Raw genomic sequence first — 144,179 nt, forward strand, 5'->3', positions numbered from 1 at the left:
GTTATAACTATGACATACAACATTATGTATTTAAAAGAGACCATATTGTATGACTACGAGAATAATACTCAGGGTGTATAATACTATCTATGCTTAAAAAGGACTTGATATAGCCAGTACACTGGTGTTGCAAAACTGGAAATGTGATGTATAATAAAGGAAAATGTATGATAAAAATATTTTTTTTAAAAAAAAATCATTTTATACTCCTACATTGATAAGAGAGGATTTTAAATATAAATATTCAATTTTATTTAATTCAATGTTTCCTTTTTGGATTGATGGATAAACAGATAGAAAAATGTCATAGAAGATTATTTCAATTTCTGATTAATGTAGCAAGATTACAAAGATGGGAAAATTCAATGCTACCCATCATGGAGGAATGGTTGGTGAAATGGACAGAACTTGCTGAGATGGACAAACTGGTAAATTCTATTAGAGAAAGCATAATATATGTACTTTTATTGATGACTGAAACACCTTTAGCGTCTTTTTGCATAAAAAATCCACAAAAATCAACTTGTGATTTATACTTTTAATGATTGGACAGGATAGATTATAGAAAGAAGAGAGTTACAGTGTAACTTTAGAAAGAGAGAGGTTAAAATATAATTGTACTTAACAATTGCTGTGAAGAATATTAAAAGCTACTTTTTGCACTTTATTTATATCATTCTGGTTTTTTAACTCATCTATTTTACTTTCTTCTTGCACTTTTAGCTTTTTCTGTTATTTCTCTCTTTCTTTTTGGTTCTCTTTAGTCTAATTGATTTATGTTGCTTTTCACTTTGTGAGCATCCACCCAATGCTGCAAAGACCTCTATTTCTTTTTTCTTTTTCTTTTTTTTTGCCTTGCAAGAGATCAACCAACATTTCTGGCTCCTTCCAAATGTCCAACTGGGTTAACATTTTGAGGTAATGGACATTGTAGGGGTCAGTAGGAAGATATGCAATGATTGAGCAGAATGAGCAGATAAGCACTCCCAATGCTCACATTTCTATCTGCAAGAGGAGAAATTACTTGCTTCTTCATAACAATCACAGTCTTTATAATAATCTTGCTTTTCTTTTGCTCTCAAACAAAGCTGATTATACCACTGCACATTATTATTGTTATTGCTTGAAAGAACAAAATCCAGTGTCATTCAGGCTCTTTTCTATTCTACAATTTGCAAATAAAGCATTTCCATTTTCTTATTTGAAACATCAGTTCTCAGTGGAGGGCTGAACAAGATGTCCACAGAGGAGAAGGAGGAGATTGAAAAAATCTTGTCCCCAAAAACCATCTCGTAAATCTCACAGTGTGGCACAGGTCTTAAATGCTGCATATTCAAGCAGGTCCCAGAAGAGGATGAGAAAAGCTGTGAATTTATTCAGTGTTAGGAAGATACATCCATGACACAGCCAATAAGAAAGATATAGATAACCACAAATATTTCTGCTAAATTTGAGAATAAATGTGATTCTTTCAGGATGACTTTCATTTGTGAATAGGATTCCCTGGCAAACTTCCATTTTAAGAAGAAAAGAAAAAGTTTTCAGAATCAGATCAGGGCCCATCTTCATGTCAAAATGACCATCCAGATAGAATAGAATAGAATAGAATAGAATAGAATAGAATAGAATGGAATGGAATGGAATGGAATGGAATGGAAGGGAAGGGAAGGGAAGGGAAGGGAGGGGAAGGGAAGGGAAGGGAAGGGAAGGGAAGGGAACGGAACGGAACGGAACGGAACAGAACAGAACAGAACAGAACAGAACAGAATAGAATTCTTTATTGGCCAAGTGTGATTGGACAAACAAGGAATTTGTCTTGGTGCATACGTTATCAGTGTACATAAAAGAAAAGATACATTCATCAAGAATCATAAGATACAACACTTAATGATAGTCATAGGGAACAAATAAGCAATCAAATCATATTAGGAAACAGTCAATATAAATCGTATGGATACCAGCAACAAGGTTATAGTCATACAGTCATAAGTGGGGGGAGATGGGTGATAGAAGCATTGAGAAGATTAATAGTAATGCAGATTTAATAAATATTTTGACAGTGTTGAGGGAATTATTTGTTTAGCAGAGTGATGGCATTTGGGAAAAACTGTTCTTGTGTCTAGTTGTTCTGGTGTGCAGTGCTCTATAGCGTTGTTTTGAGGGTAGGAGTTGAAACAGTTTATGTCCAGGATGTGAGGGGTCTGTAAATTTTTTCACAGCCCTCTGTGCATCTGTACATCTGGAGTGTCCACAAGCAGAAGATATATGAATTATCCCAACTTCAACTGTGTGTTTATGCCCAACCTTACCCCTCTTCCTTACAACACAACCACAGGACAATCAATTATCCAATTCTGTAGGAATTCTTTTCTGGAAATCATGAGGCTGTATTTTAGCTCCTTTGTTTTTTAACTTCTATATAATCACTTAGTTAACCATCTGGGTAATCCAGATTATCCCCAAGCTAATTTATCTGGAGGTGTTTCTTTCCTTCTCCTTATGCTGATAATGTAGAAATTGTGATTCAAATTTTATGAAGAACCTCAATTGCAGATAAACTATCCTACAATTAAAATAATGGCATTTTTACAGCCCTGAATTATACTATTATTTCTGGCATATGAACAACATTCCCATTGCACAAGTGTCATATTTAAAATATCTTAGTAGAACACAGGATGGATATGATACCTCAACTGTTCAAAAGAGACATCTTGCAATTCTAGAGTACAAGAGAAAGGACTATGGACCAACTGCTGTTTAATTATTTCAAGCAAAAACATTGGCCCACTAATGTATAGAGAACAGCTTGGACAATTTTCTAGGACTGGCCTGTTAGAAACTCCCCAACTCACATTTCTACATTTCTTTTAGTTGTAAGCTGCTCCTTTGTATTCAGGCCTGGCCTTAGTATGATAATGTAGCACTTGGGGAGGAAGATGCAGACCAGCAGACCAGCATTGGAGAAGAAGATGGAGAAGACCTGAACAGCCACCATGTATTTCCCTTTGGTGCTCAGATAGGAGGGCACAAAACTCACCCAGACACTGCAGAAGACTAGCATGCTGAAGGTGATCAGCTTGGCTTCGTTGAAGGCCCCAGGGAGATTCCTGGCCAGGAAAGCCACTGTGAAGCAGATGGCAGCCAGGAAACCCATATAGCTAAGGGTGATGTAGAACATGACAGCAGATCCTTCGTTACATTGCAAGATGATCTCTCCAGGCTGGGAGTGGAAGTCAGCGTCAGGGAATGGTGGAGAAACTCCAAGCCAGATGGAGCAGATGATAATTTGGACAGCAGAAGAAGAAAGGATGATGGAGTTGGCCAAGCTCTTCCCCAACAATCTTTTCATTCGGTTTCCTGGCTTTGTGGCCAGGAAAGCTAGCACCACTGTGATTGTTTTGGCCAAGAGAGAAGAAATGGCAACTGAGAATGTGATGCTGAAAACTGTTTGTCGGAGAAGGCAAGTGGCTTTCGTTGGTTGACCAATGAAGAGAAAAGGAGACAAGAAGCAAAGCAGGAGGGAGACCAGGAGGATGTAAGACAGATCTCGGTTGTTGGCCTTGACAATGGGGGTTTCTCTGTATTTAGTGAATATGATTAAAATAAGGCTTGTCATTAGGAAGAAGAGTAACAACAAAGAGACCAGGATGATGCCCAGATGTTCTTCATAAGACAGGAAGGTCAGAATTTTGGGGATACATTTGACTCGATCTTCATTTGGATATTGATCATCTGGACACTTGGTACATTTTCCTGTATCTGAGAAAACCAAAAAAATTATCTCTTTAACATTCTGTCCTTTCACATTTCAAGAAATACCTTTTGGGACAACAGCTGAAATCAGGGGTATTTTCAAAGAAGCCTGTGTTAACAACTGAACCAAAATAAACTAAGAAGAATATAATGTATCTCTCTTTATCTCTAGCTCTATTGCTAAGGTCTATCAAATTGGGGAAAGTCCTAGGATATAAATGATTTCTTCTGTAATGTGTTGAACCTTCATAGGAAGCTACATTATTAGATTAAAAATTGAATCAGTTAATCATTCTAAGCAAACATCTTGAATCATGTCAGGTGGCACTTATTAATACACTGGATCCAGAGAATATTTTTCTTCTAAAATGTTTCTGGCAGAGAAAGCTAGTCCTGAAAATGGACTTGTAACACCTTCTCAGTGATCCTCAAGGGGAGGCCCATGTAGACACATCATAATAATCCTTCCAGTAGGATAAGGATAAGGATAATTTTATTTCTATACCGCCCCTCTCCCGAAGTACTCGGGGTGGTGTACAGCCAGGCAAAAACACAATACAAATCACAATTTAAATTTAAAAATTATTAAAAGTATTAAATTTAAGGCCAATTAACTAAAAAACCCAAAAAATTTAAAAACTCCAAATTTAAAACTCCATTATGAAGCTAGCTCTGCCTGTCAGAAGAGCAGGGTCTTAAGAGCACAGCAGAAAACTCAGAGGTCAGAGATCTTGCGTATGTCTGGGGACAGTTCATTCCAAAGGGCAGGGGCTCCCACAGAGAAGGCTCTCCCCCTGGGTGTCACCAGCCGACATAATTTGGCCGATGGCACCCTGAGGAATCCCTCTCTGTGGGAGCGGACTGGTCAGTGGGAGGCTATCGGTCCCGTCACTCAGAGAAGCATTTATAATCCCCTGGAGCCAGCCTCGTGTAACCTCTCGGGAGGCCAGTACCAACCAGGAGGGACACGGGTCCAATAAACATGTGGCAGCACTAAGCCTACCCAGAATCCTGTCCACGTCCTCGGGAGCCACAGGGTCAAACTCTTCCCAGATAATGTTCTCAAGACTTACCCTCATCTCCCCTCCCTGGACTCACCCAGTCGGAGTCCAAGCCTTCCCAAATCCGAGCGACTTTATCATGCAGGAACTGCACAAACTCCTCAGCTCAACCCTGCAAGGGGTCTTCCCGCACTCCCCCCCCCCCGAAGAAGGGAATGGGTCACTCTAAACAGAGCGGCTTGGCGGTTCTCTGCAGATGTGATAAGAGCGGAAAAATAATTAAATTTTGCTGCTTTTATCGCCACTAGGTAGGTCTTGATATAAGACCTCACCAGTGTTCAGTCGGATTCAGATTGACTAGTCCTCCAGACACTCTCTAGGCGTCTTTTCTGACATTTCATCTCTCTCAGCTCCTTGGAGAACCAAGGAGCCAATTGAGATCGACATCGGGTCAGAGGCCGCAAAGGCATGGACGCGGTCTAAAGCCCCGGCGGCCGCCCTATCCCAGGCGGCCACCGGGTCTTCAGTTGAGTCATGTGCCAGAGTCTCAGGAAATGTCCCAAGCTCTGTCAGGAACCTATCAGGGTCCATCAGGCGCCTGGGACGGAACCACCTGGTCGGTTCCATCTCCCTGCGGCGAGGGGAAGCGCCTCGAAAGTCTAAGTGAAGGAGGGAATTATCTGTCCATGACAAGGGCTTAATATCTAAATCCCCTATTCCTAGATCATTCAACCACTGACCAGAGACAAAAATCAAGTCCAGAGTGTGTCCTCCTGTGTGACTGGGGCCTTGAACTAACTGGGTCAGATCCATGGCCATCATGGAAGCCATGAACTCCCTAGCTGCTTCCGACATCTCACCGACAGATGGCAGGTTGAAATCCCCCATGACAACAAGTCTGGGGGTATCCACTGCCACCCTGGCAATAACATCGAGTAGCTTGGGTAGGGCTGCCGCCACGTGGCAAGAAGCCAGGTACGTAGTCAGCAAGCCCAATAGGACCTAAGACTATTCCTCAAGGTTCAAAGAACGCAGGTGTTCCTAGAAAAGTAAATAGCAAAGATCACATTCAAACTAACAAAATAGAAGAAATATTTTCTCTGACAGTAGTAAAGCTTAGCTAATCTTCCATACCCTCTCATTTCTAGCCAGCTCCTAATTCAAGGCCATTTGGGTATTACTCCCTTTAGCTAAGAAATTGTGCACTTTGAAAATAATAGCTGAGCTTCAAACTTTAAACTGTCTTTAAAGTTGCAGTTTCATGAAAATGCTCTGGATGAATCCACTTCCACTTCCTTCCTGCCCCTTTCTTTGGTGTCACCCACCTTCCTGAGTGGAGATGGTCCCATCTGGACAAGAAACACAGTCATAGCAGCAAACTGGCTCTCCTTCTCGCTTCCGCTTGACAAATCCAGGATGACATTTCTCCCCACATTTGGACTGAGGAAGAGACTAAGGAGAAAGCAAAGAATGCCAAAGAAAATATGTTTGTACAGCCATCCTGGCATGTATGCTTATTTCATGCTCTTGAAATAAGACTAAAAGGGACTGCTCAGTTTCTCAGAACTGTAGTGATATGAGACAGGGGTCATGAAAATACAGTATATCCCTCAAAAAGGGTAATTAAGGCATTTTTTTCCCTGCAGCACTTAGGATGTGGGTATGAGTCCTGTGTCAGAAAGGGATATTTTTAAGACCCACCTCGGTATCCAAGAAACGATCCTTTCTGTTCAAGATCTATTTTAATTGTATCCATATTAATACCTATATTGATTATATCCTCTCCTCTACTCGCAACAGAATACTTTATGCCACCTGACTTGAAATTTTGGGCTTAGACAACTTAGAACTTTGCCGTCTTTGGTCCGACCTAAGTGTAGGACATACTGACTCTGTGGTTTCTTCCCCAAACCCCCAAACTTTTAACCTTAGACTGTCTACTGTTGACCTCACCCCATTCCTAAGAGGTCTGTAAGGGGCGTGCATAAGAGCACCAGCGTGCCTACTGTCCCTGTCCTAATATTTCCTATATATGTATCTATTTTATGTATTCAATTCATGCTTATACATATATATATATATATATATATATATATATATATATATATATATATATATATATTACATAATATGTTCTTGAGAAATAAATAAAAAATAAAATAAAATAATGTGAATCCTAATTCCAGAGGTAATTTGGGCAGCAGGAGCTCCATCCAGTGCTGATTAAATTTCATCAATTTTAGTCCAAGCCTGAACTCAGGCACTGGTCAACAAAATTGCCTTCTTCTTTGAAGTTTGTGAACAAGGAGCAGATGAACCTGAGGCTATCGGCACTAGCACCTGAGGGCCTCTCTTACCATTTTCATGCAGCAACCCTATTTCAGCACTAAGCCATGGCACATGGGTTTATCCTAATTGAAATAGGTTGGAACCAGTGGTGAAATCCATTTTTTTTAACTACCGGTTCTGTGGGCGTGGCTTGGTGGGCATGGCAGGGGAAGGATACTGCAAAATCTCCATTCCCTCCCCACTCCTGGGGGAAGGATACTGCAAAATTCCCATTCCCTCCCCACTCCTGGGGGAAGGATATTGCAAAATCTCCATTCCCTCCCCACTCTCGGGCCAGCCAGAGGTGGTATTTGCCTGTTCTCCGAACTACTCAAAATTTCTGCTACCGGTTCCCCAGAACCTGCTGGATTTCACCCCTGGTTGGAACTCTTTGGGAAATACAGAAAAGACATGAAAATGTCTCCCACTCTGTTGAGCAACTTTAGCCGTGACAGATGATTTTGGTCGATAATCAGTCTCTGTCTTTCAAAGTTCAACAGTTTCTTTAGGATGGTACCCTCCTTCGTGAAAAACACCCAGCTTGTGATCTCCAGATCAGCTGCTAAATCTCCATTTTGGTCCCAGTACAGTTTGAATTCAGAAAAATTGTAGTACTCATTCTTCTCCAGAAAGGGATGGAACTAGAATGGGAACATCCAGGAATTTTAGAACTAGTAAACTTGGTAATTTACTTTTTTTAAAAATCTGTTCTCATATGTATCATTCCTCTACAGTGATCTAACTTGCAAGTTTTACCATGATCTTCAAAAGTGAAAAAGAAAGATTCAGTAAAATTTCTCTTCCCTCTCTCTGATTACTGATTCCCAGTGATCCAGGTCATGGTTGTCCAAATGCATGGCACAGCATAGGAGAATAAACACATCCGGACAAGATTAAGCAGTCCATCTGCACCAAAACAAATTCCTTGTGTGTCCAATCACATTTGGCCAATAAAGAATTATATTCTGTTCTGTAAAGCACCTTTTGGATTTTCCCTGATTAGTAGTAGAATTTTAAAGTGATTAGATAATAATTATATAATTAATTTCATAATAATGTCATTAATGCTTTAGATTAAAGGGAATTGAATGCCAACCAATTGAAGCTGAGATCAATTGGGCATCTAAAGATATATTTTAATCAAGGTGTAAAATTCAAAACAGATCTTGACTTTTTTAAATCAAAATACTGTAGGCTGAAACAAACCTTCTGAATGGAATTTAAAAGAGAGATAAATGCACAGAAAAATTAAAAAAAAACAAATGCAGAGCAAGAAGGATATCAAACTTGATAAGAATATTTGTGACAATGATATTGAAATAGTAGTTGATTAGAAACCAAATGTGAGTTAGCATTGTGATGATCAATGAAAGAAAGCAAATGCACCCATAAGAATCTCAATGAATGATGTTCTTTCTTTCTTTCTTTCTTTCTTTTTTTGGAGACCCTCAAGGCAAGTAAAATCTATGTTCATGTAGGTGGAAAAGCAGGAGTTTGGGAGCACATTTTCCAACTAATATAATCTCTGAGTTGGAGAAGGGAGCGAACAGTACTTATTCAATAACTGAGATGTTACCCAGAAGCTTAAACTCTGTTTATTGCTACTTCCAGAGTGTGGAACAACATCAGATAAACTAAGGCATACAAAAGTTTTGATAGACCAATTCTTGAATTCAGCTCAATGTATACAATGTCTGGAACCCGCACTGCATATCAGAAATTAATACAATTGAACGAGTCCAGAGATATTTCACAAGAAGAGTCCTCCACTCCTCTACTCGCAACAGAATACTTTATGCCACCAGACTTGAAATTTTGGCCTTAGACAACTTAGAAATTCATCATCTTTGGTCCGACCTGGTACATAAAATTATCTGCTACAATGTCCTACCTGTCAACGACTACTTCAGCTTCAACCAAAACAATACACGAGCACACAATAGATACAAACTCAAGGTAAACCTCTCCAAACTCGATTGCAGAAAATATGACTTCAGCAACAGAGTGGTCAATGCCTGGAATACACTACCTGACACTGTGGTTTCTTCCCCCAAACCCCAAAACTTTAACCTTCGACTGTCTACTGTCAACCTCACCCCATTCCTAAGAGGTCTTTAAGGGCCGTGCATAAGAGCACCAGCATGCCTACCTTCCCTGTCCTTCTGTCTCCATTTATTCGTATCCATTTCATGTATTCATAATCATATTTATACTTATATCTGTTATCTAATACATGCTTGATGAAATAAATAAATAAATAATCTCAGTCAGGAGATTGTGGCTGAATGAGAGAAGCAGTTTCAGAGTTGAACCAGTGAACCAAAGACTTTAAATCTCCACTTCACTGATTTTCTTAAATAGACCAAACAGCTATCAGTCAGAGAAGCTTTAACTGGGATTCCTGCAGAGAGAAGGGACTGGGCTACATTGTCTAAAGTGTTCCTTCAAATTTAGGAAGGTTAAACCTCTACCTTGCTAAACATAAAACCACACATACAGGAATTTATTTAAAAATAAACTATATACGTCATAGTTCTTGCTGTTTGGAATATTACGCCCCGAGCAATTAAAATGGCCAAACCTGTGAGCCTCTTGTACCATAAGAAGAGAGTTGACATGGTTCCCTTCCTTCTACTTTGGATTCACCCTCAAAAGGAACTAAGTTGGACGGCTTCGTACCTGCCATGGCTGCAGCCTTGCACCCTCCTTCCTCGTCCTCCTGGATCTTGAGGAATACGCCGCATTCAAGGCATAGGTCAGAGTCTTCATGACACTGTAAAAACGGTGGAAATTCCTGACCCCAACCAAGTTTCTTTTCTTTTGTGTTTCCAATGGTGCTTTCTCAGTGCATCTTCTCCGGCCTTTGACAGAAAAGATGTGCTTTGAAAAGGAACAGTGAAAAGACGAATCTCCCAATGGGGGCTCTATAAAGAAAAGGTGTACATGGGAATCTGACTCTGGCCATTTTTTCCTCACCAAACCTAGGGTCCACACGGTATTCACATATTTGAAAAGTCTCTGTTTCAGTGGAAAGAGTCCGATGACTGTTGTGATCCACACTTTCCCTTCAATGGGTCCGGGCAAACGCCTAAATGTTAAATGGAAAGTAAGAAGTCTATCCCAAATGGCACGATATTCTATGAAGTGAACATAGACATTGACTTGTCTCCACTTAGAGAGGGCTGCCCTGAGGGATGCTGAATTTCCAGTCGTTGAGAATTGTTGTGATATAACCACACAAATTCCACTCCTGACCAGCATAGGAGTCAGAGTCCTCATGAAATTCTCTCCATTTTCTGTGTCTGAAGCAAAGAGGCCAATTAAGCTCCATCCAAAATGCAGAAGAAGTTTGACAATTTCTGGGTAGAACCCTTTTTGGGGGAACAGGGAATGGTAAAATGGCAATTGACTTTTATCATGCAGCGCATCTGAAAATAATTCAAAGTTCATCTGAAAAAGCAATGAAGAATATTGGGATCAGAGCTATTCCAAACTGTTAGCTTTAAAGAAATCCAGTTTGGTTCTCAGAAACATCTTTGAATAGACTACTGTTGACTAGCCATTAAACCATATGAAGATACAGATCTTTTTTTAAAAAAAAAAAGCTTAACATTTACAAGACTGTATAAAACAAGTGTACAAAAGAAAATGAATTCTTAAAATGAATAAGAATAAAGAATGCAAATTGTACTTCTGTACCACCCCTATTATTGACCATAATCAGATCTACATATGCAGATCTCAACTGAAATATTTTGTTCAAATAAAGAGTCGTATTATATATATGTTTTTTAAAAAATAGACCACAAAGGAAATAACTTGTTTTAATATAAGAATCCCTATAAGTCATTCAGCTAATCTAAAGATACTGATCCCTATACATTGATGTTAAAATAAAAAAAAGTTATGTCTATCTCTTGAACTTCGCAAATAGAAGTCTGTTCATTATAAGTGGGTTGGTGCTCAAATCTTGCTTAAATAAATAGTGACCTAAGATATTTAGAGATTTCTACATTGAAATATTTGCCAATTTGGAAGTACATGTGTAGAGGCTCGTTCATTCCAATGTGCCATCCTTAGTGAGAATGGCTATATCTTTCTCTATTCAATATCCTAGATTCTTTGTGTAGATATTGGGGTTTTTTGCTTGTTCTCCAGTTGTATAAGAGACAGGAATAGCTTTTAGTATAATTTGTCAGTTGTACAATTCTTTTTCTGAAGCTGGGATGTGTTTACCATTGAAAACATCACTAGGGTTGCCAGGTCTGCTTCCAAAAAATAGTAGACAAGCGGGGATGGGGGGTGTTAAGTAGTAAAAAAATAAAAATAAATTACAATTAAATTATATATTTTCTTACAAACATTTTAACAAGTATTAAAATAATCACTTCAAAACTTTACTTAAAATTCAAAACATCAAATATATTATAATAATATGTAAAAGATTAAATTACATTTTACTTTGCTGTCGTGTGTATTTTTTATTTGACTGCGCAGCTTTGATCAATTCTTTGTGTTTAAGGAATAATTCTTTAATTTCAGTACAACGTTGAGAAATATTAAAAAATATACGAAGTTCACTTCGAACTGATACAAGCAGTCGGTTATGTTCGTCAGTCCACAAATTTCCCATGATGCTGAAAATTCGTTCAATGTTTGCATTTGATACCGGAATTGATGCACAATACTGGAACAGTTTTAGTAAACTCGGAGCTGGCTCTTTCTTGAAAAAGTACATCCACTTATCAAGGGATGAACTGCCCTGCAGGTGAACATAAACTTCTTCTAAGGCAGAAATTTCATCGAAGAGAGTGTTGGGTGGAAGTTCTTCTCGCCATGGTGATAATAACCAGATGTTCGTCATTTCTTCTAAAGTTGGAGGATTATTGCGATCAATTAGATTGAAACAACTTAGCGTCTCATATACTGAATCAGTGAAATTATACCACTTTTCTAGGTACGCAATGGCTCTTTGATACACATTGATGGCTTCTTTCTTGAACTTTTGCACGGCATTCTCAAGCAAATGATTTTTACGTAAGGCAAATAAAACTTTCATTCCAAAAAACTGCTCATCGTATTTTTTTTGCAAAGAATCACGCAGCTTACACATGATAATGTGAAGATCACATGCAAGAATTTTCTTGCTTTCCAGCTTCAGTAGGGTGTCTTGCATTATTGACATGAAGAAGTGCGTGAAATATAAATACAATTCTGAAATTGTTGGTTCATCGTCCTTTGCGAGTTCATTTTCCTGATCCAAAATAAGGTTCCAGGTAACCTTATGGCACTCATCAGATCCAAGAGAAATAAAATACGATTTTAGAGGTATCCAGTTTAAAAGAAGTCTTTCGACCGCTTTAAACAAACTTAACCAACGTGTTGGAACATGGCGCAAAACTTCATGGAATTCTGACTCGCAAAACTCAAAAAACGATTTCAACTCTTCTCGTTTCTTCACAGAATTCGAAAATTCGGCAAAAACCTTCAGCACTACATTTTCAATATCAAAAGATAACTGCTTTAATGCATTTTTTGCGCTGTTGTGTAAAATGTGATCGTTGCAATGAGCATTCGATCTTTGTCTCATTCTAACTTATGAAAAAAAAAAAGACAAAACGCGATTCTCCTATCCTTATTCTCTTAGACTGTACAGCTTTAGATTACGTACCATTTCATCATAAAGCTTTTGAATAAAAAAAAATGTCCACTAATTTGTGAAAAAAAATAGTGAACATAATGTGAAAAAAAGTGGACTGTCCGCTCAAATAGTGGACACCTGGCAACCCTAAACATCACTACCTTTGTTAATCTCATGTACAAACATGATCTTACCATCTCTGCTGCACCATCCATTCACACAGAAGACCTTTTGATCATACATAGAGCCTCTCCTGACCTTGTGTGAAGAAGAAGAAGACCCAAAGCAATAAGAAGATGTCATGAGATGTTCCCATTGCTTTGATCCTTATTCCCCCCCCCCCCAATCCCTAAACATGACACCTAAAATAGCCATGGTGAAAAGCAACTCTTAATTTTTGAACAGAAGACATGTTTGAATCTATTACTCATACACCCATTACCCCACTCAAATTACTTATCAAAGAAACAACCATACAAACCTGTGGGACTTTGTAGATGCCTCCTAATGTTGAAATCTGGATAGAGATGTCATCAGCAGCTACATCAACAAGAACCAAAATGTTGTCCTTTCTTCCACAGCTGTAGTTGGGAATATTAGCTTCCCCAGTAGAGAGTATGTCCAACAAGGCTTCTGAAGTGCTAGGTATGTTCAAATAGTTGTCATGAATGTTGTAGCCAAGTGTGATATTTTGTGGAAGCCAGGGAGTCTTGCTGGCCACTTGGATATTAAAAATGTACTGTAGAAATGTTTCTTTATCACAAGGTATACTAATGTTTAAAAAAAGAAGGTTTTCATGTTATCACCATCATCATTACATAACAATGTGCTTGTCTCCACAAGCCTTCTGAGGCTTAAGCTAATACTGATCCAAAATCAAATGCAAATGCTAGTCATTCATCACCATTTCATTTTGAAGAGTGTTCGGAGATGGGATTTAGATAGTGTTCCATTAAGCATAAGAATCACAACACACTATTATTTCTAGCGGCACTACTTTTCATCTGCCCATCATTTTCATCTGAATCATCATTACAGATGATTCAATCTACAGATGATTGAATCATCTGTAACTATGATTCAATATCATTCAATCCTTAAAGTAGAGCCATCATACTAGCAAGAGGGTGTTTCATAAGTGATCGAGAAAAGAAATCATTAAAAAACCCCTCCTTCTATTTGTATAAGGATTAGGCATTGAATATGAGTGACCACAGCTCATTACTTTAAATTAAAGTCAATATTCAAGTGATAACTCAGAATTGGACTGGGAAAAGTATATAAGTGGGCTTCTTTCAGGTTTTTCCCCCGCATCTTGAGATTTGAGTCTCTTCCACAAAATAAGGCAAAAGAGAGAAGCCATGGAAATCAAAGTGATTCAGGGTTCTGCAATGTAGGAATAAGAGAAATAAGAAGGAAAAAAAAGGTGAATTATTGAGAGCAAATGGAGGAATGCAACTCCACCACAATGAATGACTTACACTTGAGACTGAATTGTAGGAGCCCTGTTGAAAGGCAATGTTGTTATACGCAATATTTTTCTTGCAGTGGTGATCATAGTAATGAGATGGTCTCCTGGCCTGTAATAGCTCCGTGGTCTATTTTCATCTTGGTGTTCCAAACTTAGGGGGCATTTCATTCTAAGCTTCCCAGAGACTGGCTGGTACATCAGAAGCAGCAGAAGCAGAAGCAGGAGGTCCATGGGGCTGAATTAATTCCCTTCCTGTTTTTAAACAAGGACAAGAAGGAGCATTAGAAGAATTCAAAGCCCTCTCACAAGATGCCAGTGACTTTCATGATTCCAACAAAGACAATCTGAGCATCACCTGGAAAAGAAAGATAGAGACATTCAAAGTCACAGACCTCCCCTGTCCCTTAACTTGTGCCACAGAAAGTGTGGTATTTATTCTTTTCTGTTACAACATTCTTTTCTTGTTTCTTCAATCTGATGTTTACCTCAAAGGCAAATTGTAGTAGAAGAAGTCTCAAAGATCAGAACTGTGAAAATTACAGTAATAAGCAGCTTCTCCTCTGAGGATCCTAAACTTCTTCAGGACTCCTTGAGCAGAGGAGTAGCTGGATAAAAGCATGTTAGTCAAAAATCACAGTTACATCCCTGGGGACACTGTTCTGTAGTGGTTGCGCTCCTTCCTGTCAGGTCTTGTCCAGAAAGTAATTTTGGAAGAATATAGTTCAACAACCAGATGATGACTTCTGCTGTCCTTCAATAGCAATAGCACTTAGACTTATATACCGCTTCACAGTGCTTTACAGCCCTTTCTAAGCAGTTTACAGAATCAGCCCATTTCCCCCTAACAGTTTGGGTCCTCATTTTACCGATCTCGGAAGGATGGAAGGCTGAGTCAACCTTGAGCCTTTTTAGAGTCTGGGGAGGGCAAAAATGGCCTTCCCCACTCCCCCAGAGGCACTCTGGAGGCTGGAATCAGTCTTTTTCCTGATTTCCAGTGGGTCCAAAAGGCCCAAAAATCAGCTGGCTGGTGCACATATGCATGCCAGAGCTGAGCTCGCATGCCCACTGATATGGCTCTGTGTGCCACCTGTGATGACCTATAACCACTGGTTATAGGTCATCTAGTCCAGTGGTGGGTTGCTCCTGGTTTGCACCGGATCGCAAGAACCAGTTGTAAAAAATTTTAATAGTTCAGAGAACCGGAAATAAGATTGGCTGGCCATGCCCCCGAACCGGTTCCCGGCCCGGTCACCGTTCGCTTACCCCGCCCACTCCCAATCTGAGTCTCAGCTGATGGCTAGAGGGAAAAAAACTGTTTAAACTCTTGCCGTGGGGCTTCAAAGGGCCACCCTACAGCTGATCAGTGTTAAAATAAAACAAATGAGTAGACCGGTGCCTGCAAAAATAGAAAAAAACCAGCCCCTTACAGCTTCAGCATAGGTTAATTAGCACAAGTTGATTAGATCGGCCTCCCGACTCTCAGCTGATTTGCTCTCAACTGTTTTGGGCAGGGCTCTGTTGTTAGCTGCAGAGTGCTGGAGCAGATTTTTTTCCCCTAGCTATGCTGAAAAAACGAAACTGAAAGTAAAGCAGGGTCTTTGCTGCAACATGACAAAATGAGGCAGAGAGAGATTTCTTTTTCTTTTTCCTCATCAAAAAAGGTAGGTGCAAAACTGAAAACAATGGGAAATTTAGGGCAAAAGAGGAGAGTTCAAGATTTTAAAGCACAAAAAAAAAAGCTCTATTTAACTAGGGAATTGTAATAATTGAGATACTATTAATTGTATATTGTGTTGAAAGCAGAAATGGTTAAGTTGTGGCTTGGAGGAATATATGGGAGAAATTATTTGATTTATTATTATTGGTAAATATAATTAATTGATTTGTAAGAAATTGGATTGCATGGAAATAATTGGAATATTCATGTTCATATTGATTAATATACAAAAAAGATAGTTATATAACTAATTGATTTATATTAAAATGTTGAATTTGTATTAAACAACTGTATTACATAATTACATAATTAACCAATGTGAGGATGGATATAAAAATAGATGACAATGGGAAGGGGTATAATATAGAATAGAAGGGAAAAATTGAATTTGATTAAGATTAGAGATGAGGATGAAGGGTAATATTGGTTTTTTTAAAAAATAGATGATGAATAAATGTGGCAAAAAGGAAATATAGAAATTGTAAATTTAATTGAAATGACTAAACACTGTTTAAATTTGTGAACCGGCCAAATACTCTGTTCAAAGAAAATACATTGTATGTTTGTATGTGTGTTTCTAATTATTGCTATTTATTCATATTTGTTCTCTTTTATTCTTTAAAGTTTAACAATTCATTCTTTATCTTAATATCTTTATATTTGTTTGGGGTTGCCTTTCTTCCCTTTCATCTTTTTTATTGTACAGCAATCTTTCTCCTCAAACCTACCACCTCTCTCTTTCCTTTCCTTCTTACTTTCTCCCCCCCCTTTTCTTCTCCTCCCTACTTCCTCTTCCTTTCTCCTTCTCCTCCTCTCTTCCTCCCTCTCTTACCCTCCCTCCTACTCTAATTTCCCTTCCCTTTCTTCATCCCTCTCTATTGCTGTATTCTTTTATGCATATGGACTACTCAGAAGGCTGAAAAAGTTATTTTTGACTGGTCCTTGCACTTTTGACCAGTCCTCGAACTTACGACTGTCCTCACATTTTACGTTTTTGCCCTATCTTGTCACCATGGTGAAGAGAAGCAGTTGTGAAATGAGTGGCATGGTTGTTAAGAATGCTACAATGGGCATAAATGATGACCAGTCATAAGTGCGAAGACCGGTCAAAAGTGCGAGAACCTGTCAGAAATCACTTTTTTCAGCCCTCTGGGTAGTCCTTTTGTGCATATGGACTACTCAGAGGGCTGAAAAAGTTATTTTTGACTGGTCCTCGCACTTTTGACCAGTCCTCGAATGTACGACTATCCTCACATTTTACATTTTTTTTGCCCTATCTAATCACCATGATGAAGAGAAGCAGTTGTGAAATGAGTGACATGGTTGTTAAGAATGCTGCACGGGCATAAATGTGAGGATGGTCATATGTGTGAGGACCAGTCAAAAGTGCGAGGACCTGTCAGAAATGACTTTTTTCAGCCCTCTGAGTAGTCCCTATACACATAGCCATGGCCACCCGGTCATATGACCAGCTAGCCATGCACACCCAGTCACATGACCTCCAAGCCATGCCCACAAAATAAGCCATGCCCACAGAATCGGTAGTAAAAAAATTAGAACCCACCCCTGATCTAGTCCAACCCCCTGCTCAAGCAGGAAATCCTATACCATTTCTGACAAATGGCATTCCAATTTTTTCTTCAGTGTCTCAAGTGATGAAGCTCCCACATCTTCCAAAGACAAGCTGTTCCATTGGTTGATTGTTCTCACTGTCAGAAAGTTCCTCTTCATTTCCAGGTTGAATCTTTGTTCAGTTTCCATCCATTATTCCTTGTCTGGCCTTCAGGTGCTTTGGAAAACAGCTTGACCCCCTCCTCTCTGTGGCAGCCCCTCAATATTGGAACACTGCTATCATGTCCCCCCTGGTCCTTCTCTTCACTAGACTAGCCATGCCCAGTTCCTGTAACCGTTCTTCATATGTTTTAGTCTCCAGTCCCCTAATCATCCTGGTTGCTCTTCTCTGCGCTTTTTCTAGAATCTCAACATCTTTTTTATAGTGTGGTGACCAAAACTGGATGCAGTACTCTAGGTGTGGTCTTACTAGGGCTTTATAGAGTGGTATTAATACCTCACTTGATTTTGATTGAATCCCTCTGTTAATGTAATTTAGGATTGCATTGGCTTTTTTAGCTGCTGCTGCACACTGCTAGCTCATATTTAGCTGGTTGTCCACTAAGACTCCAAGATCCCTCTCCCAGTCACTGCTATTAAGGGAACTCATAGATTCAAAAGCTTCCATCATCATTGGGGTGATCCTGCTATCCCATCTAACTCAACCCCCCCGCTCTCCCTTTCATGCTAAGGTATAGCATAGCAGTGTTCCAATATTTGAGGGGTGCCACAAAGAAAAGGGGGTTAACCTATTTTCCAAAGCACCAGAAGGCAAGATGAGAAGCAATGGATGGAAAGTAATCAGGGAGAGAAGCAACCTAGAAATAAGGAGAAATTTCCTGACAGTGAGAACAATTAATTGGTGGAACAACTTGCCTTCAGAAGCTGTATGTGCTCCATCACCTGATTGGACAGCCCTTTGTCCAGGAAGATATGGGGTCTCCTGCTTGAGCAGAGGTTGAATTAAAAGACCTACAAGGTCTCTTTGAACTTTGTTATACTTTTATTCCTTTATTCTGTATGCATTATTAATGTACCTTCTCTCCAAACAAGAAACATACTCTTTCTGACAACTACTCAAATATACCAGGAACACAGCGATACCCAACCACCTCTTTCAAGATCTTGGCAGTCTTGGGAAGTGAATCGCACACAATGTCAGAGATGTGAAGGCCAAAGAGCCCCACAACCATGGAGGGCATCCACACAACCAGAAGAAGGGAAACCATGTCCCTTCAAACTAGTTTTTTTGGTTGGGTTTGTCAAGGAATTGGTGTCAAGGAAAAAAATCTATTGGCCCTATATCTTTTTCCATATTTATGCAATGATACAACCCAAAAACATTCAGTGTCCTCAGTCTAGAGTGGCACCAAACTCCATAACTCTGGGTGATCTTACTCAGCAGTCTCTGGACAAAAGATACCATATTGAAGGACAGCAGAAGTCAACAACAATACTGTGTCTTCCTCCAGCATCATTTTCTGGACATGTCCTGACAGGACAGATCATAATCACTACAGAACACTGCCCTCGAGGGTGTATCTGTAAAGTTTCACTAACATGCTGTACTCCAGCTTCCTTTCTGCAAATGGAGCCAAGGAAGAAGTTCAGAATCCCCAGAGGAAAAGCTGCTTCTCACTGTAATTATCACCATCCTACTCTTTGACATGTATTTACCCTGCCTTTGATGTAAAAATATCAGACTGAAGCATCAGAAAAGGATAAATGTTTCAGGTCACTCTCTGTGATGTACGAATTTTAGGACAGGCAGGGGCTGTGCTGTTAAATGTATCCTTCTTTCCTTTCCAGGTGAAGCTTGGTTGGTCTCTGTTTCAACCAGGAAAAGCACTGGTTCTTGTGAGAAGGCTTTTAATTCTTCAACTCTTGTTTTCAAACAGGAAGGGAATTGATTCAGTCCTATGAATTATGAACCTCCTGCTTCTGTTTCTGATGCTACTGTTGTTCCAGCCAACCTCTGGGAAGCTTAGAGTGAAATGTGCACTGACTCTGGAACACCAGGATGGAAAAAAACCATGGAGCTATTACAGACCAGGAGACCATCTCATTAGTATAGTCATCACTGCAACAAAAATATCTCCTATAATGTTCCCTTTCAATGCAGCTCCTTCCAGTCAGTCTCACTCGTAAGTCATTCAGGATAATGGAGTTGCATTCCCTCCATTTATAATTCCTTCGTTTTGTTCTCCTTATTAAACTTGCTCTTTATACTGCAACACATGTCCTGTCTAATTTCTTGATTCATTTTGATTTCCATGCTTTGTCTTATTTTGGGGAAGAGATTCAAATCCAAAGATGGGACAGGAAAAAAAATCTGAAAGAAGTCCACATTATTTTCCTTTCCCTGATCAATTTTGAATTCATGACTTGAATACTGACTTTTGCTTAAATTAGTTATTATTATAGATTTCCTCTGCCCAGTTCATTTCAAATGTAACTATTTTTTGACATTTACTTCTGATCCTTATAGAAATACAGGATGATTTATTTTTAGAATTGGCTTCTGAGTCACTTTTGAAACATCCTCTTCCTTTTATGGTGGTTCTACTTTAACTATTCAATTATTTCAAAATCTGGTTACTGGACAGGAGTTTATCTATTGTACGTTCAAAAGTGCTGTGCTTTATTTCCATTAGTCATGAAAAATGATAACAAAATATAAAATATATTTTGCTATTGATAAGGATGGTGATGATAAAATGAACATTTTTTTTACAGTAAAGTATCTTCTGATCAGTCTAAACTCCTACGCTTGATTTTCGCTATTCAAGTGGTCAATAAGAATTCCCAGCTCCTGCGCAATCTCACACTTGGCTACAACATCCATGACAACTATTTGAACACCATTGGCACTTCAGATGCCTTGATGGACATGCTGTCTACTGGAGAAGCCAATGTTCCCAACTACAGCTGTGGAAGGAAGGATAATCCTTTGGCTTTTTATGATGGAGCTGACAGGGACATCTCCATCCAGATGTCAAGATTAGCAGACCCCTACAAAGTCCCACAGGTCTGTATGTGTGCCTCTCTATCTAGGGAAGTGAGTGGATTGGTAGGACATATAAGCGATAAATCCAACCACATCGATTCTATGGAGTTCAAGAGGTGCTTTTCTCCATGATCACTCTAGTTATGTTGTTTATTAATGGGGTTGACATTGGGGAAGGGGAACACGTAAAAGCAGTCACATCATCTCATGACACCATCCCCATTGCTTTGGGGCTTCTGCTGCACACTTGTGAAGATAAGGAGAGGCTCTGTGTCCAATCAAAGGGTCTTCTGTACAAAAGAATCACTGATGGAAAGCTCTTGTTTTGTACATCATCTTAGCCAAACTAATGATATTTTCAATGATATACAAATAACAGATTCATGAAAAGAATCCCAATGCCTTATCTTAGTTTGTGAGACATATAATACATATAAGACAAACTCTGCCTAAAATCTGGAGTTTGATCCTGACAGGACTCAAGGTTGATTCAACCTTCCATCCTTTCAAGGTTGGTGAAATGAGGGCAAATTTTTTTTTGGGGGGGGGGGGCAATAGGTTGACTGTGTAAACCATCCAGAGAGTCCTGCAAAGCATTACGAGGTGGTGTAGGTGAAACAATCTGGAGCTGAACACACTTAAAACTGTAAAGATGAAAGTGTATTTTAGGAAGATCCCTCCTATTCTACCACCTCTTACAATATTAGCCAACACAATATCAACATTAGATATCTTCTAGTTTCCGGGTTCTATAATCTTCATCAACTCAGAAAGTTCAGACTGTTTTTTTAAGAGTTTTTTTATTTTTTAAACAAACAAAACATTTAATACATAAGTCATCTCAGTGTTACCTCCAATGATTCTTTTTTGTTGTTGTTGTTATTTCTTCTGTCTTCATTCTTATTGAATCAATTACAACAATTCATCACTAACAAAATATTCTGATTATGGCATTTTTATACATAACTATTAATTTACTTATTTGTATCTCTTTTCTAACCAATAGTAGAATTGATTCCATATCTTAAAGTATTTTCAATCTTCTCTTTCTTTAATCATCAAAGTCAATCTATTCATTTCTGCACAATCTATTTTTTTTTAATTACTTCTCCTTCCAAAGGTATTTTCTCTGCTTTCCAGTGTTGTGCATAAACAATCCTTGCAGTTGTTATTACATGTATAATCAAATAAATATTTTCTTTGCTAATTTTTTCTAGCAGGATACCCAATAGGAATAATTCTGGTTTTAAATCAATACATTGTTGTATCATTTCTTCCAGCCATATCTTAATTGTATTCCAATAATTTTTTGCTTCCGGAGATGTCCACCACATATGGTAATAAGAACCTGGTAACTGGTGACATTTCCAACATTTAGCTGATTTATCTTTAAACATTTTTGCCAGTTTCTCAGGGAGGGCATATGCCATCTATAAAACATTTTATATTGATTTTCCTTATATGCAGTGGACATTGTTAATTTATAATTCCTTTCCCATAACTGTTGCCATTTATCTAGGTCTATTGAATATCCAAAATTCTTTGCCCAGGCTATCATTGTTTCCTTTACTTGCTCCTCCTCCAGTTCAATGCCAAGTAAAAAATATAGTTTTTTTAATTAATTTATCCACTGTTCCTTTGAGTATCTCATCCAACTCTGTTTTTTCTAAGTGAAAACCATATAATTAAGCATCTTTTTCATATCTTGTTTGTATCTGCATGTACGTATACCAATCCATCTCAATCCCCTGTTCTTCCAACTCTTGTTTCCCTTTCAAATCCCCCTTATCTGTTAGTAAGTCCTTATATCTAACAAAATTTCCAACATTAAAAACATTTGGGTGTATCAAAGTTTCCATTGTTGATAACCATATTGGTATTTTCAGATAATATTTATCTCTGACCTTCTCCCATACAATCAAAACATAAGGAATATATAAAAACGTATGAAATCTGTAAAGAAAAACAAGAACTAGACAAAATTATATTAGACTCTGAAGAGAAATTAATTAGTAAAATTTACAAATTTCTGCTGAGATATAAGATGGAGGAGGAAATAGTTAAAAACACGATGATTAAATGGATGCAGAATTTTAAATACTCAATAGAATTGGAGAGATGGGAAGAATTCTGGCAATTGAATACAAAAACAACATTGGCGGTGGCATACAAGGAGAACCAGCTAAAGGTGTTTTAAAGATAGCATATGTTGCCTACAAGATTGGCCAAAATAAACCCGAAAAACAGTTCAGTGTGTTAGAGATGTAAAAACCCAGAAGGCACCTTTTACCATTTATGGTGGACATGCCCGGCAGCAAAGAAATTTTGGTCCAATATTAAGAAATGGTTAGAACAAATCACCAAACTACAAATAGACAAGAGACCCAAAACTTTTTTGTTAGGAATTTTCACAAAAACTTATCCCAAAGAAATAAAATACTTGTTAATACATATTTTAATGGCAGCGAGGATAATATATGCTAAAAATTGGAAACTGGAAAAAACCCCAACTGAAGAAGAAATAATGGATAAAATTACACAGTGTGCTGAAATGGACAGGCTGACAAAAGAACTAAAGGAAAAAGAAAAAGTTTGGAATAAATGGTACCAATGGCATAAGGCTACTACTGAAGAAACATAACTAGAAGTCAGATAGAATAGAAATAAAAATGTGTATACAAATATTTTCTTATGGGCAGACAAACCTACAGAGAGAAACTCAGAAAGCAAAGGTATAATCCAAATATGTAATATACAGATTAATAAAGCAGAAGTCTTAGAGTAGAGAAGAGAGAAGAGGGAGAAAAGGTAAAAAGAAACTACTAAGTTAAGATTTAGGGGAATAAGTATAACTGTATTACCCGAAAGACCATTACGAAACAATCGCTTCAAATGATTGACTATCTACAATCGTTTATTGTACAATGTATTTATATGTTTTTGTTATGTGTGTTATATGTGTTTTATAAGTGTTTTAATAAAGTTTATAATTTTTTTTAAAAAAGAAAACCATATAATTTAGCATCTTTTTCATATCTTGTTTGTATCTGCATGTACATATACCAATCCATCTCAATCCCCTGTTCTTCCAACTCTTGTTTCCCTTTCAGATCCCCCTTATCTGTTAGTAAGTCCTTATATCTAACAAAATTTCCAACATTAAAAACATTTGGGTGTATCAAAGCTTCCATTGTTGATAACCATATTGGTATTTTCAGATAATATTTATCCCTGACCTTCTCCCATACCAATAACAATGCATCCCTTATATAATGTCTATGAAAGTACGTATGTATCTTATGTCTACCATACGATAAAAATGCATGCCATCCCAATTGTAAATCATGACCTTCCAGTATTAATACTCTTGTATTTCTTAATTCAACCCATTCCTTCATTCAATTCAATGCTGCTGCCTGGTAATACAATTCCCAATTCGGTGACCCAAATCCACCACGTAATCTCGTGTCCTGAAGCATTTTTATGCTTATTCTTGCTTTTTCCCCTTACCATATAAATTTCCTTATTATCTTATTAAGCTGCTGAAAATAAGTCTTTTCAAGTTTTATCGGTACTGTCTGAAATATGAATAATAATCTTGGTAATATATTCAACTTTATTATTGCAATCTTTCCTATTAGTGACAATTTAAGGTTCTTCCACTTCTCCAAGTCTTTCTCAATTTGTTGTTTTAATCTATAACTATTATCCTCTTTTATCGTTACACATCTTGAAGTTAAATAGATTCCTAAGTATTTAACTTTTTTCACCACTTGTATATCTAAATTTTCTTCTATCTCTCTTTTGTGTTTTTCTGTAATATTTTTCACCAGAATTTTTATTTTATCTTTATTTATTTTTAGACCAGACACCTTTCCATAATTCTCTATTTTTCAATTTGTAATTTGGGACCTGTTGTTTGTGGTTCCTCTAAGATGAATACTAAGTCATCCGCAAAAGCTTGCAGTTTATAGTCTTCTTTTTTGATTTTCATCCCTTTTATCTCTTCATTTCACCTCATATTTCTATTTTCTGTCATTTCTCTATTCATCATTATCTTAGCAGATTGTCTGTCATAAATTGTTTTTATAGTGTTTATAAATCTATCCCCAAAGTCCATTCTCTGCAGTTTTTCTATCATAAATTGCCAGTTCACATTGTCAAAAGATTTTTGGGCATCTAAAAACATCATCACCATTTGTTTTTCTGAATGTGTCTCATAATATCCCAAAGTATTCAAAATTATCCTCATATTGTCTATGATTTGCCTTTTAGGTAAAAATCAATTTTATCTATCTATCTATCTATCTATCTATCTATCTATCTATCTATCTATCTATCTATCTATCTATCTATCTATCTATCTATCTACCTACCTACCTACCTACCTACCTACCTACCTACCTACCTACCTACCTATCTATCTATCTATCTATCTATCTATCTATCTATCTATCTATCTATCTATTTAGACTTATATGCCGCCCTTTCTCCAAGAGGACTCAGAGTGGCTCACAACAATAAAATGGAAAAATAAAACAAAAACTCTGGGTTAAAAGTTACACATAAAATCCCTAAAATCAATTAAAATCCATTTTAAAACCCCTATCAGTCCAGGCTGGCCAGGCAAAATAGCCACGTTTTTAGTTCGCGGCGGAAAGAGCAAAGGTCGGGGGCCATCCGGAGCTCCAGGGGGCTCCATGAATAAATGAATATATTCATTTAACAGGTTTTTTAAAAAAATCTATTTGCCATTATTGAGGCAAAAATCTTGTAATCCACATTCAGCAATGAAATCGGTCTATGGTTTTTTATCAATTGTAGGTCTGTATCCTCTTTAGGTATAAGTGTTACATAAGTCTCCCTCCATGAGTCTGGCATTCTTGCCTTCATTACTAATTCATTAAATAGTTCCAACATTACATTACTCATCCCTTCTTGTAGTATTTTACATAGTTCAGCTGGTAACCCATCCGATCCTGGTGCTTTCCCATTTTTTTCTCCTTTTATCACTTCTGTTAATTCCATCATTGTTATTCTGTCTTCTAACATTCCCTTATATTGTTCTGGTATTTTAGGTAAATCTGATTTTTCTAAATATTTTATTATCTCTTCCTCTGAGATCTTTTCTTGGGAATAGAGCTTTCCATAATATTTTTGAATTACTATCTTCTTTTCTTCATTTCTTCATCTTGTAAGTATTTTATTATTTTCTTCTCCTTCTCTTTTTTTAATTTATATGCTAACCACCTTCCTGGTTTGTTTGCATTTTCAAAAAATCCTGTTTAGATGCTCTTAATTTATTTGCTAATGATTCCTATTCATTTAAATTTATTTCATGTTTTTTCAGTTCCATCAGCTTCTTAATTTTTTTATTTTGGATATCTTTTTGGAATTCTTTCTCTAGGTTCTTATAGTCCTCTTCCAATCTTACCTGTTTTTGCCTTTTCTTTTTATTCTTTCTTCCCAAATACGTTATTGCCAAACCTCTAATATAGGCTTTCATCATATCCCATACATTCTGAAGTGATTTATCTTCTTTCTTATTTATTTTAAAGAAAAATTCTAATTCTTTTTCCATAAACTGCTGAAAGTCCTTTTCATTTAATATTGTTGCATTCAAAGTCCATTTTGTCTTTTTCTTCTTTCCTTTCCATATTATTGTCATTGGGCTATGGTCTGCCCAAATATTTGAACCAATATTTACTTCTTGTATATTATCTATAAGTTCTGTTGACATCCATATCATGTCTATCCTTGACCACGATAAACGTCTATTTGAATAAAAAGTATATTGGTTTTCTTTCAAGTGTTTTTATCTCCAAATATCTTGAATACTCAACTCTTCTATCATTGTAAAAATAGATTTTGGCAATATTCTTCTGGAAGTTTTATTTGTGTTCATTGTTTTATAGTCCTGATCCACATTTGTTACAGCATTAATATCTCCCATTATACACACATATTCATAATCCAATTCTAAAATTTTTCTGTAATCTCCTATAAAATTCTTCCTGTTTTTCATTTGGTGCATATAATGCTATCAAGAGTATTTGTTTAAAGTTCATATTTATTTCCACCATCAGAATCCTGCCTTCTTCATCCTCAAAAAATAATTTAGGTTCTAATTTTTCTTTGATATACAACACCACTCCTCTTTTGTTTTGTTGTATCAATGATATAAATAGAACTCCTAACTTTGGATATTATAATAATTTTAAATGTTGTTTTCTAATATGTACTTCTTGTAGGCATATAATGTCCATCTTCAAGCTATTTAATTTAGAGAAAGTTCTGTTTCTTTTTTTCACCACATTCAGTCCATTTACATTTAAAGATATTGCTTTAATTTCTTCTTCCATGTTTTACTTGTTACAAGTTTTTGACTTCATCGCCCTTGTCTCTCTTTGTTCCATTGGATCTTTAGATCTCGCTCCTTCTCTTAGGGCTTTTTCTTCCTTTGCTTTTTCATCTTTGTCTTTCTCTTCATCTTTTTGCTTTGTCTGTCCTATTGCTCCCGAATCTTCTTCTAGCGGTCCACAAAATTGTTGATAAAATAGTTTTGTTTTTTAATGGAGTCAAGTCTATGTCTTTGTTAATGCCAGGTCACCAAAATTCCTTCTGGTAGTAACCATCTAAAATTCACTCCTTTTAGTATTAGGAACGTGGTTAGAAACTGATATTCTCTCCTCAATTCTCTAACTCTTCTAGGTATTTGTCTTAATACCACAATTTCTTTATCTTTGTGTTTCAGTGCTGTATTTCTTGCTGCTTGTAATATCTCTGTTTTCACTGCCTTCTGGGTAAATCTTACATGTACTTCTCTCGGTAGTTTGTTCCTCATTGCATATCTTGTGTATACTCTGAAGGCCTCATCAATCTCATTTTAGATCTTTTCCTTGGATTGTTCCAAAACTTCTGATAATATCTCAACAATCATCTCAGGTAAATTTTCTCTTTTTTCTTCCTCTATATTTTGAAATCTTAAGTAAAACTCAGAACGCTCCATCTCCAACAGAATAATTGACTTTTCAGTTGGCGCCAATTTTTCTTCTAATTTCTCAACATTCTTTTCTGTCATTTCCACTTTTTCTTCAACTTTCTGGATTCTCTCTTCATTTTTTCTAATCATGGCTTCCATTTCTTTTATTTCCTGTTTTAAGTCATCATGAAGTGATTGTATAAAATTTCTTAATTCCATCATCTCTGAAGTTTTCTGTGTTTCTGTCAATGAGGGACTTGCTGTTGGATGTAGATGTGATGTAAATTTCTTCATATTTATAATCCAAATGCCTAATCCTCCCCAATGGTTGGATTAACACACACACACATACAAAGAGAATAATAAAAATGAAAATGAAAATGAAAATACAAAAATTAAAAAACAAAAATTCCAATCAACCACCTCCCTCAAAAATCAAATTTCCAATACCCCATCAGAGAGAGAGAGAAAAAGAAAAAAATCAACTGCCAAAAGTAAAAGATAAAAATACAAATCCAAACAACCAAAAAGGAAAAATTTTCTTCTGACTCTTCCAGTCTTAATCCGATTTCTTCTTAATCTAGTTCTTTTTTAAAAAATATTGGAACCTCGTAGTTCCAATATTCCGATTGGAAGCCTTTTTTAGGCACTATTGACCACGGAGAGGTCAATAGACAAAAGAGGAAATCTTGAGGATCTCGGAGGGACAGCAATCACCCTGAAGATTCAGAGTAATCCTCCTAAATCCATCCGGGAAAAAATCAGCCATCTTGGTGGGCCTGAGCGTTGACAACTGATTAGTGTGGAAGCGAAGATCAAATAAAGAAGACATCGGTAAGAATTAAAATAAATAACAAGAATAAAAAAGGTATAATTACAAAGAAACGAAAAGAAGCAGGTGATAGTGAGACTCCAAACACCAGCGGTTTTACTGCCAGACAAGCGGTGAGGGAAAAGAGACTGGAGTGGAAAATTAAAGCTGACAGTGACAGCGCAAATTTGACAGGCAGCGGAGGCGAGTGAAAGCGAAGAAATATTGTGAAAAGGTGGTGGATTACAAAATTAGAAAAATAAATTGGCTTTGAAGAGGAAAGTGTGTACAATTAGAATTGTGATCGTGCTGAGAGACAACGGGGAATGCGAGACTTAAGAAAAAACCGCGGACTGAGAGATAAGTGCACAGTGGAAACCCTAATGAATGGCAGATAAAGGACTTGAAGAAGAGAAACTTTCTCCTTACAATTAGAGATGGCGGTGAGGCGAACCACAGAAACAAGACATTGTAACTAGATACCAGAAGGATACACTGAATCCCTCCAAAAAAGGATACAAATGAGAGACTTTTTGCTACTGAAGAATCAGAAGATATTGACTTATTTAAAACAAGTTTCTTTAAAAAAACAAAAAAACAAACTGGAGTGATAGAAGACGGACTGAAGAAGGAAGATCACGGAAGTAAAATCCAACTGTTTAAACTTGATATAGTGGATAAACTTAACCTGTTATATATTCAATAATATATGTAATTAGTTATTTTCCTTTACTCTGTATATTTAAATTTAGATTTTACTCAACTTTGATTAAGTAGTTAACATAAAGAATCAAGAAGTACTATATATTATATATTATATATATATTCATAAGCAATCTTAGATATTGAACAATTGATACAATATTGGTAATAAGTGCCATATCTTTTTAGACAGTTAATTATAGACTTTAGGTATTGATATTGTCTAACAACTAGAACTATTATATTGCATATTAATTATATTGATTATTATTATCTTTTCCTGCTTTTTCCCCTTTTCTGTGAGTAACTAGATAGACTTCTACTGAGATATATTGATTAATTGAAACTCTTTTGATTATAACTATATACATTTATTATATAGATATTGCCTAGATATAGTAATCTTAAAATAAGCTGGTTGACGACCTTAGGCTGTACACAAAAACTACTGATAATTGATTATTTAGAACAAAAAGTGTGATTTATTAATCTTACTACTTGATATATAAATATTATAGTAAATAGAAATAAGAATAGAGTAATGAATTGCTGAACTATTGTACTTTCTCCCTGCTCCTCAACTGACTTACCTAACCCTTATATAACAATATTTTAAAGTGAAATTATTAGAAATACTCAAACTAGTGACTATACAATAGAAAAGTAAGAAAATAAATAAGGTATTTCACATACTGATTCTTTTCCTCAATTATACATATCAAACAAATTAATATTAATATTAATACAGAAATAAAAATACATAGACTCTATAAGAAAAACAGTGTATGAGAATCTGGGAAATCGTAAAACAAAAAATAAAGATGACAACAACAGGCTCATCAATAACAACCAAGACAGGTAAAAAATTAATATCAAACCAGACAGCTACAATATCCTCACCAGCACAACAAAAAACAATCGATGCAATGCTATTCTCAGACAAAGAAAAAGCCTCCACTACATTTAATATACAAAATATCCAATCGGTCTTAGCCATGATCTAAGAGGGGATGAATAAGATGCAAGAATCGATAGCGAACAATCACGAGGAAACGAGAAGGAACCATGAATAATTGAAATTAGATGTAGGAGAAATAAATGACAACATTAAAAAAATGGATGATAAGATTGAGAAAATACAACAAAATATTGTAAAAAACAAGCAACGGATTCAAAATAGAAGATTAAAAACACTATTCACTTCATTAACAGAATAAAAAAAAAAGAGGAATTGCAATATACATCAAAAATCATATACAAGCAAAACAAATTTATACAGATGGAGAAGGCAGGATCCTGATGATTGATATTAAGATGGAAACCAAAAATATATTACTAATATCAATTTACGCACCGAACAGAAATCAAAAAGAATACTTTTAAAAAATACACAACGTAATTAAAGATTTAGATTATGAACATATATCTATTATAGGGGACTACAATGCGATTGTAGATATAGAAAATGATTACCAAAGTAGTAAAAAGAATAAATTTAGGAAAAAGACACTTCCAGATACCTTCAAAGATATGGTCCAAGAATTACAACTACAGGACACATGGAGAGAACTGAACAAAACCAAGAAACAATACACATTTTATTCGAATCTGCATCAATCATGGTCCAGGATAGATATGGCCTGGATAACCATGGAGCTAAGGAAGGACATAAAAGAAATTGAAATTGCACCAAATGTATGGGCGGACCATAACCCAATAATAGTAATTTGGAAAGGCCAACAAAAACAAGAAAGATGGATGATGGACAAAGAGATTATAAATGATAAAGAATACATAGAAATGATCAAGAAAGAAATGAACATATTTTTCCAAATAAATACGAGAGAACAAACATCACTGCAAAATTTATGGGACACCACTAAAGCATATATAAGAGGTTTAACAATTTCCTATAAAGCAAAGAAAAATAGAGACAAATAGCAAAGGAAAGATAATCTACTGACAGAACTTGGATAATACGAAGCAGAACTACAGAAAGAACCACACAGTAAAACAATTAAAAAAAAAAAAATCTTACCAAACATGAAATAAATCTAGCCACAACAAGAGAAATAGCGAGAAAAATTAAAATGGCAAAACAAAACCAATTTGAATATGCAAATAAAACAGGACATTGGCTGGCCTACAAATTAAAAAAAGTAAAGGAAAAAAGAACAATATATCAACTACAGGATGAACAAAGACAAATGTATCACAGGAATGAGGATAAAAAAAAAGAATTGCAAAGAACTTCTTTCAGAACTTATACACACAAGAAGAAATTTGAGAAGAAGATGTTAAAGATTACTTAAGTAAAATCAATATTCAAGAAATAAACAAAATCCAAAGAGAATTATTGAATAGACCAATTTCGATGTGTGAATTAATGGAGACAAGAAAAAAACAGAAAAACAATAAAACCCTAGGCCCGGATGGCATACCATCGGAATTCTTTAAAATTGGCCACCAGTTAATAGATAATACTTTATTACAGGTCTTTAATGAAGCACTTTCAGAAGCCAAAATTCCTCAATCATGGACAGAGACAACTATTACACTTATACCAAAAGAAGATTCGGAACTTATTCAAATTAAAAACTATAAACCTATATCACTCCTGAACGTGGACTACAAATTATTTACTTTAATTATTTCGCAGAGACTGAAAAATATTATCACTGATTACATTCATCCAGATCAAAACGGATTCATTCCAAAAAGACAAATTAAAAACAACACAAGAACGATAATTAACATTCTCGAATATTATGAACAAAACCCGAACGAACAAATGGTATTAATCTTTTTAGATGCACAAAAGGCATTTGATAACCTCAATTGGACATTTTTAATATCACAACTGGAAAAAATGAGAGTAGGTGATAAATTCCTAAACATGATTAAGAGGATATACTCCAACCAAACGGCGAGAATATGGATAAATGGAGAGACAACGGACCAATTTGAAATAACTAAAGGAAGAAATACCAAAGAAATACAAGAAAAGGAAGACACAGAGTACTACCTAGTTTGGCAACGATGGTACGACTGGTTAGAGAAAAGGAAAATGAAATAAAAAATAATTAGTAAGATAGAAAGGGAATACCAACTAAGGAAACAAAATTAAGAAATAAACCTAAAATATTGTTATATAATGAAAGATGTAGATATATACATAGAGAAATATAGAATACCGAAGTAACCTTCTTTTTTCTTAGGGCTCAAGTTGCAAGACTTGATTTAAATGTATAGTTTGTTTATGTTGTGTATTGTATGTATGTTTTTGTTAGTCTATTTTTAATTAAATATTTTTTTTTAAAAAAAAGATCTCTTGGATGTTGTGATTTACAGATTATATTAAGAGATGTGATCTTTCTCTTACTCTTGTACAACTGGAATACAAGTTAAAAATATTTTTGCAGAAAGAATCTGGGACATCAAAGCACAGAAAGATAAAGCCATTCTCAATAAGTCTGACACATCGAAGCAGATAAGCGTCTAGTCACACCCCTTTGAAATTTTATTTTTTATTTATTTATTTCGTCAAGCATGTATTTTATGACAGATACAAGTGCAAACATAATTATAAATACATGAGATGGATACGAATAAAAGGGAACATAAGGACAGGGATGGTAGGCACGCTGGTGCACTTATGCACGCCCCTTACAGACCTCTCAGGAATGGGGTGAGGTCTACAGTAGACAGTCTAAGGTTAAAGTTTTGGGGGTTTGGGGAAGAAACCACAGAGTCAGGTAGTGCATTCCAGGCATTGACAACTCTGTTACTGAAGTCGTATTTTCTGCAGTCTAGTTTGGATCAGTTTACCATGGGTTTGCATCTATGGTGTGCTCTTGTATTGTTTTGGTTGAAGCTGGAGTATTCATTGGCTGGTAGGACATTGTAGCAGATGATTTTATGTACTATGCTTAGGTCAGACTGAAGACAGTGAAGTTCTAAGTTGTCTAAGCCCAAAATTTCAAGTCTGGTGACATAATATATTTTGTTGCGAGCAGAGAAGTGGAGGACTCTTCTTGTGAAATATCTCTGGACTTGTTCTATTGTAATAATGTCTGATATGCAGTGCGGGTTCCAGACAAATGAGCTGTATTCAAGGATTGGTCTGGCAAAAGTTTTGTATGGCCTAGTTTGCAGTTCAATATTACCGGAGAATAAATTACTCAAGATTAGGTTAACAACTCTTAATGCTTTTTTAGCAATGCTGTTACAGTATTGTGAAGTTTTTAAACACGGAAATGGATGCACATCTTAGGCTGATATTTACACAAGCAAGATTTGAGAAGCCTGACACAATGGTTAAATATGTACAATTAACTAAGTATATTGAACAGACCTGTATTAGTACCAGAGATAAAATGAAAGAGAGAGATCAGTATCTTGGAATGCACATTAAATGAAAGACTTATTGCAATCCTTATATTAAGATGCCCTCGTCACTTCCTGCCTCAACTACTGCAATGCTCTCTACATGGGGCTCCCCTTGAGGAGCACTCGGAGGCTCCAACTGGTGCAGAATGCGGCCGCGCGGGTACTTATGGGGGCGACATGGCGCTCCCACGTGACACCTCTCCTGCGCGAGCTGCATTGGCTTCCAGTGTTCTTCCGAGTGCGCTTCAAGGTGTTGGTCCTCATCTTCAAAGCGCTCCATGGCTTAGGACCTGGTTACTTATGAGACCACCTTCTGCCTCCGATAACCTCCCACTGGTCAACACGCTCCCACAAAGAGTGGCTCCTCAGGGTGCCGTCTGTCAGCAATGTCGGCTGGCGACCCCCCGGGGAAGAGCCTTCTAAGTGGGGGCACCCGCACTCTGGAATGAGCTACCCCCAGGGATACGACTGATCCCGGACCTCCATACCTTCTGCTGGGCCCTGAAGACTTTTTTATTTCAGCAAGCCGGGCTGGGTTAAAAAATTTTTAATTGGGGAATTTTATGGGTAAGGGGTTTTAAATTGGAGAAGCCAAAGATAATTTAATTTCGTTTTAATGTATTTTAATATTTGTATTGTGTGTTTTTAATTCTGGCTGTTCACCGCCCCGAGTCCTTCGGGAGAGGGGGCGGTATAAAAATTAAATAAATAAATAAATAAATAAATAAATAAATAAATAAATAAATAAATAAATAAATAAATAAATAAATAAGACAACAATGTATTTCCTCTGTGGACAGAATTTAAAACTTGCATATAATGCAACTCTTTACTTGAACAAAACGGTTCAGCTGAAATCTGTAAATATGGGTCTGATTGCTGAAAAATGTAGAGGTGATACAGAAATATGATTTGCATTCTTTACTCTGGTTCTTTAATTTGTCTCTTTTATTGTATTTTTCCTGGTCTTGCTAATGTTCTGTGTTTAATATTCTGTATCTTGATATGGTCTACCAGGTAATCAACAATGTAATATTTTAGTATGTTTATGACAAAACAAGTTGAATGTATTGAAATCTAATAACTGATCCTAAATACAGCATTCTTCACTGCTTTTTCAGATCCGTTTCACTGCTTCAGAAGTTCTGAGTGATAAAAGTCAATTCCCTTTTTTCTACCACATGCTCCCCAAATTAGGGATTCTCTACCCAGGAATTGTCCAACTGCTAGTCCATTTCAGATGGACCTTGATTGGTCTCTTTGCTTCAAATTCAGAGCATGGAGAGAATTTCATGAGAACCTTGACTCCTACACTTGTCAAGAATGGAATTTGTATTCTTATATCACAACAATTGTCAACCACTACACCTACAGCAATGCTTAGGGATGCTATCTCTAAGTGGAGGCAAGTCAATGTCTTTGTTCACTTCGTAGAATATTATTTCCTTTGGGACAGAATTCATCTTTTCCATTCAACACTTAACAGTTTGCCAGAACCCATTGAAGGGAAAGTCTGGATAAATGCAGGCTTTGGGGAATTGCAAATAAGAAGACACCCATTTCTCAAATATGTCCATAGTGTTTGGAACTATGACTTTCAATGGAGAAAAAGGCCAAATGATGATTACTTTGATCAAGATCTCCTTGTGCAACCACAGTTTGGAGATCAATCACTTCACTGTTCTTTTTCAAAAGACATCATTTCTGTCAAAGGCCGGAGAAGATGCATTCAGAAATCACCACTGAAGACCGATGTGGAAAGAAACAAGATATGGAATGGATATAACCACCTTGTTTACACTTTGATTAATATTCTGGTCCATGCCTTGAATGCTGCATATTCCTCCATAATCAGGAGGAGAAAGAAAGAGGGAGAAGAGAAGCTGGTGACTCAAAGGCTGCAACCATGGCAGGTATGGGGTCCTGACAATGATCCATCAAAGTTACTTTCTCTGGAGAAGGAATACAAGGGAGAAAGGAAACCATCTCAACAGTGATGGGTTACCCCTGGTTTGCACCGGTTCTATTGAACCGGTAGTAAATCTGGCGGGAGGCTCTGCCCACCAACCACAGTGTCATCAAAATGCTTCTGCACATGCGCAGAAGAGTGTGCACATGCGTGAGCGAAGGAAGCCCCGGTGCGATCCGATAGTAAAGGTAAGTAGAACCCACTCCTGCATCTCAAACTTTTTGTGCTTCAAAGGGTCAACAAGTTTGGCCAAACTTGTGGATAATTTTCCAAAGTGCAGGTACCATGACATATATATTTTGATATTAAACAGTACTCATTTTATAATGCATGCATTTTTTAATTAAATTCCTATCTTTATTTAATTTGTGATTAGCATTTTAGAATTTTATGCCCATAAATTTGAAGGAGACCCTGAGACCATGTAGCGCCACACCTCTTCTTTACAAAAATCCCAGTTAAAGCTTCTTTAAGTGATGGCTGCTGGGTTTTTGCATTAAAACAACCAGTGAAGGGGAGATTAAATTTATCTGGTTCACTGGATAAGATCTAAAACTGCTCCTCTTTTTAGGATGTTTTTCATCTCCTTCAGCCAGAATCTCCTCTCTTGTGATAGAGCTCAGTTTCTCATTTTCCCATGTCCAACACTCTGGAATAACAGGAAGCTTCCATCTTTCAGTTAGTGGAAGAGTATTGTATCCTCCCTTTTCCAATCAAGTGGTTCTTTCAGTTGGAAAAGGTGCTTCCAGACTCCTTCTGATTTTCAGCCTTCAAAAAGCAACATGGCTGTTCTCCTCCTTGTCTTCCCTTAAGGCTAAGATCAACTCCTTTGATCTCTTCCTTGATTTCATTGCCTTTCCTTAAAGCTGATCCAGTATTTGTGCAATGGCTTCTCAAAAGTGTGATGCCTGCAAGGTGTCTTTCTCCTTGACTTAGTTTCTCTCCAAACCAGGACCTTCACTCCTGAGACTTTTATGGATACATTTGCCTTCTTTCCATGAGCATCACACTTCCAACTCACATTTGGTTTGCAATCTACTATTTTGAGATCATCTTCACAAATGTTCTTATCAAGTGTAGTTTCCATCATCCTTTCTCCAGTGCATCATTAATGACATTATCATCCAACTGCACACGATTATTATCCAATCATTAACACAATACTACTGATTTATTATAATCAGTGACCAGGATGCACACACACACACACACACACACACACACACACACACACACACACGAAAGCATACAAATGGAATCTTAATGAAATATCTATGTTAAAGCCACCATCCCTTTTCTCTTATATGTCATACTTCATTAAAGTCCTAGTTGCTACAAATCAATTATTTTTCTACTGGCTTTCATTTATGCATTTATCTATATCAGGAAATCATAAATATTTTTCTTGAAGTTTGGCATTTTTAAATAAATTCAACATTGTTTTGTCTATGAATTGGTATAAATATTTTATCCAAAAATCATGATTTGTCAACTCTACTTTTCTGTATTACAGAAAATATAGAATAGATGACCAAGGACTAATTACTATTTATAACTAGAAAGTTTTATAAAGAACATTGAAAATTATTGAGTACAATAGTACAACAATTTTTATCCACATCATCCAGCCATCACTTAACTAGATTCCTAATCACATAAAAAAAAAATGTTTTACTGAAATCCAGTTATATCACCAGCATTTCCATAATCTATTTAGGAAATATAATGATATGTGAGAATGATGTTTGGGACAGGTAGAAGAAATGCTGCCTATGGAAGGATCTGATAAGAGGATGGGAATATGCAGGTTCATAATGGGTAGAGAAAGAAAATCAGAAATGATTCTCTCTATTTTTCAGGCTGTAAAAAGAGTTGGTGTGAGAATTGGACTTTCAGACTTGCAAGTTTCTGTTAATGGAGCCTTACAGTACAGTGGAATTAGCTGATGTGGTTGTGTTTTATGTCTGCTCTACCTGGTAGAACATTAGCTTGGTAACTTTCTTCTTGACAAATCTGTGCTTTCTGGTAATCACCCTGTTGTTTTCAAGGGTCCCCAGCTGTATAATATTACAGAAAGAAAGTGAGAAAGGATTCTCCTAAATTTTCAGGCTGAAAAAAAGTTGATAGAATAGAGTAGAGTAGAGTAGAGTAGAGTAGAATAGAATAGAATAGAATAGAATAGAATAGAATAGAATAGAATAGAATAGAATAGAATAGAATAGAATAGAATAGAATAGAAGCTGGAAGGAACCTTGGAGGTCTTCTACTCCAACCCCTGCTTAGGCAGGAAACCCTATACCATTTTCAGACAAATGGTTGTCCAATCTGTTCATCAAAATTTTAAGTGTTGGAGCATTCATAAGTTCTGGAGGCAAGTTGTTCCATTGATTAATTGATCTCACTGTCAGGGAATTTCTCCTTAGTTCTAGGTTGCTTCTCTCCTTGGTTAGTTTCCATCCATTGCTTCTTCTCCTGCCCTCAGGTGCTTTGGAGAAAAGCTTGACTCCTTCTTTGTGGCAACCCCTGAAATATCAGAACACTTTGTACTTTCAGAATTGCAAAATTCTGTTATGGTAGCATTACAATAAAGTAGAATGAGCTCATCTAGCCATATTTCATTTCTAGATGACCTGGGAAAACATCAACCTCACAACTTTCTTCCTGATAAATCCATGCTTTCTGGTAATTACCCTCTTGTTATATGAATAATCTCTGCATTTGTTTGTTTGTTCAATTTATTTGTGACCCTTCTGATATTTTATCAATTTTATCAATTATTTATTTTATCAATATATTGTTTGTCAATATATCATTAACAAAATTTGCTAAGTCTTTCTTTTTCTCTTTTGAGGACAGTGATAGCACTTGTTCTCTCAACTCAGGATATTTGCAAGTGACACATCTTTAGTAGAAAGATTCACTTGTGAAAAGAACATGTGGAATAAGAAACCAAAGTTTCTCCTTTTAAGATTCTTGGATGTTTCATTCCAGCTTCATCCCTTTCTGAAGAAAAATGAATTTTGCAATCTTTCCCTGCTTAAACTGTACTTGGACCAAAATGGTGATATAGCAGCAGATCTGAACATTAGAAGCATGTTAGTTTTTTCCGGGGAAGATCCCATCAGTAAACATCTAGGCAGTTTTGAAAGACAAAGAACTATTATCAATCCAGATGCTCTTTCACAGCTAAAGTTGCTCAACAAGGTGGGTGAAATATTGGTGTCATTTCTCTGTTTTCCAAAGCCTTGAGACACATTTCAAGTGGCTAAGCCTATTCACCAAATACAATGACCTTCAATGAGAATTAAATGTGGGGAGTAGAACCCTTATAGTTTTCTTAAATGGCTTGGGAGGCTTCAGTGCAATTGGTAAGGTGTCCTTCAGATTAGTGGTGGAATTCAATTTTTTTTTTACTACCGGTGGGTGTGGATACTGCAAAATCTCCATTCCAACCCCACCTCTGGGGGAAGGATATTGCAAAATCTCCATTCCCACCCCACTCTGTGGCCAGCCAGAGGTGGTATTTGCAGGTTCTCTGAACTACTCAAAATTTCTGCTACCGGTTCTCCAGAGCCTATCAGAACCTGCTGAATTGCACCCCTGCTTCAGAAGCTGTAATATGGAACACTGTTTTAAATTGACTCAGTTGTGTCCAACATGGATGATGATTCTCTAGCACACAAATCATGGCTATTTTGTGTCCCCTGTGCAATCTGGTATCAAAACTGGTGAAAGGGGACATCAGGTGTTGTGGGTTTTAGTGCTGATAGCATCAACTTGTCTTGTTTCCTTGCCTAAGATAAGCAAAATACAATGAAAGCCTTTTGTCCAATGCCAAATTTCCCAATGCGGTGAAAGAGGCAAGAATAAGTCTAATCAAGACTGGACGTACTTCTTGTTGATACCATTGGGAAAATTTGCTCTGAATTCAGGTTTATCTTGCCATGGTTGGGTAGGTTTATAGTCTGTGATATTCATAAATAGTACATACATGGTCAGAGTTGTCCATAGTTGTCTGTCATGCCAAGGGGATAGAAGAATAGGTCTTCTGCTCCTGGGGAGAAAGTCCAAGGCTTTCCATTCATCTAAAATGATAATGACTCTTCTGATGTGCCCTGAGTGAGAAAACTAAAGCACTGAAACAAGGTTTGATTCAAAGAAAAGAAAAGAAAAGCCCTTCTTTGTTTTGGAAGGAATGAGGGACAATTTTTAAAAAAATGGTTTTTAGCTTATCACTTCATATAGAACATCCTTGAAAGCAATTGTTTATTTTCATTGTTAGACACCTTAAATCTCTCTGGAAATTAGGAGGCTCCAAATTTAACCAATAATAAATGTAGCTCTGTCTTTTCATGCCAATTGGTGTCACCTAATTGTAGTGTTTCATTAGAAAAGACCTTTTTTTGGATTGACTTTAGAAACATCTCTCTCTGTCATAGGGCTCATATTCACGCCCCATGTGATACAGCAAAAAATGCCTGACTAACCATTTTAGAGGAACACATTCTGAGGACTCACCTCCATCTCATCTCATTCCAGTTCTGGAAACTAGGCAGTCAGTTTAGTCTTAGTTCACCAGCATAGTGACCATATAAAATTATCAAGTAAGCATATCAATAAACAAAGAACAGATGCATTAAGTTAGACAGCCCTAATCTGTAATGAAGTTTTCCTTTATATCTTAATTGGGAAGTTTTCCTTTATACCTTAACTTTCAAGTAGGGCTGGCTTTGCAATGATACATGTAGTCCAGAAGAAACCTTTCCAGATCCATCTGGTCAGAAGTTTCTTTCTTCATCACAGTTTTATTCTATTTTGATAAATTTCATAAAATAAAAATTTCATAAACTTTTCACAATAAATTTCATTCTAAACATTCATATGACTAAAGCATCTTAATTTAAATTTGTGGGTACATGAAGAGAGGAGGAATGTATGCTAATATAACCATGTGGAGGAATCACTAGTTATTCCTCCATTGCTTCTCTCCAGAATTTATTAAGTAGAAATGCCCTTTCTTGCAATGTGGTAGAACAAAAGCAAAAGGGAGGAACTAAATGTAATATGCAATAGTTGTATCTCTTACAACATTGGGAGCTAAAGATTTCTTATTTACCTAAGTGAAGTCCAGCAACTACTTGACTAATGATCATGTTACCTCCATTTTTAATTGATGGTTAGTTCTAACATACTTCATTTGTCATTCCTTGTTTTTCTTCTTAGTCTCTGCCTCAGTCCAAATGTGTGGAAAATTGCCAGCCTGGATTTTTCAAGAGGGCTCGGAAAGGAGAGCCAGTTTGCTGCTATGACTGTGTTCCTTGTCCGGAAGGGACCATCTCCACTCAGGAAGGTGGGTGACACCACAAAAAAAGGTATTGGATTAAGCTAAAGCATTTTGATCAATGTGTGTGTGTGTATATATATAAATATATATAATACAAGTGTAAACATAATTATAAATACATGAAAAGAATACAAATAAAAGAAAACATTCGGACAGGGACGGTAGGCACGCTGGTGCGCTTATGCACGTCCCTTACAGACTACTTAGGAATGGGGTGAGGTCTACAGTAGACAGTCTAAGGTTAAAGTTTTGGGGATTTGGGGAAGAAACCACAGAGTCAGGCAGTGCATTCCAGGCGTTGACAACTCTGTTACTGAAGTTGTATTTTCTGCAGTCTAGTTTGGATCAGTTTACCATGAGTTTGTATCTATTGTGTGCTCTTGTATTGTTTTGAAGCTGATATTCATTGGCTGGTAGGACATTGTAGTAGATGATTTTATGTACTATGCTTAGGTCAGACCGAAGACGGAGAAGTTCTAAGTGGTTCTTCATTTTCAAGGTGCCCAATTTCCTCCATAATAGGAGGAATAAGAAAGAGATCTGGAAGGATGAGGTAGGAAGAGATAGAAGAACATGGTGGATTATGCATAGTTACTTGTGCCAGAGGAAATCTCTCTTTTCCTGCCAGTTTGGAACTGTCCTCCCATTTTTACTTTTCTTAGGAACATCTGAATTCTTTGAAATTGAGGAATGCATTCAGGTCAATGGCTTTTGCTCACCCAACCCAGTTTATATTACAGCCCAAAATATATTGTACATAAATCAATCAATCAATCAATCAATAAATCTTTATGTGGATCATGGAACTACATAAGCAAAAAGATGTAATTCAGAGAAATACACACAAAAGACTCACCAGTTATAACAATTGCAAAAAGGAATATAGTTGTGGTTCTAAAAGAAAAAAAAATCTTACTTCCATTATTGGAATTAAAAGGAACCAGATCTAATAGAAAGTAGGAAGAGAACTAATTAATTAATCAGTCTACCTAATATCTATTTATACAAATGTGGAACCCATTTAGTCTTTAAAATTATTACTAAATTTAGAAATTATGGTAATAGACTACTGCTTCTGATTTTTAGGCACTAAAATCATTGCAAAGATAGATAATAGATTTTTTTCTTTTCTTGAATTACTTCAGCAATTAATTTTCCTTAAAATATCTATTTAAAATTTTATTTATTTGTGAAATTTATTGGCCACCAATCTTACCACAGGGTACCAAATTTATATTGCTGGCATCCCACACAAAGGATCTCTTGGTGTCATCCAATTAAAACAACAATTAAACTAGATGACACGTTAAATACCATGATTACAGGAGGGAAATGCATCAAGATTTTACACAGGACACAACCAGCTCACAGGGCTCTGGTACCACACAATGCCCAGGCCTGTTGAAAGAATACAATTGAAAGGAATTTGAGGAAGCCTCAAGGATAGTGGCAATCTGACCTTGGGGGTAGTTAATGCCCTTTTCCCCCAGGAACGGTGGTCCCACCATTTGCTTTGAAGGATGCGATTATGCACCTCATTCTAAAGAGGCTCTCCACAGACCCAACCATCTTAGACAAGTTTTGTCCTGCATACAATATTTGTTGAGAGTTTGTTGAGAGCATGATTGTCATTCAGGTACAGTACTGGTGGCTGAGGTACAGTTCCAAGATGGCATTGGTTGCTTTCACAGATGATCTCTGATAAGAGTCCTGCAAACATTCTGACCCTTCTGGATTTCTTTTTTTTTTTTTTAATTTGATTTATATGCCGCCCTTCTCCGAAGACTCAGGGCGGCTTACAATGTGCTCAGCAATAGCCTTCATCCTTTTGTATATTTATACAAAGTCAGCTTATTGCCCCCACAACTGGGTCCTCATTTCACCTACCTTAGAAAGGATGGAAGGCTGAGTCAACCTTGAGCCTTGGCGAGATTCGAACCCTGCAGTAATTGCAGGCAGCTGGTCTTAATAAGCTTAATAACAGGGTGCTTTAAACCCCTGTACCACCAAGGCTCTCAGTAGCTTTTGATAATATAAATCATTATATCCTTCTGAACTGGTTTCAGGGTTTGAGAGTGGAGGTGGGGTTTTCCAAAGGTTTTCCTTTATTCATGGTTGCTTTCAGTTGATGGGTTCTTAGGGAATAGAGGAGAAAACCTAGGCCCTGCAATGGGGCATCTCTCAGGACTGGAGTCTCTCCTTTCTTCTTTATCTTTTACATGAAATTGCTAGGTGAGGTCATTTGCTGCCATGGGCTTGGTATCAAAGTACACCACCCATGGCTTGTTAGATGGTAGTATTGTGATGCTGAATATGACATCCATAGAAGAGCTTCCTTGAAAGGTGAAAAGAGATATAAAAGAACTTTCTGTTTTCTCAGATACTGAAAAATGCACCAAGTGCCCAGATGATCAATATTCAACCGGGAGCAGAGTCCAATGTATCCCAAAAAGAATAACCTTCCTCTCCTATGAAGAACATCTGGGCATTATCCTGGTGTCCATTGCCCTACTCTTCTTCCTATCCACAGGATTCATTTTATTCATATTCATTAAATACCTTGAAACTCCCATTGTCAAAGCCAACAACCAGGACCTCTCTTACATCCTCCTGGTCTCCCTCTTGCTTTGCTTCTTGTCCTCCTTTTTCTTCATTGGACGACCAAGGAAGGCCACCTGCCTTCTCCGACAAACTGTGTTCAGTATTGTCTTCTCAATAGCTGTGTCATCTGTGTTGGCCAAAACTATCACAGTGGTGCTGGCATTCTTAGCCTCAAAACCAGGGAACAAAGTGAGAAGATGGTTGGGGAAGTGCTTGGCCAACTCTATCATCTTTTCTGGTTCTGCTGGACAAATTTTCATCTGTGCCTCATGGCTGGGAATTTCTCCCCCATTCCCTGACTCTGACTTCCACTCCCAGCCTGGAGAGATCATCCTTCAATGCAACGAAGGCTCTGTCACCATGTTTTATGTTGTCCTTGGCTATATGTGTTTCCTAGTTGCCATTTGCTTCACTGTAGCTTTCCTGGCCAGGAATCTGCCTGGGGCCTTCAATGAAGCCAAGCTGATCACCTTCAGCATGCTGGTCTTCTGTAGTGTTTGGATCTCCTTCCTGCCCACCTATCTGAGCACCAAAGGAAAGTCCATGGTGATTGTTCAGGTCTTCTCCATCTTGGCCTCCAGTGCTGGACTGCTGGGCTTCATCTTCTTCCCCAAATGCTACATTATAATCCTGAGGCCAGATCTAAACACTAAGGAAAGTCTAATGATAAAAGTAGGGAAATGACTCTGATATTGTTTCTTAGGCATGTAACATTTAATTTTTTCATTGCAATTGTTGGGCTTTTGTATTCTTCCTTTGCATTAATGTGACAATTAAGGTTATTTAAAACTGAAGGAAATAAACATATAAAGACTGTAAGATTAATGAAATTAAATTCCAACATAATCATCAAACAATAAAATAAACAATTAATAATTAAAGTTGTCATGCAGCCAAAGATGAACAAGCTAAGAAATAATAGTTATATTAAGTAAAAACAGCTGAATAGAAGAGAGAAGTCTTCCCAAAGAGAGAGGGAAGGAGTCTTTTGCCTGAGGTGAATATGAAACTCTAAATCTGTGTGAACATGGACACTTTCTCTCTACTGTATGTGACTTTTTCTTGAAAGTAGATGTGAGCAGTGGAAACTGGGTATCAAAATCATGCAGATGACTCCTCATCCAACACTCTGGTTGCCTACATTAGTTATTTCTGGAGGTGTTAGGTGAATTACAGATCTTATGGGACCTCAGAATTCCATGACTCTCTGTGGAGTCACAATTATCCTAATGTTCTGTCCCCCGTCCTCACACAGACAAATGCAATATCAAACACACCTGCCAATAATTTATTGTATAAACAGACCAGAATTCCTGGCAGATGAGGGTTCTGGCAGCTAACTGTAAAATGCCTGCCCAGTCCAATTAGTACTCCCAAAAAGCAGGAGAGGCCTTATCTGCAGTCCGTTTCCAGAGCGACAAATTATCCACAAGAATTTAGTCCAAAATATATCTGAGCCGAAGTGTAGGATTCACGATGTGACTGTGTAGAATTTAAACTTTTGTCTGTCACAAAGCCTGCCGAGCAATCATGCCCCCTTTTATCCCTTGTGGGGTGTGGCTCAGTGACTCAGCTCAATCCCTGGCCCTCCCATGCCTCTTCCTTTGCTGTGCACGCTTCTCTCTCTGACGCTGCCTGGGATCAAGCCAGGATTCATCATTATCACTCTCTATCAATGGGTGCTCCAAAATGCCTTCCTCCTGGCCCATCCCAGGCTGTTCCTCCTGGCGTTCGGATGGAACCTGAGGCATTGCCAGAGAGGAGGGTCCTGGAGAGGGAAGCCTTGTCAGTTCCTCCCCCTCACCTTCTGAGTCCTCTTCCTAAATGAGGACAGGCTCGGGAGTCGGAGTCACAACACCTAACATCCTTTCTGAACATGTCCAAAAAGCAGTGCCCCTGCTTCAAAACAGCACCTGGAAAGACCCAGAGAAGGAAATGGAAAACAGCTATGAATCCAACTGGTCTATTATCCAAATAAGGCATAGAATCCTCTTGTCCCCAAATCAGAAGCTTTCAGCATTCTGCTATGTGAATGGGAAAATAATCCCATTTTCAATAGATAGAAAATGGCAGGAGGGCATTTTCCCTGAGACTTCAATGTCTAGACTTAACTAGGGAGCTTCAGGAAGAATCCACCTTCTCTGGAAGCTACCCAGAGACCATCTGTGTTTACCACACCCAATTCCAGGAAATTTTTAGAAATGCAGATTTCAGGCATATGGGAGGCTATTTGCGATAGATGATAGATAGATAAGTTGATAGACAGACAGACAGACAGATGATAGATAGATAGATAGATAGATAGATAGATAGATAGATAGATAGATAGATAGATAGATAGAGTGGTGAAATCCTCCCGGTTCTATCCGGCTCACCGAACTGGTAGTGCAGGCAGCGGGAAGGTTCTGTGCATGCACAGAAGAGGGGCGCATATGTGTAGTGCATGTGCACTCCCACATGCTCCCGTTCCTGAACTGGTAGCGAAGATAAGTGGATTTCATCGCTGGATAGATAGGTAGGTAGGTAGGTAGGTAGGTAGATAGATAAATAGATAGATAGACAGATATTCTTTTTTTTTTTGAACCACTGATAAGTAGATGTTACAGACTCAATACTTCAAAAGGATTGGAAACTTGAACAGGTTTTCTCTCTACAGTGGTTGAAGAGAGATTTTCATTTCACAAAAGGAAAGCTTACACATTTTTTCAAAAAAGGAATTATAAATTATAAATGCTTTCAACTAATACCAAAATTAATCTTAATACTAAAACTGTTTTCTATTCCAGCTCCCTATTTTCTATAAGCTCTTCATCCAGACTACAGTCCTGTGATAAAGAAAGTACACCGTCTTTTGAGTTCTCTTCACACCTGGCTTCTCCATGTTGGCTTTCTTTTTGTAAAATGAATGATGGCATGGTGTAATACGTCATGTATATGCCTTGAAAGAGGTAGTGGTGAGGCCCCTCCTCAAGAAGCCTTTCCTGGACCGGCTGAATTAGCTAACTACCATCCGGTCTCCAACCTTCGTTTTGTGGTGAAGGTTGTTGAGAGTCTGGTGGCACGACAGCTTCCCCAGCACCTGGATGAAGCTATCTATCTGGACCCATACCAGTCGGGCTTCAGGCAGGGGTACCGCACAGAAACGGCATTGGTCGCATTGGCGGATGATCTCTGGAAGGCTTGGGACAGGGGTTGCTCCTCTGTCCTGGTCCTATTAGATCTCTCAGCGGCTTTTGATACCATCGACCATGGTATCATGTTGCAGCGGTTGAGGGGGTTAGGAATAGGGGGCACCATACTATGGTGATTCTCCTCCTTCCTCTCCGACCGCTCACAGTTTGTGTTGGCAGGGGGACAGAGGTCGACCTCGAGGCACTTCACCTGGGGGCCTCTCTTACCATTTTCATGCAGCTTCCCCATTTCAGCATTAAGCCATAGCACATGGGTTTATCCTAATTGAAATAGGTTGGAACCAGTGGTGAAATCCATTTTTTTTACTACCGGTTCTGTGGGCGTGGCTTGGTGGGCATGGCAGGGGAAGGATACTGCAAAATCTCCATTCCCACCCCACTCCTGGGGGAAGGATACTGCAAAATCTCCATTCCCAGCCCACTCTGGAGCAAGCCAAAGATTGTATTTGCTGGTTCTCCAAAATAGTCAAAAATTCCGCTACTGGTTCTCCAGAACCTGTCAGAGCTTGCTGAATAGCACCCCTGCTTTTACTTACTTAATACTTCTTCTTTCTCCTATTTTCCCTAAAACAACAATTCTGTGAGGTGGATTGGGCTGAGAGGGTGTGACTGGCTCAGCTGGTTTTTCATGCCTAAGGCAGGACTAGAACTCACAGACTCCTGGTTCCTAGGCCAGCGCCTCCAGCACTAGCCTAAACTAGCTCTCTGTGAGATTTTAACCTCCAATTAATTATTTGAAGTGCTTATGACAACCAAAAGATGTACCTATTTCTAAATGGAAAATGGTTGAATGAATTGAATTCTTATACCTCCTTTCCATTTCATCTAATAATAATAAAAAAAATTGTTAAAGAGTATTCCATCAAAATAATTCAATCCAAGAGGCACTGCATGCCTGCAGGGAGATGTGATTCCACTGAACTGAAAGGAGCCCCAAAACAATCTGTCCATTGCAACAAACTGATATTCATATCCTGCCATACCTTATCACATTTCAACCACCCTGAAACAAAAAAGAGATCTGAGGGCAGCCTCCTAAGTGCATGTAACAGTCAGTCCTCCTGTTTCCCCCCAGAATACAGATACAGATTAAAAGTGTTGGGAGAGACCTTATAGGTCAGTGATGGCTAACCTTTTTGCCACTGCATGCCAAAAGTGGGGGGAGGGTGTCACTCATGCGCATGCCCACACCCATAATTCTATGAGCCCCGCCCCCTGTGCATGTGTGTGCAACCATCACCCCTGCGCTCCCCCCACTTGTGGCATGCAATGGTAAGGTAGGCCTGTTTTTTGCTCTCCCCCAGGCTCCAGAGCCTTTCTAGGAGGCTGGGGAGGGCAAAAATGGCCTTCCCTACTCCCCCAGAGGCCCTCCGGAGGCTGGAAACATCCTTTTTCCTGATTTCCATTGGGCCCAAAAGGCCCGAAAATCAGTTGGATGGCGCACATATGCATGCCGGAGCTGAGCTCACGTGCCCACTGATATGGCTCTGCATGCCACCTGTGGCACACGTGCCATAGGTTCGGCATCATGTTTATAGGTCATCTAGTCCAACCCCCTGCTCAAGCAGGAAATCCTGCACCATTTCTGACAAATGGCATTCTGGTTTTTTTTTTTTTTTTCAATGTCTCAAGTGATGAAGCTCCCATAACTTCCAAAGGCAACTTCTGTTACATTGGTTGATTGTTCTCACTGTCAGAAAGTTCATCCTCATTTCCAGGTTGAATCTCTCCTTGGTCAGTTTCCATCCATTATTCCTTGTCTGGCCTTCAGGTGGTTTGGAAAACAGCTTGACCCCCTCCTCTCTGTGGTAGCCCCTCAAATATTGGAACACTGCTATCATGTCTCCCCTGGTCCTTTTCTTCACTAGACTAGCCGTGCCCAGTTCCTGTAACCGTTCTTCATCTGTTTTAGTCTCCAGTCCCCTAATCATCCTGGTTGCTCTTCTCGGCACTTTTTCTAGAATCTCAACATCTTTTTTATAGTGTGGTGACCAAAACTGGATGCAGTATTCTAGGTGTGGTCTTACTAGGGCTTTATAGAGTGGTATTAGTACCTCCCTTGATCTTGATTGCATCCCTCTGTTAATGCAATTTAGGATTGCATTGACTTTTTTATCTGCCACTGCACACTGCTGGCTCATAATTAGCTGGTTGTCCACTAAGACTCCAAAATCTCTCTCACAGTCACAGCTATTAAGGGAACTCTTATGGGGCAAAACCACAAGCCAGGTTGGCGTATTTTCAATCAAGAAGAGGTTTGCTCTTCTCTGGGCACAAGCCAGCTTCCCTGAGACATGGCAGGAAATATCATGGATGAGCTTGGCCTTGTTATGCATCATCCTGGCATTCAAAAGCAACAGCCAGAATTCAGAGCCACAAAAGATCTTGCAGTCAGGTACTGAGAGTAGAAACTGAGCTCCATAAAATAGGAATAGATTCAAAAGCTTCCCTCATCATCGGGGTGATCCTGCTATCCCCTGTAACTCAACCCCCCAGTTCTCCCTTTCATGCTAAGGTATAGCATAGCAGTGTTCCAATATTCGAGGGGTGCCACAAAGAAAAGGGGGTTAACCTATTTTCCAAAGCACCAGAAGGCAAGATGAGAAGCAATGGATGGAAAGTAATCAAGGAGAGAAGCAACCTAGAAATAAGGAGAAATTTCCTGACGGTGAGAACAATTAATTGGTGGAACAACTTGCTTTCATAAGCTGTAGGTGCTCCATCACCTGATTGGACAGCCCTTTGTCCAGAATGATATGGGGTCTCCTGCTTGAGCAGAGGTTGAACTAAAAGACCTACAAGGTCTCTTTGAACTTTGTTATACTTTTATTCCTTTATTCTGTATGCATTATTAATGTACCAAATTCCATAACTCTGGTTGAACTTACTCAGCAGTGTCTGGAGAAAATATACCATGTTGAAGGACAGCAGGAATCAACAACAGTGCCAGCACTCTTTTATGTGGGATGAAAAATACAAAACACATTCATATTTTAAAAGACACACAATAAGAAACTCATTACTACAAATCTGGCTTAAAATTAAAAAAACAGCATTATATGAAGATACCAAATTGGTTATTGCCGGTAGAATCAATTAGACACCCAAATCTAACAGATAAGACAAAAATAATTAGATATAAAGATATAATTTATAAATTTTAAGGGGTGGGAGGGTTGTATGGGTTTGGGGGTTAAGCCACGGGGGGAGGGGTCTGGCCCAGCTGTTAGTGGGGCCACGGAGGGTGCGGATTCCGGGGATAAGGGGGACATTAGAGTCCATTCTGTCGAGGGCTTTTCTATCAATGTGTTGAGTGGGAGGGGCAGATATGGCGGGAGCAGGGGGCCGCATCATGTGGTGGGGGCGCGCACTCGCTATCTTCGAGCGGTGGCACGCCCCGGTCCCCATAGCCCTTCTCGTATCCCAGGCTGTTCAGACTCTCAGGGCCCGAGCCTTCGGCTGCTGTCGTGCAATGCCAGGTCCGTGGTAAATAAAGCCCCCCTCATTTGCGATCTTATTCAGGAGGGGGGAGCGGACCTGGCAGGTATTACGGAGACTTGGTTGGGCCATGAGGGGGGGGTTCCCCTCGTGGATATGTGCCCACCAGGTTTTCGAGCATTCCATCAGCCGAGAGCTCAGGGCAGGGGTGGGGGGGGTGGCGGTTATTATAAAGGAAAGTCTTGATCTGAGGGAGACCACTGTTCCACAGATAGCCGGATGTGAGTCCCTTTTTGTGAGATGGGGTCGTGGAGTACAGATGGGCTTGTTGATCACGTACCTGGCTCCCTGCCGCGTGGCAATGGCCCTGCTCGAGCTGCTCAACGTCATAGCTGAGGTGGCGGTTGGTACCCCCAGACTTCTAGTCATGGGGGATTTCAATCTGCCATCTGTCGGCGAAACGTCTGAGGTGGCTCGGGAGTTCATGGCTTCCATGACGGCCATGGACCTTACTCAGTTAATTCATGACCCCACTCACACGGGTGGACACACTCTGGACTTAGTTTTTGTCTCTGGTCAGTGGTCGAGTGGCCTTGATACAGGGGATATAGTCATCGAACCCTTGTCATGGTCTGACCACTCGCTCCTTCGACTGGACTTTCTAACTGCTGCACCCCGCCACAGGGAGGCGGGACCGACCAGGTGGTTCCGCCCCAGGCGCCTGAGGGACCCTGATAGGTTCCAGATGGAACTTGGGCCATTTCCTGAGACTCTGGCTCATGACTCGGCTGAGGACCTGGTGGCCGCCTGGGATAGTGCGGCTGCCGGGGCCTTGGACCGTGTCGTGCCTTTGCGGCCTCTGACCCGGCACCGAACTCACCTAGCTCCTTGGTTCTCCAAGGAGCTTAGGGAGATGAAGCGCCGGAAAAGACGCCTGGAGAGTAGTTGGAGGACCAGCCGCTCCGAATCCGACCGAACACTGGTGAGGTCTCATATTAAGACCTACCTAGTGGCAATAAAAGCGGCAAAATCTAGCTATTTTGCCGCTCTTATCGTGTCATCAGATAATCGCCCGGCCACCCTGTTTAGGGTGACCCGCTCCCTCCTCCATCTGGAAGCGCGGGATGACCCCTTGCAGGGCCGAGCTGAGGACTTTGTGCAATATCTGTATGACAAAATCGCTCAGATTCGGGAAGGGCTGGCCTCTGACTGGGTATGTCCGGACGGGATGACTGAGGCAGGTCTTGAGAGTGTTATCTGGGGGGAGTTCGATCCTGTGGCTCCCGAGGACATGGACAGGGTCCTGGGATGGCTGAACGCGACCACATGTTTATTGGACCCGTGTCCCTCCTGGTTGGTACTGGCTTCCCAGGAGGTGACACGAGGCTGGCTCCAGAAGATTGTTAACGCTTCTTTGAGTGAGGGGGTCCTGCCGGCCGCTTTGAAAGAAGCGGTTGTGAGGCCCCTCCTCAAGAAGCCCTCTCTGGATCCGGCTGTTTTGGCTAACTATCGTCCAGTCTCCAACCTTCGCTTCGTTGCGAAGGTTGTTGAGAGTGTGGTGGCGCAACAGCTTCCCCGGTACCTGGATGAAACTGTCTATCTAGACCCGCTCCAGTCCGGCTTCCGGCCTGGGCACAGCACGGAAACGGCATTGGTCGCGTTGGTGGATGATCTCTGGAGGGCTCAGGATAGGGGTTGCTCCTCTATCCTGGTCCTGTTAGACCTCTCAGCAGCTTTTGAAACCATCGACCATGGTATCATGTTGCACCGGTTGGCGGGGTTGGGGTGGGGGGCACCGTTCTGCGGTGGTTCTCCTCCTACCTCTCTGACCGGTCGCAATCTGTGTTGACGGGGGGGCAGCGGTCGACCCCGAGGCACCTTGCTTGTGGGGTGCCACAAGGGTCGGTCCTCTCGCCCCTTCTGTTCAACATTTATGTAAAGCCGCTGGGTGAGATCATCCGTGGCTTCGGGGTGGAGTTCCATCAGTATGCTGATGACACCCAGCTGTACATCTCCACCCCAGGCCACCCCAACGATGCCCTTGAAGTGATGTCCCAGTGCCTGGAGGCCGTGCGGGCCTGGATGGGGAGAAACAGGCTCCGACTCAACCCCTCCAAGACCGAGTGGCTGTGGCTTCCAGCGTCCCGATATAGCCAGCTGACGCCATTGCTGGCTATTGGGGGCGAATCACTCGCCCCCATGGAGAGGGCTCGCAACTTGGGCGTCCTCCTGGATGCACGGCTTTCTCTAGAAGATCATTTGACGGCCGTGGCCAGGGGGGCTTTTTATCAGGTTCGCCTGATACGCCAGTTGCGCCCCTTTCTAGATCGGGACTCTCTATGCACAGTCACTCAGGCACTAGTCACTTCCCGCCTGGACTACTGCAACGCTCTCTACATGGGGCTCCCCCTGGGGTGCACCCGGAGGCTCCAGCTGGTCCAGAACGCGGCCGCGTGGGGGATTATGGGGGCGACGAGGCGCTCCCATGTGACACCTCTCCTGCGCGAGCTGCACTGGCTCCCGGTGGTCTTCTGGGCGCGCTTCAAGGTGTTGGTGACCACCTTTAAAGCGCTCCATGGCTTAGGGCCGGGGTACTTACGAGACCGCCTACTGCCACCAATAGCCTCCCACCGGCCAGTACGCTCGCACAGAGTGGGCCTCCTCAGGGTGCCGTCCGCCAGACAATGTCGGCTGGCGACCCCCAGGGGGAGAGCCTTCTCTGTGACAGCGCCCACCCTCTGGAATAACCTTCCCCCAGAGTTACGTATAATAACAGACCTCTGGATTTTTCGCCAGGCCCTGAAAACCTATTTATTTCAACTAGCTGGGCTGGCTTGAGCTAAATTTTAAATTGATTTTAAATTGGGTTGTTTTAATTTACGGCCAGAATATTTAATTATTTTAATACTGTTTTTTAAATTTTGTATGCTTTGTTTTTACTTAGGCTGTGCACCGCCCTGAGTCCTAATTGGAGAAGGGCGGTATAGAAATTTAAACAAATAAAATAATAAATAAATAATTGACTATCAAGGCAAATTAAAGACAAAACAACAATTGGAGACAGACTTACATTGAGAAATAGACTGGTGGACTTACACTCAAATACAATCTAAATACAGAGAACCTATAAAAACATATGAAATTCATAACCAAAAACAAGAAATCGATAAAATTATATTAGACTCAGAAAACAAATTAATTAGTAGAATCTATAAATTTCTTCTACGCTATAAAATGGAAGAAGAGACAGTCAAAGAAACAATGATTAAATGGGCTCAAAACATCAAGCATACAATACCTTTGGAAAAATGGGAAAAGCTCTGGCAGGTAAACATAAAATTAATGAAAGCAGCGGCATACAAGGAAAACCAACTGAAAATGTTTTATAAGTGGCACATGTCTCCAACCAGACTGGCAAAAATACAGCCTAAAAATAGCCCGATTTGCTGGAAGTGTAAAAAGACACAAGGAACCTTCTATCATTTATGGTGGACATGCCCGGCAGCAAAGAAATTTTGGTCTAACATTAAAAAATGGTTGGAACAAATAACAGAAACACAGATAGAAAAAGAACTAGAAACATTTTTATTAGGAATTTTTTAATAAATCATATCCTAAAGATATCAAATATCTCACAATTCATATCGTAACAGCTGCAAGAATAATTTACGCAAAAAATTGGAAGCAAGAAAGAACACCAAATGAAACAGAATTAATAGAAAATTTTTTAGATGTGCTGAAATGGATAGGTTAACCAAAGAAATACAAGAAAGAGAAGAATCAGATTACTGCAAAATATGGAATAATTGGTATAATTGGTTAAAAATGAGAAATAAACAAAAAAATATAGGGGGAAATATTACCGATTTAAAAAAAAAATGTTATTAGATTAAGGAGAGGTGAAGAAATATATTATAAGTAGAATGTCACTTTGAAAAAATGCTTAAGAAGGAAACATAATCTTTTTCTTTATATGTTGTATAAATGTTTGTTGTGTATATGTTATGTTATGGTTTTTTTTTAATATTTATACTCAAATAAAAATTTAATTTAAATAAGAAGTCAACAACAATACTGTGTCTTCCTCCAGCATCATTTTCTGGACATATCCTGACAGGACAGATCATAATCACTGCAAAACACTGCCCTCGAGGGTGTATCTGTAAAGTTTCACTAACATGCTGTACTCCAGCTTCCTTTCTGCAAATGGAGCCAAGGAAGAAGTTGAGGATCCCCAGAGGAAAAGCTGCTTCTCACTGTAATTATCACCATCCTACTCTTTGACATGTATTTATCCTGCCTTTGATGTAAAAAAAATCAGACTGAAGCATCAGAAAAGGATAAATGTTTCAGGTCACTCTCTGTGATGTATGAATTTTAGGACAGGCAGGGGCTGTGCTGTGAAGTGTACCCTTCTTTCCTTCCCAGGTGAAGCTTGGTTGGTCTCTGTTTCAACCAGGAAAAGCACTGGCTCTTGTGAGAAGGCTTTTGATTCTTCAACTCTTGTTTTCAAACAGGAAGGGAATTGATTCAGTCCTATGAATTATGAACCTCCTGCTTCTGTTTCTGATGCTACTGTTGTTCCAGCCAACCTCTGGGAAGCTTAGAGTGAAATGTCCACTGACTCTGGAACACCAGGATGGAAAAAGACCATGGAGCTATTACAGACCAGGAGACCATCTCATTAGTATAGTCACCACTGCAACACAAATATCTCCTATAATGTTCCCTTTCAATGCAGCTCCTTCCAGTCAGTCTCACTCGTAAGTCATTCAGGATAATGGAGTTGCATTCCCTCCATTTATAATTCCTTTGTTTTGTTCTCCTTATTAAACTTGCTCTTTATACTGCAACACATGGTCTGTCTAATTTCTTGATTCATTTTTGATTTCCATGCTTTGTCTTATTTAGGGGAAGAGATTCAAATCCAAAGATGGTACAGAAAAAAAAATCTGAAAGAAGTCCTCATTATTTTCCTTTCCCCATTCCGATTTGAATTCATGACTTGAATACTGACTTTTGTTTAAATTAGTGATTATTATAGTTTTCCTCTGACCAGTTCATTTCAAATGTAACTATTCTTTGACATTTACTTCCTGATCCTTATAGAAATACAGGATGATTTATTTTTAGAATTGGCTTCTGAGTCACTTTTGAAACATCCTCTTCCTTTTATGGTGGTTCTACTTTAACTATTCTATTATTTCAAAATCTAGTTACTGGACAGGAGTTTATCTATTGTACATTCAAAAGTGCTGTGCTTTATTTCCATTAGTCAAGAAAAATGCTAAAAAAGATATAAAATATATTTTGCTATTGATAAGGATGGTGATGATAAAATGAACATTTTTTTACAGTAAAGTATCTTCTGATCAGTCTAAACTCCTACGCTTGATTTTCGCTATTCAATTGGTCAATAAGAATTCCCAGCTCCTGCGCAATCTCACACTTGGCTACAACATCCATGACAACTATTTGAGCTCCATTGGCACTTCAGATGCCTTGCTGGACATGCTCTCTACTGGAGAAGCCAATGTTCCCAACTACAGCTGTGGAAGGAAGGATAATCCTTTGGCTTTTTATGATGGAACTGACAGGGACATCTCCATCCAGATGTCAAGATTAGCAGGCCCCTACAAAGTCCCACAGGTCTGTATGTGTGCCTCTCTATCTAGGGAAGTGAGTGAATTGGTAGGACATATAAGCGATAAATCCAACCATATCTATTCTATGGAGTTCAAGAGGTGCTTTTCTCCATGATCACTCTAGTTATGTTGTCTATTGATGAGGTTGACATTGGGGAAGGGGAACACGTAAAAGCAGTCACATCATCTCATGACACCATCCCCATTGCTTTGGGGCTTCTGCTGCACACTTGTGAAGGTAAGGAAAGGCTCTGTGTCCAATCAAAGGGTCTTCTGTACAAAAGAATCACTGATAGAAAGCTCTTGTTTTGTACATCATCTTAGCCAAACTAATGATATTTTCAATGATATACAAATACCAGATTCATGAAAAGAATCCCAATGCCTTATCTTAGTTTGTGAGAGATATAATACATATAAGACAAACTCTGCCTAAAATCTGGAGTTTGATCCTGACAGGACTCAAGGTTGATTCAACCTTCCATCCTTTCAAGGTTGGTGAAATGAGGGCACAGATTTTTTTTTTTGGGGGGGGGCAATAGGTTGACGTGTAAACCATCCAGAGAGTCCTGTAAAGCATTACGAGGTGGTGCAGGTGGAACAATCTGGAGCTGAACACACTTAAAACTGTAGAGATGAAAGTTTATTTTAGGAGGATCCCTCTATTCTACCATTAATTAATTATTAATTAATTTATCCACTGTTCCTGTGAGTATACCATCCAACTCTGTTTTTTCTAAGTGAAAACCATATAATTAAGCATCTTTTTCATATCTTGTTTGTATCTGCATGTACGTATACCAATTCATCTCAATCCCCTGTTCTTCCAACTTTCGTTTCCCTTTCAAGTCCCCCTTATCTGTTAATCCTTGTATCTAACAATATTTCCAACTTTAAAAACATTTGGGTGTATCAAAGTTTCCATTGTTGATAACCATATCAGTATTTTCAGATAATATTTATCTCCGACCTTCTCCCATACCAATAACAATGCATCCCTTATATAATGTCTATGAAAGTACGTATGTATCTTATGTCTACCATACCATAAAAATGCATGCCATCCCAATTGTAAATCATGACCTTCCAGTATTTATAGTCTTGTATTTCTTAATTCAACCCATTCCTTCATCCAAGTCAATGCTGCTGCCTGGTAATACAATTCCCAATTCGGTAACCCAAATCCTCCACGTAATATCGTGTCCTGAAGCATTTTTATGCTTATTCTTGCTTTTTTCCCTTGCCATATAAATTTCCTTATTATTTTATTAAGCTGTTGAAAATAAGTCTTTTCAATTTTTATCGGTACTGTCTGAAATGTGAATAATAATCTTGGTAATATATTCATCTTTATTATTGCAATCCTTCCCATTAGTGGCAATTGAAGGTTCTTCCACTTCTCCAAGTCTTTCTCAATTTGTTGTTTTAATCTATAATAATTATCCTCTTTTATCATTACACATCTTGAAGTTAGATAGACTCCTAAGTATTTAACTTTTTTCACCACTTGTATATCTAAATTTTCTTCTATCTCTCTTTTGTGTTTTTCTGTAATATTTTTCACCAGAATTTTAGTTTTGTCTTTATTTAATTTTAGACCAGATACCTTTCCATAATTCTCTATTTTTTCTAGTAATTTGGGACCTGTTGTTTGTGGTTCCTCTAAGATGTTAGTTCCTCTAAGACTAAGTCATCTGCAAAAGCTTGCAGTTTATACTCTTCTTTTTTGATTTTCATCCCTTTTATCTCTTCATTTCGCCTAATATTTCTATTTAAAACTTCTAAGGTCAAAATAAACAGCAATGGTGATAGAGGACATCCTTGTCAAGTGCCCTTCATAATACTAATATTTTCTGTCATTTCTCCATTCATCATTATCTTAGCAGATTGTCTGTCATAAATAGTTTTTATAGTGTTTATAAATCTATCCCCATTATTGCCATTATTGAAATCGGTCTATAGTTTTTGATCAATTGTATGTCTCTTTAGGTATAAGTGTTACATAAGCTTCCCTCCATGAGTCTGGCATTCTTGCCTTCATTATTAATTCATTAAATACTTCCAACATTACATTACTCATCTCTTCTTGTAGTGTTTTATATAGTTCAGCTGGTAACCCATCAGGTCCTGGTGCTTTCCCAATTTTTTGTCCTTTCATCGCTTCTGTTAATTCCATCATTGTTATTCTGTCTTCTAACATTCCCTTATATTGTTCTGGTATTTTAGGTACATCTGATTTTTCCAAATATTTTATTATCTCTTTCTCTGAGATCTTTTCTTGGGAATAGAGTATTCCATGATATTTTTGAATTACTATCTTCTTTTCTTTATTTCTATAGTGTAATTTCCCCTCTTTATCTTGTAAGTATTTTATTATTTTCTTCTCCTTCTCTTTTTTTTAATTTATACGCTAACCACCTTCCTGGTTTGTTTGCATTTTCAAAAAAAAATCTGTTTAGATGCTCTTAATTTATTTGCTAATGATTCCTGTTCATTTAAATTTATTTCATGTTTTTTCAGTTCCATCAGCTTCTTATTTTTTTTATTTTGGATATCTTTTTGGAATTCTTTCTCTAGGTTCTTATACTCCTCTTCCAATCTTATCTGTTTTTGCCTTTTCTTTTTATCCTTTCTTCCCAAATACATTATTGTCAAACCTCTAATATAATGCTTTCATCATATCCCATATGTTCTGAAGTGATGTATCTTCTTTCTTATTTATTTTAAAGAAAAATTCTAATTCTTTTTCCATAAACTGCTGAAAGTCCTTTTCATTTAATATTGTTGCATTCAAAGTCTATTTTGTCTTTTTCTTCTTTCCTTTCCATATTATTGTCATTAGGCTATGGTCTGCCCAAATATTTGAACCAATATTTACTTCTTGTATATTATCTATAAATTCTGTTGACATCTATATCATGTCTATCCTTGACCACAATAAATGTCTATTTGAATAAAAAGTATATTGGTTTTCTTTCAAGTGTTTTTTTCTCCAAATATCTTAAATACTCAACTCTTCTATCATTGTAAAAAAAGATTTTGACAATATTCTTCTGGAATTTTTATTTGTCTTCATTGTTTTATAGTCCAGATCCACATTTGTTACAGCATTAAAATCTCCCATTATACATACAAATTCATAGTCCAATTTTAACATTTTTCTGTGTAATCTATAAAATTCTTCCTAAATTAGGAGTTCTAAAATAGAACTCCTAACTTTGGATATTATAATAATTTTAAATGTTGTTTTCTAATATGTACTTCTTGTAGGCATATAATGTCCATCTTCAAGCTACTTAATTTAGATAAAGTTCTGTTTCATTTTATTGCCACATTCAGTCCATTTACATTTAAAGTTATTGCTTTAATTTCTTCTTTCATGTTTTACTTGTTACTAGTTTTTGACTTCATTGCCCTTGTCTCTCTTTGTTCCATTGGATCTTTAGATCTCGCTCCTTCTCTTAGGGCTTTTTCTTCCTTTGCTTTTTCATCTTTGTCTTTCTCTTCATCATTTTGCTTTGTCTCTCCTATAGCTCCCAAGTCTTCTTCTAGTGGTCCACAAAATTGTTGATAAAATAGTTTTGCTTTTTCAATGGAATCAAGTCTATGTCTTTGTTGTTGCCATTTCACCAAAATTCCTTCCGGTATTAAGCATCTAAAATTCACTCCTTTTAGTATTAGGAACGTGGTTAGAAACTGATATTCTCTCCTCAGTTCTCTAACTCTTCTAGGTATTTGTCTTAATACCACAATTTCTTTATCTTTGTGTTTCAGTGCTGTAATTCTTTCCGCTTTTAATATCTCTGTTTTCACTGCCTTTTTGGTAAATCTTACATGTACTTCTCTTGGTAGTTTGTTCCTCATTGCATATCTTGTGTATTCTCTGAAGGCCTCATCAATCTCATTTTAGATCTTTTCCTTGGATTGTTCCAAAACTTCTGATAATATCTCAGCAATCATCTCAGGTAAATTTTCTATTTTTTCTTCCTCTATATTTTGAAATCTTAAGTAAAACTCAGAACGCTCCATCTCCAACAGAATAATTGACTTTTCAGTTGGTGCCAATTTTTCTTCTAATTTCTCAACCTTCTTTTCTGTCATTTCCGCTTTTTCTTCAACTTTCTGGATTCTCTCTTCATTTTTCCTAATCATGGCTTTCATTTCTTTTATTTCCTATTTTCAGTCATCATGAAGCGATTGTATAAAATTTCTTAATTCCATCATCTCTGAAGTTTTCTGTGTTTCTGTTGATGAGGGACTTGCTGTTGGGTGTAGATGTGATGTAAATTTCTTCATATTTATAATCCAAGTGCCTAATCCTCCCCAATGATTGGATTAGCAAAAAAAAAAAGAATAATAAAAACAAAAATGAAAAATTAAATGCAAAAATTAAAAAACAAAAATTCCAATCAACCACCTCCCTCAAAAATCAAATTTCAAAATACCCCAGCAGACAAGGAAAAAAAGAGAAAAAATTCAACTGCCAAAAGTAAAAGATAAAAATACAAATCCAAATAACCAAAAAGGAAAAAAAAATGTCTTCTGACTCTTCCAGTCTTAATCTGATTTCTTGTCAATCTAGTTCTTTTTTTAAAAAAAAAAGGTATAGAAAAAAAGCCCCTTAAAAAGATAAATAAAAGACACAAAACACAAAATAGAGTGCCTTTCATCCACCAGCAAAGATCAAAATAATAATGAAAAATTAAAAGCCAAAAGGAAAGTCCAAAATCCAATCTTCTCTCTTGCACATCTGTTTTCTTTATCAGTCTACCGAAATGTCAAGGACAATTATAGTTAAAGTTTCTTCCAAGTCAAAATCTTTTTCCCTTCTGCCACTAGATGGCACTGCAGACCAGCTTTCAATAGAACACAGTACCTTTCAATCTTTTAAACTTTTTAAGAACGATCTTCAAAGTTTCATTTTGTCAATTACCACCATTCCAACATTTCAATAGAATGGGATTCAATCATTCATTCATTTAGTCCCAATTTCTTATTTTTAAGGGATTACAAAAGAAAACTTTTCTCAATCACAAAGAAAAAATATAAGAAAAAAGAAAAAGGCTTTTACTTCTCTTTTCCGTCGCCTGATTGCCAGATGTGAGAGTGAATATACACCCGTTCTCACTCCTCACTCTCAGCCAGTCTATTCTTATTTAATTTCCAGTTGGGTTCAAAAGGAAAAGTCTTTTTTAAAAATCAGAGTCTCTCTCTCCTTGATGTCTCACAAGATGTCTTCCTGTCTTCCTCTTTCATTGCACCCACCCCAGCTTCCTAGCAACTTCTAAGGTTGCTTTCAGAGCAGTCCGGTTTGAGGAGCTTCTTCTGGTTCAGCCAAGGAATTTGCAACCCCCCTATGCTGACCAGTCCATCCTCCTCTTGTTTGTCGTCCCTTCAGGATGACTTAGGTCACTCAGACCCCCGGACTGCAGAGATATGGATGGGTCTTCAAGAGATCTTAAAGAACCCGATTTGCCACTGTGACATTAGCCACGCCCCTCCCAGAAAGTTCAGACTGTTTAAGGAGCTGCTGATACAACTCTACAGAGGAATTATTGAATCTGTCATTTGTATTTCTATAACTGGTTTGGTACAGCAACTAAACAGGACAGGACAGATTCCGATGGATAGTTAGAAAAAACAGTTGCAACCAGCCTGCCTTTATTGAGGATCTGCATGATGCATGAGCCAGAAAGAGGACTGAGAAAATATCTATAGACTCCTCACATCCTGGACATAACCTGTTTCAACTCCTCCCCTCAGGATGCTGATATAGAGCATTGAATGCCAAAAGAACTAGACATAAGGACAGTTTTTTCCCCTCATGCCATCACTCTGCTTGAATATCTAATTAACACAGCACTGTCTTATGTCTAAGAATATTTATTCATGTAGTATGGTTGTATCATCATCATCATCATCATCATCATCATCATCATCATCATCATCATCATCTTTCCTACTACCTTTTTCTTCTGGTATCTTATGATTATATTACATTGTTGTTTGTAGGTACAATTGTTGTTTGTATGTACATGTTGTTTGTATGTACACTGATTATGTTATCTTTTTTGTATATACACTGAGAGTTTATGCACCAGAGACAAATTCCTTGTATGTCCACTCACACTTGGCCAATAAACTATTCTATTCTATTCTATTCTATTCTATTCTATTCTATTCTATTCTATTCTATTCTATTCTATTCTACTCTACTCTACTCTACTCTACTCTACTCTACTCTACTCTACTCTACTCTACTCTACTCTACTCTATTCTACTCTATTCTATTCTTCCCCTGGGAATCCGTCTGGTCCCGGTGATTTGTTTTTTTTCAATTTAGATATCGCAGTCTTCAACTCTGTCATTGTGATTTCTTTATTTAACATCTCTTTTTCTTCCTCCCCAATCAACGGGAGTTCTTTTTCCAATAAGTATTGTTCTACTTTTCCTTTGGGGATGTCTTCTTCCTTATACAGAGTAGAATAATATTCGCGAATGATCTCTAATTTCTCTTCTTCCTTATTTGTAATATGGCCCTCTTGGTCTTCTAATTGGTAAATAATCACTTTCTCTTTTTCTTTTTTAATTCTATAGGACAGCCATCTGCCTGGCTTATTGGCATTTTCAAAGTGGTATTGTTTAGTTCGTTTAATTTCATACGCCAATTTTTCCTGATCGATTATGTTTATTCTGTGCCGTATAGTCATCCAATTTTCTTTCTCTGTCTCATTGTCTGGGTTCAGCTGTACTTCCTTCTCTGCTTTCTCCAATTCTTCCAACAATTTCCTCTGGGTCTCCCTTTTTTCTTTATTTTTATGTGCTCCATATGCTATTGCCAGTCCTCTTAGGAATGCCTGTTGCCGTAATTCGAGGATCAGACTCAATAATGAATTCAGACTTCTTATTATTCAAATAGAAGATAGTTTATTTACAGAAGGCATTCTTTATTCACAAAGTGATTGTAGAAAGAAGCAAGGAGAAAGGGTGTACATCATCTTTTATACCAGGGAGGCGGGATTAGAAGTGGGGAGTGGTTAGTGAGGAATACATTAGAAAGGAGAGAATGAATTAACTCTTGACATTCTATGGATATGTGTTTCTTTCATTCAAGGATGAGGCATTTATATATGACAAATCCCCCTCTAAATGCCGATTTGATATACAACAATAATTACATTCAGAATTAGGACAATATTGAACACACAATTTAGAAGTTAAATATTTATGTTGTTTGGATTGTAAAGGTTTAGTCAATATATCAGCTATTTGTTCTGTAGTATCACAATGAATAGCTTTGATGAACCCATTTACAGATAATTGTCTTACATGTTTGTATTTGATATCTATATGCCTAGACCTTTGGCCAATAGCATCTGCTCTCGATATTTCTATTGCAGCTTTATTATCTTCATATATAGTGAAGGGTTGTGATGGACTCTTCCAAACATTATTCAATAAATCATTGAACCATATGAGGTTATTAGATGCTTTTGACAGACAAACATACTCTGCTTCAGTTGTTGAAGTAGCTACCAAATTTTGTTTCCCGGTATACCAGTAGACTGGGCAGTTGTTTAGGAAGAATACATAACCAGAGGTACTCTTCCTACTCTTAGTGTCACCAGCCCAGTCAGCGTCAGCTTAACAAGTAAGGATAGGCTCTTTAATATTGTTTGGTTCTAATAATAGACAGAAATCTAAACTGTGTTTCAAATATCTCAATACTCTCTTAACTGCTTCCCAATGGTAGATTAAAGGTTTACTGACATATCTAGACAATAAATTAAGGGGTAGAGCAATATCAGGTCTGGTCCAATTAGCAATATACAAAAGAGAACCGATAACTGATCTATAAAGCGTATTGTCATTAAATTCAGGAGATGATTCATTCATATTTCTTATGAAATCAGTTTGCATTGGAGTGTCACAAGGTTTTGCATTATTCATATTACATTTGTTTAAGAGCTCAATTATTTTATCCTTTTGTGATAAGCTAAATCCCTTCTCGGTCTTACTGATGTGTACTCCAAGATATTTGTTTACTTTTCCCAATGACTTTAATGAGAAATGATCTCCTAGTTTTGTTACAAAAACATCTCTCTTGTCTTTATGTTTGCCAATGTACAAAATGTCATCTACATAAATTAATACAAATTCTAATGATTCACCTTCTCTTCTGACAAAAAAAACAATTATCTGCCATTGTGGCATTGAAATTCATAGTTTTGAGTACGTTAACCAAGCATTCATACCAACGTTTGCCGGATTGCTTTAATCCATACAAACTTTTGTTCAGTAACCATGTATCATTTCTATTTGTGTTTCTGCTGTGTGGAGCTCTTACATAGATCTCTTTATCAAGTTTGGCATGTAGATATGCAATTTGTATATCATATTGAAAAACTTCAAGATTAAGAGCTGAGGCTATCACTAAAGCCGTCTTAACACTTTCGGTTCTCACTGTGGGAGAATATGTGTCGGTATAATCCTCAGGGTATCTTTGAGCAAAACCCTGTGCTACTAGTCTTGCCTTATATAGTGTGTTACCCCCTTCTAAATTTTTAATCTTAAATATCCATCTAGTGCCTATAACAGTCTTATCCTTTGGGACTGGTGCTGGAGTGAATACATTGAGTTCTCGTAAGCTATCCATTTCTTTAGCCATGGCTAGTTCCCATTTGTTTCTTTCTTCTAAGGGGAGTTTTAGTACATCTTCATAAGTGTTTGGTGTTGGTGTTTCATTGTGTATGTGCATTATATAATCCTTAAATCGTTCAGGTACTTGATTTCTGTTACATCTAACTGTTCTTTCTGGTCTATCATTATTATCATGTAAATATCTTGCCTCCTTTTGTGTCAATGAATCTATTTTGATTTTGGGACAATCTCCTATCCACATATTGGTATTGTCCTTTTGTGTATCACAATTCTGTTCTTGTTTTGTTTTACCTTGTGTTTTGACATTGGGCCTTGTTGTTGGGAGTATTTCGTTGAGATGTATCTTAGACCAATTGGTTTGTTCGTGAAATACAGCTGTCCTAGAGATTATGAATTTGTTGTTACTGTCAATAAACCTATATCCTTTTGTACCTGTCTCATAACCCATGAATCTAAGTCTTCTGGACACATTGTCCCCCTTACGCCTTAATTGTTTCGGTATATGTACATCTGCTGTAACTCCAAACACGTGCATGTGGGCTATCTTAGGTTTTTCACTATACATCAATTCATATGGTGTTTTGTTTATGACGCTAGACCAAAGACGGTTGAGTGTATAATTGGAATATAACAGGGCTTCTGACCAGAAATGCTTACCTAAACCTGCATCCTCTAATGTACATCTAATCATAGTTTGTAGTGTTGAGTTTCTTCGTTCTACTACTCCATTTTGAAAAGCAGAGAAAGGGCTAGAGGTGAAATGTAACATTCCCTTTGATTTTAACCACTGAGAGAATTCTCTTGACATGAATTCAGACCCTCTGTCTGTCATGATTTTTTTGATTTGTATGTGGTGTTGTGTTTCTACACGTTTATAAAATTCTTTAAATTTTTGAAATGTTTCATCTTTATGATTTAAAGTGTAGACAAAACCATAATGACTGAAGTTGTCTACAATGGTGAGAAAATATCGCTTTTTGTATGTAATTGATGGAGTTAATGGACCAACTAGATCCATATGCACTAGATTAAAAATATGACTTGATGACCTTGTTGCCTTTTTGGGTCTGGGTTTAGTTTTCAGCTTTGAAGACTTACATACTGAACATTCCAGATAATTGTTACAGTCTTTTATTTTAACACCTTCTGCATGTTCACTCATTTTTTGTATTACAGGAAAACTGGCGTGTCCTAACTTTCTATGTAATATATGAGCACATTCATCATGAATAGGTTTTCCAATTATGGGTTTTCTGTTTAAGTGTGTATTGTTGTCAGGTGTAGTTTCATCACCATGTTCTGGTTCATGTTCTTCATTGTCACTATCTATATCATTTTCTGTTTCTGCGTTAGTGTCAGTTTCTGTGTTTGAATTAATGTTGTGTAACCATTTTTCTTCTGTAATTAAGTATGGTAGGTCCCCTTTGGTAATTATATTACCTATGTTCATTTTGTTTCTTTCTAGAGTTACCTTTCCCTTTGAAAATATTATATTTATGTTTGAGTCCCTGCTTAGCTTTACTGCACTGAGAATGTTGTGAGGTATTTTGGGTATTAATAGTACCCCCTCTATTTTCCCTAGACCGGGTAATTCTACATTTCCTCTTCCAACAACTCGGACTTCCTCTTGGTTAGCTACCTTTATTAAAAATTTATCTTCAACGAAGGAAGACAATATTTTCTTATCATGTGTTGTGTGATTTGTTGCCCCGGAATCAATGAGCCAAGCATTGTCTTTTGATTCTTGACTTTTGATTATTGTGTGTTTATCTATTCCGTATAATGATCCTGATTTCCTGTCTCTTGAGTTGTCTCTGCCCCCTCTATGTTCTCTAAAATTTGGTGAATTTCTGTGTCTATATCTATCAATGGATGATTGTCTATCATGATATCTGTTTCTTGTGTCTTGTCTTTGTCTCTCTCTAGGAGGTTTTGGACAGCCTCTCCTATAATGTTCTTTAGATCCACAGTTATAACACTCTATTGTGTCTTGATGCCTGTCTTGGAATACTACCCTTTTGATCTGTTTATGCTCTTTATGTGCACTGTAGCGACTTCTTCTCAAATTATCTTCAGCAATTAATCTGTTTGACAAACTCTCTATAGATAGATAGCCTAAGTTAATTGTGTCTAGATGAGATATGAAATTATCCCATGATGAGTCTAATGAATTAATAATAATGCTTTTCATTGTCTGGTCAGATATTATTTTTCCCCTCAAATGAAGTTCTGCTCTAGTAGAGTTTAGTAATAATAGATGCTCACTTATAGTAGTGCCAGGTTTTACCCTGGCTGAGAAAAAGTTTTTAGACATTCTAGTTGTGGTTGCCACACTTTCACTATGAAATAGTTTAAACATACAATGAATTATTTCTGAGACAGTTAGGTTATGCTTAATACTATGATAAATAGCAGGTGAGATACTAGAGATTAGTAAATAAAAGGCTCTGTGATGCAGGCAGTCCAATTTCAGTGTCCATGGTTTTTTAGGAGGGTTAGTTATGAAAAACAGTAAATTTTCTTTTAAGAAAACAACCTGGAGTTGCTGACTCCATTCCTGTAAATTAACACCGTCTATTCTCAATTTTGGAAAATCATTAGGCAAATTTCCAATGTTATTTGTTGCATTACTTACAGCTGGTGGTTGTCCATGGTCCTGTATATGCTGGTAATTGCAGAATGGTGTAGGGATACTCGCAATCAGTCTGAATGGTTCCCTCTGCCTTTTATTGTCTCTAAGTTCATCTGGGTGTATTCGCGCATGCGCGTTGATCATTTCGTTCCTGAAGCTGTCGGGGAAGGTTCTCGCTGCTGCGGCTCCCTCGTAGTGCTCTTCCTCTAAGGATTCTCTTTCCGGCTCGACCTTGGGTGTCCAGGTGTGGATCGGATTCTGTTTCTTTTCATTGTAGTCGTCTTGGCTGAGGTTTCTGGCTCCCTGAAGCATCTGCGGTGTGGGCGAGTATTTGCAAGGCTCTCTGGGTTCAGGCATTAGCGTTCTTGTCGATCGGATCGGATCGGAGTGGACTTTAATCGATGCTGGGACGCTTGTGTGTTTGTTTCTGTGTCCTCGTCATTGGATCGTGTAGTTGCCTTTTCTTTATTATTTGATTGGCTGTCTTTGATACTTTTGTTGATTCTTTAGTGATTTTTAACTTCGGGCCGAAGGCGGTGAAGTGTGTTTTCATAGCTGCTTCGATTTGTAGTTTGGTTGATGTTTCTTCGGTGTCTGTATCAGATTCTTCTGATGAGTAGAATTTTTCTTCTTTATTTTTTAAGTTGTGCAAAGTTTTTCGCACCAGCCATTTTAAACTCTGCTTTCTGATTGGTTCTGGGTCAGTCATTTTGGCGGGCTGACAAATCCAAGATGGCTGCCATTCAAAATTTTGTGCGGTATTGCTAGTCTTTTCTTTGGCTATATTTTCATCTATGGGTAATTTGCTCACCGTTTCGTGGTCTTTTGGCTCTGATGTGTTGATGTGTTTTTCTCTCGCTGCTCCGCTATCTTTTATGATGTCTTGGAGGTTCGCGATGAGATTTTTGTCGTCTTTTTGGCTTTTCAGTAGTCTTAGTATTTCTAGTCTGAGTGAGTTGTTTTCTGTCTCGCTCGCTTCTTGGTCGCTGGATTCATCGATTACCTTTTCGTCGTCTGTGGTAAGGTTTTCAGATTCTTCTGTCATTTTAACTGTAGTTTCGTTGGTTATTTCTTGATCTGTTTCCATTTCTTTGGTGTGTGCCCTGGTGTTGGGTCTTTTTCTTTTGTTTCTGGAGTTTTCTTTCTTCGGCATTTTTGTTTATTTATTGAGTCAGTCTAACCATCCTCTGCTACCAGATTGTTGCCGTAATTCGAGGATCAGACTCAATAATGAATTCAGACTTCTTATTATTCAAATAGAAGATAGTTTATTTACAGAAGGCATTCTTTATTCACAAAGTGATTGTAGAAAGAAGCAAGGAGAAAGGGTGTACATCATCTTTTATACCAGGGAGGCGGGATTAGAAGTGGGGAGTGGTTAGTGAGGAATACATTAGAAAGGAGAGAATGAATTAACTCTTGACATTCTATGGATATGTGTTTCTTTCATTCAAGGATGAGGCATTTATATATGACAATGCCTTCATTGTATCCCAAATTATTCCTCGATCGGTTGGTTCCTTTTCATTTTCTTCAAAGAAAGCTTTTAGTTCTCCCTTTATTTTCTCAATATTTTGTTTATCCCATAGAAATTGTGTGTTTAATCTCCATCTTACATTCCTCCTTTTATATCCGCTCCTCCATTTGATCTCCAATGGGTTGTGGTCTGCCCATATATTGGGTGCAATCTCAGCTGACATGATATCCATTCCTATATTTCTACTTGCCCACATCCTATTAATTCTGGACCAAGATTTTTTGGAGTTTGTGTAAAAAGTATATTGTCTTTTATGTGGATGTAAGGTTCACCAGATGTCTACCAGGTTCAATTCATCTACAAGATCAAAAAAAGATTTTGGTAAGTTTTTCCTTTTTTTCTTTTGGCCTTTAGGTCTTTTGTGGTCTTTATTCGGGTCTATCACTCCAATTAAAATCTCCAATTAAGCATATGTTGTTATTGTCCATTTTGCTTAATATTTCTCGTACTTTGTGGTAAAATTCTCTCAGATTTTTATTCGGAGCGTATATAACTGTTATTAATATTGAGGAATTACCTCTCTTAATTTCCACCACTAGAATCCTACCCTTTGAGTCTGCATATTTCAGTTCTGCTTTTATTTATTTCTTAATATACAGAGCCACCACTCTCTTTTTTTTTCTTCTAATGAGGTATAGAGATTTCCAAGTTTTTTGAATTCCAAATATTTTCCGTTTTCTTTTTTTATATGAACCTCTTGGAGACATACTATATCCACATTTTGCTTAACTAATTTGTTGAAGAATATTTTTCTCTTTTTCTAGTCATTCAAGCCATTTACATTGATCGATAAGAGTTTCCAGTCATCCATTCTTATAGCCTGGGTTGTTTTAGTTCCTGTTCGTGTGTGAAACTCTCTGTGGTCTTTGTTTCTTCCTTACTTCCTTGCTTTCCTTCTCTTCTGTCTCTTTCTCTTCTGTGGTCCCTTCTTTGGGTCTTCTTTGCTGGGTGAGTTCCTCTTCTGTGTTGGTCACTTCCAATTCCTCTTTACTGCTTTGATCTTCCTCTGACCCTCTCAGTTGATCTAAAAAGTCCTGGGCCTCTACCAAACTTCCTATTTTCATTTTCTTCCCTTGACATGTTATCCACATACCCTCCGGCAGAATCCACCTAAAGAGTATGTTCCTCTTGTTCAGTTGAATAGCTAGGAATCTGTAATCCCTTCTTAATTCTCTCACCCTCCTCGGGACTTGCTTCAGCACAATCACCTCCTTTCCTTTATAATTGACTGGTTCTCCCCTCACCATATTGTAGAAAATGTCCTTGACTTTTTTCCATGCGAACCTTATATGGACTTCCCTAGGCAACTTATTTTGTCTGGCATAATTGGTTTGTACCCTATACACCTCGTCCAGTTCTTTTATTATCTCATCTGTGTCTTGTTGTAGAACCTCGGCTATTAATTCCGCCATAACCTGACCCAAGTTTTCATCCTTATCTTCGGAGATGTTTTGAAAGCGCAGATAGAAGGAGGCTCTGTCCATCTCTAACTGCGTGATCGAGTCCTCCAGTTCCCTGTTTTGCATCATTAACTTTTGGTCTACTGCGTCCAGGTTCTTTTCTTGTTGCTCAATTTTGGACTCCATCTTATTTATTTTCTGATCATTCATTTGTATTGTCTGCTGTATATCATTCATTTTTTGATCAATAACTTTAATGTCCTTTTCAGTTCTAAATGATTACTAGCCATCTTTTCCTGCATCATGAGCATTGTCTCTTGTGTCACTGTTAGTGTCGATTGCATTGCTTGCATGGTGGGGATCATGGCTGATTTTTCAGTCTTGGATAGTCCTTCTGTTGACTTTTGCATTGCTGGTGATGACATCGTGATCGTGGGATTAGGTAGGTTTTGAGTTGTTTTTTTCCCGGTTTTGGTCACTGTAGATGAAAGGCTTGTCATCTCCTTCAACACTCTTGCCTGGTCTCTAACTATCTTTTCTATGTTTCTCCAGATGGTCATCCACTAGTTGTTATTTATTTATTTTTCCCTTTTGCTTGATCTGTCTTCTTTTAATCTGCTAGAACCACTATGTGCCTTTGATTATTTCTTACCTATTGCAACTCCCTACTCTATCTATCCCTTAATTCAATCCCCCAATAGTTCAATCAAATCTATTAGTCTCTTCTATCTGAATCCAGTTATATCTATTCAAATGCTAATCTCTTTCCAATAAGCAAATTGATATATATTGTTCACATTCACTCTTCAATCAATTGCAATTCTACTAATAACTAATCATATATTATATATCAATCAATCACTTAATTCAATTATAGTTCTACTAGTAGTTAATCAGATATAACAGGCAGTGACACTTAGTTTAACTAATCTCAAATGTCAATTAGATATGTTCTTATTTATATTAGTTATCTATATATAAGTAGTTATATACACAATCAGTTAATTAATATATATAGGTAATTAAATAAGCAATCAGTTAGTTAATCAATCAATTAATAAGTCTCTGAATCAAATATTTATCAATAATTATACTAAATAATGTAATTAATTTGTGAAGAGGAATATGCCTTAAATATAAATAGTTACAATAAATTAGGTATTTAATATAATCAAGCTTATACAAAGCTATATAAATAGATTCTTCTAATACTCTAAATGTAAGCAGGTAAAAAGACTAATAGAAAATAATACAAATATTAATACACTAATGTACTGGAATTAGTAAAAACTTATATCAGTATGATTAATTACTTGGTTGTTCTTAATCCCTTCAGTATCTTCACTTATAAAAGCCAAGGTGGGGAAACGTAATAGTCAAATATCACCAGTTTTCACTTCCCCCATCTCTTAGTGTCTTAAGCTATCGAAGTATTTTAGCTCAATTGTTCTACTTGTCTTCTCCTGGTAGTCCTTCTAGTCGCTCTAGACACTTGTTGTTCTTTTCGTTGATTTTCAATATGGTTACACTTCCGGTTCTAATCTCCAACCGCTCTTCTCTCTCGGTCAACAAATCCACATTCGGGATCCTTAAAATTCTCTCATTCCACCCAATCGGCAAGTTACATCCACTTTCTTGTAGCGCCGCTACTCCACTTCGCAAATCTCTCCTTTCTGCTCTCTCGCCGGCTTGTCTGCGATCCCTCTCGAATGTCGTCTTCTCCTTCTCTTGCAGTCTCCACTCGTTCCTTTGTAGATCCTTTCGATCTGATCCAGCTGGCACAATTAAGACAGAATTCAAGCGTGTTCGGGGGAGAGTGGATATGAGTGCTCTCCAACACCCCTTTCACTGGAATTTCTTGCTTCCCGTCTCGTTGATTATCGCAGCTTTGGGTCCGCCATTAGAAGGCAGATGCGCCGCGTTGGTTCGACAGTGAATATCGGTCCGACTGGGTGGGTTTGCAACTCACACTCAGCCTGCTGATGCCTCACATTTGTCTGCGAAGCCCTCCGAGCTTCCACGCCTCGAAGGGTCACCAAAACGCGGCGATAAGTGGCAGTGGAAAGGAGCGATCGCTCTTACCATGCCATGTCGCCATGAATCATCAACCGGAAGTCTTCAGGCATGCTGGTGCACTTATGCACGCCCCTTACAAACCTCTTAGGAATGGAGTGAGGTCTACAGTAGACAGTCTAAGGTTAAAGTTTTGGGGATTTGTGGAAGAAACCACAGAGTCAGGTAGTGCATTCCAGGTGTTGACAACTCTGTTACTGAAGTCGTATTTTCTGCAGTCTAGTTTGGATCGGTTTACCATGAGTTTGTATCTATTGTGTGATCTTGTATTGTTTTTTTTTATTTTTTTTTATTTTTCAATTTATATACCGCCCTTCTCCCTGAGGACTCAGGGCGGTGCACAGCCAGAATTAAAAACATGAAATACAAATATTAAAAACAATTAAAATCTATACAAATTTGGCCCAAAATTTAAAAAACCACAAACCAATTAAACATTTAAAAATTTTAAAAAAAATTTTCCTAAACCAGCCCAGCTTGCTGGAAAAAGTGGGTTTTAAGGGCACGGCGGAAGGCACTGAGGTCTTGGATTCTCCTTATCTCTGGGGGCAGCTGATTCCAGAGGGTAGGTGCCCCCACAGAGAAGGCTCTCCCCCTGGGGGGTCACCAGCCTACATTGTTTGGCTGATGGCACCCTGAGGAGGCCCTCTCTGTGGGAGCGCATGGGTCTCTGGGAGGTCGTCGGTAGCAGCAGGCGGTCTCGAAGATAGCTAGGCCCTATGCCATGGAGCGCTTTAAAGGTGATAACCAACACCTTGAGGCGCACCCGGAAGACCACCAGGAGCCAGTGCAGCTCGCGCAGGAGCGGTGTTACATGGGAGCGCCATGTTGCTCCCATCACTACCCGCGCTGCTGCGTTCTGGACCAGCTGGAGCCTCCAGGTGCCCCTCAAGGGGAGCCCCATGTAGAGAGCATTGCAGTAGTCAAGGCGAGAGGTGACGAGGGCGTGAGTGACTGTGCACAGGGAATCCCGATCAAGAAAGGGCCGCAACTGGCGAATCAGGCGAACCTGATAAAAGGTCCCCCTGGTTACAGCTGTCAGATGTTCCTCCAAGGACAGCTGCATATCCAGGAGGACTCCCAGATTGCGAGCCCTTTCTGTGGGGGCCAAGGACTCGCCCCCAATAGTCAGTGATGGAGTCAACTGACTATATCGGGATGCCGGGAGCCACAGCCACTCAGTCTTGGAAGGGTTGAGCTTGAGCCTGTTCCTCCCCATCCAGATCCACACAGCCTCCAGGCACTGAGACATAACTTCAAGGGCATCGTTGGGGTGGCCTGGGGTGGAGATGTACAGCTGGGTGTCATCAGCGTACTGATGGTATCTCACCCCGAAGCCACGGATGATCTCGCCCAGCGGCTTCACATAAATGTTGAACAGAAGGGGCGAGAGGACCGATCCCTGTGGCACTCCACAGATGAGAGGCCTCGAGGTCGACCTCTGCCCCCTGCCAACACAAACTGTGACCGGTCGGAGAGAAAGGAGAAGAACCACCGCAATACGGTGCCTCCCACCCCCAACTCTTCCAGCTGGTGCAGCATGATACCATGGTCGATGGTATCAAAAGCCGCTGAGAGGTCTAACAGGACCAGAACAGAGGAGCAACCCCTGTCCCGAGCCCTCCAGAGATCATCAACCAACGCGACCAATGCCGTTTCCGTGCTGTGCCCAGACCTGAAACCCGACTGGAATGGATCTAGATAAGATGTTTCCTCCAGGAATTGTGGAAACTGTCGCGCGACCACACTCTCAACAACCTTCGCCATGAAGCGAAGGTTGGAGACAGGACGCTAGTTGGCCAATATTGCCGGATCCAGGGACGGCTTCTTGAGGAGAGGCCTCACCACCGCCTCTTTCAAGGCAGCGGGGAAGTAACCCTCACTCAACGAAGCGTTGATAACACCCTGGAGCCAGCCTCGTGTAACCTCCCGGGAAGCCAGTACCAACCAGGAGGGACACGGGTCCAGTAAACATGTGGCCGTACTAAGTCTCCCCAAAATCCTGTCCACATCATCGGGAGTCACAGCATCAAACTCCTCCCAGATAACATTCTCAAGACTATTCCTCGTCACCCTGCCCTGATCTACCCAGTCAGAGTCCAAATCCCCCCGGATCTGAGCGATTTTCTCATACAGGTATTGTCCAAAATCCTCCGCCCTGCCTTCCAGGGGATCCTCCCGCACTCCCGGATAGAGCAGGGAGCGGGTCACCCTAAACAGGGCGGCCGGATGATTCCCTGATGATGCAATAGAGGCGGAAAAGTAATTAAACTTTGCCATCTTTATCGCCACTAGGTAGGTCTTAATATGCGACCTTACCAGTGTTCGATCAGATTCAGCGAGACTGGCCCTCCAACCGCTCTCCAGGCGTCTTTTCCAGTGCTTCATTTCCCTCAGCTCCTCAGTAAACCAAGGAGCTGCGTGGGATCGGCACCGGGTCAGAGGCCGCAAAGGCACGATTCGGTCCAAGGCCCCACCAGCCGCCCGATCCCAGGCGGCTACCAGGTCCTCAGCCGAGTCATGTGCTAGATCCTCAGGAAATGGCCCAAGCTCCATCTGGAACCTATCAGGATCCATCAGGCGCCTGGGGCGGACCCATCTTATTGGCTCCGCCTCCCTGCGGCGGGGTGTAGCGGTTCGAAGGTCCAGGCGAAGGAGCGAGTGATCTGACCATGACAAGGGTTCCATGTCTATATCCCCTATAATAAGATCACTCAACTACTGGCCAGAGACAAAAATCAAGTCCAGAGTGTGTCCCCCCCTGAACTAGTTGGGTAAGGTCCATGGCCGTCATGGAAGCCATGAACTCCCGAGCCGTCTCAGACGTTTCACCAATGGACGGCAAGTTGAAATCACCCATGACCATAAGCCTGGGTGTATCAACTGCCACCATGGCTATCACGTCGAGGAGCTCGGGCAGGGCTGTTGCCGCGCGGCAGGGAGCCAGGTATGCAAGCAACAAGCCCATCTGAACCCCATGACCCCAACTCACAAAGAGGGATTCACATCTGGCAATCTGTGGCACAGTGGTCTCCCTGAGACTAAGACTTTCGTTAATAATAACTGCCACCCCCCCCGCCTCTCCCCTGGGCCCTCGGTTTTGGTTGAAGCTGGAGTATTCGTTGGCTGGTAGGACATTGTAGCAGATGATTTTATGTACTATGCTTAGGTCAGACTGAAGACAGTGAAGTTCTAAATTGTCTAAACCCAAAATTTAAAGTCTGGTGGCATAAGGTATTTTGTTGCAAGCAGAGAAGTGGAGGACTCTTCTTGTGAAATATCTCTGGACTCGTTCTATTGTATTAATGTCCGATATCCAGTGCGGGTTTCAGACAGATGAGCTGTATTGAAGGATTGGTCTGGCAAAAGTTTTGTATGCCCTAGTTTGCAGTTCAATATTACCGGAGAATAAACAATGCAAGATTCGGTTAACAACTCTTAATGCTTTTTTAGCAATGCTGTTACAGTATTGTGAAATTTTTAAACACAGAAATGGATGCACATCTTAGGCTGATATTTACACAAGCAAGATTTGAGTAGCCGGACACAATGGTTAAATATGTACAATTAACTAAGGATATCGACCAGACCTGTATTAGCATCAGAGATAAAATGAAAGAGAGAGATCAGTATCTTGGAATGCACATTAAATGAAAGACCTATTGCAATCCTTATATTAAGACAACAACATGTTTCCTCTGTGGACAGAATTTAAAACTTGCATATAATACAACTCTTTACTTGAACAAAACGGGTCAGCTGAAATCTGTAAATATGGGTCTGATTGCCAAAAAATGTAGAAGTGATAAAGAAATATGATTTGCATTCTTTACTCTGGTTCTTTAATTTGTCTCTTTTATTGTATTTTTTCTGGTCTTGCTAATGTTCTGTGTTTAATATTCTGTATCTTGATATGGTCTACCAGGTAATCAACAATGCAATATTTTAATATGTTCATGACAAAACAAGTTGGATGTATTGAAATCTAATAACTGATCCTAAATACAGCATTCTTCATTGCTTTTTCAGATCCGTTTCACTGCTTCAGAAGTTCTGAGTGATAAAAGTCAATTCCCTTTTTTCTACAACATGGTCCCCAAATTAGGGATTCTCTACCCAGGAATTGTCCAACTGCTCCTCCATTTCAGATGGACCTTGATTGGTCTCTTTGCCTCAAACACAGAGCATGGAGAGAATTTCATGAGGACCTTGACTCCTACACTTGTCAGGAATGGAATTTGTATTCTTATATCACAACAATTGTCAACCACTACACCTACAGCAATGCTTAGGGAGGCTATCTCTAAGTGGAGGCAAGTCAATGTCTTTGTTCACTTCGTAGAATATTATTTCCTTTGGGACAGAATTCGTTTTTTCCATTCAACACTTAACAGTTTGCCAGAACCCATTGAAGGGAAAGTCTGGATAAATGCAGGCTTTGGGGAATTGCAAATAAGAAGACACCCATTTCTCAAATATGTCCATAGTGTTTGGACCTATGACTTTCAATGGAGAAAAAGACCAAATGATAGTTCCTTTGATCAAGATCTCCTTATGCAACCACAGTTTGGAGATAAATCACTTCACTGTTCTTTTTCAAAAGACATCATTTCTGTCAAAGGCCGGAGAAGATGCATTCAGAAATCACCACTGAAGACCAACGTGGAAAGAAACAAGATGTGGAACCTATATAACCGCCTTGTTTACACTTTGATTAATATTCTGGCCCATGCCTTGAATGCTGCATATTCCTCCATATCCAGGAGGAGAAGGAAAGAGGGAGAAGAGAGGCTGGGGACTCAAAGGCTGCAGTCATGGCAGGTATGGGGTCCTGACAATGATCCATCAAAGTTACTTTCTCTGGAGAAGGAATACAAGGGAGAAAGGAAACTATCTCAACTTTTTGTGCTTCAAAAGACCAACAGGTTTGGCCCATATAACCACTTATGGATAAATTTCCAAAGAGCGGGTACCATGACCTATACATTTTGATATTAAACAGTATTCATTTTATAATCCATGCATTTTTAGATGAATTCCTATCTTTGTTTAATTTGTTATTAGCATTTTAGAATTTTATGCTCATAAATTTGAAGGAGACCCTAAGACCATGTAGCACCACACCTCTTCTTTACAAAAATCCCAGTTAAAGCTTCTTTAAGTGATGGTTGCTGTTGGGATATGGTTTGAGCATAACTATGTTGTACAGGCAATATAAGTTTACTGTAACTTTAAGCTGTATATGTATTATGTGGCTTTAATGCTGAGTCATGCTGTAATTACATAATTACTGGTTGTGAGAATATTTAAGCAAGGTACTGTAACGTATTCAGTCTGCTGTTGATGATGAAGCTGCTATGAAGATCATGAGATGATGAAGCTGTGATGATAAGCTACCATTGAGAGGAGTTGCTATCTGCTAATCATCGTTTGATGGATCTGTAACCATCGTGGTTTGTGAACCAGAGTGAGTTTGTTATTCTAACCAACTACTGTTTGTTGAGTAAGAAGATTCTGTAACTACTGGACTGATTTACTGGCAAAGACTTGGAATTTGTTTAAAGACTATGAGACTGTTTTTCTACTATAAAGTAAGCTTTTGATAAACCAGTTTGCATAACTCTTATTCATTGCTCTCAGCAATGTTTCTCTGTGCAATCTACTCTGCTGGTTGGTAACACAACAACAATATCCTTAAAAGTTGCTAGGTCTTTGCATTAAAACAACCAGTGAAGGGGAGACTAAACTTCTCTGCTTCACTGGATAACCTCTAAAATTGCTCCTCTTTTTAGGATGTTTTTCATCTCCTTCAGCCAGCATCTCCTCTCTTGTGACAGAGCTCAGTTTCTCATTTTTCCATGTCCAACACTCTGGAGTAACAGGAAGCTTCCATCTTTCAGTTAGTGAAAGAGTACTGTATCCTCCCTTTTCCAATCAAGAGGTTCTTTCAGTTGGAAAAGATGCTTCCAGACTCCTTCTGATTTCCAGCCTTCAAAGAGAAATTTGATTGTTCTCCTCCTTGTCTTCCCTTAAAGCTAAGATCAACTCCTTTGATCTCTTCCTTGATTTCATTGCCTTTCCTTAAAGCTGATCCAGTATTTGTCCAATGGCTTCTCAAGAATGTGGTGCCTGTAAGGTGTTTTTCTACTTGATTTAGTTTCTCTCCAAACCAGGACCTTCACTCCTGAAACTTTTATGGATACATTTGCCTTCTTTCCATGAGCATCATGCTGCCAACTCACATTTGGTTTGCAATCTACTATTTTGAGATCATCTTCACAAATGTTCTTATCAAGTGTAGCTTCCATCATCCTTTCTCCAGTGCGTCATTAACGACATTATCATCCAACTGCACACAATTATTATCCAATCATTAATACAGTACTACTAATTTATTTTAATCAATGACCAGTATGAACACACACACACACACACACACACACACACACACACGAAAGCATACAAATGAAATCTTAATGAAATATCTATGTTAAAGCCACCATCCGTTTTCTCTTGTATGTCATACTTCATTAAAGTCCTAGTTGCTACAAATCAATTATTTTTCTAATGGCTTTCATTTATGCATTTATCTAAATCAGGAAATCATAAATATTTTTCTTGAAGTTTGGCATTTTTAAATAAATTCAAAATACCTTTATGTATGACTTGGTATAAATGTTTTATCCAAAAATCATGATTTGTCAACTCTACTTTTCTGTATTACAAAAAATATAGAATAGATGACCAAGGACTAATTGCTATTTATAATTAGAGAGTTTTATAAAGACATTGAAATTTATTGAGTGCAATAGTATAACAATTTTTATCCACATCATCCAGCCATAATTTACTAGATTCCTAATTGCATCAAAAAAATGTTTTACTGAAATCAAATTATATCCCCAGCATTTCCATAATCTATTTAGGAAATATAATGATATGTGAGAATGATGTTTGGGACAGGTAGAAGAAATGCTGCCTACGGAAGGATCTGATAAGAGGATGGGAATATGCAGGTTCATAGTGGGTAGAGAAAGAAAATTAGAAATAATCCTCTCTATTTTTCAGGCTGTAAAAAGAGTTGGTGTGAGAATTGGACTTTAAGACTTGCAAGTTTCTGTTAATGGAGCCTTAGAGTACAGTGGAATTAGCTGATGTGGTTGTGTTTTATGTCTTCTCTACCTGGTAGAATATTAGCTTGGTAACTTTCTTCTTGACAAATCTGTGCTTTCTGGTAACTACCCTGTTGTTTTCAAGGGCCCACAGCTGTATAATATGACAGAACGAAAGTGAGAAAGGATTCTCCTAAATTTTCAGGCTGAAAACAAGTTGATAGGAGAATAGAATAGAATAGAATAGAATAGAATAGAATAGAATAGAATAGAATAGAATAGAATAGAATAGAATAGAATAGAATAGAATAGAATAGAACAGAGTTGGACGGGACCTTGGAGGTCTTCTACTCCAACTCCCTGCTTAGGCAGCAAACTCTATACCATTTCAGACAAATGGTTGTCCAATCTCTTCGTCAAAATTTTAAGTGTTGGAGCATTCACAAGTTCTGGAGGCAAGTTGTTCCATTGATTAATTGATCTCACTGTCAGGGAATTTCTCCTTAGTTCTAGGTTGTTTCTCTCCTTGGTTAGTTTCCATCCATTGATTCTTGTCCTGCCCTCAGGTGCTTTGGAGAAAAGCTTGACTCCCTCCTCTTTGTGGCAACCCCTGAAATATAAAAAACACTTTGTACTTTCAGAATTGCAAAATTCTGTTACGGTAGCATTACAATAAAGTAGAATTAGCTCATCTGGCCATATTTCGTTTCTAGATGACCTGGGACAACATCAGCCTCACAACTTTCTTCCTGACAAATCCATGCTTTCTGGTAATTACCCTGTTGTTTTCAAGGGCTTTATGAATAATCTCTTCATTTGTTTGTTTGTTCAATTTATTTGTGACCCTTCTGATACTTTATCAATTTTATCAATTATTTATTTTATCAATATATTGTTTGTCAATATATCATTGACAAAATTTGCTAAGCCTTTCTTTTTCTCTTTTGAGGACAGTGATACTTGTTCTCTCAACTCAGGATATTTGCAAGTGACACAGCTTTAGTAGAAAGATTCAGTTGTGAAAAGAACATGTGGAATAAGAAACCAAAGTTTCTCCTTTTAAGATTCTTGGATGTTTCATTCCAGCTTCATCCCTTTCTGAAGAAGAATGAATTTTGCAATCTTTCCCTGCTTAAACTGTACTTGGACCAAAATGGTGATATAGCAGCAGATGTGAACATCATAAGCACGTTAGTTCTTTCTGGGGAAGATTCCATCAGTAAACAACTAGGCAGTTTTGAAAGACAAAGAACTATTATCAATCCAGATGCTCTTTCACAGCTAAAGTTGCTCAACAAGGTGGGTGAAATATTGGTGTCATTTCTCTGTTTTCCAAAGCCTTGAGACATATTTCAAGTGGCTAAGCCTATTCACCAAACACAATGACCTTCAGTGAGAATTGAATCTGGGGAGTAGAACCCTTATAGTTTTCTTAAATGGCTTGGGAGGCTTCAGTGCAATTGGTAAGGTATAGGTCCTTCAGATTAGTGGTGGAATTCATTTTTTTTTTACTACCGATGGGCATGGCAGGGGAAAGATGCTGCAAAATCCCCATTCTCTCCCCACTCCTGGGGAAAGGATATTGCAAAATCTCCATTCCCACCCCACTCTGGGGCCAGCCAGAGGTGGTATTTGCAGGTTCTCTGAACTACTCAAAATTTCTGCTACCGGTTCTCCAGAAGCTGTCAGAACCTGCTGAATTGCACCCCTGCTTAAGATGCTGTAATATGGAACACTGTTTTGAATTGACTCAGTTGTGTGCAACATGGATGATGATTCTCCAGGACACAAATTGTGGCTATTTTGTGTCCCCTGTGCAATCTGGTATCAAAACTGGTGAAAGGGGACATCAGGTGTTGTGGGTTTTGGTGCTGATAGCATCAACTTACCTAAGATAAGTAAAATACAATGAAAATCTTTTGTCCAATGCCCAAGTTCCCAGTGCAGTGAAAGAGGCAAGAATAAGTCTAATCAAGACTGGACGTACTTCTTGTTGATGCCATTGGGAAAATTTGCTCTGAATTCAGGTTTATCTTGCCATGGTTGAGCAGGTTTATAGTCTGTGATGTTCTTAAATAGAACATACATGGTCAGAGTTGTCCATAGTTGTCTGTCATGCCAAGGGGATAGAAGAATAGGTCTTCTGCTCCTGGGGAGAAAGTCCAAGGCTTTCCATTCATCTAAAATGATAATGACTCTTCTGATGTGCCCTGAGTCAGAAAACTAAAGCACTGAAACAAGGTTTGATTCAAAGGAAAGAAAAGCCCTTCTTCATATTGGAAGAAATGAGGGACAATTTGGGGGAAAAATTGGTTTTTACCTTATATGGAACATCCTTGAATGCAATTGTTTATTTTCATTGTTAGACACCTTAAATCTCTCTAGAAAAAGGGAGGCTCCAATTTAACCAATAATAAATGTACCTCTGTCTTTTCATGCCAATTGGTGTCACCTAATTGTAGTTTTTCAACAGAAAAGCCCTTTTTTTTGGATTGACTTTAGAAACATCTCTCTCTGTCATAGGGCTCATATTCACATCCCATGTGATACAGCAAAAAATGCCTGAATTATCATTTTAGAGGAACACATTCTGATGACTCACCTCCATCTCATCTCATTCTAGTTCTGGAAACTAGGCAGTCAGTTTAGTCTTAGTTCACCAGCATGGTGACCATATAAAATTATCAAGTAAGCATATCAATAATCAAAGAACAGATGCATTAAGCCCTAATATGTAATGAAATTTTCCTTTATACTTTAACTTTCAAATAGGGCTGGCTTTGCAATGATACATGTAGTCCAGAAGAAACCTTTTCAGATCCATCTGGTCAGAAGTTTCTTTCTTCATCACAGTTTTATTCTATTTTGATAAATTTAGTAAAATAAAAATTTAATAAACTTTTCATAATAAATTTCATTCTAAACGTTCATATGACTAAAGCATCTTAATTTAAATTCATGGGTACATGAAGAGAGGAGGAATGTATGCTAATATAACCATGTGGAGGAATCACTAGTTATTCCTCCATTGCTTCTCTCCAGAATTTATTAAGTAGAAATGCCCTTTCTTGCAATGTGGTAGAACAAAAGCAAAAGAGAGGAACTAAATGTAATATGCAATAGTTGTATCTCTTACAACATTGGGAGCTAAAGATTTCTTATTTACCTAAGTGAAGTCCAGCAACTAATTGACTAATGATCATGTTTATCTCCATTTTTAATTGATGGTTAGTTCTAACATACTTCATTTGTCGTTTCTTCTTTTTCTGCTTAGTCTCTGCCTCAGTCCAAATGTGTGGAAAATTGCCGGCCGGGATTTTTCAAGAGGGCTCGGAAAGGAGAGCCAGTTTGCTGCTATGACTGTGTTCCTTGTCCAGAAGGGACCATCTCCACTCAGGAAGGTGGGTGACACCACAAAAAAAGGTACTGGATTAAGCCAAAGCATTTTGATCAATGTGTGTGTGTGTGTATATATATATATATATAAATATATATAATAAAAGTGTAAACATAATTATAAATACATGAAAAGGATACGAATAAAAGAAAACATTAGGACAGGGAAGGTAGGCACGCTGGTGCCCTTATGCACGGCCCTTACAGACCTCTTAGGAATGGGGTGAGGTCTACAGGGAAAGTCTAAGGTTAAAGTTTTGGGGATTTGGGGAAGAAACCACAGAGTCAGGTAGTGCATTCCAGGTGTTGACAACTCTGTTACTGAAGTTGTATTTTCTGCAGTCTAGTTTGGATCGAGTTTGAATCTACTGTGTGCTCTTGTATTGTTTTGGTTGAAGCTGAAGTATTCATTGGCTGGTAGGACATTGTAACAGGTAATTTTATGTACTATGCTTAGGTCAGACCGAAGATGGCAAAGTTCTAGGGCGTTCTTCATTTTCAAGGTGCCCAATTTCCTCCATTATAGGAGGAATAAGAAAAAGATCTGGAAGGATGAGGTAGGAAGAGATAGAAGGACATGATGGATTATGCATGGTTACTTGTGCCAGAGGAAATCTCTCTTTTCTTGCCAGTTTGGAGCTATCCTCCCATTTTTACTTTTCTTAGGAACATCTGAATCCTTTGAAATTGAGGAATGCATTCAGGTCAATGGCTTTTGTTCACCCAACCCAGTTTATATTGCAGCCCAAAATATATTGTACATAAATCAATCAATTAATTAATCAATCAATCTTTATGTGGATCATGGAACTACATAAGCAGGAAGAAGTAATTCAGGGGACCACGAAGGGAAAAGGTTTGGATTCAAGGGACAAGAGAAATACACACAAAAGACTCACCATAAAAGACATGGAGCAGTTTTGTGTGAAAGAAGGAATGTAAATTAAATTTATTGTTATTAGGGGTAATGTTTGCCTTTTTCATTTTTAGTGCTTTAATTTTCCATATTATGGATTAAGTGGTAAAACACAAATATGGTTTATAGCCCATTTCAACATTCCCAGATTCAGCATTGCCACTATCATGGTTTCCTTGGTTGGATAGTTACTGAATCTCCCCTCTTCTTCTTATCTTTCCAATTTTGGATATTAAATAATGAAATACAATCAGTTATAACAGTTGCAAGAAGGAATACAGTTGTGGTTCTAAAAGAAAGAAAAATACTTACTTCCATTATTGGAATTAAAAGGAACCAGATCTAATAGAAAGTAGGAAGAAAAGAGAACTAATTAATTAATCAGTCTACCTAATATCTATTCATACGAATGTTGAACTCATTCAGTCTTTAAAATTATTACTAAATTTAGAAATTTTGGTAATAGATTACTGCTTCTGATTTTTAGGCACTAAAATCATTGCAAAGAAAGATAACAGATTTTTTTTTTCTTGGATTACTTCAGCAATTAATTTTCTCTAAGATCTCTGTTTACAATTTTATTTATTTGTGAAATTTATTGGCCACCAATCTTACCACAGGGTACCAAATTTATATTGCTGGCATCCCACACAAAGGGTCTTTGGGTGTCATCCAATTAAAACAACAATTAAACTGGATGACACGTTAAATACCATGATTACAAGAGGGAAATACATCAAGATTTTACACAGGACACAACCAGCACACAGGGCTCTGGTACCACACAATGCCCAGGCCTGTTGAAAGAATACAATTGAAAGGAATTTGAGGAGGCCTCAAGGATAGTGGCAATCTGACCTTGGGGTTAGTTAATGCCCTTTTCCCCCAGGAATGGTGGTCCCACCATTTGCTTTGAAGGATGCGATTATGCACCTCATTCTAAAGAGGCTCTCCACGGACCCAACCATCTTAGACAAGTTTTGTCCTGAGTACAATATTTGTTGAGAGTTTGTTGAGAGCATGATTGTCATTCAGATACAGTACTGGTGGCTGAGGTACAGTTCCAAGATGGCATTGGTTGCTTTCACAGATGATCTCTGATAAGAGTCCTGCAAACATTCTGACCCTTCTGGATTTCTCAGTAGCTTTTGATAATATAAATCATTATATCCTTCTGAACTGGTTTCAGGGTTTGAGAGTGGAGGTGGGGTTTTCCAAAGGTTTTCCTTTATTCATGGTTGCTTTCAGTTGATGGGTTCTTAGGGAATAGAGGAGAAAACCTAGGCCCTGCAATGGGGCATCTCTCAGGACTGGAGTCTCTCCTTTCTTCTTTATCTTTTACATGAAATTGCTAGGTGAGGTCATTTGCTGCCATGGGCTTGGTATCAAAGTACACCACCCATGGCTTGTTAGATGGTAGTATTGTGATGCTGAATATGACATCCATAGAAGATCTTCCTTGAAAGGTGAAAAGAGATATAAAAGAACTTTCTGTTTTCTCAGATACTGAAAAATGCACCAAGTGCCCAGATGATCAATATTCAACCGGGTGCAGAGTCCAATGTATCCCAAAAACAATAACCTTCCTCTCCTATGAAGAACATCTGGGCATTATCCTGGTGTCCATTGCTCTACTCTTGTTCCTATCCACAGGATTCATTTTAATCATATTCATTAAATACCTTGAAACTCCGATTGTCAAAGCCAACAACCGGGACCTCTCTTACATCCTCCTGGTCTCCCTCTTGCTTTGCTTCTTGTCCTCCTTTTTCTTCATTGGACGACCAAGGAAGGCCACCTGCCTTCTCCGACAAACTGTGTTCAGTATTGTCTTCTCAATAGCTGTGTCATCTGTGTTGGCCAAAACTATCACAGTGGTGCTGGCATTCTTAGCCTCAAAACCAGGGAACAAAGTGAGAAGATGGTTGGGGAAGAGCTTGGCCAACTCTATCATCCTTTCTGGTTCTGCTGGACAAATTTTCATCTGTGCCTCATGGCTTGGAATTTCTCCCCCATTTCCTGACTCTGACCTGCACTCCCAGCCTGGAGAGATCATCCTTCAATGCAACGAAGGCTCTGTCACCATGTTTTATGTTGTCCTTGGCTATATGTGTTTCCTAGCTGCCATTTGCTTCACTGTAGCTTTCCTGGCCAGGAATCTCCCTGGGGCCTTCAATGAAGCCAAGCTGATCACCTTCAGCATGCTAGTCTTCTGTAGTGTTTGGATCTCCTTCCTGCCCACCTATCTGAGCACCAAAGGAAAGTCCATGGTGATTGTTCAGGTCTTCTCCATCTTGGCCTCCAGTGCTGGACTGCTGGGCTTCATCTTCTTCCCCAAATGCTACATTATAATCCTGAGGCCAGATCTAAACACTAAGGAACGTCTAATGATAAAAGTAGGGACATGACTGTGATATTGTTTCTTAGGCATGTAACATTTAATTTTTTCATTGCAATTGTTGGGCTTTTGTATTCTTCCTTTGCATTAATGTGACAATTAAGGTTATTTAAAATGGAAGGAAATAAACATATAAAACTGTAAGACTAATGAAATTAAATTCCAACATAATCATCAAACAATAAAATAAACAATTAATAATTAAAGTTGTCATGCAGCCAGAGATGAACAAGCTAAGAAATAATAGTTATATTAAGTAAAAACAGCTGAATAGAAGAGAGAAGTCTTCCCAAAGAGAGAGGGAAGGAGTCTTTTGCCTGAGGTGAATATGAAACTCTAAATCTGTGTGAACATGGACACTTTCTCTCTACTGTATGTGACTTTTTCTTGAAAGTAGATGTGAGCAGTGGAAACTGGGTATCAAGATCATGCAGATGACTCCTCATCCAACACTCTGGTTGCCTACATCAGTTATTTCTGGAGGTGTTAGGTGAATTACAGATCTTATGGGACCTCAGAATTCCATGACTCTCTGTGGAGTCACAACTATCCTAGCATCCTTTCTGGACATGTCCAAAAAGCAGTGACCTTGCTTCAAAACAGCACCTGGAAAGACCCAGAGAAGGAAATGGGAAACAGCTATGAATCCAATTGGTCTCTTATCCAATAAGGCATAGAATCCTCTTGTCCCCAAATCAGAAGCTTTCAGCATTCTGCTATGTGAATGGGAAAATAATCCCATTTTCTATAGATAGAAAATGGCAGGAGGGCATTTTCCCTGAGACTTCAATGTCTAGAAGAACTAGGGAGCTTCAGGAAGAGTCCACCTTCTCTGGAAGCTACCCAGAGACCAACTGTGTTTACCACACCCAATCCTAGGAAATTTTAAAAAATGCAGATTTCAGGCATATGGGAGGCTATGTGGCTAGATGATAGATAGATAAATAGACAGACAGACAGATGATAGATAGATAGATAGATAGATAGATAGATAGATAGATAGATAGATAGAGCGGTGAAATCCTCCCGGTTCTATCCGGCTCACCGAACTGGTAGTGCAGGCAGCGGGAAGGTTCTGTGCATGCACAGAAGAGGGGCGCATATGTGTAGCATGTGCACTCCCGCATGCTCACGTTCCTGAACTGGTAGCGAAGATAAGTGGATTTCATCGCTGGATAGGTAGGTAGGTAGATAGATAAATATATAGATAGATATTCTTTTTTTTTTTTGAACCACTGATAAGTAGATGTTACAGACTCAATACTTCAAAAGGATTGGAAACTTGAACAGGTGATTTGGGTTTTCTGTCTACAGTGGTTGAAGAGAGATTTTCATTTCACAAAAGGAAAGCTTACACATTTTTTCAAAAAAGGAATTATAAATTATAAATGCTTTCAACTAATACCAAAATTAATCTTAATACTAAAACTGTTTTCTATTCCAGCTCCCTATTTTCTATAAGATCTTCATCCAGACTACAGTCCTGTGAAAAAGAAAGTGCACCGTCTTTTGAGTTCTCTTCACACCTGGCTTCTCCATGTTGGCTTTCTTTTTGTAAAATGAATGATGGCATGGTGTAATACGTCATGTATATGCCTTGAAAAAGGCGGTGGTGAGGCCCCTCCTCAAGAAGCCTTCCCTGGACCGGCTGAATTAACTACCATCCGGTCTCCAACCTTTGTTTTGTGGTGAAGGTTGTTAAGAGTGTGGTGGCACGACAGCTTCCCCAGCACCTAGGTGAAGCTATCTATCTGGACCCGTACCAGTCGGGCTTCAGGCAGGGGTACAGCACAGAAACGGCATTGGTCGCATTGGTGGATGATCTCTGGAGGGCTTGGGACAGGGGTTGCTCCTCTGTCCTGGTCCAATTAGATCTCTTAGCGGCTTTTGATACCATCGACCATGGTATCATTTTGCAGTGGTTGAGGGGGTTAGGAATAGGGGGCACCGTATTACAGTGGTTCTCCTCCTTCCTCTCTGACCGCTCACAGTTTGTGTTGGCAGGGGGGCAGAGGTCAACCTCGAGGCACTTCACCTGGGGGCCTCTCTTACCATTTTCATGCAGCTTCCCCATTTCAGCACTAAGCTATCGCACATGGGTTTATCCTAATTGAAATAGGTTGGAATCAGTGGTGAAATCCATTTTTTTTTACTACCGGTTCTGTGGGCGTGGCTTGGTGGGCATGGCAGGGGAAGGATACTGCAAAATCTCCATTCCCACCCCACTCCAGGGGAAGGATACTGCAAAATCCCCATTCCCTCCCCACTCCTGGGGGAAGGATACTGCAAAATATCCATTCCCAGACCACTCTGGGGCAAGCCAGTGATTGTATTTGCTGGTTCTCCAAACTAGTCAAAAATTCCGCTACTGGTTCTCCAGAACCTGTCAGAGCCTGCTGAATAGCACCCCTGCTTTTACTTACTTAATACTTCTTCTTTCTCCTATTTTCCCTAAAACAACAGTTCTTTGAGGTGGATTGGGCTGAGAGAGTGTAAAAGGGTCAGCTGGTTTTTCATGCCTAAGGCAGGACTAGAACTCACAGTCTCCTGGTTCCTAGGCCAGCGCCTCCAGCACTAGCCTAAACTAGCTCTCTGTGAGATTTTAACCTCCAATTAATTACTTGAGGTGCTTATGACAACCAAAAGATGTACATACTGTATTTCTAAATGGAAAATGGTTGAATGAATGGAATTCTTATACCTCCTTTCCATTTCATCTAATAATAATAATAAAAAAAATTGTTAAAGAGAATTCCATCAAAATAATTCAATCCAAGAGGCACTGCATGCCTGCAGGGAGATGTGATTCCACTGAACTGAAAGGAGCCCCAAAACAATCTGTCCATTGCAACAAACTGATATTCATATCCTGCCATACCTTATCACATTTCAACCATCCCGAAACAAAAAAGAGATCTGGGGGCAGCCTCCTAAGTGCATGTAACAGTCAGTCCTCCTGTTTCCTCCCAGGATACAGATACAGATTAACAGAGTTGGGAGGGACCTTATTTATTTATTTATTTATTTATTTATTTATTTATTTATTTATTTATTTATTTATCAAATTTCTATACCGCCCTACTCCCGAAGGACTCAGGGCGGTGAACAGCCAAGATAAAATACAGACAATACAAATATTAAAAATCCCTTAAAATTATTAAATATTTCGGCCGAAACACAGATTAAAACACCCAATTTATAAAATCACGAATTCAAAAATTTAAAATTTAAGAATTTAAAAGAGGGGAGTTAGGCCAGGCCAGCTTGCTGAAATAGAAAAGTTTTGAGAGCACGGCGAAACGTGCGCAGGTCCGGGATCTTCCGTATCTCTGGGGGGAGCTCGTTCCAGATGGTAGGTGCCCCCACAGAGAAGGCTCTCCCCCTGGGGGCCGCCAGTCGACACTGTTTGGCCGACGGCACCCTGAGGAGCCCCTCTCTATGGGAGCGTACTGGTCGGTGAGAGGCTATTGGTAGCAGAAGGCGGTCTCGTAGATACCCCGGTCCGATGCCATGGAGCGCTCTAAAGGTGGTAACCAAAACCTTGAAGCGCACCCGGAAGACCACCGGGAGCCAGTGCAGCTCGCGCAGGAGGGGGGTCACATGGGGGCGCCACGTCGCTCCCATAACCACCCGCGCGGCTGCATTCTGGACCAGCTGGAGCCTCCGGGTGCTCCTCAAGGGGAGCCCCATGTAGAGAGGTCAGTGATGGCTAACCTTTTTGCCACTGCGTGCCAAAAGTGTGGGGAGTGCGGGGGTGGGTGGGTGTTGCTCGCGCACATGCCCACACCCATAATTCTATGTGCCCCACCCCCTGTGCATGTGTGTGCAACCACCACGCCTTCTCTCCCCCCACTTTTGACATGTGATGGCAAGGTAGGCCTGTTTTTCATTCTCCCCAGGCTCCAGAGCCTCTCTAGGAGGCTGGGGAGGGCAAAAATGGCCTTCCCCACTCCCCCAGAGGCCCTCCGGAGGCTGGAAACAGTCTTTATCCTGATTTCCAGTGGGCCCAAAAGGCCCGAAAATCAGTTGGCTGGCATACGTATGCATGCCGGAGCTGAGCTCGCGTGCCCACTGATATGGCTCTGCATACCACCTGTGGCACGTATGCCATAGGTTCGCCATCACGGTTATAGGTCATCTAGACCAACCCCCTGCTCAAGCAGGAAATCCTACACCATTTCTGACAAATGGCATTCCAATTTTTTCTTCAATGTCTCAAGTAATGAAGCTCCCACAAATTCCAAAGGCAACTTCTGTTCCATTGGTTGATTGTTCTCACTGTCAGAAAGTTCCTCCTCATTTCCAGGTTGAATCTCTCCTTGGTCCGTTTCCATCCATTATTCCTTGTCTGGCCTTCGGGTGCTTTGGAAAACAGCTTGACCTCCTCCTCTCTGTGGCAGCCCCTCAAATATTGAAAGACTGCTATCATGTCTCCCCTTGTCCTTCTCTTCACTAGACTAGCCATGCCCAGTTCATGTAACTGTTCTTCATATGTTTTAGTCTCCAGTCCCCTAATCATCCTGGTTGCTCTTCTCTGCACTTTTTCTAGAATCTCAACATCTTTTTTATAGTGTGATGACCAAAACTAGATGCAGTATTCTAGGTGTGGTCTTACTAGGGCTTTATAGAGTGGTACCTCACTTGATCTTGATTGAATCCCTCTGTTAATGCAATTTAGGATTGCATTGGCTTTTTTATCTGCCACTGCACACTGCTAGCTCATATTTAGCTGGTTGCCCACTAAGACTCCAAGATCCCTCTCCCAGTCACTGCAATTAAGGGAACTCTTATGGGGCAAAACTACAAGCCAGGTTGGCATATTTTCAATCAAGAAGAGGTTTGCTCTTCTCTGGGCACAAGCAGGCTTCCCTGAGACATGGCAGAAAATATCATGGATGAGCTTGGCCTTGTTATGCATCTTCCTGGCATTGAAAAGCAACAGCCAGAATTCAGAGCCACAAAAGCTCTCGCAGTCAGGTACTGAGAGTAGAAACAGAGCTCCATAAAATAGGAATAGATTTAAAAGCTTCCATCATCATCGGGGTGATCCTGCTATCCCCTCTAACTCAACCCCCCAGTTCTCCCTTTCATGCTAAGGTATAGCATAGCAGTGTTCCAATATTCAAGGGGTGCCAGAAAGAAAATGGTGTTAACCTATTTTCCAAAGCACCAGAAGGCAAGATAAGAAGCAATGAATGGAAAGTAATCAAGGAGAGAAGCAACCTAGAAATAAGGAGAAATTTCCTGACAGTGAGAACAATCAATTGGTGGAACAATTTGCCTTCAGAAGCTGTAGGTGCTCCATCACCTGATTGGACAGCCCTTTGTCCAGAATGATATGGGGTCTCCTGCTTGAGCAGAGGTTGAATTAAAAGACCTACAAGGTCTCTTTGAACTCTGTTATACTTTCGTTCCTTTATTCTGTATGCATTATTAATGTACCTTCTCTCCAAACAAGAAACATATTCCTTCTGACAACTACCCAAATACATCGGGAACACAGTGATACCCAACCACCTCTTTCAAGATCTTGGCAGTCTTGGGAAGTGAATCGCACACAATGTCAGAGATGTGAAGGCCAAAGAGCCCCACAACCATGGAGGGCATCCACACAACCAGAAGAAGGGAAACCATGTCCCCTCAAACTAGTTTTTTGGTTGGGTTTGTCAAGGAATTGGTGTCAAAGAAAAAAATCTATTGGCCCTATATCTTTTCCATATTTATGCAATGATACAACCCAAAAACATTCAGTGTCCTCAGTCTAGAGGGGCACCAAACTCCTTAACTCCGGGTGATTTTACTCAGCAGTCTCTGGAGAAAAGATACCATGTTGAAGGACAGCAGAAGTCAACAACAATACTGTGTCTTCCTCCAGCATCATTTTCTGGACATGTCCTGACAGGACAGATCATAATCACTGCAAAACGCTGCCCTCGAGGGTGTATCTGTAAAGTTTCATTAACATGCTGTACTCCAGCTTCCTTTCTGCAAATGGAGCCAAGGAAGAAGTTCAGGATCCCCAGAGGAAAAGCTGCTTCTCACTGTAATTATCACCATCCTACTCTTTGATATGTATTTATCCTGCCTTTGATGTAAAAAAATCAGGCTGAAGCATCAGAAAAGGATAAATCTTTCAGGTCACTCTCTGGGATGTATGAATTTTAGGACAGGCAGGGGCTGTGCTGTTAAATGTACCCTTCTTTCCTTCCCAGGTGAAGCTTGGTTGGTCTCTGTTTCAACCAGGAAAAACACTGGTTCTTGTGAGAAGGCTTTTAATTCTTCAACTCTTGTTTTGAAACAGGAAGGGAATTGATTCAGTCCCATGAATTATGAACCTCCTGCTTCTGTTTCTGATGTTGTTCCAGCCAACCTCTGGGAAGTTTAGAGTGAAATGTCCACTGACTCTGGAACACCAGGATGGAAAAAAACCATGGAGCTATTACAGACCAGGAGACCATCTCATTAGTATAGTCATCACTGCAACAAAAATATCTCCTATAATGTTCCCTTTCAATGCAGCTCCTTCCAGTCAGTCTCACTCGTAAGTCATTCAGGATAATGGAGTTGCATTCCCTCCATTTATAATTCCTTCGTTTTGTTCTCCTTATTAAACTTGCTCTTTATACTGCAACACATGGTCTGTCTAATTTCTTGATTCATTTTGATTTCCATGCTTTGTCTTATTTAGGGGAAGAGATTCAAATCCAAAGATGGGACAGAAAAAAAATCTGAAAGAAGTCCACATTATTTTCCTTTCCCTGATCAATTTTGAATTCATGACTTGAATACTGACTTTTGCTTAAATTAGTTATTATTATAGATTTCCTCTGCCCAGTTCATTTCAAATGTAACTATTTTTTGACATTTACTTCTGATCCCTATAGAAATACAGGATGATTTATTTTTAGAATTGGCTTCTGAGTCACTTTTGAAACATCCTCTTCCTTTTATGGTGGTTCTACTTTAACTATTCAATTATTTCAAAATCTGGTTACTGGACAGGAGTTTATCTATTGTACGTTCAAAAGTGCTGTGCTTTATTTCCGTTTGTCAAGAAAAATGATAAAAAAATATAAAATATATTTTGCTATTGATAAGGATGGTGATGATAAAATGAACATTTTTTTACAGTAAAGTATCTTCTGATCAGTCTAAACTCCTACGCTTGATTTTCGCTATTCAAGTGGTCAATAAGAATTCCCAGCTCCTGCGCAATCTCACACTTGGCTACAACATCCATGACAACTATCTGAACACACTTGGGACTTCAGATGCCTTGCTGGACATGCTGTCTACTGGAGAAGCGAATGTTCCCAACTACAGCTGTGGAAGGAAGGATAATCCTTTGGCTTTTTATGATGGAGCTGACAGGGACATCTCCATCCAGATGTCAAGATTAGCAAGCCCCTACAAAGTCCCACAGGTCTGTATGTGTGCCTCTCTATCTAGGGAAGTGAGTGGATTGGTAGGACATATAAGCGATAAATCCAACCATATCTATTCTATGGAGTTCAAGAGGTGCTTTTCTCCATGATCACTCTAGTTATGTTGTTTATTAATGGGGTTGACATTGGGGAAGGGGAACACGTAAAAGCAGTCACATCATCTCATGACACCATCCCCATTGCTTTGGGGGCTTCTGCTGCACACTTGTGAAGGTAAGGAGAGGCTCTGTGTCCAATCAAAGGGTCTTCTTTACAAAAGAATCACTGATGGAAAGCTCTTGTTTTGTACATCATCTTAGCCAAACTAATGATATTTTCAATGATATACAAATACCAGATTCATGAAAAGAATCCCAATGCCTTATCTTAGTTTGTGAGACATATAATACATATAAGACAAACTTTGCCTAAAATCTGGAGTTTGATCCTGACAGGACTCAAGGTTGATTCAACCTTCCATCCTTTCAAGGTTGGTGAAATGAGGGCACAGATTTTTTTTTGGGGGGGGGGCAATAGGTTGACCGTGTAAACCATCCAGAGATCCTGCAAAGCATTACGAGGTGGTGCAGGTGGAACAATCTGGAGCTGAACACATTTAAAACTGTAGAGATGAAAGTGTATTTTAGGAGGATCCCTCTATTCTACCACCTCTTACAATATTAGCCAACACAATATCAACATTAGATATCTTCTAGTGTCGGGGTTCTATAATCTTCATCAACTCAGAAAGTTCAGACTGTTTTTTTAAAGAGTTTTTTATTTTTTAAACAAACAAACATTTAATACATAAGTCATTCCTTCCGTGTGACATCTCGGTGTTATCGCCAATCATTCTTTTTTTTCTTTGTTTGTTATTTCATCTGTCTTCGTTCTCATCAAATCAATTACAACAATTCATCACTAACAAAATATTCTGATTATGGCATTTTTATACATAACTATTAATTTACTTATTTGTATCTCTTTTCTAACCAATAGTAGAATTGATTCCATATCTTAAAGTATTCTGAATCTTCTCTTTCTTTAATCATCAAAGTCTATCTATTCATTTCTGCACAATCTAATTTTTTTTTTAATTACTTCTCCTTCCAAAGGTATTTTCTCTGCTTTCCAGTGTTGTGCATAAACAATCCTTGCAGCTGTTATTACATGTATAATCAAATAAATATTTTCTTTGCTATTTTTTTCTAGCAGGATACCCAATAGGAATAATTCTGGTTTTAAATCAATACGTTGTTGTATCATTTCTTCCAGCCATATCTTAATTGTATTCCAATAATTTTTTGCTTCTGGAGATGTCCACCACATATGGTAATAAGAACCTGGTAACTGGTGATATTTCCAACATTTAGCTGATTTATCTTTAAACATTTTTGCCAGTTTCTCAGGGAGGGCATATGCCATCTATAAAACATTTTATATTGATTTTCCTTATATGCAGTGGATATTGTTAATTTATAATTCCTTTCCCATAACTGTTGCCATTTATCTAGGTCTATTGAATATCCAAAATTCTTTGCCCAGGCTATCATTGTTTCCTTTACTTGCTCCTCCTCCAGTTCAATGCCAAGTAAAAAATATAGTTTTTTTAATTAATTTATCCACTGTTCCTGTGAGTATCCCATCCAACTCTGTTTTTTCTAAGTGAAAACCATATAATTAAGCATCTTTTTCATATCTTGTTTGTATCTGCATGTACGTATACTAATCCATCTCAATCCCCTGTTCTTCCAACTCTCGTTTCCCTTTCAAATTCCCCTTATCTGTAAGTAAGTCCTTATATCTAACAATATTTCCAACATTAAAAACATTTGGGTGTATCAAAGCTTCCATTGTTGATAACCATATTGGTATTTTCAGATAATATTTATCTCTGACCTTCTCCCATACAATCAAAACATAAGGAATATATAAAAACGTATGAAATCTGTAAAGAAAAACAAGAACTAGACAAAATTATATTAGACTCTGAAGAGAAATTAATTAGTAAAATTTACAAATTTCTGCTGAGATATAAGATGGAGGAGGAAATAGTTAAAAACACGATGATTAAATGGATGCAGAATTTTAAATACTCAATAGAATTGGAGAGATGGGAAGAATTCTGGCAATTGAATACAAAAACAACATTGGCGGTGGCATACAAGGAGAACCAGCTAAAGATGTTTTAAAGATAGCACATGTCACCTACAAGATTGGCCAAAATAAACCCGAAAAACAGTTCAGTGTTTTGGAAATGTAAAAACCCACAAGGCACCTTTTATCATTTATGGTGGACATGCCCAGCAGCAAAGAAATTTTGGTCCAATATTAAGAAATGGTTAGAACAAATCACCAAACTACAAATAGACAAGAGACCCGAAACTTTTTTGTTAGGAATTTTCACAAAAATTTATCCCAAAGAAATAAAATACTTGTTAATACATATTTTAACGGCAGTGAGGATAATATATGCTAAAAATTGTATACTGGAAAAAACCCCAACAGAAGAAGAAATAATGGATAAAATTACACAGTGTGCTGAAATGGACAGGCTGACAAAAGAACTAAAGGAAAAAGAAAAAGTTTGGAATAAATGGTACCAATGGCATAAGGCTACTACTGAAGAAACATAACTAGAAGTCAGATAGAATAGAAATACAAATGTGTACACAAATATTTTCTTATGGGCAGACAAACCTACAGAGAGAAACTCAGAAAGCAAAGGTATAATCCAAATATGTAATATACAGATTAATAAAGCAGAAGTCTTAGAGTAGAGAAGAGAGGAGAGGGAGAAAAGGTAAAAGAAACTACTAAGTTAAGATTTAGGGGAATAAGTATAACTGTATTACCCGAAAGACCATTACGAAACAATCGCTTCAAATGATTGACTATCTACAATTGTTTATTGTATAATATATTTATATGTTTTTGTTATGTGTGTTATATGTGTTTTATACGTGTTTTAATAAAGTTTATAAAAAAATTTTTAAAAAAGAAAACCATACAATTTAGCATCTTTTCGTATCTTGTTTGTATCTGCATGTACATATACCAATCCATCTCAATCCCCTGTTCTTCCAACTCTTGTTTCCCTTTCAGATCCCCCTTATCTGTTAGTAAGTCCTTATATCTGACAAAATTTCCAACATTAAAAACATTTGGGTGTATCAAAGCTTCCATTGTTGATAACCATATTGGTATTTTCAGATAATATTTATCTCTGACCTTCTCCCATACCAATAATAATGCATTCCTTATATAATGTCTATGAAAGTGCGTATGTATCTTATTTCTACCATATGATAAGAATGCATGCCATCCCAGTTGTAAATCATGACCTTCCAGTATTAATAGTCTTGTATTTCTTAATTCAACCCATTCCTTCATTCAAGTCAATGAGGTTGCCTGGTAATACAATTCCCAATTCGGTAACCCAAATCCTCCACATAATCTCGTGTCCTGAAGCATTTTTATGCTTATTCTTGCCTTTTTCCCTTGCCATATAAATTTCCTTATTATCTTATTAAGCTGTTGAAAATAAGTCTTTTCAATTTTTATCGGTACTGTCTGAAATATGAATAATAATCTTGGTAATATATTCATCTTTATTATTGCAATCCTTCCCATTAGTGACAATTGAAGGTTCTTCCACTTCTCCAAGTCTTTCTCAATTTGTTGTTTTAATCTATAACAATTATCCTCTTTTATCTTTACACATCTTGAAGTTATATAGACTCCTAAGGATTTAACTTTTTTCACCACTTGTATATCTAAATTTTCTTCTATCTCTCTTTTGTGTTTTTCTGTAATATTTTTCACCAGAATTTTTATTTTATCTTTATTTATTTTTAGACCAGACACCTTTCCATAATTCTCTATTTGTTCTAGTAATTTGGGACCTGTTGTTTGTGGTTTCTCTAAGATGAATACTAAGTCGTCCGCAAAAGCTTGCAGTTTATAGTCTTCTTTTTTGATTTTCATCCCTTTTATCTCTTCATTTCACCTCATATTTCTATTTTCTGTCATTTCTCTATTCATTCATTTCATTTCATTTCATTTTATTAGATTTCTATACCGCCCTACTCCCGAAGGACTCAGGGCGGTGCACAGCCAAACAATAAAAACACATACAATACAAAATTTAAAAAATAGAATAAAATCAAATTAAATAATTTTGGCCCCGACAAATTTAAAACCCCAAACTTTTAAAACCAATTTAAAATTGAATATATAAAATACTAAAAGATATTTAAAATTTTAAAAATCTTTTATAAAAGAGGGGGAAAATTAGGCCAGGCCAGCCTGGTGAAATAGTAAGGTCTTTAAGGCGCGGCGGAAGGTGCGCAGATCCGGGATCCTCCGTATCTCTGGGGGGAGCTCGTTCCAGATAGTAGGTGCCCCCACAGAGAAGGCTCTCCCCCTGGGGGCCGCCAGTTGGCATTGTTTGGCTGATGGCACCCGGAGGAGCCCCTCTCTATGGGAGTGTACCGGCCGGTGGGAGGCTATTGGTTGTAGTAGGCGGTCCCGCAAGTACCTGGGTCCTAAGCCATGGAGCGCTTTAAAGGTGGTAACCAGAACCTTGAAGCGCACCCGGAAGACCACCGGGAGCCAGTGCAGCTCGCGCAGGAGGGGTGTTACATGGGAACGCCATGTCGCTCCCAGTACCACCCGCGCAGCCGCACTTTGTGCCAGTTGGAGTCTCCGGGTGCTCCTCAAGGGGAGCCCCATGTAGAGAGCGTTGCAATAGTCCAGGCGGGAGGTGACAAGGGCAAATTCATCATTATCTTAGCAGATTGTCTGTCATAAATCGTTTTTATAGTGTTTATAAATCTATCCCCAAAGTCCATTCTCTGCAGTTTTTCTATTATAAATTGCCAGTTCACATTGTCAAAAGATTTTTGGGCATCTAGAAACATCATCACCATTTGTTTTTCTGAATGCGTCTCATAATATCCCAAAACATTCAAAATTATCCTCGTACTGTCTCTGATTTGCCTTTTAGGTAAAAATCCATTCTATCTATCTATCTATCTATCTATCTATCTATCTATCTATCTATCTATCTATCTAGACTTATATGCCGCCCTTTCTCTGAGAGGACTCAGAGGGGCTCACAACAATAAAATGGAAAAATAAAACAAAAAGTCTGTGTTAAAAGTTACACATAAAATCCCTAAAATCAATTAAAATCCATTTTAAAACCCCTATCAGTCCAGGCCGGCCAGGCGAAATAGCCACGCTTTTAGTTCGCGGCGGAAAGAGCAAAGGTCGGGGGCCATCCGGAGCTCCAGGGGGCTCCATGAATAAATGAATATATTCATTTAACAGTTTTTTTTTTAAAATCTATTTGCCATTATTGAGGCAAAAATCTTGTAATCCACATTCAGCAATGAAATTGGTCTATAGTTTTTTATCAATTGTAGATCTGTATCCTCTTTAGGTATAAGTGTTACATCAGCCTCCCTCCATGAGTCTGGCATTCTTGCCTTCATTACTAATTCATTAAATAGTTCCAACATTACATTACTCATCCCTTCTTGTAGTATTTTATATAGTTCAGCTGGTAACCCATCCAGTCCTGGTGCTTTCCCATTTTTTTCTCCTTTTATCACTTCTGTTAATTCCATCATTGTTGTTCTGTCTTCTAACATTCCTTTATAATGTTCTAGTATTTTAGGTAAATCTGATTTTTCCAAATATTTTCTTATCTCTTCCTCTGAGATCTTTTCTTGGGAATAGTGCTTTCCATAATATTTTTGAATTACTATCTTCTTTTCTTCATTTCTATAGTGTAATTTCCCCTCCTTATTTTGGATATCTTTTTGGAATTCTTGCTCTAGATTCTTATAGTCCTCTTCCAATCTTACCTGTTTTTGCCTTTTCTTTTTATACTTTCTTCCCAAATACGTTATTGCCAAACCTCTAATATAGGATTTCATTTTATCCCATATGTTCTGAAGTGACTTATCTTCTTTCTTATTTATTTTAAAGATAAATTCTAATTCTTTTTCCATAAACTGCTGAAAGTCCTTTTCATTTAATATTGTTGCATTCAAAGTCCATTTTGTATTTTTCTTCTTTCCTTTCCATATTATTGTCATTGGGCTATGGTCTGCCCAAATATTTGAACAATATTTACTTCTTGTATATTATCTATAAGTTCTGTTGACATCCATATCATGTCTATCCTTGATCACAATAAACGTCTATTTGAATAAAAAGTATATTGGTTTTCTTTCAAGTGTTTTTGTCTCCAAATATCTTGAATACTTAACTCTTCTATAATTGTAAAAATAGATTTCGGCAATATTCTTCTGGAATTTTTATTTGTCTTCATTGTTTTATAGTCCGGATCCACATTTGTTACAGCATTAAAATCTCCCATTATACATACATATTCATAGTCAAATTCTAAAATTTTTCTGTAATCTCCTATAAAATTCTTCCTGTTTTTTTATTTGGTGCATATAATGCTATCAAGAGTATTTGTTTAAAGTTCATTTTTATTTCCACCATCAGAATCTGCCTTCTTCATCCTCAAAAAGTAATTTAGGTTCTAATTTTTCTTTGATATACAACACCACTCCTCTTTTGTTTTGTTATATCAATGATGTAAATAGAACTCCTAACTTTGGATATTATAATAATTTTAAATGTTGTTTTCTAATATGTACTTCTTGTAGGCATATAATGTCCATCTTCAAGCTATTTAATTTAGATAAAGATCTGTCTCTTTTTTTTGCCACATTCAGTCCATTTACATTGAAAGATATTGCTTTAATTTCTTCTTCCATGTTTTACTTGTTACAAGTTTTTGACTTCATCACCCTTGTCTTTCTTTGTTCCATTGGATCTTTAGATCTCGCTCCTTCTCTTAGGGCTTTTTCTTCCTTTGCTTTTTCATCTTTAACTTTCTCTTCATCTTTTTGCTCTGTCTCTCCTATTGCTCCCGAATCTTCTAGAGGTCCACAAAATTGTTGATAAAATAGTTTTGTTTTTTCAATGGAGTCAAGTCTATGTCTTTGTTCTTGCCAGGTCACCAAAATTCCTTCCAGTAGTAACCACTAAAATTCACTCCTTTGAGTATTAGGAACTTCTTTAGAAATTGATATTCTCTCCTCAATTCTCTAACTCTAGGTAACTTCTAGGTATTTGTCTTAATACCACAATTTCTTTATCTTTGTGTTTCAGTGCTGTATTTTTTGCTGCTTGTAATATCTCTGTTTTCACTGCTTTCTGGGTAAATCTTACATGTACTTCTCTCGGTAGTTTGTTCCACATTGCATATCTTGTGTATACTCTGAACGCCTCATCAATCTCATTTTAAATCTTTTCCTTGGATTGTTCCAAAACTTCTGATAATATCTCAACAACCAACTCAGGTAAATTTTCTCCTTTTTCTTCCTCTATATTTTGAAATATTAAGTAAAACTCAGAACTCTCCATCTCCAACAGAACAGTTGACTTTTCAGTTGGTGCCAATTTTTCTTCTAATTTCTCAACATTCTTTTCTGTCATTTCCACTTTTTCTGGATTCTCTCTTCATTTTTCCTAATCATGGCTTCCATTTTTTTTATTTCCTGTTTTAAGTCATCATGAAGCGATTGTATAAAATTTCTTAATTCCATCATCTCTGAAGTTTTCTGTGTTTCTGTCAATGAGGGACTTGCTGTTGAATGTAGATGTGATGTAAATTTCTTCATATTTATAATTCAAATGCCTAATCCTTCCCAATGGTTGGAATAGCACACACACACATACAAAGAGAATAATAAAAATGAAAATGAAAAATAAAATACAAAAATTAAAAAACAAAAATTCCAATCAACCACCTTCCTCAAAAATCAAATTTCCAATACCCCATCAGAGAGAGAGAGAAAAAGAAAAAAATCAACTGCCAAAACTAAAAGATAAAAATACAAATCCAAACAACCCAAAAGGAAAAATTTTCTTCTGACTCTTCCAGTCTTAATCCGATTTCTTGTCAATCTAGTTCTTTTTTAAAAATATTGGAACCCCGTAGTTCCAATATTCCCAATTGGAAGCCTGTTTTAGGCACTATTGACCATGGAGAGGTCAATAGACAAAAGAGGAAATCTTGAGGACCTCAGAGAGACAGCAATCACCATGAAGATTCAGAGTAATCCTCCTAAATCCATCCGGGAAAAACCCAGCCATCTTGGCGGGCCTGAGCATTGACAACTGATTGGTGTGGAAGTGAAGATCAAATAAAGAAGACATCGGTAAGAATTAAAATAAATAACAAGAATAAGAAAGGTATAATTACAAAGAAACGAAAAGAAGCAGGTGATAGTGAGACTCCAAACACCAGCAGTTCTACTGCCAGATAAGCGGTGAGGGAAAAGAGACTGGAGTGGAAACTTAAAGATGACAGTGACAGAGCAAATTTGACAGGCAGCGGAGGCGAGTGAAAGCGAAGAAATATTGCGAAAAGGTGGTGGATTACAAAATTAGAAAAATAAATTGGCTTTGAAGAGGAAAGTGTGTACAATTAGAATCGTGATAGTGCTGAGAGACAACGGGGAAAGCGAGACTCAGGAAAAAACTGCGGACTGAGAGATAAGTGCACAGTGGAAACCCTAATGAATGGCGGATAAAGGACTTGAAGAAGAGAAACTTTCTCCTTACAATTAGAGACAGCGGCGAGGCGAACCACAGACACAAGACATTGTAACTAGATACCAGAAGGATACATTGAATTTCTCTGAAAAAGGATACAAATGAGAGACTTTTTGCTACTGAAGAATCAGAAGATATTGACTTATTTAAAACAAGTTTCTTTAAAAAAACAAAAAAACAAACTGGAGTGATAGAAGATGGACTGAAGAAGGAAGATCACGGATGTAAAATCCAAGTGTTTAAACTTGATATAGTGGATAAACTTAACCTATTATATATTCAATAATATATGTAATTAGTTATTTTCCTTTACTCTATATATTTAAATTTAGATTTTACTCAACTTTGATTAAGTAGTTAACATAAAGAATCAAGAATTACTATATATTATATATTATATATATATTCATAAGCAATCTTAGATATTGAACGATTGATACAATATTGGTAATAAGTGCCATATCTTTTTAGACAGTTAATTATAGACTTTAGGTATTGATATTGTCTAACAACTAGAACTATTATATTGCATATTAATTATATTGATTATTATTATCTTTTCCTGCTTTTCCCCCTTTTCTGTGAGTAACTAGATAGACTTCTATAGAGATATATTGATTAATTGAAACTGTTTTGATTATAACTATATACATTTATTATATAGATATTGCCTAGATATAGTAATCTTAAAATAAGCTGGTTGTCGACCTTAGGCTGTACACAAAAACTACTGATAATTGATTATTTAGAACAAAAAGTGTGATTTATTAATCTTACTACTTGATATATAAATATTATAGTAAATAGAAATAAGAATAGAGTAATGAATTGCTGAACTATTGTACTTTCCCCCTGCTCCTCAACTGACTTACCTAACCCTTATATAACGATATTTTAAAGTGAAATTATTAGAAATACTCAAACTAGTGACTATACAATAGAAAAGTAAGAAAATAGATATTTCACATTCTGATTCTTTTCCTCAATTATACCTATAGAACAAATCTAATATTAATATTAATACAGAAATAAAAATACATACACTCTATAAGAAAAACAGTGTATGAGAATCTCGGAAATCGTAAAACAAAAAATAAAGATGACCACAACAGGCTCATCAATAACAACCAAGACAGGTAAAAAATTAATATCAAACCAGACAGCTACAATATCCTCATCAGCACGACAAAAAAACAATCAATGCAATGCTATTCACAGACAAAGAAAAAGCCTCCACTAAATTTAATATGCAAAATATCCAATCGGTCTTAGCCATGATCCAAGAGGGGATGAATAAGATGCAAGAATCGATAGCGAACAATCACGAGGAAACGAGAAGGAACCATGAAGAATTGAAATTAGATGTAGGAGAAATAAATGACAACATTAAAAAAATGGATGATAAGATTGAGAAAATACAACAAAATATTGTAAAAAAAAACAACGGATTCAAAATATGGAAGTAAAAATGGACCAAGCAGAGAAAAAAATTGACAATATGGAACAAAACCAAACAGCACTAAATAAAGAATTGGAAGACTATTACCTATTTAGAAATGGAGAAAGCATCCTTTTACTTATGGTTTCAAAATATTGTGGAAAATAGAGAAGAAGATCTAAGAGATTTGATGACGGGAATATTAGCGGAAGCCACCCAGAAGGAGAAAGAAGAAATCCATAGGGAAATAGATGAAATTTACAGAGTCCATACGAACTACTCCTCTTTGGGAATAAATTACCCAAAGAGATCCAAATTAGATTTGTGCGCAAAACAGTGAAGGAAGAGATTTATAAATTAATGAAAGAAGAAACAATTAGTTATAAGGGGAAGGAAATAATAACCTTAAAACAGATTCTGAGACAAATAAGAGAGCAAAGGAGGAATTATAGCTTTCTAACAACACAATTGAATAAACATAAAATAATGTTTTGCTGGTTGGTGCCAGAAGGAATTCTGGTATCCTGGGAAGATAAGAAACATAAAATTGACACATCAGAGAAAGCACACGAATTTTTTGATCACCATTTCATATTTGAAGAAGAGCAGGAAACCAGATAGGAATCAGAAAACAAAAACCAAGAACACTCTATAGAGGAAATGGAAAGAGAACAAGAAGAAAAAAGACGAACTGAAAGGGAGAAGATGGAATGATAAGGAGCAAAGGAGAAAACACAAATGATAACAAGGAACACAAGAAGACTTAGAATAGGAGCCCTGGTAGTGCAGCAGACTAAAGCACTGTTATTAACATCAACTGCCTCCAATTACTGCAAGTTCAAATCTCACTAGGCTCAAGGTTGACTCAGTCTTCCATCATTTCTAAAGTAGGTAAAATGAGGACCCAGATTGTGGGAGCAATAAGCTGACTTTGTATAAATATACAAAAGTATGAAGGCTATTGCTTAACGCATTGTAAGCCACCCTGAGTCTTCGGAGAAGGGCAGCATATAAATCAAATAATAATAATAATAATAATAATAATAATAATAATAATAATAATAATAATAACAACAACAAACAGATAAGTAGGAAGAATGGGACAAGAAATAAGGTTAATCTCAATCAACATAAACGGATTAAATTTACCAACTAAAAGATCATATACATTTAAAAAATTACAAAAATTAAACATGGACATCATAAATCTACAAGAAGTTCATATCAAAAGGCAACACCAAAAGTTATCAGAAAATAGAAGATTAGGAACACTATTCACTTCATTAACAGAACAAAAAAAAAAGAGGAATTGCAGTATACATCAAAAATCATATACAAGCAAAACAGGGTTGCTCCTGAATAGGGTTTTTTTTTTTATTTTTTTTACCAGAAATGAGTATAATATAGGGAAGTCTGGGGGGAGGGGAGGGTTAGGGAGGGTTAGGGAGGTTGGAAAGTTTGGGGTGGGTGGTGGTGGGGGGAAAAAAGGGGTGAAAATGTAATTGTAAAACTTTTGCAATAAAAAAAAAATTAAGTGTTGGAGCATTCATAAGTTCTGGAGGCAAGTTGTTCCATTAATTAATTGATCTCACTGTCAGGAAATTTCTCTTTAGTTCTAGATTGCTTCTCTCCTTGGTTAGTTTCCATCCATTGCTTCTTGTCCTGCCCTCAGGTGCTTTGGTGAAAATCTTAACTCCCTCCTCTTTGTGGCAATCCCTGAAATATCAGAACACTTTGTACTTTCAGAATTGCAAAATTCTGTTATGATAGCATTACAAAAAAGTAGAATTAGCTCATCTGGCCATATTTTGTTTCTAGACTACCTGGGACAACATTAGTCTCACAACTTTCTTCCTGACAAATTCATGCTTTCCGGTAATTACCCTATTGTTTTCAAGGGCTTTATGAATAATCTCTGCATTTGTTTGTTTGTTCAATTTATTTGTAAACCTTCTGATATTTTATCAATTTTATCAATTATTTATTTTATCAATATATTGTTTGTCAATATATCATTGACAAAATTTGCTAAGCCTTTCTTTTTCTCTTTTGAGGACAGTGATAGCACTTGTACTCTGAATTCAGGATATTAGCAAGTTACACAGCTTCAGTAGAAAGATTCAGTTGTGAAAAGAATATGTGGAATAATGTTCCAAAGTTTCTCCTTTTAAGATTCTTGGATGTTTCATTCCAGCTTCATCCCTTTCTGAAGAAGAATGAATTTTGCAATCTTTCCCTGTTTCAACTGTACTTGGACCAAAATGGTGATATAGCAGCAGATCTGAACATTAGAAGCATGTTAGTTTTTTCCGGGGAAGATCCCATCAGTAAACAACTAGGCAGTTTTGAAAGACAAAGAACTATTATCAATCCAGATGCTCTTTCACAGCTAAAGTTGCTCAACAAGGTGGGTGAAATATCGATGTCATTTCTCTGTTTTCCAAAGCCTTGAGACACATTTCAAGTGGCTAAGCCTATTCACCAAATACAATGAGCTTCAGTGAGAATTGAATGCGGGGAGAAGAACCCTTATAGTTTTTTTAAGTGGCTTGGGAGGCTTCAGTGCAATTGGTAAGGTATCCTTCAGAATAGTGGTGGAATTCATTTTTTTTTACTACCGGTGGGTGTGGCAGGGGAAGGATACTGCAAAATCTCCATTCCAACCCCACTCCAGGGGAAAGATATTGCAAAATCCCCATTCCCACCCCACTCCAGGGGAAAGATATTGCAAAATCCCCATTCCCACCCCACTCCTGGGGGATGGATATTGGAAAATCTCCATTCCCACCCCTCTCTGGGGCCAGCCAGAAGTGGTATTTGTAGGTTCTCCGAACTACTCTGGTACCGGTTCTCCAGAACCTGTCAGAACCTACTGAATTGCACCCCTGCTTCAGATGCTGTAATATGGAACACTGTTTTAAATTGACTCAGTTGTGTCCAACATGGATGATGATTCTCTAGCACACAAATCATGGCTATTTTGTGTCCCCTGTGCAATCTGGTATCAAAACTGGTGAAAGGGGACATCAGGTGTTGTGGGTTTTAGTGCTGATAGCATCGACTTGTCTTTTTTCCTTGCCTAAGATAAGCAAAATACAATAAAAGCCTTTTGTCCAATGCCAAAGTTCCCAGGCAGTCAATTTTAGTCTTAGTTCACCAGCATGGTGACCATATAAAATTATCAAGTAAGCATATCAATAAACAAAAAACAGATGCATTAAGCCCGAATCTGTAATGAAGTTAACTTTCAAATAGGGCTGGCTTTGCAATGATACATGTAGTCCAGAAGAAACCTTTCCAGATCCATGTGGTCAGAAGTTTCTTTCTTCATCATAGTTTTATTCTATTATGATAAATTTAATAAAATAAAAATTTCATACACTTTTCACAATAAATTTCATTCTAAACTAAAGTATCTTAATTTAAATTCATGGGTACATGAAGAGAGGAGGAATGTATGCTAATATAACCATGTGGAGGAACCACTAGTTATTAATGCTTAAATCTTTTCTCTATTGATTCTCTATAGAATTTCTTAAATAGAAATGCCCTTTCTTGCAATGTGATAGAACAAAAGCAAAAGGGAGGAACTAAATGAAGAATCTGCTGATAGTTGTATCTCTTGCAACATTGGGAGCTAAAGATTTCTTATTTACCTAAGTGAAGTCCAGCAACTACTTGACTAATGATCATGTTTACCTCCATTTTTAATTGATGGTTAGTTCTAACATACTTCATTTGTCATTCCTTGTTTTTCTTCTTAGTCTCTGCCTCAGTCCAAATGTGTGGAAAATTGCCGGCCTGGATTTTTCAAGAGGGCTCGGAAAGGAGAGCCAGTTTGCTGCTATGACTGTGTTCCTTGTCCGGAAGGGACCATCTCCACTCAGGAAGGTGGGTGACACCACAAAAAAGGGTACTGGATTAAGCCAAAGCATTTTGAAGATGCGAGTTCCAAGTATACTTATAGAAGAGGCGATAGACATCACAATCTCCGGAACGTTTAAAAGTTTAAATTTTTTTATTTTAAAACTTGTGCTAAGCTTTCATCGGCCCCTACCGACTTCGTCAGAGTATAAAATCCCATTGAAGAGCTCCTTGCTTTTATGTAATGCTGATCAATTTGGTCATTGCACATGTAACAGGCCCACATCCTTGCCTTCCCCCTGTAATTATCTTTTTTTCTGCCTTAGTCATGCTGACGGATGACGATGCACTTTCCCCTGCCTCCTTCCCCATTGTGTGTTGCCTCTTTCTCTCCCTGGGGGGTAACGCAGGGTTATCAGGCATTGCTTTGAAGGTATTTCTCCCGGCTCTCTCTCCCTCATTGTTATGCCTTTCCCTTTTAGGCACACACGTTGCCTCCTCTAAACCCATTTGTTTTACCCATGATCTTGTGATGGGTCTGCGTTGTTCTTCCTTGCCCCCACCCTATCTTCCTCATTCTGCTGTTTCTCTAACCTACTCTCTTGCCCTCTACCAGGGTTTATCACACCTTCATTGGGCCACTTCATTGCCTAAAAGAGGAGATTTGTCCCCAATCTCCATTCAGTCTTAGTGATCGGTCCTCCTTAAGTCTTTCCTGGTTCCGTAAAGCCTGGTATGCCGGTGGTATGTCAATATGTCTATTGAGGGAGTTGTTGTTAGAGAACCAGGCTTCTTTCAAGAGGTGCCCTCCTTTTGTTTTGTCATGGGCAACAACTTCGGTCTCTTGGAAGTTGAACTCGTGACCATGCTCCTCCATATGCATCCAAATCTGGGAGCGCTGTTCCTTACATCTGACCACTAATTTGTGCTCATGCACCCTCGTTTTCAGTCATTTGGATCTCCTCCTTTAGGCATGGAGAGTGGCCCAAAACAACAATTAAACTGGATGACACATTAAATACCATGATTACAAGAGGGAAATGCATCAAGATTTTACACAGGACACAACCAGCGCACAGGGTTCTGGTACCACACAATGCCCAGGCCTGTTGAAAGAATATAATTGAAAGGAATTTGAGGAGGCCTCAAGGATAGTGGCAATCTGACCTTGGGGGTAGTTAATGCTGTTTTTCCCAAGGAATCGGTGGTCCCACCATTTGCTTTGAAGGATGCGATTATGCACCTCATTCTAAAGAGGCTCTCCATGTACCTAACCATCTTAGATAAGTTTTGTCCTGCATACAATATTTGTTGAGAGCATGATTGTCATTCAGGTACAGTACTGGTGGCTGAGGTACAGTTCCAAGATGGCATTGGTTGCTTTCACAGATGATCTCTGATAGGAGTCCTGCAAAGATTCTGACCCTTCTGGATTTCTCAGTGGCTTTTGATAATATAAATCATTATATCCTTCTGAACTGGCTTCAGGGTTTGGGAGTGGAGGCGGGGTTTTCCAAAGGTTTTCCTTTATTGATGGTTGCTTTCAGTTGATGGGTTCTTAGGGAATAGAGGAGAAAACCTAGGCCCTGCAATGGGGCATCTCTCAGGACTGGAGTCTCTCTCCTTTCTTCTTTATCTTTTACGTGAAATTGATAGGTGAGGTCATTTGCTGCCACGGGCTTGGTATCAAAGTACACCACCCATGGCTTGTTAGATGGTAGTATTGTGATGCTGAATATGACATCCATAGAAGATCTACCTTGAAAGGTGAAAAGAGATATAAAAGAACTTTCTGTTTTCTCAGATACTGAAAAATGCACCAAGTGCCCAGATGATCAATATTCAACTGAGAGCAGAGTCCAATGTATCCCAAAAAGAATAACCTTCCTCTCCTATGAAGAACATCTGGGCATTATACTGGTGTTCATTGCCCTACTCTTGTTCCTATTCACAGGATTCATTTTAATCATATTCATTAAATACCTTGAAACTCCCATTGTCAAAGCCAACAACCGGGACCTCTCCTACATCCTCCTGGTCTCCCTCTTGCTTTGCTTCTTGTCCTCCTTTTTCTTCATTGGACGACCAAGGAAAGCCACCTGCCTTCTCCGACAAACTGTGTTCAGTATTGTCTTCTCAATAGCTGTGTCATCTGTGTTGGCCAAAACTATCACAGTGGTGCTGGCATTCTTAGCCTCAAAACCAGGGAACAAAGTGAGAAGATGGTTGGGGAAGAGCTTGGACAACTCTATCATCCTTTCTGGTTCTGCTGGACAAATTTTCATCTGTGCCTCATGGCTTGGAATTTCTCCCCCATTTCCTGACTCTGACCTCCACTCCCAGCCTGGAGAGATCATCCTTCAATGCAATGAAGGCTCTGTCACCATGTTTTATGTTGTCCTTGGCTATATGTGTTTCCTAGCTGCCATTTGCTTCACTGTAGCTTTCCTGGCCAGGAATCTCCCTGGGGCCTTCAATGAAGCCAAGCTGATCACCTTCAGCATGCTGGTCTTCTGTAGTGTTTGGATCTCCTTCCTGCCCACCTATCTGAGCACCAAAGGAAAGTCCATGGTGATTGTTCAGGTCTTCTCCATCTTGGCCTCCAGTGCTGGACTGCTGGGCTTCATCTTCTTCCCCAAATGCTACATTATAATCCTGAGGCCAGATCTAAACACTAAGGAATGTCTAATGATAAAAGTAGGGGAATGACTGTGATATTGTTTCTTAGGCATGTAACATTTAATTTTTTCATTGCAATTGTTGGGCTTTTGTATTCTTCCTTTGCATTTGTGTGACAATTAAGATTATTTAAAACTGAAGGAAATAAACATATAAAGACTGTAAGACTAATGAAATTAAATTCCAACATAATCATCAAACAATAAAATAAACAATTAATAATTAAAATTGTCATGCAGCCAGAGATGAACAAGCTAAGAAATAATAGTTATATTAAGTAAAAACAGCTGAATAGAAGAGAGAAGTCTCCCCAAAGAGAGAGGGAAGGAGTCTTTTGCCTGAGGTGTCTTGAATATGAAACTCTAAATCTGTGTGAACGTGGACACTTTCTCTCTACTGTATGTGATTTTCTCTTGAAAGTAGATGTGAGCAGTGGAAAATGGGTATCAAGATCATGCAGATGACTCCTCATCCAACACTCTGGTTGTTTACATCAGTTATTTCTGGAGGTGTTAGGTGAATTACAGATCTTATGGTACCACAGAATTCCATGACTCTCTGTGGAGTCACAACTATCCTAGCATCCTTTCTGGACATGTCCAAAAAGCAGTGACCTTGCTTCAAAACAGCACCTGGAAAGACCCAGAGAAGGAAATGAAAACAGCTATGAATCCAACTGATCTCTTATCCAAATAAGGCATAGAATCCTCTTGTCCCCAAATCAGAAGCTTTCAGCATTCTGCTATGTGAATGGGAAAATAATCCCATTTTCTATAGATAGAAAATGGCAGGAGGGCATTTTCCCTGAGACATCAATGCCTAGACTTAACTAGGGAGCTTCAGGAAGAGTCCACCTTCTCTGGAAGCTATCCAGAGACCAACTGTGTTTTCCACACCCAATCCTAGGGAATTTTTAGAAATGCAGATTTCAGGCATATGGGAGGCTAAGAACGATAGATGATAGATAGATAGATAGATAGGTAGATAGATAGATAGATAGATAGATAGATAGATAGATAGATAGATGATGGATGGATAGATAGATAGATAGATAGATAGATAGAGCGGTGAAATCCTCCCAGTTCTATATGGCTCGCCAAACTGGTAGTATAGGCAACGGGAGGCTCCGCCCACCCACCAGGACATCATTACATCCCTTTTTTTAACCATCTTGTGCAGTGGTTCTCAACCTTCCTAATGCCGCGACCCTTTAATACAGTTCCTCATGTTGTGGTGACCCCCAACCAGGGGTGGGTTCTAAATTTTTTTACTACCGGTTCTGTGGGCGTGGCTTATTTTGTAGGCGTAAATTTTCAGGCATATGGGAGGCTATGTGTGATAGATAGATAGATAGATAGATAGATAGATAGATAGATAGATGATGGATAGATAGATAGATAGATAGATAGATAGATAGATAGATAATGGATGGATAGATAGATAGAGCGATTAAATCCTTCCAGTTCTATATGGCTCGCCAAACTGGTAGTGCAGGCGACGGGAGACTCCACCCACCCACCAGGACATCATTACATCCCTTTTTTTAACCATCTGGTGCATGCCCAGAAGAGGAGCACATGTGCATAGTGCGTGTGTGCTCCCATAAGCTCCGATTCCTGAACTGGTAGTGAAGATAAGTGGATTTCACCTCTGGGTAGGTAGGTAGGTAGGTAGGTAGGTAGGTAGGTAGGTAGGTAGATAGATAGATAGATAGATAGATAGATAGATAGATAGATAGATAGTATTAAATTAGCGAGGGTGGTAATTACTGAGGCAACATGGGCGGCAGAGAACATCATTTATTGAGTAACGAACATAACCTAGTAACAACAACAACAGAAGAAAATGCCTGACAGCTCTTATATAGCTGCTGTCAGAATCACTCTAACCAATCAGGAACTGCAGAAACTCCCTCTTAAACAAAAGGAATAATGTGACCAATTAGGACGAGGTGGCTCCATTGTCTGGGCAACGTGCCGATGCAACACCCCTTCCCCCCTGGATGGCACATGGGAAATCCTGCAAGTAAGCAGGGCGCCTGCACACTCGCTCAGATTGCCGTGGTGCAGGAACCACTTGAAGCACAGATTCCTGATCCGTAGGCGGGTCGGGTGAGGTTTCCACTGGGGATTCAGCAGGAGTAACTTCTCCAGGTAAGTCCAATGGCCGGTTGTTTGTTATGGTGGGTGGAGGATCGGGAACAGACCCCAGAAATGGTGGGGATCTCTCCGGGGGCAGGTGTGGTATGTCTCTCGCAATCGGCTGCAGACTAGTTGTAGCTCACTCTCTTAATTGGTCCACATGGTGCCACCAGTTTCTTCCATCATCGAGTTGAACCCTGTAAGAGCAGGGACCCGTTACTTCGGTCACTCGTCCCGGCAACCAATGTGGATCCCCCTGTAGTTCCGAGCGAAAACCAGATCTCCCTCATTGAATGTCCTGGAAACCCCACCGGTATGTCTTGGGCCCTTGAGCACGTATGAAGGGTGCAGCCAGTCTAGCCTAGTCCGTAGATGACAGCCCATCAGCAGTTCCACAGGGCTAAGGTTAGTGGATGGCCAAGGGGTTGTATGTTGTGTGAGTAGATAGGTGGACATCTGCTCCTGCCACCTAGGAATAGTGGCTAGGAATAACTGGAACGTAGCGGATGTAAGCTGCGGTCCAATATCCGACACTAGGATGTCAGGAAGGCTGTGTGTGGAGAACAACCTGTGCAATACCCTGATATTGGCCTCCGATATGGTGAAAAGCATTCTTTCCAGTTCCACCCACCTAGAGTAGGCATCCACTACTATAAGGAAAGTGTGGCCCAAATAAGGGCCCGCAAAACCTATATGAATCCTTCACCACCCAAAAACCCTAAACCACCCAAACATCCACACAACAGACCAAGTAATGCTGTCCAACAGCTCACTGATGGTGGGCCTTTAGTTCATTGTTGAGTGCAATTATAGCTCTGGGATAAAAACTAGATAGATTAGATATGCTTGGCTTTAAAAAAAAATTCTTTTTGCACCAAAGTTGCCACTTGAGAAGGATGAGCTCTCTTCCAATGCTTTATAGACATAGAGTGATTCATCTCAGGGGGGAAAACATTTAATCTAGGTAATCAGCTGTGTTCCATTCTGGGCTGATTATTATTATCTCATTCTACTCAGAATCAGAACTGTACTCAATGTACAATAACAATAATCTAATAAAAATAATAGTGTGATGTGTTAAATGTTGGAGTAGGGTTAGGCAACTACAGATTACGGGGCACTTTCAGGTTTCCATCAGTGACTTTGGTTCAATCACTCTCTTCGTTCAATTTTGTATGGCAAAATTATAAGAAGATTGCTTTACTTCATGGTGGGCAGGTGCAATAGAAGTTTAGTATTTCCTTGTAAATCAAGTAACAATAAAAGCATTGGATTTGGGCAATGAGGCCTAAGGATTAAGGTATTAAAAAGTGGCAAGGCAACTGAATAAAGTCACTTAGAAGAGCAGCCAGGATCAGAAGAGCTGAAGAGCAACAAATGCATAGAATAGGATAGAATAGAATAGAATAGAATAGAATAGAATAGAATAGAATAGAATAGAATAGAATAGAATGGAATGGAATGGAATGGAATGGAATGGAATGGAATGGAATGGAATGGAATGGAATGGAGTGGAGTGGAGTGGAGTGGAGTGGAGTGGAGTGGAGTGGAACGGAACGGAACGGAACGGAACGGAACGGAACGGAACAGAACAGAACAGAACAGAATAGAATTCTTTATTGGCCAAGTTTGATTGGACAAACAAGGAATTAGTCTTGATGCATACGTTCTCAGTGTACATAAAAGAAAAGATACATTCGTCAAGAATCATAAGATACAACACTTAATGATAGTCATAGGGAACAAATAAGCAATCAAATCATATTAGGAAATAGTCAATATAAATCGTATGGATACCAGCAACAAGGTTACAGTCATACAGTCATAAATGGGGGGAGATGGGTGATAGGAGCATTGAGAAGATTAATAGTAATGCAGATTTAGTAAATATTTTGACAGTGTTGAGGGAATTATTTGTTTAGCAGAGTGATGGCGAAGAACAGCTTGGACAATTTTCTAGGACTGGCCTGTTAGAAACTCCCCAGCTCACATTTCTACATTTCTTTTAGTTGTAAGCTGCTCCTTTGTATTCAGGCCTGGCCTCAGTATGATAATGTAGCATTTGGGGAGGAAGATGCAGACCAGCATTGGAGAAGAAGATGGAGAAGACCTGAACAGCCACCGTGTATTTCCCTTTGGTGCTCAGATAGGAGGGCAGAAAACTCACCCAGATACTGCAGAAGACCAGCATGCTGAAGGTGATCAGCTTGGCTTCGTTAAAGGCCCCAGGGAGATTCCTGGCCAGGAACGCCACTGTGAAGCAGATGGCAGCTAGGAAGCCCATATAGCTAAGGGAGAGTAGAACATGACAGAAGATCCTTTGTTACATTGCAGGATGATCTCTCCAGGCTGGGAGTGGAAGCCAGTGTCAGGGAATGGTGGAGAAACTCCAAGATGGAGCAGATGATAATTTGGACAGCAGAAGAAGAAAGGATGATGGAGTTGGCCAAGCTCTTCCCCAACAATCTTTTCATTCGGTTTCCTGGCTTTGTGGCCAGGAAAGCTAGCACAACTGTGATTGTTTTGGCTAAGAGAGAAGAAATGGCAACTGAGAATGTGATGCTGAAAACTGTTTGTCGGAGAAGGCAATTGGCTTTCGTTGGTTGACCAATGAGGAGAAAAGGAGACAAGAAGCAAAGCAGGAGGGAGACCAGGAGGATGTAAGACAGATCTCGGTTGTTGGCCTTGACAATGGGGGTTTCTCTGTATTTAGTGAATATGATTAAAATAAGGCTTGTCATTGGGAAGAAGAGTAACAACAAAGAGACCAGGATGATGCCCAGATGTTCTTCATAAGACAGGAAAGTCAGAATTTTGGGGATACATTTGACTCGATCTTCATTTGGATATTGATCATCTGGACAGTTGGTACATTTTCCTGTATCTGAGAAAACCAAAAAAACAATATCTCTTTAACATTCTGTCTTTTCACATTTCAAGAAATACCTCTTTGGGACAACAGCTGACATCATGGGTATTTTCAAAGAAGCATTTGTTAACAACTGAACCAAAATAAACTAAGAAGAATATAATGTATCTCTCTTTATCTCTAGCTCTATTGCTAAGGTCTATCAAATTGGGGAAAGTCCTAGGACATAAATGATTTCTTCTGTAACGTGTTGAACCTTCCTAGGAAGCTACATTATTAGATTAAAAATTGAATCATTTAATCATTCTAAGCAAACATCTTGAATCATGTCAGGTGGCACTTATTAATACACTGGATCCAGAGAATATTTTTCTTGTAAAATGTTTCTGGCAGAGAAAGCTAGTCCTGAAAATTATCTGGAATAGCTACTAGCAGCAGTGGTAATTGGTGTGCAATGGCTTGCACCCATAACTGTGCACGCCACCTCATTGTGGACTTGTAACACCTTCTCAGTGATCCTCAAGGGGAGGCCCATGTAGACACTTCCTAATAATCCTTCCGGTAGGACCTAAGATGATTCCTCAAGTTTCAAAGAACGCAGGTGTTCCCAGAAAAGTAAATAGCAAAGATCACATTCAAACTAACAAAATAGAAGAAATATTTTCTCTGACAGTAGTAAAGCTTAGCTAATCTTCCATACCCTCTCATTTCTAGCCAGCGCCTAATTCAAGGCCATTTGGGTATTACTCCCTTTAGCTAAGAAATTGTGCACTTTGAAAATAATAGCTGAGCTTCAAACTTTAAACTGTCTTTAAACTTGCAGTTTCGTGAAAATGCTCTGGATGAATCCACTTCCACTTCCTTCCTGCCCCTTTCTTTGGTGTCACCCACCTTCCTGAGTGGAGATGGTCCCATCTGGACAAGGAACACAGTCATAGCAGCAAACTGGCTCTCCTTCTCGCTTCCGCTTGACAAATCCAGGATGACATTTCTCCCCACATTTGGACTGAGGAAGAGACTAAGGAGAAAGCAAAGAATGCCAAAGAAAATATGTTTGTACAGCCATCCTGGCATGTATGCTTATTTCATGCTCTTGAAATAAGACTAAAAGGGACTGCTCAGTTTCGAAGAACTGTAGTGATATGAGACAGGGGTCATGAAAATACAGTATATCCCTCAAAAAGGGTAATTAAGGCATTTTTTTCCCTGCAGCACTTAGGATGTGGGTATGAGTCCTGTGTCAGAAAGGGATATTTTTAAGATGCACCTCGGTATCCAAGAAAAGATCCTTTCTGTTCAAGATCTATATTAATTGTATCCATATTAATACCTATATTGATTATATCCTCTCCTCTACTCGCAACAGAATATTTTATGCCACAAGACTTGAAATTTTGGGCTTAGACAACTTAGAATTTTGCCGTCTTTGGTCCGACCTAAGTATAGGACATACTGACTCTGTGGTTTCTTCCCCAAACCCCCAAACCTTTAACCTTAGACTGTCTACTGTTGACCTCACCCCATTCCTAAGAGGTCTGTAAGGGGCATGTATAAGAGCACCAGCGTGCCTACTGTCCCTGTCCTAATATTTCTTCTATATGTATCTATTTTATCTATTCAATTCATGCTTATACTTATATATATTACATAATATGTTCTTGAGAAATAAATAAAAAATAAAATAAAATAATGTGAATCCTAATTCCAGAGGTAATTTGGGCAGCAGGAGCTCCATCCAGTGCTGATTCAATTTCATCAATTTTAGTCCAAACCTGAACTCAGGCACTGGTCAACAAAATTGCCTTTTTCTTTGAAATTTGTGAACAAGGAACAGATGAACCTGAGGCTATTGGCACTAGAACCTGAAGGCCTCTCTTACCATTTTCATGCAGCTTCCCCATTTCAGCACTAAGCCATGGCAAATGGGTTTATCCTAATTGAAATAGGTTGGAACCAGTGGTTAAATCCATTTTTTTTAACTACTGGTTCTGTGGGTGTGGCTTGGTGGGCATGGCAGGGGAAGGATACTGCAAAATCTCCATTCCCACCCCATTCCAGGGGAAGGATACTGTAAAATCCCCATTCCCAGCCCACTTTGGGGCAAGCCAGAGGTGGTATTTTCTGGTTCTCCAAACTACTCAAAAATTCTGCTACTAGTTCTCCAGAACCTGTCAGAGCCTGCTGAATAGCATACCTGCTTTTACTTACTTAATACTTCTTCTTTCTCCTATTTTCCCTAAAACAACAATTCTGTGAGGTGGATTGGGCTGAGAGAGTGTGACTGGCTCAGCTGGTTGTTCATGCCTAAGGCAGGACTAGAACTCACAGTCTCCTGGTTCCTAGGCCAGCGCCTCCAGCACTAGCCCAAACTAGCTCTCTGTGAGATTTTAACCTCCAATTAATTACTTGAGGTGCTTATGACAACCAAAAGATGTACCTATTTCTAAATGGAAAATGGTTGAATGAACTGAATTCTTATACCTCCTTTCCATTTCATCTAATAATAATAAAAAAAAAACGTTAAAGAGAATTCCATCAAAATAATTCAATCCAAGAGGCACTGCATGCCTGCAGGGAGATGTGATTCCACTGAACTGAAAGGAGCCCCAAAACAATCCATTGTCCATTGCAACAAACTGAGATTCATATCCTGCCATACCTTATCACATTTCAACCACCCTGAAACAAAAAAGAGATCTGAGGGCAGCCTCCTAAGTGCATGTAACAGTCAGTCCTCCTGTTTCCCTCCAGGATACAGGTACAGATTAAGAGAGTTGGGAGGGACCTTATAGATCAGGGATGGCTAACCTTTTTGCCACTCTGTGCCAAAAGTGGAGGGAGGGTGTCATTCACGCGCATGCCCACACCCATAATTCTATGCGCCCCACCCCCCGTGCATGTGTGTGAAACCCCCACCCCAGCGCTTTCTAGGAGGCTGGGGAGGGCAAAAATGGCCTTCCCCACTCCCCCAGAGGCCCTCCGGAGGCTGGAAACAGTCTTTATCCTGATTTCCAGTGGGCCCAAAAGGCCCAAAAATCATTTGGCTGGTGCATGTATGCACGCTGGAGCTGAGCTCACATGCCCACTGATATGGCTTTGCATGCTACCTGTGACACACGTGCCATAGGTTCGGCATCACAGTTATAGGTCATCTAGTCCAACCCCCTGCTCAAGCAGGAAATCCTACACCATTTTTGCCAAATGGCATTCCATTTTTTTTTTCAATGTCTCAAGTGATGAAGCTCCCATAACTTCCAAAGGCAACTTCTGTTCCATTGGTTGATTGTTCTCACTGTCAGAAAGTTCATCCTCATTTCCAGGTTGAATCTCTCCTTGGTCAGTTTCCATCCATTATTCCTTGTCTGGCCTTCAGGTGCTTTGGAAAACAGCTTGACCCCCTCCTCTCTGTGGCAGCCCCTCAAATATTGGAACACTGCTATCCTGTGGTCCTTTTCTTCACTAGACTAGCCATGCCCAGTTCATGTAACCGTTCTTCATATGTTTTAGTCTCCAGTCCCCTAATCATCCTGGTTGCTCTTCTCTGCACTTTTTCTAGAATCTCTTTTTTATAGTGTGGTGACCAAAACTGGATGCAGTATTCTAGGTGTGGTCTTACTAGGGCTTTATAGAGTGGTACCTCACTTGATCTTGATTGCATCCCTCCTGTTAATGCAATTTAGGATTGCATTGGCTTTTTAGCTGCCGCTACACACTGCTAGCTCATATTTAGCTGGTTGTCCACTAAGACTCCAAGATCCCTCTCCCAGTCACTGCAGTTAAGGGAACTCTTATGGGGCAAAACCACAAGTCAGGTTGGCATATTTTCATTCAAGAAGAGGTTTGCTCTTCTCCGGGCACAAGCCGGCTTCCCTGAGACATGGCAGGAAATATCATGGATGAGCTTGGCCTTGTTATGCATCATCCTGGCATTCAAAAGCAACAGCTAGAATTCAGAGCCACAAAAGATCTTGCAGTCAGGTACTGAGAGTAGAAACCGAGCTCCATAAAATAGGAATAGATTCAAAAGCTTTCAAAAGAATGGCTCATCCTCTGCATATCATCATCGGGGTGGTCCTGCTATCCCCTCTAACTCAACCCCTCCAGTTCTCCCTTTCATGCTAAGGTATAGCATAGCAGTGTTCCAATATTCGAGGGGTGCCACAAAGAAAAGGGGGTTAACCTATTTTCCAAAGCACCACAAGGCAAGATGAGAAGCAATGGATGGAAAGTAATCAAGGAGAGAAGCAACCTAGAAATAAGGAGAAATTTCCTGACGGTGAGAACAATTAATTGGTGGAACAACTTGCCTTCAGAAGCTGTAGGTGCTCCATCAACTGATTGGACAGCCCTTTGTCCAGAATGATATAGGGTCTCCTGCTTGAGCAGAGGTTGAACTAAAAGACCTACAAGGTCTCTTTGAACTTTGTTATACTTTTATTCCTTTATTCTGTATGCATATTAATGTACCTTCTCTCCAAACAAGAAACATACTCTTTCTGACAACTACCCAAATACACCGGGAACACAGTGATACCCAACCATCTCTTTCAAGATCTTGGCAGTCTTGGGAGGTGAATCGCACACAACCTCAGAGATGTGAAGGCCAAAGAGCCCCACAACCATGGAAGGCATCCACAGAAGAAGGGAAACCATGTCCCTTCAAACCAGTTTTTTTGGTTGGGTTTGTCAAGGAATTGGTATCAAGGAAAAAAATCTATTGGCCCTATATCTTTTTCCATATTTATGCAATGATACAATCCAAAAACATTCGGTGTCCTCAGTCTAGAGTGGCACCAAACTCCATAAGTCTGGGTGATCTTACTCAGCAGTCTCTGGACAAAAGATACCATGTTGAAGGACAGCAGAAGTCAACAACAATATTGTGTCTTCCTCCAGCATCATTTTCTGGACATGTCCTGACAGGACAGATCATAATCACTGCAAAACACTGCCCTCGAGGGTGTATCTGTAAAGTTTCACTAACATGCTGTACTCCAGCTTCCTTTCTGCAAATGGAGCCAAGGAAGAAGTTCAGGATCCCCAGAGGAAAAGCTGCTTCTCACTGTAATTATCACCATCCTACTCTTTGACATGTATTTATCCTGCCTTTGATGTAAAAAAATCAGACTGAAGCATCAGAAAAGGATAAATGTTTCAGGTCACTCTCTGGGATGTATGAATTTTAGGACAGGCAGGGGCTGTGCTGTTAAATGTACCCTTCTTTCCTTCCCAGGTGAAGCTTGGTTGGTCTCTGTTTCAACCAGGAAAAGCACTGGCTCTTGTGAGAAGGCTTTTAATTCTTCAACTCTTGTTTTCAAAAAGGAAGGGAATTGATTCGGTCCCATGAATTATGGACCTCCTGCTTCTGTTTCTGATGCTACTGCTGTCCCAACCAACCTCTGGGAAGTTTAGAGTGAAATGTCCACTGACTCTGGAACACCAGGATGGAAAAAAACCATGGAGCTATTACAGACCAGGAGACCATCTCATTAGTATAGTCATCACTGCAACAAAAATATCTCCTATAATGTTCCCTTTCAATGCAGCTCCTTCCAGTCAGTCTCACTCGTAAGTCATTCAGGATAATGGAGTTGCATTCCCTCCATTTATAATTCCTTCGTTTTGTTCTCCTTATTAAACTTGCTCTTTATACTGCAAAACATGTCCTGTCTAATTTCTTGATTCATTTTTCATTTCCATGCTTTGTCTTATTTAGGGGAAGAGATTCAAATCCAAAGATGGGACAGAAAAAAAATCTGAAAGAAGTCCACATTATTTTCCTTTCCCTGATCAATTTTGAATTCATGACTTGAATACTGACTTTTGTTTAAATTAGTTATTATTATAGATTTCCTCTGCCCAGTTCATTTCAAATATAACTATTTTTTGACATTTACTTCTGATCCCTATAGAAATACAGGATGACTTATTTTTAGAATTGGCTTCTGAGTCACTTTTGAAACATCCTCTTCCTTTTATGGTGGTTCTACTTTAACTATTCAATTATTTCAAAATCTGGTTACTGGACAGGAGTTTATCTATTGTACGTTCAAAAGAGCTGTGCTTTATTTCCATTTGTCAAGAAAAATGATAAAAAAAAATATAAAATATATTTTGCTATTGATAAGGATGGTGATGATAAAATGACCATTTTTTTTACAGTAAAGTATCTTCTGATCAGTCTAAACTCCTACGCTTGATTTTCGCTATTCAAGTGGTCAATAAGAATTCCCAGCTCCTGCGCAATCTCACACTTGGCTACAACATCCATGACAACTATTTGAACTCCATTGGCACTTCAGATGCCTTGCTGGACATGCTGTCTACTGGAGAAGCCAATGTTCCCAACTACAGCTGTGGAAGGAAGGATAATCCTTTGGCTTTTTATGATGGAGCTGACAGGGACATCTCCATCCAGATGTCAAGATTAGCAGGCCCCTACAAAGTCCCACAGGTCTGTATGTGTGCCTCTCTCTCTAGGGAAGTGAGTGGATTGGTAGGACATATAAGCGATAAATCCAATCATATCTATTCTATGGAGTTCAAGAGGTGCTTTTCTCCATGATCACTCTAGTTATGTTGTTTATTAATGGGGTTGACATTGGGGAAGGGGAACACGTAAAAGCAGTCACATCATCTCATGACACCATCCCCATTGCTTTGGGGGCTTCTGCTGCACACCTGTGAAGGTAAGGAGAGGCTCTGTGTCCAATCAAAGGGTCTTCTTTACAAAAGAATCACTGATGGAAAGCTCTTGTTTTGTACATCATCTTAGCCGAACTAATGATATTTTCAATGATATACAAATACCAGATTCATGAAAAGAATCCCAATGCCTTATCTTAGTTTGTGAGACATATAATACATATAAGACAAACTTTGCCTAAAATCTGGAGTTTGATCCTGACAGGACTCAAGGTTGATTCAACCTTCCATCCCTTCAAGGTTGGTGAAATGAGGGCACAGATTTTTTGGGGGCGGGGCAATAGGTTGACCGTGTAAACCATCCAGAGATCCTGCAAAGCATTACGAGGTGGTGCAGGTGGAACAATCTGGAGCTGAACACATTTAAAACTGTAGAGATGAAAGTGTATTTTTGGAGGATCCCTCCTATTTTACCACCTCTTACAATATTAGCCAACACAATATCAACATTAGATATCTTCTAGTGTCGGGGTTCTATAATCTTCATCAACTCAGAAAGTTCAGATTGTTTTTTTAAAGAGTTTTTTATTTTTTAAACAAACAAACATTTAATACATAAGTCATTCCTTCCGTGTGACATCTCGGTGTTATCTCCAATCGTTCTTTTTTTTCTTTCTTTGTTATTTCTTCTGTCTTCGTTCTCATCAAATCAATTACAACAATTCATCACTAACAAAATATTCTGATTATGGCATTTTTATACATAACTATTAATTTACTTATTTGTATCTCTTTTCTAACCAATAGTAGAATTGATTCCATATCTTAAAGTATTCTGAATCTTCTCTTTCTTTAATCATCAAAGTCAATCTATTCATTTCTGCACAATCTAATTTTTTTTAATTACTTCTCCTTCCAAAGGTATTTTCTCTGCTTTCCAGTGTTGTGCATAAAGAATCCTTGCAGCTGTTATTACATGTATAATCAAATAAATATTTTCTTTGCTATTTTTTTCTAGCAGGATACCCAATAGGAATAATTCTGGTTTTAAATCAATACGTTGTTGTATCATTTCTTCCAGCCATATCTTAATTGTATTCCAATAATTTTTTTGCTTCTGGAGATGTCCACCACATATGGTAATAAGAACCTGGTAACTGGTGACATTTCCAACATTTAGCTGATTTATCTTTAAACATTTTTGTCAGTTTCTCAGGGAGGGCATATGCCATCTATAAAACATTTTATATTGATTTTCCTTATATGCAGTGGACATTGTTAATTTATAATTCCTTTTCCATAACTGTTGCCATTTATCTAGGTCTATTGAATATCCAAAATTCTTTGCCCAGGCTATCATTGTTTCCTTTACTTGCTCCTCCTCTAGTTCAATGCCAAGTAAAAAATATAGTTTTTTTAATTAATTTATCCACTGTTCCTGTGAGTATCCCATCCAACTCTGTTTTTTCTAAGTGAAAACCATATAATTAAGCATCTTTTTCATATCTTGTTTGTATCTGCATGTACGTATACCAATCCATCTCAATCCCCTGTTCTTCCAACTCTCGTTTCTCTTTCAAATTCCCCTTATCTGTAAGTAAGTCCTTATATCTAACAATATTTCCAACATTAAAAACATTTGGGTATATCGAAGCTTCCATTGTTGATAACCATATTGGTATTTTCAGATAATATTTATCTCTGACCTTCTCCCATACAATCAAAACATAAGGAATATATAAAAACGTATGAAATCTATGAAGAAAAACAAGAACTAGACAAAATTATATTAGACTCTGAAGAGAAATTAATTAGTAAAATTTACAAATTTCTGCTGAGATATAAGATGGAAGAGGAAATAGTTAAAAACACGATGATTAAATGGATGCAGAATTTTAAATACTCAATAGAATTGGAGAGATGGGAAGAATTCTGGCAATTGAATACAAAAACCACATTGGCGGTGGCATACAAGGAGAACCAGCTAAAGATGTTTTAAAGATAGCACATGTCACCTACAAGATTGGCCAAAATAAACCCAAAAAACAGTTCAGTGTGTTGGAAATGTAAAAACCCACAAGGCACCTTTTATCATTTATGGTGGACATGCCCGGCAGCAAAGAAATTTTGGTCCAATATTAAGAAATGGTTAGAATAAATCACCAAACTACAAATAGACAAGAGACCCAAAACTTTTTTGTTAGGAATTTTCACAAAAACCTATCCCAAAGAAATAAAATACTTGTTAATACATATTTTAATGGCAGCGAGGATAATATATGCTAAAAATTGGATACTGGAAAAAACCCCAACGGAAGAAGAAATAATGGATAAAATTACACAGTGTGCTGAAATGGACAGGCTGACAAAAGAACTAAAGGAAAAAGAAGACACAGAATTCTATAAAGTTTGGCATAAATGGTATCAATGGCATAAGGCTACTACTGAAGAAACATAACTAGAAGTCAGATAGAATAGAAATACAAATGTGTACACAAATATTTTCTTATGGGCAGACAAACCTACAGAGAGAAACTCAGAAAGCAAAGGTATAATCCAAATATATAATATACAGATTAATAAAGCAGAAGTCTTAGAGTAGAGAAGAGAGGAGAGGGAGAAAAGGTAAAAAGAAACTACTAAGTTAATATTAAGGGGAATAAGTATAACTGTATTAACCGAAAGACCATTACAAAACAATCGCTTCAAATGATTGACTATCTACAATTGTTTACTGTATAATGTATTTATATGTTTTTGTGATGTGCGTTATATGTGTTTTATACGTGTTTTAATAAAGTTTATAATTTTTTTTTAAAAAAGAAAACCATATAATTTAGCATCTTTTTCGTATCTTGTTTGTATCTGCATGTACATATATCAATCCATCTCAATCCCCTGTTCTTCCAACTCTTGTTTCCCTTTCAGATCCCCCTTATCTGTTAGTAAGTCCTTATATCTGACAAAATTTCCAACATTAAAAACATTTGGGTGTATCAAAGCTTCCATTGTTGATAACCATATTGGTATTTTCAGATAATATTTATCTCTGACCTTCTCCCATACCAATAATAATGCATTCCTTATATAATGTCTATGAAAGTGCGTTTGTATCTTATTTCTACCATACGATAAGAATGCATGCCATCCCAATTGTAAATCATGACCTTCCAGTATTAATGGTCTTGTATTTCTTAATTCAACCCATTCCTTCATCCAAGTCAATGCTGCTGCCTGGTAATACAATTCCCAATTCGGTAACCCAAATCCTCCACGTAATCTCGTGTCCTGAAGCATTTTTATGCTTATTCTTGCTTTTTTCCCTTGCCATATAAATTTCCTTATTATCTTATTAAGCTGTTGAAAATAAGTCTTTTCAATTTTTATCGGTACTGTCTGAAATATGAACAATAATCTTGGTAATATATTCATCTTTATTATTGCAATCCTTCCCATTAGTGACAATTGAAGGTTCTTCCACTTCTCCAAGTCTTTCTCAATTTGTTGTTTTAATCTATAACAATTATCTTCTTTTATCGTTACACATCTTGAAGTTAGATAGACTCCTAAGTACTTAACTTTTTTCACCACTTGTATATCTAAATTTTCTTCTATCTCTCTTTTGTGTTTTTCTGTAATATTTTTCACCAGAATTTTAGTTTTATCTTTATTTATTTTTAGACCAGACACCTTTCCATAATTCTCTATTTGTTCTAGTAATTTGGGACCTGTTGTTTGTGGTTCCTCTAAGATGAATACTAAGTCGTCCGCAAAAGCTTGCTGTTTATAGTCTTCTTTTTTGATTTTCATCCTTTTTATCTCTTCATTTCACCTCATATTTCTATTTTCTGTCATTTGTCTATTCATCATTATCTAAGCAGATTGTCTGTCATAAATCGTTTTTATAGTGTTTATAAATCTATCCCCAAAGTCCATTCTCTGCAGTTTTTCTATCATAAATTGCCAGTTCACATTGTCAAAAGATTTTTGGGCATCTAGAAACATCATCACCGTTTGTTTTTCTGAATGTGTCTCATAATATCCCAAAGTATTCAAAATTATCCTCATATTGTCTATGATTTGCCTTTTAGGTAAAAATCCATTTTATCTATCTATCTATCTATCTATCTATCTATCTATCTATCTATCTATCTATCTATTTAGACTTATATGCCGCCCTTTCTCCGAGAGGACTCAGAGTGGCTCACAACAATAAAACGGAAAAATAAAACAAAAACTCTGGGTTAAAAGTTACACCTAAAATCCCTAAAATCAATTAAAATCCATTTTAAAAGCCCTATCAGTCCAGGCTGGCCAGGCAAAATAGCCACGTTTTTAGTTCGCGGTAGAAAGAGCGAAGGTCGGGGGCCATCCGGAGCTCCAGGGGGCTCATTCATTTAACAGGTTTTTTTTTAATCTATTTGCCATTATTGAGGCAAAAATCTTGTAATCCACATTTAGCAATGAAATCAGTCTATAGTTTTTTATCAATTGTAGGTCTGTATCCTCCATGAGTCTGGCATTCTTGCCTTCATTACTAATTCATTAAATAGTTCCAACATTACATTACTCATCCCTTCTTGTAGTATTTTACATAGTTCAGCTGGTACCCCATCCGGTCCTGGTGCTTTCCCATTTTTTTCTCCTTTTATCACTTCTGTTAATTCCATCATCGTTATTCTGTCTTCTAACATTCCCTTATATTGTTCTGGTATTTTAGGTAAATCTGATTTTTCAAAATATTTTATTATCTCTTCCTCTGAGATCTTTTCTTGGGAATAGAGCTTTCCATAATATTTTTGAATTACTATCTTCTTTTCTTCATTTCTTCATCTTGTAAGTATTTTATTATTTTCTTCTCCTTCTCTTTTTTTAATTTATATACGCTAACCACCTTCCTGGTTTGTTTGCATTTTCAAAAAATCCTGTTTAGATGCTCTTAATTTATTTGCTAATGATTCCTGTTCATTTAAATTTATTTCATGTTTTTTCACTTCCATCAGCTTCTTAATTTTTTTGTTTATTTTGGATATCTTTTTGGAATTCTTTCTCTAGGTTCTTATACTCCTCTTCCAATCTTACCTGTTTTTGCCTTTTCTTTTTATTCTTTCTTCCCAAATACGTTATTGCCAAACCTCTAATATAGGCTTTCATCGTATCCCATACGTTCTGAAGTGATTTATCTTCTTTCTTATTTATTTTAAAGATAAATTCTAATTCTTTTTCCATAAACTGCTGAAAGTCCTTTTCATTTAATATTGTTGCATTCAAAGTCCATTTTGTCTTTTTCTTCTTTCCTTTCCATATTATTGTCATTGGGCTATGGTCTGCCCAAATATTTGAACCAATATTTACTTCTTGTATATTATCTATAAGTTCTGTTGACATCCATATCATGCTATCCTTGACCACGATAAACGTCTATTTGAATAAAAAGTATATTGGTTTTCTTTCAAGTGTTTTTGTCTCCAAATATCTTGAATACTCAACTCTTCTATCATTGTAAAAATAGATTTTGGCAATATTCTTCTGGAAGTTTTATTTGTCTTCATTGTTTTATAGTCCTGATCCACATTTGTTACAGCATTAATATATCCCATTATACATACATATTCATAGTCCAATTCTAAAAATTTTCTGTAATCTCCTATAAAATTCTTCCTGTTTTTCATTTGGTGCATATAATGCTATCAAGACTATTTGTTTAAAGTTCATATTTATTTCCACCATCAGAATCCTGCCTTCTTCATCCTCGAAAAGTAATTTAGGTTCTAATTTTTCTTTGATATACAACACCACTCCTCTTTTGTTTTGTTGTATCAATGATGTAAATAGAACTCCTAACTTTGGATATTATAATAATTTTAAATGTTGTTTTCTAATATGTACTTCTTGTAGGCATATAATGTCCATCTTCAAGCTATTTAATTTAGATAAAGTTCTGTTTCTTTTTTTCGCCACATTCAGTCCATTTACATTTAAAGATATTGCTTTAATTTCTTCTTCCATGTTTTACTTGTTACAAGTTTTTGACTTCATCGCCCTTGTCTCTCTTTGTTCCATTGGATCTTTAGATCTCACTCCTTCTCTTAGGGCTTTTTCTTAGTAGCAGGATTGAAAATTAATAAACAAAAAACCAAACTATTAACAAAAAAATTGACGAAAACACAGTAGAAAGAATTGGAAGACATATTAGAAATACAGACAACAACAAAAATAAAATATTTAGGAATTTGGCTCACCAACAAAGTATCAACACTCAAAGAAGACAACTATAATAAATTGGCCAAACAAATACAAAAAGACCTAGATATTTGGAATAAACTACGATTATCACTTTTAGGTAAAATCGCCTCCATTAAAATAAATATCTTGCCAAAAATATTGTATCTCTTTCAAGTAATACCCAGGAAGAACCTACTTCAAAGATCTCAACAAAATGATATCAAAATACATCTGGCAAGGAAAAAGGGCAAGAATCAAATTGAAACATCTTCAAGACACTAGAGAGAGGGGTGGCCTAGGATTACCGGACTGGAAAATTTATTATAAAGCAGCATCACTTACATGGATAAAAGATTGGATAACACTAAAAAACAAACACATGTTGACACTAGAGGGATTCGATCTGCTGAAAGGATGGCATGCACTTTTATGGGAGGAGAAATTCAGACAACACGGACATTTTAGAAGACATTTCATTAGAGAGGCACTTGCAAAGACTTGGACAGAAATTAGGAAAAATCACTATGACAAAATTCCAAGGTGGCTCTCAACCATGGAGGCCCAACTATATCCAAATGCAATGGACATAGATAAGATGAGAACATACAATGAACTGCTGAACAGTGAAGGAGAAGTGAAGACAAGAGAAGAACTGAAAGAACAGGGTACAGACATTGATTGGTGGCCGTATTTACAAATAAAATCAAGACATAAAATGGACATGAAAAAATTTGGAATCCAAAAAGAACAGAACGATTTGGACAAAATTCTATTGGGATCAGATGATAAATTAATAACTAAAATTTATAACTATCTACTAAAATACAAATTGGAAGAAGAAGTGGTGAAAGAGAATATGATAACATGGGAGAAAAATTTTGGATATAATATTGAACTCGATAAATGGGAAAAAATATGGAAAGTAAATACCAAACTGACAATGTCTGTACCCTATAAGGAAAGTATTTATAAAATGTTCAACATGTGCGGGAGGGTGGCATCTCCCTCCTGCACATTTGGCAAAGATGTTCCCTAACACTACACAGGATTGTTGGAAATGCAGAGCGCATAAAGGGACATACTACCACATGTGGTGGTCATGCCAAAAGGCAAAAAATTTTTGGAAAAAGATCCAAAAACAATTAGAAGAAATTATTACTCAGAGAGTGCCATTGAAACCAAAAACATACTTATTAGGAATATTAACAAATCACTATGAAAAAGAAATACAATATTTGATAATCCATATCTTGACAGCAGCAAGAATCACATTTGCGCAAATGTGGAAATTAGAAGATACGCCATCGGAGGATAAAATAATAGAAAAGTAATGGAATGTGCAGAGATGGACAGACTTACTAAAGAAATACAAGAAAAGGAAGACACAGAATACTACCTAGTTTGGCAACGATGGTACGACTGGTTAAAGAAAAGAAAAACGAAAGAAAAAATAATTAATAAGATAGAAAGGGAATACCAACTAAGGAAACAAAAATCAAGAAATAAACCTAAAATATCGTTATATAATGAAAGATGTAGATATATACATAGAGAAAAATAGAATACCGAAGTAACCTTCTTTTTTCTTAAGGCTCAAGTTGCAAGACTTGATTTAAATGTATAGTTTGTTTATGTTGTGTATTGTATGTATGTTTTTGTTAGTCTATTTTTAATTAAATATTTTTTTTTTTAAAAAAAAAGATCTCTTGGATGTTGTGATTTACAGATTATATTAAGAATAGTGATCCTTCTCTTACTCTTACTGGAATACAAACTAAAAATATTTTTGCAAAAGAATCTGGGACATCAAAGCAGAGAAAGATAAAGCCATTCTCAATAAGTCTGACACATCGAAGCAGATAAGCGTCTAGTCACACCCCTTTGAAATTTTATTTTTTATTTATTTATTTTGTCAAGCATGTATTTTATGACAGATACAAGTGTAAACATAATTATAAATACATGAGATGGATATGAATAAAGGGGAACATTAGGACAGGGATGGTAGGCACGCTGGTGCACTTATGCACGCCCCTTACAGACCTCTTAGGAATGGAGTGAGGTCTACAGTAGACAGTCTAAGGTTAAAGTTTTGGGGATTTGTGGAAGAAACCACAGAATTAGGTAGTGCATTCCAGGGGTTGACAACTCTGCTACTGAAGTCATATTTTCTGCAGTCTAGTTTGGATCGGTTTACCATGAGTTTGCATCTATGGTGTGCTCTTGTATTGTTTTGGTTGAAGATGGAGTATTCATTAGCTGGTAGGACATTGTAGCAGATGATTTTATGTACTATGCTTAGGTCAGACTGAAGATGGCGAAGTTCTAAATTGTCTAAGCCCAAAGTTTCAAGTCTGGTGGCATAAGGTATTTTTTTGCGAGCAGAGAAGTGGAGGACTCTTCTTGTGAAATATCTCTGGACTCGTTCTATTGTATTAATGTCTGATATCCAGTGCGGGTTCCAGACAAATGAGCTGTATTGAAGGATTGGTCTGGCAAAAATTTTGTATGCCCTAGTTTGCAGTTCAATATTATCTGAGAATAAATTACACAAGATTAGGTTAACAACTTTTAACGCTTTTTTAGCAATGCTGTTACAGTCTTGTGAAATTTTTAAACATGGAAATGGATGCACATCTTAGGCTGATATTTACACAAGCAAGATTTGAGAAGCCTGATATAATGGTTAAATATGTACAATTAACTAAGTATAATGAACAGACCTGTATTAGCGCCAGAGATAAAATGAAAGAGAGAGATCAGTATCTTGGAATGCACATTAAATGAAAGACTTATTGCAATTGTTATATTAAGACAACAACGTATTTCCTCTGTGGACAGAATTTAAAACTTGCATATAATGCAACTCTTTACTTGAACAAAACGGTTCAGCTGAAATCTGTAAATATGGGTCTGATTGCGAAAAATGTAGGGATTGTACAGAAATATGATTTGCATTCTTTACTCTGGTTCTTATTTAATTTGTTTCTTTTATTGTATTTTTTCTGGTCTTGCTAATGTTCTGTGTTTAATATTCTGTATCTTGATATGGTCTACCAGGTAATCAACAACGCAATATTTTAGTATGTTCATGACAAAATAAGTTGAATGTATTGAAATCTAATAACTGATCCTAAATACAGCATTCTTCACTGTTTTTTCAGATCCGTTTCACTGCTTCAGAAGTTCTGAGTGATAAAAGTCAATTTCCTTTTTTCTACCACATGCTCCCCAAATTAGGGATTCTCTACCCAGGAATTGTCCAACTGCTCCTCCATTTCAGATGGACCTTGATTGGTCTCTTTGCTTCAAATACAGAGCATGGAGAGAATTTCATGAGAACCTTGACTATTACACTTGTCAGGAATGGAATTTGTGTTCTTTTATCACAACAATTGTCAACCACTACACCTACAGCAATGCTTAGGGATGCTATCTCTAAGTGGAGGCAAGTCAATGTCTTTATTCACTTCATAGAATATTATTTCCTTTGGGACAGAATTCATCTTTTCCATTCGACACTTAACAGTTTGCCAGAACCCATTGAAGGGAAAGTCTGGATAAATGCAGGCTTTGGGAAATTGCAAATAAGAAGACACCCATTTCTCAAATATGTCCACAGTGTTTGGACCTATAACTTTCAATGGAGAAAAAGGCCAAATGATGATTACTTTGATCAAGATCTCCTTGTGCAACCACAGTTTGGAGATCAATCACTTCACTGTTCTTTTTCAAAAGACATCATTTCTGTCAAAGGCCGGAGAAGATGCATTCAGAAATCACCACTGAAGACCGATGTGGAAAGAAACAAGATATGGAACCAATATAACCGTGTTGTTTACACTTTGATTAATATTCTGGCCCATGCCTTGAATGCTGCGTATTCCTCCATATCCAGGAGGAGAAAGAAAGAGGGAGAAGAGAAGCTGGTGACTCAAAGGCTGCAGGCATGGCAGGTATGCAGGGCCGGATTTAGATGAAAAGAGGCCCTAGGCTATTCCACTTATGAGGCCCTTTCACTTATAGTGAAAGTGTAATCTTAATTTTGCTAACAATTTGAATGTAGGGAATGTAGGCCCCTCTTGATCTTGAGGCCCTAGGCTGAAGCCTAGTTAGCCTATAGGAAAATCTGGCCCTGCAGGTATGGGGTCCTGACAATTATCCATCAAAGTTACTTTCTCTGGAGAAGGAATACAAGGGAGAAAGGAAACCATCTCAGCAGTGATGGGTTACCCCTGGTTTGCACCGGTTCTATTGAACCGGTAGTAAATCTGGTGGGAGGCTCCGCCCACCAACCACAGTGTCATCAGAATGCTTCTGCACACGCGCAGAAGAGTGTGCACATGCGTGAGCGAAGGAAGCCCTGTTGCGAACCGATAGTAAAGGTAAGTAGAACCCACTCCTGCATCTCAAACTTTTTGTGCTTCAAAGGGTCAACAAGTTTGGCCCATCTAATCACTTGTGGATAATTTTCCAAAGAGCGGGTACCATGACCTATACATTTTGATATTAAACAGTATTCATTTTATAATCCATGCATTTTTAGATGAATTCCTATCTTTGTTTAATTTGTGATTAGCATTTTAGAATTTTATGCTCATAAATTTGAAGGAGACCCTAAGACCATGTAGCACCACACCTCTTCTTTACAAAAATCCCAGTTAAAGCTTCTTTAAGTGATGGCTGCTGGGTCTTTGCATTAAAACAACCAGTGAAGGGGAGACTAAACTTCTCTACTTCACTGGATAAACTCTAAAACTGCTCCTCTTTTTAGGATGTTTTTCAACTCCTTCAGCCAGCATCTCCTCTCTTGTGACAGAGCTCAGTTTCTCATTTTTCCATGTCCAACACTCTGGAATAACAGGAAGCTTCCATTTTTCAGTTAGTGGAAGAGTACTGTATCCTCCCTTTTCCAATCAAGAGGTTCTTTCAGTTGGAAAAGGTGCTTCCAGACTCCTTCTGATTTTCAGCTTTCAAAGAGCAATTCGATTGTTCTTCTTGTCTTCCCTTAAGGCTAAGATCAACTCCTTTGATCTCTTCCTTGATTTCATTGCCTTTCCTTAAAGCTGATCCAGTATTTGTGCAATGGCTTCTCAAAAGTCTGGTGCCTGTAAGGTGTTTTCCTACTTGACTTAGTTTCTCTCCAAACCAGGACCTTCACTCCTGAGACTTTTATGGATACATTTGCCTTCTTTCCATGAGCATCACGCAGCGAAGTCACATTTGGTTTGCAACCTACTATTTTGAGATCATCTTCACAAATATTCTTATCAAGTGTAGCTTCCATCATCCTTTCTGCAGTACATCATTAATGACATTATTATCCAACTGCACACAATTATTATCCAATCATTAACACAGTACTACTAATTTATTATAATCAGTGACCAGTATGAACACACACACACACACACACACACACAGACGAAAGCATACAAATGAAATCTTAATGAAATATCTATGTTAAAGCCACCATCCCTTTTCTCTTATGTCATACTTCATGAAAGTCCTAGTTGCTACAAATCAGATATTTTTCTAATGGCTTTCATTTATGCATTTATCAATATCAGGAAATCATAAATATTTTTCTTGAAGTTTGGCATTTTTAAATAAATTCAAAATACCTTTATGTATGACTTGGTATAAATGTTTTATCCAAAAATCATGATTTGTCAACTCTACTTTTCTGTATTACAGAAAAATAGAAGAGATGACCAAGGACTAATTGCTATTTATAATTAGAGAGTTTTATAAGGAACATTGAAAATTATTGAGTGCAATAGTGCAACAATTTTTATTCACATCATCCAGCCGTCACTTAACCAGATTCCTAATCGCATCAAAAAAAAATGTTTTACTGAAATCAAATTATATCACCAGCATTTCCATAATCTATTTAGGAAGTATAATGATATGTGAGAATGATGTTTGGGACAGGTAGAAGAAATGCTGCCAATGGAAGGATCTGATAAGAGGATGGGAATATGTAGGTTCATAGTGGGTAGAGAAAGAAAATCAGAAATGATTCTCTCTATTTTTCAGGCTGTAAAAAGAGTTGGTGTGAGAATTGGACTTTCAGACTTGCAAGTTTCTGTTAATGGAGCCTTAGAGTACAGTAGAATTAGCTGATGTGGTTGTGTTTTATGTCTTCTCTACCTGGTAGATCATTAGCTTGGTAACTTTCTTCTTGACAAATCTGTGCTTTCTGGTAATCACCCTGTTGTTTTCAAGGGCCCACAGCTGTATAATATGACAGAAAGAAAGTGAGAAAGGATTCTCCTAAATTTTCAGGCTGAAAACAAGTTGATAGGAGAATAGAATAGAATAGAATAGAATAGAATAGAATAGAATAGAATAGAATAGAATAGAATAGAATAGAATAGAATAGAATAGAAAATAACAGAGTTGGAAGGGACCTTGGAGGTCTTCTACTCCAACGCCGTGCTTAGGCAGGAAACCCTATACCATTTCAGACAAATGGTTGTCCAATCTCTTCATCAAAATTTTTAAGTGTTGGAGCATTCACAAGTTCTGGAGGCAAGTTATTCCATTGATTAATTGATCTCACTGTCAGGGAATTTCTCCTTAGTTCTAGATTGCTTCTCTCCTTGGTTAGTTTCCATCCATTGCTTCTTGTCCTGCCCTCAGGTGCTTTGGGGAATAGCTTGACTCCCTCCTCTTTGTGGCAACCCCTGAAATATCAGAATACATTGTACTTTCAGAATTGCAAAATTCTGTTACGGTAGCATTACAATAAAGTAGAATTAGCTCATCTGGCCATATTTCATTTCTACACGACTTGGGACAACATCAGCCTCACAACTTTCTTCCTGACAAATCCATGCTTTCTGGTAATTACCCTGTTGTTTTCAAGGGCTTTATGAATAATCTCTGCATTTGTTTGTTTATTCAATTTATTTGTGACCCTTGTGATACTTTATGAATTTTATCAATTATTTATTTTATCAATATATTGTTTGTCAATATATCATTGACAAAATTTGCCAAGTCTTTCTTTTTCTCTTTTGTGGACAGTGATAACATTTGTTCTCTGAACTCAGGATATTTGCAAGTTACACAGCTTTAGTAGAAAGATTCAGTTGTGAAAAGAACATGTGGAATAAGAAACCAAAGTTTCTCCTTTTAAGATTCTTGGATGTTTCATTCCAGCTTCATCCCTTTCTGAAGAAAAATGAATTTTGCAATCTTTCCCTGCTTAAACTGTACTTGGACCAAAATGGTGATATAGCAGCAGATCTGAACATCATAAGCATGTTAGTTCTTTGTGGGGAAGATCCCATCAGTAAACAACTAGGCAGTTTTGAAAGACAAAGAACTATTATCAATCCAGATGCTCTTTCACAGCTAAAGTTGCTCAACAAGGTGGGTGAAATATTGGTGTCATTTCTCTGTTTTCCAAAGCCTTGAGACACATTTCAAGTGGCTAAGCCTATTCACCAAATACAATGACCTTCAGTGAGAATTGAATGTGGGGAGTAGAACCCTTATAGTTTTCTTAAATGGCTTGGGAGGCTTCAGCGCAATTGGTAAGGTGTCCTTGAGATTAGTGGTGGAATTCAATTTTTTTTACTACCGATGGGCATGACAGGGGAACGATACTGCAAAATCTCAATGCCCACCCCACTCTGGGGCCAGCCATAGGTGGTATTTGCAGGTTCTCTGAACTACTCAAAATTTCTGCTACCAGTTCTCAAGAATCTGACAGAACCTGCTGAATTGCACCCCTGCTTCATATGATGTATAATAAGTCTAATCAAGACTGGACATACTTCTTTTTTTTTTTATTAAAGAGTTTTACAAAAAGAAAAAAAATTACAAATATTTCCCCATGCCCCACCTCCCTTCCTCCCCCCCCCCGAACTTCCCAGAACAAAATACAGGGTATAACAGTTAACAATCATTTGCTAAACTAAGCTAATTAACTAAGGATTCCTATCCCCCCCTTCACATTTTAAGTCCCCTTTTACTTAACTAAATATAAATACTCTTAATTTTTCTATTCATTCATAAGCTATTCGACAGACTGGACATAATTCTTCTGGACACCATTGGGAACTTTTCTTTGAATTCAGGTTTACCTTGCAATGATTGGGCAGGTTTATAGTCTGTGACATTCTTAAATAGAACATACATAGTCAGAGTTGTCCATAATTGTCTGTCATGCCAAGTGGATAGAAGAATAGGTCTTCTGCTCCTGGGGAGAAAGTCCAAGGCTTTCCATTCATCTAAAATGATAATGACTGTTCTGATGTGCCCTGAGTGAGAAAACTAAAGCAATGAAACAAGGTTTGATTCAAAGAAAAGAAAAGCCTTTCTTTGTATTGGAAAAAATGGGGGACAATTTTTTAAAAAAATGGTTTTTAGCTTATCACTTCATATAGAACATCCTTGAAAGCAATTGTTTATTTTCATTGTTAGACACTTTAAATCTCTCTGGAAAAAAAGAAGGATACAAATTTAATCAATAATAAATGTAGCTCTGTCTTTTCATGCCAATTGGTGTCACCTAATTGTAGTTTTTCAACAGAAAAGACCTTTTTTTGGATTGACTTTAGAAACATCTCTCTCTGTCATAGGGCTCATATTCACGTCCCATGTGATACAGCAAAAAATGCCTGACTTACCATTTTAGAGGAACGTATTCTGACGACTCACCTCCATCTCATCTCATTCCAGTTCTGGAAACTAGGCAGTCAGTTTTAGTCTTAGTTCACCAGCATGGTGACCATATGAAATTATCAAATAAGCATATCAATAAACAAAGAACAGATGCATTAAGGTTGACAGCCCTAATCTGTAATGAAGTTTTCCTTTATATCTTAATTGGGAGGTTTTCCTTTATACCTTAACTTTCAAATTGGGCTGGCTTTGCAATGATACATGTAGTCCAGAAGAAACCTTTCCAGATCCATCTGGTTAGAAGTTTCTTTCTTCATCACAGTTTTATTCTATTTTGATAAATTTAATAAAATAAAAATTTCAGAAACTTTTCACAATAAATTTCATTCTAAACGTTCATATGACTACAGCATCTTAATTTAAATTCATGGGTACATGAAGAGAGGAGGAATGTATGCTAATATAACCATGTGGAGGAACCACTAGTTATTAATCCTTAAATCTTTCCTCCATTGCTTCTCTCCAGAATTTATTAAGTAGAAATGCCCTTTCTTGCAATGTGATAGAACAAAAGCAAAAGGGAGGAACTAAATGAAGAATCTGCAATAATAGTATCTCTTGCAACATTGGGAGATTTCTAAAGATTTCTTATTTACCTAAGTGAAGTCCAGCAACTACTTGACTAAGGATCATGTTTACCTCCATTTTTAATTGATGGTTAATTCTAACATACTTCATTTGTCGTTCCTTGTTTTTCTTCTTAGTCTCTGCCTCAGTCCAAATGTGTGGAAAATTGCCGGCCTGGATTTTTCAAGAGGGCTCGGAAAGGAGAGCCAGTTTGCTGCTATGACTGTGTTCCTTGTCCAGAAGGGACCATCTCCACTCAGGAAGGTGGGTGACACCACAAAAAAGGGTACTGGATTAAGCCAAATCATTTAGATCAATATGTGTGTGTGTATATATATATAAATATATATAATAAAAGTGTAAACATAATTATAAATACATGAAAAGGATATGAATAAAAGAAAACATTAGGACAGGGAAGGTAGACACACTGGTGCGCTTATGCATGCCCCTTACAGACCTCTTAGGAATGGGGTGAAGTCTACAGTAGACAATCTAAGGTTAAAGTTTTGGGGATTTGGGGAAGAAACCACAGAGTCAGGTAGTGCATTCCAGGCGTTGATAACTCTGTTAATGAAGTCGTATTTTTTGCAGTCTAGTTTGGATCAGTTTACCATGAGTTTGTATCTATTGTGTGCTCTTGTATTGTTTTGGTTGAAGCTGAAGTATTCATTGGCTGGTAGGACATTGTAGCAGATGATTTTATGTACTAAGCTTAGGTCAGACCGAAGACGGTGAAGTTCTAAGTGGTTCTTCATTTTCAAGGTGCCCAATTTCCTCCATAATAGGAGGAATAAGAAAAAGATCTTGAAGGATGAGGTAGGAAGGGATAGAAGAACATGGTGGATTATGCATGGTTACTTGTGCCAGAGGAAATCTCTCTTTTCTTGCCAGTTTGGAGCTATCCTCCCATTTTTACTTTTCTTAGGAACATCTGAATCCTTTGAAATTGAGGAATGCATTCAGGTCAATGGCTTTTGCTCACCCAACCCAGTTTATATTACAGCCCAAAATATATTGTACATAAATCAATCAATTAATTAATCAATCAATCTTTATATGGATCATGGAACTACATAAGCAGGAAGAAGTAATTCAGGGGACCACGAAGGGAGAAGGTTTGGGTTCAAGGGACAAGAGAAATACACACAAAAGACTCACCATAAAAGACATGGAGCAGTTTTGTGTGAAAGAAGGAATGTAAATTAAATTTATTGTTATTAGGGGTAAAGTTTGCTTTTTTCATTTTTAGTGCTTTAATTTTCCATATTATGGATTAAGAGGTAAAACACAAATCTTGTTTTAGCCCATTTCAACATTCCCAGATTCAGCATTGCCACCATCATGGTTTCCTTGGTTGGATAGTTACTGAATCTCCCCTCTTCTTCTTATCTTTCCAATTTTCTTGGATATTAAATAATGAAATACAAACAGTTATAACAGTTGCAAGAAGGAATACAGTTGTGGTTCTAAGAGAAAAAAAAATCTTACTTCCATTATTGGAATTAAAAGGAACCACATCTAATAGAAAGTAGGAAGAAAAGAGAACTAATTAATTAATCAGTCTACCTAATATCTATTCATACAAATATGGAACTCATTCAGTCTTTAAAATTATTACTAAATTTAGAAATTTTGGTAATAGACTACTGCTTCTGATTTTTAGGCACTAAAATCATTGCAAAGAAAGATAACAGATTTTTTTTTTCTTGGATTACTTCAGCAATTAATTTTCCTTAAAATATCTGTTTACAATTTTATTTATTTGTGAAATTTATTGGCCACCAATCTTACCACAGGGTACCAAATTTATATTGCTGGCATCCTACACAAAGGGTCTTTGGGTGTCATCCAATTAAAACAACAATTAAACTGGATGACACATTAAATACCATGATTACAAGAGGGAAATACATCAAGATTTTACACAGGACACAACCAGCGCACAGGGCTCTGGTACCACACAATGCCCAGGCCTGTTGAAAGAATACAATTGAAAGGAATTTGAGGAGGCCTCAAGGATAGTGGCAATCTGACCTTGGGGTTAGTTAATGCCTTTTCCCTCCAGGAACGGTGGTCCCACCATTTGCTTTGAAGGATGCGATTATGCACCTCATTCTAAAGAGGCTCTCCACGGACCCAACCATCTTAGACAAGTTTTGTCCTGAGTACAATATTTGTTGAGAGTTTGTTGAGAGCATGATTGTCATTTAGGTACAGTACTGATGGCTGAGGCACAGTTCCAAGATGGCATTGGTTGCTTTCACAGATGATCTCTGATAGGAGCCCTGCAAACATTCTGACCCTTCTGGATTTCTCAGTGGCTTTTGATAATATAAATCATTATATCCTTCTGAACAGGCTTCAGGGTTTGGGAGTGGAGGCGGGATTTTCCAAAGGTTTTCCTTTATTCATGGTTGATTTCAGTTGATGGGTTCTTAGGGAATAGAGGAGAAAACCTAGGCCCTGCAATGGGGCATCTCTCAGGACTGGAGTCTCTCTCCTTTCTTCTTTATCTTTTACATGAAATTGATAGGTGAGGTCATTTGCTGCCATGGACTTGGTATCAAAATACACCACCCATGGCTTGTTAGATGATAGCATTGTGATGCTGAATATGACATCCATAGAAGATCTTCCTTGAAAGGTGAAAAGAGATATAAAAGAATTTTCTGTTTTCTCAGATACTGAAAAATGCACCAAGTGCCCAGATGATCAATATTCAACCGAGAGCAGAGTCCAATGTATCCCAAAAAGAATAAACTTCCTCTCCTATGAAGAACATCTGGGCATTATCCTGGTGTCCATTGCCCTACTCTTGTTCCTATCCACAGGATTCATTTTAATCATATTCATTAAATACCTTGAAACTCCCATTGTCAAAGCCAACAACCGGGACCTCTCTTACATCCTCCTGGTCTCCCTCTTGCTTTGCTTCTTGTCCTCCTTTTTCTTCATTGGACGACCAAGGAAAGCCACCTGCCTTCTCCGACAAACTGTGTTCAGTATTGTCTTCTCAATAGCTGTGTCATCTGTGTTGGCCAAAACTATCACAGTGGTGCTGGCATTCTTAGCCTCAAAACCAGGGAACAAAATGAGAAGATGGTTGGGGAAGAGTTTGGCCAACTCTATCATCCTTTCTGGTTCTGCTGGACAAATTTTCATCTGTGCCTCATGGCTTGGAATTTCTCCCCCATTTCCTGACTCTGACCTGCACTCCCAGCCTGGAGAAATCATCCTTCAATGCAATGAAGGCTCTGTCACCATGTTTTATGTTGTCCTTGGCTATATGTGTTTCCTAGCTGCCATTTGCTTCACTGTAGCTTTCCTGGCCAGGAATCTGCCTGGGGCCTTCAATGAAGCCAAGCTGATCACCTTCAGCATGCTGGTCTTCTGTAGTGTTTGGATCTCCTTCCTGCCCACCTATCTGAGCACCAAAGGAAAGTCCATGGTGATTGTTCAGATCTTCTCCATCTTGGCCTCCAGTGCTGGACTGCTGGGCTTCATCTTCTTCCCCAAATGCTACATTATAATCCTGAGGCCAGATCTAAACACTCCAACATAATCATCAAACAATAAAATAAACAATTAATAATTAAAGTTGTCATGCAGCCAGAGATGAACAAGCTAAGAAATAATAGTTATATTAAGTAAAAACAGCTGAATAGAAGAGAGAAGTCTTCCCAAAGAGAGAGGGAAGGAGTCTTTTGCCTGAGGTGAATATGAAACTCTAAATCTGTGTGAACATGGACACTTTCTCTCTACTGTATGTGACTTTTTCTTGAAAGTAGATGTGAGCAGTGGAAACTGGGTATCAAGATCATGCAGATGACTCTTCATCCAACACTCTGGTTGCCTACATCAGTTATTTCTGGAGGTGTTAGGTGAATTACAGATCTTATGGCACCTCAGAATTCCATGACTCTCTGTGGAGTCACAATTATCCTAATGTTCTGTCCCCCGTCCTTACACAGACAAATGCAATATCAAACACGCCTGCCAATAATTTATTGTATAAACAGACCAGAATTCCTGGCAGATGAGGGTTCTTGCAGCTAACTGTAAAATGCCTGCCCAGTCCAATTAGTACTCCCAAATAGCAGGAGAGGCCTTATCTGCAGTCCGTTTCCAGAGCGACACATTATCCACAAGACTTTAGTCCAAAATATATCTGAGCCGAAGTGCAGGATTCATGATGTGACTCTTTAGAGTTTAAACTTTTGTCCGTCACAAAGCCTGCCGAGCAATCATGCCCCCTTTTATCCCTTGTGGGGTGTGGCTCAGTGACTCAGCTCAATCCCTGGCCCTCCCCCGCTTGCTTCTCCCTCCGACGCTGGCTGGGATCACGCCAGGATTCATCATTATCACTCTCTATCAATGGGTGCTCCGAAATGCCTTCCTCCTGGCCCATCCCAGGCTGTTCCTCCTGGCCTTCGGATGGAACCTGAAGCATTGCCAGAGAGGAGGGTCCTGGAGAGGGAGGCCTTGTCAGTTCCTCCTCCTCACCTTCTGAGTCCTCTTCCTCCACGAGGACAGGCTCGGGAGTTGGAGTCACAACACCTAACATCCTTTCTGGACATGTCCAAAAGGCAGTGCCCCTGCTTCAAAACAGCACCTGGAAAGACCCAGAGAAGGAAATGGGAAACAGCTATGAATCCAATTGGTCTCTTATCCAATAAGGCATAGAATCCTCTTGTCCCCAAATCAGAAGCTTTCAGCATTCTGCTATGTGAATGGGAAAATAATCCCATTTTCTATAGATAGAAAATGGCAGGAGGGCATTTTCCCTGAGACTTCAATGTCTAGAAGAACTAGGGAGCTTCAGGAAGAGTCCACCTTCTCTGGAAGCTACCCAGAGACCAACTGTGTTTACCACACCCAATCCTAGGAAATTTTAAAAAATGCAGATTTCAGGCATATGGGAGGCTATGTGGCTAGATGATAGATAGATAAATAGACAGACAGACAGATGATAGATAGATAGATAGATAGATAGATAGATAGATAGATAGATAGATAGAGCGGTGAAATCCTCCCGGTTCTATCCGGCTCACCGAACTGGTAGTGCAGGCAGCGGGAAGGTTCTGTACATGCACAGAAGAGGGGCGCATATGTGTAGCATGTGCACTCCCGCATGCTCACGTTCCTGAACTGGTAGCGAAGATAAGTGGATTTCATCGCTGGATAGGTAGGTAGGTAGATAGATAAATATATAGATAGATATTCTTTTTTTTTTGAACCACTGATAAGTAGATGTTACAGACTCAATACTTCAAAAGGATTGGAAACTTGAACAGGTGATTTGGGTTTTCTGTCTACAGTGGTTGAAGAGAGATTTTCATTTCACAAAAGGAAAGCTTACACATTTTTTCAAAAAAGGAATTATAAATTATAAATGCTTTCAACTAATACCAAAATTAATCTTAATACTAAAACTGTTTTCTATTCCAGCTCCCTATTTTCTATAAGATCTTCATCCAGACTACAGTCCTGTGAAAAAGAAAGTGCACCGTCTTTTGAGTTCTCTTCACACCTGGCTTCTCCATGTTGGCTTTCTTTTTGTAAAATGAATGATGGCATGGTGTAATACGTCATGTATATGCCTTGAAAAAGGCGGTGGTGAGGCCCCTCCTCAAGAAGCCTTCCCTGGACCGGCTGAATTAACTACTGTCCGGTCTCCAACCTTTGTTTTGTGGTGAAGGTTGTTAAGAGTGTGGTGGCACGACAGCTTCCCCAGCACCTGGGTGAAGCTATCTATCTGGACCCGTACCAGTCGGGCTTCAGGCAGGGGTACAGCACAGAAACGGCATTGGTCGCGTTGGTGGATGATCTCTGGAGGGCTTGGGACAGGGGTTGCTCCTCTGTCCTGGTCCAATTAGATCTCTTAGCGGCTTTTGATACCATCGACCATGGTATCATTTTGCAGCGGTTGAGGGGGTTAGGAATAGGGGTCACCGTATTACAGTGGTTCTCCTCCTTCCTCTCTGACCGCTCACAGTTTGTGTTGGCAGGGGGGCAGAGGTCGACCTCGAGGCACTTCACCTGGGGGCCTCTCTTACCATTTTCATGCAGCTTCCCCATTTCAGCACTAAGCTATCGCACATGGGTTTATCCTAATTGAAATAGGTTGGAATCAGTGGTGAAATCCATTTTTTTTACTACCGGTTCTGTGGGCGTGGCTTGGTGGGCATGGCAGGGGAAGGATACTGCAAAATCTCCATTCCCACCCCACTCCAGGGGAAGGATACTGCAAAATCCCCATTCCCTCCCCACTCCTGGGGGAAGGATACTGCAAAATATCCATTCCCAGACCACTCTGGGGCAAGCCAGAGATTGTATTTGCTGGTTCTCCAAACTAGTCAAAAATTCCGCTACTGGTTCTCCAGAACCTGTCAGAGCCTGCTGAATAGCACCCCTGCTTTTACTTACTTAATACTTCTTCTTTCTCCTATTTTCCCTAAAACAACAATTCTTTGAGGTGGATTGGGCTGAGAGAGTGTAAAAGGGTCAGCTGGTTTTTCATGCCTAAGGCAGGACTAGAACTCACAGTCTCCTGGTTCCTAGGCCAGCGCCTCCAGCACTAGCCTAAACTAGCTCTCTGTGAGATTTTAACCTCCAATTAATTACTTGAGGTGCTTATGACAACCAAAAGATGTACATACTGTATTTCTAAATGGAAAATGGTTGAATGAATGGAATTCTTATACCTCCTTTCCATTTCATCTAATAATAATAATAAAAAAAAATTGTTAAAGAGAATTCCATCAAAATAATTCAATCCAAGAGGCACTGCATGCCTGCAGGGAGATGTGATTTCACTGAACTGAAAGGAGCCCCAAAACAATCTGTCCATTGCAACAAACTGATATTCATATCCTGCCATACCTTATCACATTTCAACCACCCCAAAACAAAAAAGAGATCTGGGGGCAGCCTCCTAAGTGCATGTAACAGTCAGTCCTCCTGTTTCCTCCCAGGATACAGATACAGATTAACAGAGTTGGGAGGGACCTTATAGGTCAGTGATGGCTAACCTTTTTGCCACTGCGTGCCAAAAGTGGGGGGAGTGCGGGGGTGGGTGGGTGTTGCTCGCGCACATGCCCACACCCATAATTCTATGTGCCCCACCCCCTGTGCATGTGTGTGCAACCACCACGCCTGCTCTCCCCCCACTTTTGACATGTGATGGCAAGGTAGGCCTGTTTTTCATTCTCCCCAGGCTCCAGAGCCTTTCTAGGAGGCTGGAGAGGGC

The 144,179-nt window shown here is 38.4% G+C and overlaps 2 protein-coding genes across 2 annotated transcripts; one reads left to right on the forward strand and one right to left on the reverse strand.

Moving 5' to 3' along the window:
• Positions 1 to 2,851: 2,851 nt before the first annotated feature.
• LOC139309937 (vomeronasal type-2 receptor 26-like) lies at positions 2,852 to 67,942 on the reverse strand. The gene is made up of 8 exons (XM_070934119.1): positions 67,709 to 67,942; positions 66,960 to 67,209; positions 14,504 to 14,552; positions 13,208 to 13,496; positions 9,765 to 10,535; positions 7,514 to 7,726; positions 6,083 to 6,209; positions 2,852 to 3,762 (listed from the first exon to the last, which is right to left on the reverse strand). The coding sequence occupies exons 1-8, from the start codon at positions 67,940 to 67,942 to the stop codon at positions 2,852 to 2,854; spliced, it is 2,844 nt and encodes a 947-aa protein (XP_070790220.1).
• A 6,748-nt stretch (positions 67,943 to 74,690) lies between these two features.
• Positions 74,691 to 85,739, forward strand: LOC139309938 (vomeronasal type-2 receptor 26-like). Its single transcript, XM_070934120.1, has 5 exons — positions 74,691 to 74,748; positions 77,995 to 78,038; positions 80,106 to 80,318; positions 82,294 to 82,420; positions 84,835 to 85,739. Exons 1-5 carry the CDS (start codon positions 74,691 to 74,693, stop codon positions 85,737 to 85,739), a joined length of 1,347 nt encoding a protein of 448 aa, XP_070790221.1.
• The last annotated feature ends 58,440 nt before the right edge of the window (positions 85,740 to 144,179 follow it).

The sequence above is a fragment of the Pituophis catenifer genome, unplaced genomic scaffold, assembly GCF_029215685.1.
Source record: "Pituophis catenifer annectens isolate HBS135680 unplaced genomic scaffold, rPitCat1.0.hap2 SCAF_2, whole genome shotgun sequence".
NCBI classification, from domain to species: Eukaryota; Metazoa; Chordata; class Lepidosauria; order Squamata; family Colubridae; genus Pituophis; species Pituophis catenifer.

Excerpts from the sequence above, each read along its gene's own strand:
- LOC139309938 (XM_070934120.1), top strand. The coding sequence starts at position 74,691 with ATGGCCGTCATGGAAGCCATGAACTCCCGAGCCGTCTCAGACGTTTCA. Across the intron at positions 78,039-80,105 it reads TTCTCAAGAATGTGGTGCCT|CTTCATCCCTTTCTGAAGAA; the intron begins GTAAGGTGTTTT and ends GTTTCATTCCAG. Across the intron at positions 80,319-82,293 it reads AGCTAAAGTTGCTCAACAAG|TCTCTGCCTCAGTCCAAATG; the intron begins GTGGGTGAAATA and ends TTTTCTGCTTAG.
- LOC139309937 (XM_070934119.1), bottom strand. The coding sequence starts at position 67,942 with ATGACAGAAGAATCTGAAAACCTTACCACAGACGACGAAAAGGTAATC. Across the intron at positions 67,210-67,708 it reads AGCCAAAAGACCACGAAACG|ATGCTTCAGGGAGCCAGAAA; the intron begins GTGAGCAAATTA and ends CCCACACCGCAG. Across the intron at positions 14,553-66,959 it reads ACCATTCAGACTGATTGCGA|GTGATGCTCAGATTGTCTTT; the intron begins GTATCCCTACAC and ends TTTCTTTTCCAG.